The sequence below is a fragment of the Plecotus auritus genome, assembly GCF_963455305.1.
Source record: "Plecotus auritus genome assembly, chromosome: 4".
Taxonomy (NCBI): domain Eukaryota; kingdom Metazoa; phylum Chordata; class Mammalia; order Chiroptera; family Vespertilionidae; genus Plecotus; species Plecotus auritus.
In genome coordinates, this window is record NC_137775.1 from 87,256,272 (window position 1) to 87,387,552 (window position 131,281).

General features: G+C 43.0%; 1 protein-coding gene across 6 annotated transcripts; it reads left to right on the top strand.

Moving 5' to 3' along the window:
- Positions 1 to 14,530: 14,530 nt before the first annotated feature.
- Positions 14,531 to 119,012, top strand: ADGRF5 (adhesion G protein-coupled receptor F5). 6 transcript variants are annotated; one of them, XM_080663996.1, is made up of 23 exons: positions 43,312 to 43,649; positions 59,774 to 59,899; positions 66,913 to 66,967; positions 79,049 to 79,219; positions 85,151 to 85,327; positions 85,457 to 85,563; positions 87,389 to 87,447; positions 88,248 to 88,390; positions 91,307 to 91,528; positions 92,459 to 92,662; positions 101,476 to 101,646; positions 103,355 to 103,474; positions 103,624 to 103,833; positions 105,825 to 106,037; positions 107,729 to 107,887; positions 108,933 to 109,141; positions 111,114 to 111,293; positions 113,117 to 114,508; positions 115,795 to 115,836; positions 115,941 to 116,000; positions 116,618 to 116,702; positions 117,817 to 117,883; positions 118,508 to 119,012. In XM_080663996.1, the coding sequence occupies exons 2-22, from the start codon at positions 59,798 to 59,800 to the stop codon at positions 117,879 to 117,881; spliced, it is 4,146 nt and encodes a 1,381-aa protein (XP_080520122.1). In that variant the 5' UTR covers positions 43,312 to 43,649; positions 59,774 to 59,797; the 3' UTR covers positions 117,882 to 117,883; positions 118,508 to 119,012. The 6 variants fall into 6 exon arrangements, with proteins under 6 accessions (XP_080520124.1, XP_080520121.1, XP_080520123.1 ...); XM_080663995.1 differs by lacking the exons at positions 43,312 to 43,649; positions 117,817 to 117,883 and adding an exon at positions 14,556 to 14,761; XM_080663994.1 differs by lacking the exon at positions 117,817 to 117,883.
- Positions 119,013 to 131,281: the final 12,269 nt, after the last annotated feature.

Below are 131,281 nucleotides of genomic sequence, written 5' to 3' on the forward strand. Positions count from 1 at the left end.
GGTCTCATTTCTGGTTAACTTTGGCTTTTCTACATCAGTTGAGCTAGATCATCAGTAGCACCCAAACAACAGCTGAAATTTCTTCGAAAATAAAAGCATCTGAATGCATTCTTCCAAGAGAAAAGACAGTCCATATGTTTTCGATTGCATGTGACTAGTCTTAGAATGAAGACCTAGTTCTCTTTGAGTGTTTGCTGCCCTATTTTTCAATCTCCTCCAGAAAATCTCAATTACTGGCAGTGTCCTCATTCTTAAAGCAACTCCGCTTTTCCTAGTCCTTGAAAATTAGCTCTTGTAGATCCTGCAACACTATCTTCCTCCCTAAAAGTTAGGTGCCGGGATACTGGCTATGGAGCACCAGAATAATCCAGTTTCATTGGAAGTGGCATGGCTTCCTATTGAAGCTTTGATTCAGGGCGCAGCGGCTATATTGCTGGGATTGAGGCTGTGTATGAAGGTTCTTTTGTGACTTTTTAACCAAACAGCAGAGGACCCAGTTTTTATAATGGGATTTTAAGACTTGACTTTTTGTCATATTTTCTTCCCCTTCTCTATAAATATAATTATTTATCTTATGCTCAAAGCACTTGCTTGTCTGCTCTAATCAATCAATTTGAAATTAGGTAAATAAGAGAGTTGGTAATGGATGCCCTTGTCATTCTCAAATACCTGCAAAGAAATAAAATGTCTACTTTATCCCATGCCTCTGATTTTCCTTCCAATTGAGATCAGACCCAAATAATCTCACACTTTTCCCCTTCACAGTTCAATGACCCGCATAAGGGCTACAGTCACCAGAAGGCCTGGCAGTCTTTTTTTTTTTTTTTTTTCTATCAGCATGTGCATGTGAATAGAGTGAAAATAAATTATAGTCAAAATTAACCTTGAAAAAAATCCCTTCATAAGGTATAGATAGCTATGTAAATGCTCATACTGACAGGTCAGACTGGAGACAGACATGACATATGTCACTTAATAAGTCCAGTGTTTCTCAGGGTTGGAAGTGACCTATTTGGTATCAGATGACAAAGCTGACTTGCATTTAGGGACAATGTGATACGAGTAATGGGCATCCCAATCCTAAAAACATACCCAGTGTGGCAAGAGTCACTCTCAGTGTGAGTGCAGCATGGGCAGGAAGCCCACCTGAGGAAATAACTGATTCAAACCTCCCTTCTCCAGACTCTACCCTGAGTATTTGTGGAACTTGGAACAAAAACACAGATAAAGGCTCATAGAGTCTACATATTTTGAAGTTATAAACCAAGAAAACAAACTGTTAAATAAAATGAATTTCATCTTTTTCTCCTTGACCAATAGACATTCATAATGGCCTGGAAGGGCAGTTTCAAATTATGAATATTTCAGACTCCTGTAATTTTGTACCAGATTATGGCAGTGCTTAGAGAGTTCACCCTCCAGCTATACTTCTCCCAGGGCCAAAGGGACAAGCCCATTCAGAGCCCATGCTCCCTACCCTCTAGACCTGACCTAGCAACTAATGCCTTGCCGTAGATCCCAATCTAGTTTTCTGAAACTGTGTAGGCTTCTTCCTTGGAATGGACTGTACCACTAGTGTGCACACCTCTAACCCCAAAGAATGACCAAAGGGTAGTTGTTTATAAGCCTTATGGTTAGAGTTTAGATGTGCTGACCCTACCCAGAGGGATGTCCATACCCCTATGCATGAGACCCCTTGTGGTGCAGAAGGGGCCAGGAGTGGATACATTTCATGTGTGAGGTTGGGCAAGTCTCTTCCTGCTCATATCTAGATATGGTCATCTCAGACTTAGTAGGAGGCCTATTTTGATTGAGTAAGATGGCAGGCAGAATACACTCAACTGTTTAAATTATTTCTCCCTCTTTATTCTTCTAATGGATGGTGTATAGCTGAATCAGTTTAACTTCAGCAGTTAAATGACCCATCTGGCTAGGCTGAGGGCACAGGAAGTGATACAGGTGGAATATGAGGTATTGGGAGGGGTGGAGAGCTCACCTTATTTCCAGATTCTGTGCTAATGTCTTTCACCCTCACCCCCTATGGAGGAAGCCTTTGGTAGTGAGTGGAAGCATCTGTGATTCTTTTCTGATTTTAAACACCAAACAGGATCCTCCTTTTATTTTTCCTGTGTCAGGAAATGTCCCCATCATTGATCTTCTCAGCCCCTCTAAACAACTAAATCACGGTCTTTAACTCCTTCCTCTTCTACATTATACTTTCTCCCAACCAGTCTACCAGCAAATCCTCTTTACCTCCTAAATATTTCTCACATCTGTCCCCTCCTCCTTACCCCCATTTCAGAGAAGGACACTGGAGATTAGTGGTATAAAGCCTGACATAGTTTAAGCTCAAGGTTCTCAATCTGAGGGCTAGTGATTACTAAGGTGGTCAAGAATTGAACAACAGTTCAAGGTTATACTGTTCTTGCTTTGTTCCATTGCTTTTTACAGGTGTGTTATACTGTTGTTTCTGCAAATATTTTGTATTATGTCAGAACTGTGCATGATGGAGTCAAGTATAAATCATGCAAGATAATAAATGACCCTGGATATTTACATTTTTCATTTAAAATTTTATACCATGCTGTTTGAAAACCCCCTTCCTTCAAACTAAGAATGCTGTGTAAGAAAAAATATCTTTTCTTTCCAAATTTTTACAGAGTTCCCAACATACCCATGAATTTGCTCTTTTATAACTTTCCTTTCTAAGACTGATATGTATGTGAAAAATCAATTTTGTGTTGGTCACAATTGTATTTACTGATGGCTTGGGTAAATATTTGCCTTAATGTTTCAGAAGGATAGGAGCAAAATGTTGAAATAAATGTATCATTTACCTTCAGTGTGAATTGCCCTAGTAAATCTCAAAATGTTTGCTTTCTTGAGGCAGGGACTTCTGTTATGTCAGGTGATCCACACCTTATCAGGAGGTGTCCATACTTTTGGGGCAAATAAGAGGATTGGAGAAAATACCCACATTGGTGAAATAAGAATTGTATTATGAGGAATGAAGTAATTATCTTCCATTAACAACATGTCACATTTATGGCTTGACAAGAAGATTAGCTTTAGGGAAAAAGATACTTCCATTTTTCCCAGGCTCAAGCATTGTTCTTTCCTTTCTCCTTCCAGAGGACAGAATGTCCCTCAGCATGGAAACAAGCAGACCAGGTAGCCAAAATATCTTAGAACATTCTCATTTAAACAAACAGGAACAAACATGTTTAGAGAGAGTTTCTCCTGTTTGGTGCTGTGGTGCCTGTTAAAATTTTTCAAACAAAAGTTTTGAAAACAGATGTATTTCTCAATCTCCCACCCCTGAAAAGCAAGGCCATTCCTTTTCTACAGGTGTTTTTCACCCATGAAAACTGAAGGATCATTTCCTGAATCAGCAGATTGTTATCCCTGAGTGTGTGTTCTTTAGGAGTCATTGTCTCTCCAAACTGGACAGTCTAATTATCAGTGGTATCAGGTATGACTGTATATATCAATCCGAGCTCCCTGAAGACACTGAAGACATGGAACTTCTCTGTACATCCAAAATGCTGGATTATTGTTCAGTTTACATCCTCAGTGACCTATGTGTCTTAAAAACAGTCATTCCCATTTTCTGAGGTCCCCTGTCCTCATCTATGAGACAAGAAGGGTTGAGCTGGATTTAGTTCACCAAGTGTACTGTGTACATGCCTCTTCTCCTTCTCCTTCTCCTTCTCCTTCTCCTTCTCCTTCTCCTTCTCCTTCTCCTTCTCCTTCTCCTTCTCCTTCTCCTTCTCCTTCTCCTTCTCCTTCTCCTTCTCCTTCTCCTTCTCCTTCTCCTTCTCCTTCTCCTTCTCCTTCTCCTTCTCCTTCTCCTTCTCCTTCTCCTTCTCCTTCTCCTTCTCCTTCTCCTTCTCCTTCTCCTTCTCCTTCTCCTTCTCCTTCTCCTTCTCCTTCTCCTTCTCCTTCTCCTTCTCCTTCTTCTTCTTCTTCTTCTTCTTCTTCTTCTTCTTCTTCTTCTTTTTCTTCTTCTTCTTCTCATATGTCCTTGGCAGATATAGCTAATCCATTACTGATCTCACTCTCTCTTACCGTTGAATTTTTACCTCAATATTTCTCTATTAAATGGTTTAGGCAGCTTTTACCAACTGAGTAATTGAGTAGTCTTGGTATGCTTAAGATGTAACCCATTTATCACTTCAAGGCTAGATATTAATTATCAAAGGTACTTAACAGTCCGGGATTCTTTTTTTAAAAAATTATTATTGGTTTTTATATTTTATTGAAAGAAAGAGACATTTGTTGTTTTACTTATCTATGCATTCAGTGGTTGATTATTGTATGTACCCTGACTGGAGATTGAACCTACAGCCTTGGTGTATAGAGACAATACTTTAACCAACTGAACCCCTACCAGGGCCTCCAGTCCAGGATTCTTTTTTTCATCATTGTTGTTGTTAATAGGATAAATCTTTGGAAAAAGTTCAGTGTATTCTATGGAGTTTTTAGTGTATTCCTTAAATTTAAGGAATTGTACACAACCGGGAGGCAATCAAAACCCTTATAACTACTTTATTACATTAGACTAAAAAGAGTTTGTCAACAGATCTAGAATTTGAGTCATTACATACAATGGGGAGATGTAAAGAAAGATTGCCTTTAATTCCACAGAGGAAGTTCTATTAGAGTCATATATTTCTGGGTATTCAAGACAAAGAAATACTTTTAATGAAAAATTCAATCTGATTAGATATTAAAGTTAACTCATTTAGAGAGGAGGCGTCCATATATCCTTCTTTAATATAGTTCAGCAAATTTTGGTGATACTGTCTGTGTGTATGGTATCATGTTAGGGATACAGGGGAGATAAAGAATAGTGAGATCAAAACTACAAGAAGCACACCGTTTAGTAAGGAGAATAAGAGAAGTAATCCAACAACAACAAAGTAAGAAGAATATTCTTCCCAGAGAGGATTAGGAGATCCAAAGAGGAAGGTATTTTCTGATTGGGAGGGTTGGGTGAAGCACCATGGAAGAGAAAGCAACTGAGCTTGACTTTAAAGAATGTGTAGGATGCCCACAAATAAAAATCATACTGAGACTTTGGAGAATGAATGTGATACCAGTGGGTGGTTTGACTTGAGCAGGAAAGAGCTTAAGAAGATGGTGCTTACTTTGGAAGCCTATTTAAACGTCTAGGCATGACAGTGTTAATAGAGACTGAAAAGCAGAGAACAAACAAGAGAGACATTGATGAACTAAGACTACCAGGACTTGGAAGCTGACACCCATCTTGAAATGAAGGAGAATGAGTCAAAGAACTAAGTATGCAGCCCAAGAACTGGAGGAATGGCCCATGTTATTAGCAAAAGGGCTTCATGATCACATTTGAAATAGGCTGGAATTCCAGCATCGCAGGCAAAATCATTGCTAAAAGGAACTCTCATCTTTGTAAATAAACAGAACTAACACTGCAAAAACTTAACTTTTACCTTAGTCCTTGATAATTTGAATGGTATAATAAAATGGCTTTTGTCTTCCAAATATACTTATTTGCATATCCAAACCATGGGCTGGATTTTAATGCATCCAATTAGAAATGTCCTTTAAACTTTTATTTACAGCCAACTTCGCAGGACAGTTTCTGGGTATTTAAAAAACAAACAAAACCTTTGCCTTTTAACCAACCAATTGGTTTTTATATCATAAGTTAAAAGACCAAGTGTTTTGATACTATTGGTGCATGTTTTACAATCCATTTTCAAGATCAGCTTTAGTCAATGAAGATATTTGTGACTGGAAACACTTAGGCTTTCAATAAAAAGAGCATAAATGATGCACCAAAAAAAGTAAATCATAAAGAGCAGTTATTAGAACTGAAAAAAAAAAAGACAGAGTAAATGGAAAACAACTGATAGTATTTAATTACTGAAATAGAACACTAGGCATTGGGTGATATTATTAAAAGAACAATATTATGTCCAATAGTTATCTGAGCATAATGTTGTTGTTAGTGGCAATAACAGAACAATATTTACAGAAAACAATGGAAAATTTCTAGGTTAATAAGAAAGGATTTTAAAATTTGATGCTAAAATGGCCAAACACAGATTAAAAACACAGATAAAAAATAATGAAACAAATGATTGCTCAATATCTAGAATGGAAACATTTAAAGGGGATTTTTAATCATGAGTAACAAAATAAAAATATTTAATACATAAAAATTTTAAGTATGCATATCTCAGGTCAACTGGATTATACTAGTGACAACAGTCTTGTAAACCTGCATTTAGCATACAAATTATTGAAAACTAATAAATGAAGAAACAAGTCAAAATGTATAAATGTTTTCTTATTTTTAACATCTTTTGCAAAGAGTATGAGGTTTGACATTTATGAAAAGCTGAAGAACAACTTTCAGTTTTAGGCATGGATTTAAAATTTTGTTCATAACTGTGCTCAGGTAAAGGAAAAACAAGTAAACAAAAACAGTCAACATAGTTGAATTTGTTCCCAGGAGACAAGGTGTCAATTTGTGGATAACAATGGCATTCTCTGGAACAATTTAAAGATTATGTATGTTATTGTCTGTATCTATCAAAATATATAAAATTGAAGAAACCAATATAAAATTTGGCCATGTGACCATTCTGAGACATGTCATAGCAATGCTGACTGAATGTTGTTTAGAGCAATAATATTTAATTTAGGCAAGATATCAGCTGTATAGGAGAATTAAGTGAAATCCCAAAAGAGCTTCAAATAAACAGCAAACTATGATGTTCAGCAGAGAAATTAATTTTGAACATGAGCTGCCCACTTATTTTGTTACTTGAAATGCACATTGTTTATTTGGTATAAAAAGGCAAAATATAAAAAGAAAAGATCAGGGTTTGACCATTTCACTTATAAAGGAGTACAAATGTTTTTAAAAATTTTAAAGAAAAACTGTTTTTATAAATCAAAAGAAACTGCACGTACCTGTACAGCACAATTACATTCTAATAAAGTACAAATTAATTAGAACAAGGAAACAAAAATGTGTGCATGAATATAAAGAAGATTAATTCCAAAAGATATTTCTGTAAAGATGATTTTCTGGTCATTATGAGTCACTGTATGTTCTCTATTAAAGCGAGATTTGAATAAATACAGAAACACAGTGCTATCTTCAGTTTTTTTTTTAAATACTATCTTTAGTTTGGAAAATTTAAAATAACAGAAGATTTAAAAATATCATATGGCCTGACTGGAATGGTTCAGTGGCTGAGCGTCAGACCAAGCGGTCACAGTTGGGTTCCCGGTCAGGGCATATGTCCAGGTTGTGGGCTCAATCCCTAGTGTGGGGTGTGCAGGAGGCAACTGATCAATGATTCTCTCTCATTATTGATATTCCTATCTCTCTCTCCTTCTCACTTCCTCTCTGAAATCAATAAAAATATATTAAAAAAATACCATATGGACCTAAATTTGCTTTAAGTAATAGTTAAAATCATAATATAAGATAATTTATAGATAGGATTAAAATATCTTTTAGTATTTTCTATGATAAATCTAATTTATCAATTGTGATTGTATTATAATATTTGGACAAGATATGTAAATTCATGCTAATTTCTTATTTAAATTTTTCTTTAAGACACTTATTGATAAATCTAGTTGACACTTCCACTACAGAGCAAAATGTCTCCTAATTCAAATCACTTTATAAAACTACTTAGAAAATCTAATGACTCAAGAAAGGGTGTCTAAATTGACATTACATCAACAGAATAAATTTGGATTATAACAACATAATTAGTAAGTTTGTTGAAATTAAGGCAAGAAAAAGAAATTTTATAAAATAAACATAAAATTTATAAATTTCATATTTATTTATTTTATTAATCATCCCAACTTCACTGACTGGTCAAGAGAACACCCAGAAATGGGCAATAAAAATTACTTTAAGCCATTTTGTTTCATATGACAGATGAAATTTGTCATGATGGTAAAAGTAAATGAAGAGACATACTAGTATCAAGGAACAATAAAGCCAAAGTTTTTGAGTAAAATTTCGAAGTGATTAGAATTATCTCCCCAAAATGTTCATATTCTCCTTCTGTTTAAAACAGTTCCCCTCAAACCTCAGACTTCAAAGTAAAAAAATCTTTTTTATCCAAATTACTGATTTTCTGCATAATATTACCACTAAGGTAACTATTTTTGTGTGCTCATTTTTCTTTGCATATGGAGAATTACATTGTTCCCAGAAGCGACCGGTTCATATAGTTAATCACTGTTTCTCTCATTCATTTATTCAGTATTTACTATGAAAGCCAAAAAGTCACTTTATATTTTTATAGCCCAGCTAAGTGACCATGACAAAGGTACGTAACCACTCTGAACTTCCATTTCCTATGAAAAATGGAAGTCCTCATACCCACCTTTCAGAGTTGCTATCAGTATGATAGAAGGAGACTTGACTAGGGATGGTGAACACACAATGCAATATACAGATGATGTATTATAGAATTGTACATCTGAAACCTATACAACTTTATTAATCAATGTTGCCTCAATAAATTCAATAAAAACTGTAAGAAAATAATTGAATGAGATATCATTCAACCTATTGTATTGTATCTAGTACATAAGTACTCAATAAATGACAACCGTTGTTATTATTTTAGAAATTTTGTTTTTCTTAAAAATACTGCATTCCCAAATAAATGACTATGTTTTGGAACAGAGCCTTTCTATGGTTTCTAAATTACCGGATCCACATTTCTATCCTATTTCTATCAGATATGGGGTTATGGGGAGGACAGTAGAGATAATAGGTCAACATTCCGAGTGTTTCTAAATTTAAGTAGTTATGAAGCTCAACATTCTAAGTGTTTCTAAATTTAAATAGTTATGAAATTATGAAGTGCTTGAACTGTGAGCTGTTTGGGTCTCTAGTGCTGGGAACAAAGCCTGAGACACAGACTGGAACAGGACAGTCGATCCTTGGTGGTGTTGGCAGGTTTTCTCCCTAAAGTAGCTGGGGGAGATTGGGAACAAAGCATGTTAAATGAAGAGTCTTTGTGATTGTCAGAGAGGAATAAAAAACATGATTTTGTAAATTCCAGTTGACCTGAAGAATTAATAGCTGGGAAAATGACTATTTCTGTGAGAACAAATGACAGCTTATTGAGACCGAGAGAATGGTAGTCATCCCTTGGGAATGAGCAATGATAAACCAGAGGAAGTGGTTCAACTGAGCACTGCCCACGCCCTGGCCCAAAGGTTCAGTCCAGGGAGACCTCGTGGCAGCTTATTTTTCCTACATTTCTCATTGTAGAAAAAAAGGAGTTGGGGGAGCATGCTTCACGTCATTTCCTAAGATGTCAATATTTACAGAATACATTTTTTAATCTAGGTCCAAGTAAAGAGGCAGTGCACTCTGGAAAGACAAGTACAGAGCTTTCAAGACCTTGCTGAATTCCCCTTCTGTGCACTTTTCTATCTCCCAGCTTTGGGTCACCGGCAACTATGGAAACAAGGCCTTCTAAGTTTTCCCCATCATTGATAGAAATCAGTCTTCCCTTCTCTTTATCCATCCTAAAAGTCCTTGTCTTCATGCTTTCTATCATTTTGTTATTAATGTATTTATTCAACAAGTATGCAGCACAAAGAGAGATACAAAGCTGAAATATAAAAGGTACAGTCAAGATGCTTAGAATATAGTATGCAAATAAACATGGATATATCAGGAAGATAAGATATTCACAGATGAGGAAGAAAAATAAAATAGTGCTATTTAAACGGACAAAAGTACTATAGCCTTCGAAGGGGGTGGCATAAAGATGGATGCTTATTTCAAAGATACCTCACTTGGGTCATTTTGGAGGTGAAAGCTGAAACCTCCTGGCTATTTGGATGAGCAGGTGCAAAACCAGAAGACAGATGAATTTCTCTGCAGCATGCAGTGAGAATTAAGAATTTACACTGCAATGAGAAGGTGGGACCCAGGAGAGAGGGAGGAGGGAGACATCAGGCTCTGGGAAGGACGCAGAGCCCAAGTATCTGATGTAGGTGGAGGCTTCAAGAGAACACTGGCTGGAAAAATTCCCTGTGGGTGGTGGCAGAGGGATTTTAGGGCAATGATTTCAGTGATCAACATAAATTGTTTTTTTGAGCTTTGATGCATTACCCTCTCCCTTTTCTTGGATCTCATAAAAACAACTATTCCACCGAACAAAATGATGCTAATAGGGTTTGGGAAATTGAAGGATGTGGGGTTCAAAGGCAGAAACCAAGAGTAAGAACTTGGCAGAAGTCATTTGATGCTGGTTCAAGTGCAGCATCCAGTGGGGATGGCTCAGAAGATGACAACTCTTCCCCACCTCACCTTCTCTGAGATCCCAGAGTAATGAAGGGTGGGAGGGTTGGGGCTTTGAAGAATTTCTCATAATACATGGGGTGGAAACCCAAGCCATTCCTTTTGCTTGGCTCCACCACATTAGATGTAGACATATAGAAAAGGCTAAAATCATCCCATAGAATTGTTTGTTGGGAGAATGCAACAGGTTAATATGTCAAAGGCTTGGCATACAGTCAACACTCAATGAGTTTTTGGTATTATTTGTATTAGTGTCTGCTGAGCTATGAAATTCTAAAGATAGATAATACATAAGACATGAAAGAGCTGCTGAAGTGATACAGACAATATGTGTCCTAGGATTTTAGAACTCCAGAGAAATTCGTTCTGGCATCATTTACCAGAGAAAAGTTTGGGTGGAGATAGACTCCATGCTGGGCATGGGAACCCATTTGAGACTCTGGGTGACTCCAGCCCAAAGCCCAGCTCTTTGCAAAAAGGAAAAAGACAAGGCTTGTTGGAAGGAGAGAAGGAGACTCATTTGGATCTGGAGCCAGAGCTAAGTACAGAAGAGCAGAAGTTAAACTGGAAAGGTAGATGGAGTACAGACTGGGAGGGCTTTGAGCAACAATCTAAAGAGAGAGTAAGGACTCCTGATAGGCAGTGTGTGCCTACAGAGCAGGTGTCATGGAAGGATTTTTGAGAAGGGAGTATCACAATCATAGCAGCGCTTTAAGGACATTAACCTGACAGCGAATTAACCTGGGTGATGGACAAGTACGGGAGGAATGGAGGGGTAACAGGGACAGGGGTGAATTAAGAAATGTTCACATTAAGTAAGACCACTATCATGTGCTATCTTGGAAAATGAAGGTGTCAGAAAAATTTAAAAAGCAGGAGAGAGAGAGAGAGAGAGAGAGAGAGAGAGAGAGAGAGAGAGATAGAGAGAGAGAGAAGAAGAAGAAGAAGAAGAAGAAGAAGAAGAAGAAGGAGGAGGAGGAGGAGGAGGAGGAGGAGGAGGAGGAGGAGGAGGAGGAGGAGGAGGAGGAGGAGGAAAGGAGGGAGAGTGGGAGGGAGGGAGAGTGGGAGGGAGGGAGAGAGAGAGGCATAAGTCCACCTCTAATGTGGTGGAGCCAAGCTGGTATGACTGACTCTCCCCTCCTGAGGCACTGGGCTCCCTCAGAGGGACCCCATGTTTGTGGTAAGTACTGCATGTGTGTGAGAGGTGATCTCTGAGCATCTAACAGGTCATTGATCTGTCTCTTGTCACGATCCTTCATATGTCTCACAATTCCTTCAAAAGCAGAACTCGTTCTTCTCAGGAAAGCATCCAAATCCTACATTGAACTGTTAGGTGTGTTACTTTGCTGCCTCCAAATGGAATTCATTGCATATTTCATTTCAAAAGCAAAAACAACAACAACAAAAGACTTTTTGTTTCCCTGCTTGTCTGGTCCTAAGAGCTTTAGGGAACAGATTGGACTGTTGACCAGACCATTCATTAAAGATAAATCATTTTATGTACTTGATATTAAAAATATATGCTGCAAGCCATATCACGTAACAATAGAAAAATATTGACATTGAAGAGAAACCAAATCACCCAAGTATGTTGATATAATCTGGGTTCTTCCTGACAAAGTGCCACTGTCCCAGTTGTTGAAGCGTTTGCTATTGCTGGTTGATAGTAAGGTATTCCCAGTTGGCTGTCTATGCAGCTAGGATCCCTGAAAATGCTGTTTTAGAGAACTATTGAACACCTGAAATACCTGCCTTTTGCTTATCAAGCTCTTCTCCCTCCAAGGTACTAGTTTCAATGAGTTTGGGCCTCAGCACTTTTGCCCACCTGGTAACCCTGTGTTCAGTTACAGTTTTGCCCACTTTGGGCTTTGCCTGTATTTCTGCCTAATTGAAACCTGTACCCTACACAGCAGAGGCAGTTTTGTCATTTGCTTTGATCATCATCATGCTTCATTAATTTTCCGTTTTTATTTATGTACTCAGGGAATTTAGAAAACTAAGCAAAATAGTGAAGAAAACAGTCTGCTCCTACAAATTGCCACTACAATGTCCTATAGTCACCGTTTTCTCACCTGACTTCTGTTTAGAAATCATTTTCAAAAAGGTGAAGTCATCACTCTCATACAAATATCAATGAACAGGAGATGGAGATTTTATTTAACTCATTAATTAATGAAGGGATGGTAAGATGTTAAAAACAAGTTCAAAGGAAAATCTCAAGAGTAGACATTTATATAAGCAATCAGGAATTCTGAATTGAATTTGTTAAAATGCAAATACAGGTTGTCCCAAAAATGTATGCACACTTTGAATAGTTATTAATTCCAATGGTTTAAATCTGAAAAGAAAGAAACATCAATTGAGCTATGAGCTGTAAAGTGTATATTCATTTTTGGGGGGGGGTACACCCTATATAGAGAGCCTAATATCATGTGGGGCACTGAAATGTCATGTTTGAGATAATCATTTCTATAGGGTGGAAATCAATGATGTATCCCCACTGGGGGAAATTAATTTGTATTTCTATGGATAAGAATTGTTTGCAATATTGCCTGTGTAATTGTTTCACTCTGTCGGCCAGAGTTTAAACTGTGATAAAACCATAACAACAATCTTGTTTTCCTGAGTCATATGATTTCCCTTGATCAAAAAGGGGATAACTGTAATTAATGCTCCTGCTACTAACACTAACCTCACACGCATCGCACCCTCCTGGTCCTCGACCTAGGGACGTCCTGTTGAACCAGACACGGTCCTTGCTTTCTCAGAGTCTACAGCCCTGCAGGCGACAAGGGCAAGTGGACTGGTTTCCACTGCTTTGAGTTAATGAGTGTTGAGAGAGAGATAGCAGGGTTTGCTAAGGAGATACACCAAAGGGGCTCAGGAATCTGACAATTATATTCTGGAGGATGTGAGATTTGAAGGACAGGGGGTTGAGGGAGAGCATGGTTCACAGAGCGATCCCCTGGAGTGAGAAAGGTGGGGAAGGAGGGAAGGAGGGAAAGAGCAGGGGTTGAGGAGAGAGCAGGTGGAGGTGGGCTGTGAAGTAACGTGGGAGAGGCAAGCCAGTGCAGGTCCTGAGGGGCTGGAAGCCACGTTAAAGTGTTCAGCCTTTATGCTGATGTTACTGGAAGGTTTTAATCAGGCGAATCATGTCATGATGGTTGCAGTTGATAGCGATTGCTCTGACTGTGGAGAGGAGACTGAAATGGAGGTGAGTGGGAAATCAGCAAGGAGACCACTAATCCTTTAAGTCAGTGATACAGCTGTGGTCTTTGCCCACTCATACACCCAAGCCAGCATTCCTCCCTTGCCCCGGCTCCAGTGGCACTGCTTCTCAGGCCTGACTGTCACCCAGCAGAACATAATGCAACAGTCCAGGCCTCGTGATAACACAGCTGCTTAAAACCAACACACCCATAGTTCTACCTTTCTTCCCTAGCCAGGACTGGCTCCATGGATGCACAAACCAAACAGTTGCATACAGTCCATACTCAATGCAGAAGGGGCCCCACTATTGGTTTCATGATCTGCTGTCACCATCTTGAAATCCTTAATTTTTGAATGGCCTCGTATTTTTCATCTCACCCCGAGTCCCACTGATGACACAGGGAGTCCTGCTTCCAGCAATCGATAGATGGTAGCCTTGACAGTAATTCTTTAAACCCCAGGGTAAAATGGCCTGAGGACTTTAGGAGCTGTTCCAAGATAAGATCGAATGTCATCAGCAGTTCCAAAGACAGAAACCAGCAGGTCTTGCTCCATGCTGTGAATAGACTCTTCTCAGACCTGTGACTCGCTCTCACTAGCACCTCTGGGGCAGGACTTCTGTACAGCAGCCAGGCAATGTTTCGGTTCCAAGGAAGAAGATGAGGGTGTTCTTGACTTTTGCAGAGTTAAACACTTGGGGAAACTTCAGGAAGCAAGCACTTGGTGAAAGGTAAAGCTAGCTGGCCCATCAGCTCCCTGCCTGCTGCCCCGTTCATTCTCATTTTCATGGTTCTTAGCATGTTTATTCTCTTCTTTCCAGTGGCCAAAGGACAAGTTTGAATTTCTTATTTCCTCTAGGGAGCCTGGAGAGAGGCAACAGGCACCAAATACAGGAAGTCATGTGGAGAGGATCTCTTATTTATTACGGCTCCCATATTACTTCCCTTCCCCCAGCCTCCGCCCCCACCCCCAGCCACACTGAGTCTCCCAGCTCTTTCCTGCAGCAGAGAACAGAAGGCAGTCCACCTCTGCTCCCTCAGGTCTGTGGGCGCCCTGAGGATCTGGAGGCTGCCTCTGGGAATCCCACCCTGTGTGGCTGTGTGATTGAATGGGAGGCCCTTACATTTCATCTCACATAGGAGGGCCTTAGGAAGATCTCTGGGACAGGGATCAGTTTCAGGAGCCTGAACACCACAGAGGAGAAAGGTAGGTCCCTGTGTTACTGTGTTTTGTCTTGCTGCCTGTGATTTTAGCTGTTATGAAGTAGATGTGACTGTCCACCTGGCTTTTTGATTGGGCTACATGCCTTCCACCTGGGTCTTATTGACGTGGACTGATTTACAGGACTGTGAGCAAAAGAGTGAGAGGGGAGGTGGCATTTGAATTTGTACATCTTTGGATAAAGAATGCCAACCAGCATAGTACATAGAGCATGATGCTGATTATTATTCTTTTTGGAGAGCCAATCTCCTTAGAAGTTGCCTTTTTTTTGGCTTCTGGTGAAGGGAAAAAGGTTTACCACTTGCCTTTTTTCCCCCAACAATGTAGACACCTCCCTTTATTTATTTATTTATTTATTTATTTATTTATTTATTTAATTCTTTTCTGAGTTTTTCCTTTTGGTTAAAGGTATACTTGAGCTGACAGGATTTTCTACAGGGATAGAAACAGGTGTTTCTAATGTTGGGGACCTATGGGTTGTGAATAAATGAACAAGAACTTTTCTCAGGATCCGGTGGACTTCCATGTTACTTTCCAGAATTTTCTGTGAAACAATTGCTCTTCCTGAAGTTTCCTGAAATCGAATGCAAGTAGTGACCACATATATCAAAGGATATCTGTGAAGAATGGCTTATTTACTCTGCTGTGATCATTCGCTGCAGGGATGGTGCTCACCCCATAGCAGGCTGCTTTTTGGGGTCAGTGGGGTCACTCTTGGGGTTCAAGATAATGTGTCCAATGAGACCTGGAGTAGGGTCAAGACATTCAAATAATATTACCTGTTCTCTGAAATTCCTCCTCTGCCTCTTACGGTTTTTTGTTTGTTTATTTGTTTGTTTAATTTTTGTCCTCATAGTCTTGCTCTCAGAGAAATACTTTATAGCAACTTCATAGAATATCAGCCAATTTACACCTACTTATTGAACATAGACTATTCTTCCTTAGCTTATTTAGTTCAGGTCTTCAAAATTTCTTGCCACTCATGGTTTTAACCTCAACACAGTCTCCCTCCATTCTGTCCTCCATGTTCTACCACAGGGTTCTTGAGAAAATGCAGTTCTGACAATGTCACTCTCCACAGTGAACTAGTTCCATCGTGCGCCTGCTGCCTAAAGGGCCCTCTGGAGTCAGCGGCATCAGCATCACTTGGGCTGTCAGAGGGGCAGGCTCTCCACCCCCTCCTCAGACTTCCCGAATCTGCATTTTAACCAGGTCCCTGCACATTAAACTTTGAGAAACCCCAACTTAAAGAAGGTAAAGAAGACCTTCAAGGTCTGCTCCTTATCATCGTGCCCAGCCTCACATTTCCCCACCTGAGCTTCCAGCTGTACTAAATACCTTTCATCTCCTCAGGACATGAGAACTCTCTGCCCACCTATGTCTATGGGTGCTGTTCTCCCTGGCCAGGTCACTGCCAGTCATCTTCTCCACCCAACTATCCACTGCAGCCTGACTTTTTTCCCTCCTTCCCCCTCATCCAGTCCACCTCACGCTGAGTGTCCCTTGGGTCTGTGGTTTGATGGCACTTTGTGAAATGTGCTGCATAGCCCTTAGCACATTAAATGATGGTTGCTATGTTTATTTTCATCCTTGAGGAGTTACCAGTCTTTGATTTCTGAATCCATAGCACTTGGAACAATGCCAGGTACACAGCTTTTGCTTAATCAGTGTTTATTGAATTTGTGAGCACATGAATGAATTCGTTGTCTGAAGAACCCAAATTTATTACCAGATCAATAGTTTGAAGCTTTCTAAGGAGATTGCTGACCCTCTAATGTGTTCCCGCACTCTCCTTTATGAGACTTTGCTAGGTTCATTTTTTTCACCAATTATTTTGAGTACCTACCTTGTACCATACATTTTTAGAATTGATTTCTTTATGTCTCTGTGGATAGCCTCTCCCATTAGGTGTTTCTCTGTTAGTGCCCCTCACTCTCCACCTCTCCAAGTCAGAGACTTATGCATTTATTTTATTTTCAATTTTTATTTATTGATTGAGAGGGAGAGAAACACTGATTTGTTGTTTTTCCACTTATTTATGCATTCATCGGTCAATTTTTGTGTGTCCCCTGACTATGGACTTACACATTTTTATCAAATACATGTATACTGAGCACCTTTCATGGAAACACTAGGCTCTGTGCTAGGGATACAATGGCAAGTGACACAGATGTGAGTCCTGCCTCTATCCAAGTCTCCTTAGAGAGGATGCACATTTTTCTCATCCTCTGTCCTGCTTCTCCCTAAAAAGCATTAAAGAAAACTCAAAGTCTGATCTCTAATACATGTTGGCACATCCAAGTACATATATCAGGAGCTTGAAGTCTGATTTAGTAAAAAGCTTTGGGGCCCTGACTTAGTCTTGCACCTGTACTCCCTTGCCATGCGAACGTGGGTGAGTCCACATCCATTCTCTGAACCTTGATTTTTCTCAAGTGGTAAGCAAGACAGGAGCAACAAGGAAGAGGAGCCTCGGCCTTCATGTGTGCACATAGAAGACAATATCCCAGGAGCCTCTGCACTCACCTTCTCTCATTCAGCTTGATTATTTGAAGGGCGTTGTTCTGTAGTTTTCTGAGTCAAACTGGCAAAGAGATATTAAGGGAGTCATTTTACTACTATGCCCAGGTGCTCAGCCATAGACAATAACGTTGTCCATTGGTTCCTGCTATGGAGCACAATGTGGCAGTGGCTCGTAGGGAGCAGTGGCCTAGAGCTTACTTTAATCCACTGGGCGTTAATTGTTGGGTGTAGAACTACTTTGAAAAGGGGCAGCTGAGGGCAGAGGCAGTGTCATCCTCAGGCAATCTCTGCTTTTGGAAAGCAGCCAGGAGAAAGGAAGGAAGTAACCCTACCAAGTGGTGTGGGGAAAATGCAGAAGCCTATAGACATAGAGCCAGTCCCTGACCCTCATTGTGGCAGAGCTGCAGAGGACTCTCTTTCTGACTACTTGCAGGCTTTTTCTTTTTCCACCTAAAGGTGTGGCTTACTCAGATTTCACCTAGAATCAGATGTTGGACATAGTATCCTTTGTCCCCAAACTTTGCACTCCTGTGTAGTGCATGATCAGCTGGGGAAAAACAAATATTTTATATTTATTCTGTAGACACAACCACGGGGCTCGGGCTAAAGCAAACTGTTTAGGCACTACCATGCGACCACTTTCCCCCTCTTTGAACCCTGTTGTCTTGTTCTTCTACCACCTGAAGTTTCCATAACAAGGTGCCTCATGGGCCTCCTAAATTCCTTGCTTCCTGTTGCACATGCGTCTCTTGACCTCTATACCTCCTGAACACCCACCATGTCTATAGTTGCCCTTCAGCAGCCAAAGTGGGTTTTTTTCCTGGTCACTTCCTAACTATTCAAATTAACATTAATTTCTGCCTTTTATAAAAAAAGACGGGAACTAACAAGTGTTGGTGAGGATGTGGAGAAGAGGGAACCCTTGTGCACTGCTGGTGGAAATGTAAATTGCTGCAGCCACTTTGGAAAACAGTATGGAAGTTCCTCAAACAACTGAAAATAAAACTATCTTATGATCTTTCAATTCTACTGCTAGGTATTTACCCAAAGAAAAAGAAAACACTTCTTTGAAAAGATATATGCACCCCTGTGTTCATTGCAGCTTTATTTGTAATAGCCAAGGTATGGAAGCACCTTATGTGTCCATCAATAGATGAGTGGATAAAGAAAATGTGGTACATATATACAGTGGGATATACTCCGCCATAAAAAGGAATGAAATCTTGCCATTTGTGACAACATGAATGGACCTTGAGGGAATTATGCTAAGTGAAATAAATCAGAGATAGATAAATACCATGTGATTTCACTTATTTGTGGAATCTAAAACAAAAACAAAAAAACCCTCACAAAACTCATAGATACAGAGAAAAGACAAATGGTTGCTAGAAGGGAGGGAGTTAGAGTGCCAGGCAAAATGGGTGAAGGGGTCAAGAGGTAGAAGCTTCCAATTATAAAACAAAGAAATTATGGGGATGTAATGTACAGTATAGTGTCTGTAGTCAATAATATTGTAATGCATAGTTGAAAGTTGCCAATGGTAAGTCCTAAAAGTTCTCAACACAAGGAAAAAAAAAGAGTTTTGTAATTTTGTATTATAATGTATGGTAGCTAAGCTTTTGTGATGATCATGTCTTATACCAATATCGAATCATTACATTGTACCCTGGAACTAATATAATATTATATGTCATTTATACCTCAATAAAAATGAAAAAAAAAACACACCTATTAATCTCTATTAGTAAATACAACTTGTAGCAACAAGAGGGATGTTAATATGCATAGGAGTATTCTAGCAGCCACAGATCTCAGAATGTATCTGAGATTAACCTTGGCTATACCTGGTTCAACATTTCTTTTTTAATCAGAGACATGTGGTGGGCTAGAAAGAGGTAGATCTGGTTTTGAATTCCCCATCTGCAACTTCTTTGAATTTGTAATTGTATTTTGACAAGTTTTAGTTTTGTTTCTGAAAATGCAGATAATATTTAGTTCACAAGATTATAGAGAAGATTAATTAGCTAAAGTACTTAAAATGTTGCCTCAAGAAATACATCAGATCTTAAAAGAGGAGGCTGGCCAAGATCGTGAAAATGAGAAAATGGTCATTTGCAGAATAGTTGAAGGAACCAGGGGGCATTTGAAGTAAGAAGTCGGTCTTGTGGCACATGAAGGCTACCCTCAAATATTTAAAGATTGACCTGTGTGGAGAAAGAGGTCAACAGAGGATTGATGAGTGGAAATTATAGGGTAACAGGTTTTAGCTCAATGCGCGGAAGGATTTGCCCACCATCAGAATTGTCTAAAACTAGTGGTTTGGTGAACGTCCTGTTCTGGGCGGTGAGCCAGCACCCTGGAAGCTCATGGCCAGGGTGTTCCCAAAGGGATGCCGCACTGGGTGGGGTCCGGGTGATGACCCGAAGGTCCTTCCCGCTCAAAGCCACCAAGAGTCTTGTGATGTCAGGCCCCCAATCCAAAGCTACCAAATGAAGGTCTGAGAAAAAAAAATCATCAGGCTAGAGAGTGACTGTAACTGTCCTTTTGTTAACTAACTCTGCCTATCTGCTTGACCATTTAAAACTAAGGTCTTTGCAACAACAATAGAGTTAGGCTGGACTTCCAGGAAAAAGCAAAGAAGGAATGAAAACAATGAGGCAGCAAAAGTTCACTCAAAACCACTCTTCTTCGGTTACTCTTTAACTAGATTGTGGGTTACTTGTGCTGCAAACACATTCCGATTTGATGGAAAACTGACACAATTGGCCCATTTTCAGCCAAACCAGGGTCGGGCAAGTAACAGCAAGACTCTATACCCCTGTTATCTGTTCTACTTATAAAATGGAAACACCACTATATGGATATGTATTCTTAGCCATTCAAAAATCTAATTTTAAAGAATGCAACATAAATGGTTCTACCATCTTCTAAATTGTAGGGACTGTGAATAAGATATTTGCCTTTTGGGGAGAGAAGAGAGCTAGTTGGAGCTATCTGCCTGCTCTGAGTCAAGTTCATGGTCCACTGTTGACTTACCTTTCTTTTTCTCCTAAATGAGCCACGTTAATAACAGCCTCTCTGCCAGCTATTACCTGGAGACTTAGGGAAGGGAGAATTTTGTTACAGGGGGTCCCATACAGGTCACCCACTGCTCCGGGCTGGCCCAGGGTTCTTTGCTAAGACTTTATCCTTCCTGCACTGGGAAGAACTGGCTGGTCTTGTGGTTTTGGATGCTCCCATCTTTCTGCAGTTGCTTGGACAGCATCCCAGCATGCCTTTGCTTTCTTGAACCTTTTTTTGAAATCCTCAGGCAAAAAAGCAATCACCATTTCAAAGAAATGGGTATCAGCAAATGGTACATTTTGTCAAATCGAAAGGAAGCCATGATATATTTTGTTCTTCACCTGTACCTAGGCTTGTTTTCTTAAAAACATTTTTAAAACTCCCTTTGAAATGTAATCCAAAATCATAGAACCCCATGCAGGGCAAAATCATAGAACCCTAAGCAGACCAGCATGTTTATTTTTAGGCGCACATCAGCCTGCCCAGCATAGCAAAGCAACTGCCTCACGTCCAAACTCTGGCCCTGGGAATTTCCTCTAACAAGCCCGTGTTTCCGAGCATTGTTACAGTACAAAGGGCAGAGGGAGGACTGAGTGGAAGGCTCCTGGTAACCCCGCCCAGAGCGAAATCTGCAACCTGTCATTGCCTCAGTCTACAGGGTCCGAGTCCAGGGTCACGATGGAGGTCACCCACCAGCTCTGGGCAGATGCAAATGAGTAGACATGTATGATTATTTCATCTAAAAATATCCCGAGACCAGTGATGGCATTTCAGAAATAAAGGCTCAGCTTTCTATTGACAGTTGAGGATCTAACCCTCACCGTGCTGCAAAGTGGACTCTGGTCTGGCCCAGAAACAGGAATTTGAAGATCCTGGGTTAGACTGCAATTAGTAAAGGGTGGTTAAGCATTTTATAGTAACAAAAGCACACATGTACATGCACACAACCCTGACACGCACACCACATACCACACACATACCACACACACACTACACACCACACCACACACCATATACTACACACCACACAGTATACCACACACACCACACAATACAACACACACCACACACACACTGCACACATTCCACACACACACCACACCACACATGCACCCACATACACACATGAGCAACTACCAGAAACATGAATCACCCAGATCTTTGCTATTAATGTTTCTTAGGCCAGTTTCTGGTCCTTGATTTATTCATCTAGAGAATGGCTGCAATAATCCTCACATCCTAATAGTTTGGGCATAAATAAGGTACATTATTACCAATAAACTGACCCACACTAGATTTTTGCATTTTGGTTCTAAAATGCTTTGGATTCTTTATGAGAAATTACTGTATAAATATTTACCAAGACTTCAGAGATTTTTGTTGCTGTTGTTTGGGTTTGCTGTTTTTGTTCTTGTTCTGGTGAGTGGTGTGTGGTGTGTGTGTGTGTGTGTGTGTGTGTGTGTGTGTGTGTGTTGTTTCTTGCCATTACAGAAAATGAAGCCTAATCTGTTACGTAATCAACACACTTTATTAGCTGGGTTTTCACACCTTTGCCAAGCCTCCCACTCCTGGGGAAGGCCATTGCATTACTACTCAAGGTTGTAAAGTTCAAGGTTGTGTCTGGGAGTCATTCCAGAAGATGCTAAGGTGGGTCTCTGGTCTGCATGCAGCGTCCATATCCAACTTGGAAGGGATCTGCAGTCTACATTCCAGTGGCCCCATGTGAGCATGGGGCTCCCACACAATCACAGACCCAAGAGGCAAGGGAACCTGCACAGACAGACGCCATACAAAGGGCGGAGGGAGGGGCAGAAAGCCCTGAGCTGGGGCAGGATTGTTGGGCTCTGCCAGCAGGTGGATGTCCAGGCCCCCTCCAGGTCCGCAGAGGCAGGAAAATGTGCTCCAGCCCTTTGGTGAAAATGCGAGAACACTAGTAAAAATGCTTTTATGGATTGTTTTGTTCGCAAGTGTTTATCATCAGACACTCCTCCGGGGTTCACAGGGCAGGTTGCGAATGTCCGAAGTGGGGCCTGGGAATTTCCTTCCACAAAGGCTGTGCTTCCTCTCTTTGTTACTCCTTGGAGAGCAAGTGGAAGCATTGCTAGAGATCCTTAGTTAACCCTTTCTCCTGTCCAGTGCTCCTGTGTCCTCACATCACACAAAAATCATGTTTCTGGCCTTCTAAGAAGTAGAAAGATTTCGGACTTAGGTTGTGTGCGTGCACCAGCAGGTTTGTGTGCATGTGAGTGTGTGTATGAGTGTGTGTGTGCATGTGTGTGTGTGTATGTGTGAGTATGTGTGAGTGTGTGTGAGTGTAGAGGAAATAGGTAATAAAGTGTTAAGTTCAATATCATAACATACATTAAACTTCTGCATTATTTACTATAATATGCTTTCCTAGTAAAAATGCTGGTCAGTTTCAGTTCCCTGTCCCCAGGACAGGATACACCTAGAACAGTGGTCGGCAAACTGTGGCTCGCGAGCCGTGGTTTGCCGCTCTGTTGACTAATGAGTTTGCCGACCACTGACCTAGAATAATAGTTGCTTCTCCCCATTGGCATCTGCTTTTACTGGCTAAGCAGGGACATGACCAGTTGAAGATCTTTCAATCAGTGAAGTTATTTACTGAGCATATGCTGCATGTGGTCTACTAGACACTGAGAGAAAGCCTGAGAGAAACTTTAAGAACATGTGAAATATTTAAATGCATACACACTCATGCATTGTAAGTGAGAGTGCACAGAAGCTAGATAACTGTATGTTCTAATCCCAGGAAGATCAGAAGAGGCACATGAGCCCTCACCTAGCCGGAGACTAATTATATGCAGAGACAGTTCCATGGGGTCTCCACCGTCCTCACATGTCCAAGCACTAGTGTGGTCAAGTGCATGCACACACATGGACATACACATGCACACACATGTACACATGCCTCATCTCAGGAGGCAGCTTTGCCTTCTCAGAGGACAAAGCTCTCTTGGCCTCTCACCACCAACTCCATAAAAGTATCGCTTCAACACCCATCTCTCTCCTCCTTTCCAGTCTCCAAGGAAGAGACAGCCCTTTCCTGCATCCAGAGCTCAGCTCTCTCCTCCTCCCACCCTCCCAATGGCCTCACTCCACTCCTCTCTGATTGACTCTTTCCCATTATCATTTCATTCTACTTAGGTCCTTCTCATCTCAAACAATACTTTACCTTCACTCAAAATCAAAATCACAATTCTAACACTTCCGATTTGAGTTTTCAATTCCTGTTTAAAAGCAAAAAATAAAAATAAATGACAACATGGACTTCACGGTGAATTTAAATTTCCCTTCAGGGAGAATTTCTGAATGTATCACCAATGACACTGTGTTTTCATGCACTCCAGTGAGGTTGCCACGGTGGAGCAGAACTAATGTTTTGTCAAGGTCACCACCTCACAGTGGAGCTGGCGTTGCATAAACTACCCACGCCTGCACCTGCAGCTCTTCTGAAGTCACAGAGGTAGATTTGCTGAGTTGTTTGAAGGAGACGTGGGGGGACCACAGGAGGATGAGCCTGAACGTGGAGTCAGTACAAAATTCACAGCCTCCTGCCTCCCAGGAGTGTGCAGGGCAGGGCTGGGCCTTAGAGAGTAGGGCCAGAGGCTCACCCAACCCTGGGTGGTAACAGTGCACTGCATTCTCTCTTGGGTGAAGAGGAGAAAATACATGAGCTGTTATTTATTTTGAAACATCTCATCCCTCTACAATGTCTATTTTGGGGTTTTGTAATAATACATATAAAATATTAGTGCAAGAGAACAGTAAAATGACACTCAAAATACTGGCGATACAGAGCATGGTTCATCCACGTGTGGTCTAGAGATCACCAGTGGACAACCTGGCTGGAAAGCTGGTCAAATTCAGATTGTCAGGCCCTACCTGTCCTATAAAATCAGAATGCGCACGTGCGAAGGTGGGGATGGGGGCAGGGAAAGGAAGCCGTAAGTACACACTTTTCACCAGCACCTTAGATGTTTCTTCCAAAGTCTGATGCACATTTAATTATGCATAAGTAACAATAGTTAGAAAACGTCGGCTAGTTTGTGTTTAGAAAAGTGTTTACACTGGTGGCTTAAGGGGCTCCTCCCTGCATTCCTCTGGGTAGGTTAATGATTTTGCCAGCTGGCTCCTCTTTGCAGGGACATCCTTCCTGCTGAATTTGTAACCCTCTCTGGGCCACAAGTTTGGAAGAGAACCCTACCCTGCTTTGTACCATCAGGTGTTGACCTTTTTGTTCGCTTATGTCTCAGCAGCCTATCTTATCTAAGCCATACAGTATAGTGGTAAGAGCTGGGTTTGGAGTTCAGAATCTGACTTAAATCTTCAGTTTGTTTGACCTCCAATCTAGAGAGTTTTCAATCGAGGCTTGGCAGGTTGCTAAAGCTTTCTAAGCTTCCCTCTCTAAAATGGGAACAGCTAACTAGTTCATAGAAAACTGAAAATTTAGTGACATTGTACATAAGCAAGTTTTTTAAAAGCACTCGGCACAGACCCTGTGATAGATTTGTTTCTGGGCAAGAGGCAGCAATTAATAACAACAACAGGATTATCATCACCACCAACAATGGTGACAATAAACTTGGTGAGTTTGGGAAGCACATGGATGATTTGTTTTTATAGAACCTGAAACAATATTCTGTATAAAAGAGGCTCCAAAACATTCATCCAGTAAGTGAATATATTGTAATTTATTGGTAAAAATAGTATTTTAAAAAAGTAAATATGTAAGCAAACTGCTGATGTAGTTAGACATGTGACTGGAAATCAGACTTGGTCTGCTCTTGATACAATTCGAATAATTTTGCACAAAAATAATCTGCTTTCCCACATGTTGTCTGCAACTTCTCCTAACTTTATCAGGAAATTCTGTCTACTGCTGGTATATTTAAATTCCATATCTGCTATAAACTACTAAGTCTGTTTTCCCCTCTTTTTACTTGAGCCACACCTTATTTCAATAATTTTATAAATGATAACTTTCAAGAGCATGTAGGTTTTATTTAATGTTACAAATTATCATTCAAAAAATTCTGGAATTGGTTAATGCCTATTTCCTAATAGCTGATATACCTTAGTTCTGTTTCTAACTTCAGAAACTAAACCAACAAACCATGTCTACACACACACACACACACACACACACACACACACACACACTTCTAAATGTGGGATGTTGTTGTATTCTTAGAGAGCACTGTATCAAAGAAAGAAGAGAAAGGAGAAAGAAATATTGGCAGCCTAGAGAAGAAATATGGAAATTTGGAGAAAGAAGGGGGAGTGCCTTTCTAACTACCAAAGTATCTTAGGACCCTTGTTGATCCTTTTTGTTGCTAACATGAAGCATCCAGGCTTTAATATGCATCAGGTCCTACTCTAAGCATTTGAAACAACAATCCTGTGAGGTAATTGCACCACTATCTCAATTTTATACAGGAGAACACTGAGGAAAGAGAGGTTAAGTAACTTCCACAAACATACATAGCTAGAAAATGGTAGAACTAAGGCTTGAAACCATGCAATCTGGTGTCATAGCCCATGCCCTTCACCTCATAGTGCTCTAATAATGTGCCATCAGGAGAACTTATTCATAACAAACATTGATTGAGTACCTGTACCTGACTTGGGACTAGGGTACAGGGCACAGAAGAGTAGACAGATGAGGTCCTGCTTTCGGGGTGTGGGTGGAGAGTGGGGGGAATCATAGGATAGCAGAAGGACTCACAAATAGACCATTATAATGCATTTCAGTAAGTGCTTCGACTGAGGAAAGTGAGGGGTGGAAGTGTACACACAACTAGAGTGAGTCAAAAGCAGCTTCTTGAAGGAAGTGACCTTGACTTGGACCCTGAAGGACAATGGAGTTAGACACATGACAATAAAGGTAGGAGGCAGTTCCAGGCAGAGGCTGGAGAACACTGTGTTTGCAGGGCATGAGGGGTTCAGAGAGGGAGGGTAAAATGAGAAGAAAGTGGGAGAGAGAAGTGAAGTTGGATGTGTAGGCAGTTGCCATAATGATTTAAGGTTTTAGCTTGAAGATAGTTGTGCCATTTTGGAGACAGGACAGACTTCCCATGAAGGAACCCAGCAGCTCACCTATCTGCCAGTGTTTCTTTTAAATGTATGAGGAGCTTCTGATTCAACTGGTGGTTTTTCAATGTAAGAACGCTTTGTTAACATATAATCATACTATATAAATCCCAGTGGTTATTCAACTTTGCGCACATCATAATATGCTCTGAAGAGCTGTTTAAACTCTGATTACTGGGCCCAACCCCTCTAGTTCTAGATTTCAGAGGTCTGGGTGGGCTCAAGAATTTGAGTTTCTCTCAAGTTCCAAGTGGTGCTAGCACTGGCCCGCAGCCCTCTAGCAGGCGTCCTCAAACTATGGCCCGCAGGCCACATGCGGCCCGCCGAGGACATTTATCCGGCCCGCTGGGTGCCGCTGCCTGTCCTGCTTAGCAGCTGACTCGTCCCAGGCCCGCAGTGCGCATAGGAATTTGTTCATAGTTTGTTTTTTTTAAACTATAGTCCGGCCCTCCAACTGTCTGAGGGACAGTGAACTGGCCCCCTGTTTAAAATGTTTGAGGACCCCTGCGCAATAGAATCCCTGAGTGTGAAGCCAGGGACTTAGGCAAAATGATTTACATGATTCCTGGCGGTGGGGGGGGGGGGGGGGAGGGGGGGGAGATGATTGATTAAATCTCTTGCCTCCTTTGCAGTAATGCTCCTTTGATTTTTAAATATTTATGTAGTTTAAGAAAACCTAACCCAAATATTCCTGATAATCTTTTTCACTTTGGCCTGTAAGTTGTCAAAATGTGACTTGTAAGGTTCCTTGGAATTTTAAAAATCAGCCCTCCGACACTCTTGTTTGGGAAGCCGGAAGTCACTTGTTACCCAGAGCAAACACACTCAAGTCAAGGATTTGCCCTTCCGGAGGTCTTTCAAGCTGGGGCTTTTGAGCAGGTTTCTCTGCATTTTGGAGCAATTTGAATTCAAGCCTTTAGAAAATGGACTGTGAATGTGGAGATATGAGATTGGTGTCTCGGAGTGTGGCCAAGTAGAGAAGGCCAAACCATATTTTAGGTTGTTAATTCCTCTTGGATAGATGAAACAGGAAGAAGCTTGAAATCCAAGGGCACCTTGAACAAGGGCGGAGTCAAAGGATGGATAGAAAGAAAAGTTCCTAGGTTCTTTATGTTTCCCTTTGCTTAAAAAAAAATCTACCGTTTTTTATGTCATGGTCACAAACTAAATTTCTCACACCAAAGACTCAGAAGAAAAAGGTTCATGTGAAAAACAGCAAGCAGCCAAATCAACAACATTCTTTAACACGTGGCTGGTGAGCCAAAAGGAGGCTTCGGGGAGCAGAAATAATTACAAATCATAAAAAACCTAGTTCCTATGTGGGAAACTTACATTCCTGTGTCTATAGCATCGAAATGCAAGTGCCATTCTGAATATCTAGAAGCATCTGGAAATCCTTATTCATCCAAAGTAGATTCAGTCTCATTAACTGTCCGTTCCATATAGAAGAAATGGGTACATATATGCTTGAGGATTTTTCAATACCACACAATTGGTTGCCTTAGTTTACCAGTGAAATTAGTTAGTAGAGCCCCTCATTCAGTATGCTGGGGACAAAGTTCAACCTTTACTGAAAGTGACTTTTGAGTTTTGAAACAATGGGTTCAAAGGGAAGTTGCTAAAAATAATTGAAATTAACAGTGATTGTATCAAAGGGAAATAAGCAGAAAACTACTTTCATTGAACAATTGACTTTTATTAACTTGCTCTTTCCCCTCATTTGGTTAATTTTCTCATAGGGATTTTAGTTGAAGTCCTGCTTTGCACCAACTGGTTGTCTATTAATTTACTGTGTGCCTCCACCAGTCCATGGGGCAGCCAGTGCCCTCCCATTTCCTGATGTTTTCCCCACCCCCATCTTTGAGCCCACTAGATTCCAACCCCAGCTCAGCCCTGCCTGCACTCAAGTCAGATACTTTGAACTTGATCACTCAACTGACCATATTAAAGCAAGATTCCCACGCCTACAGATAGAAAAGAATCACGTAAAGGAAGGAGTGATGAGTCCCTAAGGCTTTTGCTTTGACAGAATCAGAAAAAGGGGAAACAAAATGAAAAAATGAGGAGAATTCTGGGGAGAGGAGAAGGCCCTGAGAAGCTCTTTGTAGCAGCACATGGGTGGTAGTCTCTAGAACAATAGACTTCAGAGTTCAGTTTGCACAAGAGTCACTTAGAGAGTTTATAAATAAATGAAGATTCTGGAGCCCACCCTGAGACTCTGGTGAGAAAGTCACAGGTAGGACCTGAAAGTCCTGGTCAATGGACACCCCTAGGGCTTATAAGCACCCTGCTCATGAGAATCACAGGTCTAGTCTCTCTTAGGGTGAGAAGAGCAGATGGGCTGCAAGGATTCATCCATGGCTTGGAGGGGAAGGGAAGGAAAAGTGTTCCTCTACCCTATTAGAGTCCCTGGCGGGATCTGAGAATTAGACTGATAAAATGAGGTTAACAGGAGAGAAGCATACACATTTGTTTAACATAAGCTTTACATGATAACAGTAGCCTTCATAAAGAAAGGAGGACCTGAAGAAAGTTAAACCTGACTGTTTTTATGCGAGGTTTGAAAAAGTGGACAGTTGAGAAAAGCTGTGATAGCACAAAGAGTATGTGGTGAATGCAGTAAACTGGGGGAAAATGCCAGCCGTTCAGATTCTTCTTGGCATCTCTCTGTCATGGCAATGAGGATTCTCCTCTCCTCCGGGTGTAGGAAGGGCACCTCTCATCTGCTTCCAGGGAGAAGGGGTGATGGGTAGAAACCAGAGACCCCTTCCTGTTTCTGTCATTTTCTCAAACTCCTTCAACCTAAATATCCAATATGCTAAGGTGCCATATTTTGGGGTATCATGTCCCAAACTCCCTCAGAGAACAACACACCTCCAGTGGCCTCATCTACCAGAACCTCACTTTCCTTCCTCACTTTCCTTATTGACAATAACCCCCAAAATTGCTCATTATCAATGGCCTCCTAGGTGCTTGACAGAACAACAACAAAAAACAGAAATCGACGAGCGTTACTTGCCAGTCAGCAGTGTTTGTCAAGGGTTAGAGGAACATGGGAGGGAAGCCATCATACTCAGCTCTGATTTTTTGCTTATGGGATGGGATAGCAGGTGGCAGAGTCCAAGGCTGGGAAAGAGAGGATGGTGCTTTAGAAGGCAGCCCAAGCATTGTCATTCTCCCGGCAAAGAATCTGCAGAGCAAGCATTGGACTTGTTCTGCAGGCTTTTGGTAGTTAAAGAGTACACATGCTTGCTAAACACACACAATTACACTGTAATTCATGTTTCTTCACCAACTACGTGTAATGGAAAATATTTCTGGTTGTCGATGACTGCTAATATCACCTTGCAGTTAAGATGAGTACAGAAAGCACTCTGCCTGGGAGAATGAGATACATATTCAACGCAGGAGCCATGATTGGCCTGCAAGGCTCTGTTTAATGCAGATAAGAAAAATTGAGAACCCAGTGGAACACCCCAGAACATGAGATCTGGGCTAGTGAGGCTGGGAGGGGCCAGATAAGGGTCAGAAAGGGGATTTTCAGTAACATGAAAGAAAGAGGGATGTGATGCCACCTCACTAACACGTGCACTCCTATAGCCCTGACTCTGCTTTATGTTGCTATATAGCATTTTTGCTCACCTGATATATAAGTTATTTGTTTATTGTCTATATTACTGTATCAGTTGAAGCCCTGGCAGAAAAGAAAAGACTCTCTCAAAGGTTAACCAAAATGGTGTAGGCAGCCAAGTCAACAGGAGATTGGCAGGACTGAGAAGCCCTTGATCGCCTTCCTTAGGGCAGAAAGAGACAAAAGGTTTGGGTGGGGTGTCAGAGGAGCCTGGCAAGATCTGTGGATGTAGGAGAGGGTGTTCCCCAGAATCTGTGGCTGAGGATGGAGGAACACAGCCACTGCCCAAACTGTAGCCCGGACCCCCTTCCCTCCAACCTTCAGTCTCCTGCTGGGCTTTCCCCCTGCCCTTTCTTCCTATTGCCCTCCCACATGGAAAGGATGTGGGTTTGGGTTGCCTCCCGGGGCACAGAACAAGGGCGGAGATGGATCTGGAGGCGAGCCAGCACTCTCCCCCAACTAGAATGTAAACTCTAGGGGACAGTGTTAGTTAGTGCTTATCTCCAGGGTCCAGATTAGTTCCTGGTGCATAGATTTTCAACAAATATTTGGTGAAAAAAAATGAATGATGCATGACTCAATGAAGAGACATATTATCGTATCATGTCTCCTAACTATAGGTAGGTGACATGATACAAACTCACACACTGACCCTATGATTGTATTTAGCTAAATTCACCTTTTCCTAAGGCTTTCCTGAGAAGGGCTTATTTTGAAAGGCAGGCACAACAGGCAGACCTGGATGAAAAGAATGAGGAGATACCTGGCATTTGATTACACATAGATTATACTAATAAGTTATCTAGACATTCACTCTACACATTTCTGATTCTTGCTCTGTGAGCAGCTGGACTGAATTAGCCATAGATGGACCCCAACATCCTCCATCCAGCAGCATGACCGCAATGGTGAAGGTTAAGCCTCTGGTATCTACAGGTGCTACAGTCACAGGAGGGCTCATCCCCAACCAGCCCATCCCAGGCGGGACAGAAGGCCCAGACACCAGGCAGTCCCAGGTTTCATCCTCCCAAGTCAGCTGCTCAGAGATGGAGTTTCCTGTCTGTGAAGTGGGGATGGCAGGGCTTCCTATCACACACAGTCGTGAGGCTCGGTTGGTCGGTGTGAACACTTAGCAGTAGCCATCAGGACTGTTTCTGGTACTGGATGAGGTCGCTAATCTTGAGAGAGGTGTGGTAAGTGCTGCGGGGCTCTGCCTTCTGCAATTCGCTCCGTGTTCTCGATTAGGGAGGGTCAGGAGGTAATAGCACAGCCAGTCCCCAAGCAGGGCTTCCTGCTTCCTTCCTTCAGGGTCAAGTGCAGGGGAGGCTGGTTTCCCTCTGACTCCCGCTCAGTACCACACACCACATAGTATTTTTCTTTCAGGTGGCCTGGTGGGCCTAGAACTACACACACACACACACAGAGCTATGCAGCTCTTCCTTCCTCCAGTCAAGGAGATGTTTCCAGAAGGAGCAGGAATGAGGGGCATGTGGGGGACCTGGGAAGGAGAGGGCAAGATCCAGCTTCCCTTGGTGAAGATGGGAAATGCATTAGAGAGTCTTGGTATTCACGTGGCCGCCCTTTCCGAAGAGCGCACCTCCACTCCAGCCTCCTAGTGGCAAGTCCTTTCCCCCACTTTAGGTCTATAGTCCTGAAGGATGGCTCTGAGTTAAAAAGGATGAGCTGATGTAAAGAGAAATGGTTGACCCTCGAACACAAAGGTCTCTGTGCCTGAGTGATAGCTTAGCAGACGCTGGAATCAGTGGCTCCGAGGGTGAAGTGTGGGGAGAGGCCCCCCTGCGTTGGGTGCAGGCAATAAGTGGTCCTTGTCTGTAGAGAACTTAAAATCAATAATAAAATTAATTAAAAGTTCTTTCTAAAAAATTATTATGCGTTAGCCATCCCAAACAATGTCAGTGATAATATACTCTTCCTAAAAATAGTTTTGTTGATCTAAGTGCTAAACAATTATTGCCCTCACTGGTGAATTTCAGTACTACAACATAAGCTCATACTTAATATTTTTATTACTTATATTTTAATGGATATTGAACTCTACATAGAAGTTAAGTCAGAAAAAAACTCAGTTGTATACTGGCTCCTGACACAGAGGGACTCGGCTATGCATGCTTGCTTCAGGATTAAGTTCCTAATGGCTTGCAAATATTTGGCCGTGCTTTATGTGTGTCCAGGCCCTCGGTATGATGGCATGTCCTTGGTCTTGAACAGTAGATTAGTAGATTAATAGTAAGCAATGTGGGCAGGTGGTTGTAAAGACAAAGAAACTGAACAGGAGTTGCTTCAATTCTGTCATTCTGTGGGAGCACGCAGAGTTTTTATTTGTGTTTAAAAGTTAAAACAGTGAAGGACAGTGCAACCTGCAAAGTGTAATCTTTTTCTTGACAAATACACATTTTGGTTTACAACAAAATGTTTTACTGCATTTTAGTAATATTTCAAAGTGAAATGTTTTATTTTTTTCATTGTTTTAAACATAAAGATTAATCAAGAAAATAAGGATTATTAATGAAAATAGTGTTTTCATCTAAAAGAGGGGGAAGTTAATAAAAGATGTGGTTCAGGTGTCAAAAACGCTAGATGCCTCCCTGGTCCAGAACTACATGTGCTGATTGCTGCTTTCTTTACCCCTCTGGTACTGCAATGCAGAGAAGTATAAGCGTGTGTGTGGTGTGTTGTTATAGGTATACACATGCATGTGTGTGTGTGTGTGTGTGTGTGTATTTGTAGGTTTAAGAGACTGGTTTTCTCTCTTTAAATCATTACACAATTCCTAGAAAATTCTATGATTTTAGACATAAAAGTATACTTAATATTGCTCTTGTTAGTTCATAGAAATAATCCCAGGGCATCTGATGTGTAAGGTGAACCTGGCACTTAGGAAGGGACCATTTCTAATTTAGACTAGTAAGTGATCCAAGGGTGAGAGGTCACTTACATGGGTGCCCATATTTAGATTCCAATAAAGGTTCCCAATCAGAGATTATATACTAAGAGTGTGTACATATTACCATGTAAAAAACACAGGCCAGATTTCAGTGGCCCTAAATAAAATAGAAAATGGAATGACATTTGAGGAATTCAGGAAGAGACTAAAAATATATGTGGTTTTCCTCTCAGTGTTTCAGATCAGATGAGGCAAACTGGAGGGGTGTGGTCCTGGAATAATCCTGTATTGTTGATATGTAGCTGTGTTTTGTGTATTATGTCTCAGCTCTAAAAATAGTTTTGAGGTCCTGAGAGGCAAACTTTGAATTATAGAAGGCAATGTTGTCTGGAGAGGTCTTGAATTTGAAAAACTGGACCCCTCATTGTCCTGGGATAGGCCATCAGAGGGAGCTATGGAGGGCTGGGCAATTCTATGCACCACAGCGAGAGTCTGCAGGATGCTGGGCCATATCCAAGGGCAGTAGCAGCCACTGTGAACATGTTTCCCTAATCTCTTACTCCATCTATTTCTATAAAACTCAAAAAGTACAGAACCCAGGTCAACCAGCCTTAGGGTTTATCAACTTGGTCACCAGGCTGACTAGATGCTCAGACAGACTCTTAGAGTTGGCCATTACCACATGAAACAACAAACCAGTGAATAAAGAGGGCGCCAAAGCAATGCCTTATCCAAGGCTCAGGTTTGGGGAGATGGGGAATTCAATACATCTACAGGTAAGCCATCCAAAGTGAACAACCAATAATAAAGCAGGCAAGTTGTTTTGAATAGGAGCCAGTTTACCAAGTAATATGTATGGTATTCAGAAATTTTGTGCGCTTCCATTTTCTTTAAAAGTAACTTACTACAGGTAAAATAAAAAGTGGTGTTTGTGGTCTAGCAAGATCTTGCTAACTATCAAATATTTAATTTCCCCCAAGCTGTCACAAGCTCTGTTGTTTTTCAGCATTCCATATCTCCATGCTTTTAAAAGGCACATTCTTCCTTCTCCCCAAGGAGCTGAACTTCAGGAATTTTGATTAATTTTCACTTGTGCTTCACTTTCCATTCTCACCACCACTGCCCCCAACTTTATTGTTTGATTCTCATAGACCCAGGCGTCAGCCAGTCTTTTTCTGATTTCATTCTCAAGCAAACATTGTCACTGTCCTTGACATATTATGTATTCTTGAAAGGGCATTTAAAAAAGAATACATCATTCCTCTGAAGAACTTGGAGAAGTGTTAGTCCAGGGAAATATCTATTAGACTTGTAGCAGAAACTAAAGAGCAAAGACTCTGTAGGGACATGGAATGCATACTGTGGGGGGTGACAATTTTTACCACAGGGGTGGCCTTCTCTGGCTGACCAGAAGGTAATATTGACTTATTAGTATTACCTTCACATTGTAGGTCTTGCAAAATTTATTGAGCATTTATTATGTCCTGGGAATAGCTAGCTGTACTTCAAAAATTACTTCCACTCTTTGGCTAAGATGGTGGAGTACCTCCCCATACATGTAGGGGACCTCCTGTAACTGTATTATTAATAAGAATGCAGGGAACATTAGTGTTCACAGTGTGTTAGCAATCAAAGCCATGCTGTGCTTTTGGAAGTACTGGGTTCCCTTGATGGTGTATATACCTTAGCCAGCTGAAAAAGAAATGAGAGGTAAAGCAAAATCTCCCCTTGATTAAGTTATTCATTGAAAAAGTATTCATTGAGCACCTGCTATGTTCCTTTTCACAGTTACTTAGTATTTTAGTTCATATTTTCTTTTATAATCCCACCTTCAAATTAGTCATTTTAACTAATAATTTAAAAAGTAATAGTTAAAGAATAGTTTTTAAACGATCGGTTCTCATGTTTAATTTTCTTCTTTCTGAAATATGTCTTTAACCTAAGTTAATGTGTACCATATGAATAAAATTCAGGAGGTCCATGAAATTTAGAATTTCCTTTCATTAGGAACACAGGTAATAAACCACAGCAGTATTAGCAGTACCTATGATTTGTTACCAATAGAAATCACAAATATTTTTCTATCACATTTACTATGTTGCAGATCCTAAAAAAAAATCTAATTTATTCCCATCATCACTTAAAACTTGTGATAGTTTTTAAACCTGTCTCATTAAATATTTTAATTGAATAGATGGTTAAAATAATAAATACTCAATCACATCATGTTTTAATATTTCAGTAAGTATATTTCAATAGAGTGTAATCCTATGTATTTTACATTATGCATTTAAAAACGCTATTCTGAGAAGGAGTCAATAGGATCTACCAGATGGCCAAAGGAATCCATGGCACAAAAACTTATTTTTAGTAGTCCTTTCAGCCAGGACCAGTGAAGTACAAACCTTCACAGTCTTCATATGCTAAAAATGTCTTTATTTTGCTCTCATCCATGAATGTTCTTTGAAGTATGGAACCAGATGAGTTCACCCTGGAATAAAGCAGGTCCAATGGACAGTGGGACCCTGGACCAAACCTGGGGCACACAAACGTTTAGGGATCAAGTAGAGGAAGAAAGGACACCAAGAGACTAAGAGGAGGGATGGGCGGGGAAGGAGGAACATCAGAAGAGTGGGTTCCACAGAAGCTAGAAGAATATGAGGTTTTAGGGAGGAGGAAGTGGCTAACTCTGTCCAATGGGGCTTCAGGGTGAAGGAAGATGAAAACAGAAAATGTACCATTGACTGTGGTGACATGGAAGCATGGTGACCAGCAAAAGAGCCGCTTTGTGCAATACTAGGGAAGGAACACTGATTTGATTGACTCTGGAGCCAGAGAAGAGGGCTCAGGAAGTGGAGACAAATGTATTCAGCTCTTTGTTCAAGACTTATGGGAGCAAAAAACTGTTGTAGACAATGGGGAGAGAGAAAGACATAAGTCCAAGAAAGGTATTTAAAGAGACATTCTAGAACATGTTTGTGTCCGGATGGGACTGATCCAGTGCTGAGGAAGTAAGAGGAAACAAGACCCAGAGACAAGTGGAGGAAGAGGCAAGCCATCAGGAGGAGCAGGGACATGTCATCCTCTCAAACCAGAGGGAAGGCAGAAAGGGCAGTGCAGGTGTAAGAGGGTTGGAAGTTCCTTCATAGGAGCAGGAAAATTACCATTTAATTTACTCTGCTTTCTCAATTCGTATGAGGCAAAGCTGCTGCTAAGACTGAGGAGAGGAGAAAGTATGAAATGGTCATTTTGAAGACTGAGAAAACTAAAATAATGGGGTTGTTAGCTATATGATTGTAGCAATTCCATCAACAATTAGTAGGATGGTTTTATTTTTTTATTTTCATTTTTTTAGTTCTTTTTTTGTTGTTGCTGTTAGCAGGATGATTTTAATGAATGAGCTGAATGCCCTCAAACAGAGTTAAGAAATGCTCTCTGCAATACCACCCCCTCTCTATTATTCTTCACCTTTCACTTTACTGCCCTCCTGTTGTCTCTACTCTTGCCTATATAAAAGCATCTCTTTGATGTCTTAAACTAATTCATGTTTATGTACAACTCATTGGAAATGGAAAATATGTCAACCTTCCAAACGTATTTGAGTCAGAGTAGAGTTTGTTCCTTAACTTACAGTAATTTGTTTCTAAAAGTGTAATTTTAGGAATTAGAGGTGGACATGCTTTTTTGTTGTTGCTGTTGCTTCTCAAATCTTGTCACAGCCAATATTACTGATGTCACCTGGTACCATATTTTTTAGACTACCATGGTGCCATTCACCACAATTTTAGTTCAACTGCATTCTAATATGTTAAAAAGAATTGTTTAACATTCTTCCATTTAGGTGCTGGAAAAAAATTGCGTATTATTTCCGGCACTAATTAAGTTTTGAACCAAGCATCATTAAAAATAAAGCACAAGTTTAACACAAGTTTAATATTGTCTCTTTCTCTACTGAGAAATCATTACTCCATCTTAGACATTAGGTGTAGAGATAAACTCCCTATCTGTACCTGTGGAATTACCCCATTTTAGAGGTGAGAGGAAAAGTATGTTACCAGTATCCTGGGAGCACAGAGTGGGCAGGGAGGCAGGCACCAGAGCATAATGTTAGGAGGACTTCCTGCCAGATTAGCCAGAAGGCTGCCTGGCAGCCCAAACAAAGACAGAAGATCTAAATTCTAATTCTAGCTCTGACACTAATGGTGTTGTGACCTTGGTTAAGCCTCTCAACTCCCCTCTAACACAAAGTAGCTGGAATGAATGAGTAGAGGCCTTCTTTAACTCTTTGATTCTGATATCTTCTGGCCTGGATGACACTTCAGATCATATTTGCCCAGTGGTTTTGGTATCATAGTTGCTCACTAATTGACTTGATACATTCTGATGAAATTACCTCTATAATAAGAAGCAGAAATGGCAGCAAGGAGGGCGGGGAGGCCTTTCTTTTGAAGTCAAAGGAAATGCTGGGGAGCTGAAAACAGTAGAGAACAATGGACTCTAACTGAGAGGTGGCTCTAAACTAGGGTCTGCCAGATGCCTGCAGATCACACTCACTGTCAGAGGTATACAACATCTGCCAGTGCAGAGCACCTGCACCAGGATGAACAATTAGGGAGAGAGGTTAGAATAGGAGTGACCATCCAGAGTTCATGGACAGAAGAACACCTGTCCTTTAGAGGAAATGCAGCTTCATTCTAAATAGATTCCTTCCCAGACCAAGACAAGAAGGAATGCCCATGTCTTCAAATATCTTGCTTTTCACCATAATACTGATGGAAGGGAGTGAGGAAGGAGAAATCATTGACACATTTTGTCAATTAATAACTCTGATATCAAGTGCATCCCAGCTGCAGCCTGAGGATGACATATATCATTCTGTGGGCATCAGTAGGCACATCTGCTGCATGGATGGCATGTCACCTGTAAGAACTAAAGGTGAAACCTGGAGGCTGGGAATGGCTCTGTGCTTCACTCTTCGGGCAAAGGCAGGGAAGGTAGTGCTGGGAGTGGCATCCAAACAAGCAAAATTCCACTTAGAAGGCGCTTTGGGTTTCCGCCAGAAGCTGGGACCATCACTGGAAGCATAGGAAGGTGAGTAGATTGGGGCTGTCAACTGTATCCAATGGGTTCAAAAGATGGAAGCTTTAGTATCTTTCATAGCAAAATAACCCCATTATCTTACGTACACAAAGAAGGTGTAATAGCTCTGTCTATGGGTGGAATGAGTCCAGTAACAGCAAGTACAAATAAAACTTGAGAGGCTGCAGCTGAGCACAAGTACAACCAACTCCAATTAACAGAGACTCTGCCAAGGTATACACACAAAAGATAAGAACAAGACCATTTGTATACTATAAAACTGCCCAATTATTTTTTGGTTCCTTCCTTGCATAAGAACAAGTCAGTGCCAGAGGGCAATTTTGCTGGCCGCGAAATAGAAATACCAAACAAGAGCTGACCCTGGGCCACACTGAGTCAAAAGGGCTACCAACATCTTATTGTGAATTAAAAAACAAACCAAGACTTAACCTGTCAATACATGGAGGTCAGGGTGCTTCGAAAGGTGAAGCGTTGTGTACTTTTGCATATACTTCTGCTGTGTATGTGCTAATGCTGTGGCATTAGTAACTGTGCTTGTGTGTTACACTTACAAATACCCTTCTTTAGTGAATGAAACAGTCATCTCTGCCCTCAGAGAGCTTACGTTCTAGTTGGGGATGGAAGGTGGAGACAGCCAATAAACAAAATAAATAAGTACATTATCATATATTAGAGGTGGTATATAATATGGAAAAAATAATCAGGGAAATAGGAGTAGGAGGGCTGAAATGTGAAATATGGCAGTCAGCTAAGTCTTTACTAAGAAAATAACGATTGGGCAAAGATGGGAAGGGAATAGGGAGAGAGACACGAGGGTATCTGGACAAAGATAATTCCAGAGAAAAGAGCAAAGTAGGAAGACTCTGAGCTGGAATTGTATCTGGCTCACAAGGAGGTTGGCATGCTGGAGCAATGTGAGTGAGGGGAAGAGAAGTAAAAGAGGAAATAAATGGTGGGAGGAGCAGGGATGCTAATGTGGTGGTGCAGGACTTACAGGCCATTGAAAGGACTTTCACCTTGATTGTGTGAGATGGGAGTGCCTGAGGGTTGGGCATAGGTGATGGACATTATATAGCTTATGTTTTATGAGGACCATCTAACTGCAGTCTTGCACTGAGACCAAGTAGAGCAATAATACCCAATCAAGAGACAGTGATGGCTTGAATGAGAATGATAGCAGTGGAAGAGGTAAGAGCTGCCTAAATATGCATATATTTGAAGGTAGAGTTGACAGGACTTGATGGCAAATTAACATAACGTGTGCAAGGGAAGACTCAAGGATGACTCTTAGGGTTTTGGTCTGAGTTAACTAGAAGGATGAAGATACCCTTTACTAAGATGGGAGAGACTATTGGGATAGTTAGTTTGGGAGGGAAAACTCAGAAGTTTAGTTTTGGACATGTTCACTGTGAGATCCTATCCAGCATCTAAGTGGGGATATAAAGTAGGCAGTTGGATATATGGGTCAGGAATTCAGGTGAAATGTCCCTGATAAAGATACACATTTGGAGGCCATCAGCCCAAGGATTTAAACCATCAATTTTCAACCGGTGTGCTGCAAGAACTTTTAAAACATGCAATACCTGACCTCTTTTCCCTTAGATTATCAAATAAGAAATAAGACAATAGCCAACACAACAATAGCCATCTGGTGTGAATGAATCAAAATTATACCTATATTTTTTATCAGATTGACAAAAAATGTAATATTTTTTGGTGTGTTGAAGAATTTCAATAATTAGTTTATGTGTGCCATGAGATGAAAAAGGTTGAAATTCGCTGATTTAAATCCTGAAACTGGTGGAGATCACCTGGGAATAAGCATCAACAGAGAAGAGTTCCAATGACTGAGCCACAGTGCATTGTAATGCTGAGAGGGAATCAGCAATGGAGTGAGACGGATCAGTTTTATGTTGTCTGCTTTTGTTGATGAGCTGAAATATGCCGGCACTATGCTAGGAGCTGGGCAAACAATAAAGGAGACTAGCCCCTGCCATCAAGGAGCTCACAGTCAATGCAGGAAAAGAGTCATCTGAATGCAGTGTGGTGACTGCAAAAGACGCACCTGGTAGTGTGGGACCAGAGAGATGGAACTCTTGGCCCAGGATGGGAGGGCTACGAGGGTCTTTGGAAGACATAACACCTGTAGCTTAAAGAGTCACCAAAAGCGAGCTGAGTGACGAAGGAGAAAGGGCAGAAGGGCAAAACAGCCTGGAACATGCTGAGAAATACACACTTACTTGGTGCCGACATCTCTACCTCTGAAAATAGCTCTGTCTCTAATGAGGTTAGGCCCTCAAGTGCTAAGAGACACTTCATACGAACACAAACATAGATAACACAGCCGGAAAGTTAGTTACTCTGGCTACACCGCTGCGTCAGATTGAAGTCTGGGGTCAACTTGCCACCAACTTCAATATCTTAAAACACAGGAGAAGGGCAGGGCTCCTGTCACGGACCACACACATCTGTAGCTGCAATGGGGCAAAGTCTCCCCATCAGCAGTTAATTCTGGGTTGCAGCTGAGACCATATGGTGGTTCCATTCTTTATTTGTCTTTGTTTTCATTGTAAAGTGAATGTGACAAGCACAGAGTGTTCCTAGCAACAAACGGACTGTGGGTGAGAGAGGAATTGCTCCTTGGGGAAGCGCCGGGACAGCCACTTGGACAACGCCCCTTTCCATGTCAGAGAGCCAACTGCCACTGACAACCCAAAGCAAGCCGGGGGGAGGGGTGCGGCGGGGGGGGAGGGGGGCGAGAAAGAGCAGTTGGAAAAGAAGCCCTTACCCGGAGCTCGCTCTGACAGCAGGTGTTTGCTAAGGCAATAAGTGTCCAAGTCAATTGCCCCCACATTGTGCACCTTTTTGTAAATATCAAGGACTGCAGCCTCCCTTTCTCCAGCTCTGGGCGAACTCTGCCCCCAGACATTTACTTCCCAAACCTGTCAGCCTGCTGAGTTCTCTTTGTGTCCTTTCCCATCGTGTTCATGCCCACTGTCCTCCTATGTTTTCTTCATTCTTCCCCAATACAGCTGCCATCAGATATCTGCATTTATACCAACCCACTCAGCTTACTCTCAAAGGAGCCAAATCTCACGACAGAGACAATAGGATATATTTCAGAAGCATCTGGAAGGGGCTGATCAATCCATGCTGCACCTGAGGCAAAGCTAGCATAAAGCAAAGGCAAAGACAATACCCAAACCATATGCTAGTATTATTACAACAGAAATTTCTTCTCTGAAAAAATAATAGTAGCTAACACACGTGCTCACTATGTGCCACGCACTGTTCTAAGCATTTTTATGTATATTTAATCTTGACAACAACCCTGAAGTAGGTAATATTATTTTACAGATAAGGAAACTGAGGCCCAGAAAGATTCAGTAATCTGAGTTTCTGCTGAGCTACTATTTGGCAGAGCTGGAGTTTTGGGCTACTCTTAAGCTCTGGCTATTCTGGGTTTTTAAGACCCAGATGCTTTTCCAGGACTTACATTTAATATTAAAGATTTTTAGGGTAAGAAAGAATCTGGAATATTTTAGTCCATTTCTATAGAACAAGTCAATGCCACACATATTTAGCGTAAGAAGTTGATTTGGAATATTTTAGAATATGATTTAAGTCATTTGGCTCTGTATACGTCTTGATTTTCCCCATTTTATTTAGGCCAAGGGTAGTATTTTATATGGAATCAAAAGATTTATTTGTTATAGTGATTCACCACTTTATTATAATGGCTTTTAGCTACAAATAACAGAAAACCCAATTGGAGCCGGAATAATAACAAGAACCTTTATTGTGCCACTAACAGTAAATGCAGAGGTGAATGTGATTCCACGATCAGCCACATATCCAGATTACCACAACGCCCCCAAGGAGAATGAAGTCACCTTGCTTAGACCAACCTCCGTTCACTCCCTGAGCTCACCTACTAGTTATGCGTGAGTTCCCCAGCTGTGGGTGGACAGCCACCATAGTCTCCTTCCCAGTGCTGCAGGGAGTAGGCTGGAGAATACAATTGAGAATCAGTGCCAAGAAATAAAGGAATGATATTTTGAAGGTTCATCCTCCTTTTCTCGAAATACTTAACTTTTGTCTCAAGCCTGAGTTCCTTTGGTGGTGGCTGACAGCCAGAAGGGAAGACAGGCAAGGTGAGGGGGTGACAGAAGGTGTACAGCAGGGAAGACGTATGAGCTTAGAGGACTGGATCCCAAGTCTCCAGATAGTAATGGACAGTTCTTGAGCTCCTCCTCTATCTCAGGCTCTCACTGGTGCTCAGCAGTATTATTACCCACTTGCGTACATAGTAAAACTGAGTCTCGGTGAGGAGAAGTTGGTGGGACTATGGCTTGACTCTCTACAGTCTGATTCCGGTGTCCTTGCTTTGACACTACACTGGTTTCTCTACCTACAGTCTGGGGATTACCTGCATCAGGCTCACCTGGAGCACTTCCTTGCAATGCAGATTCCCGGCTCCAGGCCAGGCCTCATTCAGCAAGCTATCTGTGCACAAGGCTCACCGGCAGGCTATTGAGCAGCATTCCCCATGCTAAAGTTGAAAATGGGTGGGTGGTAATCTATTACCATGATCGGACCTTGGACAAGTCCTTGTTTCCCCTTGGGCCTCATTTGCCTCACTTCTAAAATCAGGATGGGTAGGTCACTTCCAGCTCAAAAACTGATTAGAATTCATCTTTAAACCCAACAACCTGAATACACCAGTCAACTGGCCCTTTCCATGGATCTTCTTATCTTTCTATAGTAATGTTATCAAAATGATATTTGAAGTGTCACAGAGTTTAAAATTTGTGACACTTCAAAATGATATTTGAAGTGTCACAAATTTTCGTAGAGCTTCCCTGGAAATCTGGAAGAACTAGCTGTCCCTTCTTGCAGCATATTGGAAGTCCCTGACCCTGAAGCCCTGGGAGGGGACTGAACTCTGAACTTCTTTAGGTCTAACTTTTAGGCACTGCTGGGAAAGGAAATCATCGATAATTTTAATTTTCTTTCCCCTCTGAAATCACAGTGAACATCTTTCCAAGGTTTAAACCAGGGCATCCTACACCCGTCATTAGCTCCAACCCATTTGGGTTTGCTTTGGTTTCAGTTTTCTGATTTTTTTCTTTGGAGAAAGGAAAACAAGAGCTAGGGGCATTGGCCAAACAAGTCTGGCCACTCAGTGGTGAGGTTTCCAGATAAGAAGGATCTGAAGGACTTCCCATGGGCGTGAGGGAAATCGCGCACGCCATCCGGGGAAGGGGACCAGGAAATCACTTCTTGTTTTTGAAACAGCAGCAGGCTCTGTGGAATGGCTCTGTGAGGCTCGGAGCACAGGGCAGGGAGGCACCGGCAGGAGGGACGCCGAGCTTGGAAGCAGCTGCCTGAGCCTCGCAATGAGTCCTGTTCGGCTCTTTCTTCAGCCGTGAGGCCTTCGAGGAGGCCGAAGGGCAAATGGCCTCCTAGTGGAAACCGGGAAGCATTGAGGCATCTGGTGCTGCAGGAGCAGGTCTAGGGACTTCAGTGCTGGACAGGTAACAGGCATTTCTCCTCCTGTGGTCTGTCTCCCTTTGCAGCAAGACCTCAGCGACACTCCTCTTAAGGCATCTTCCAGTTATGAATCTCTTTGCCTGATTTTCTCTTTTGTAGGATATGTGCAGCTGTGGCATGTATGTTGGATATGTACAGCTGTGGCATGTATGTTGGATAATTTTAATTTTCATGCATAGCTGTAGCATGTATGTTGGGACGTAAAGCATGTGTGGTCAAGAGCATTGTGCAGCCTGTCGATTAAGTTGAGACTGTGCTTAGGGAGACTGAGTACCAGACAATTAGCTGGGATCTTTTTAGTATTTTCTCTATAATGGAATTCTCTTCCCTGTCACCTTTTTTTTGGTTAATCAATTTTCCTGTCTCTGCACCAGAAAATACCATAAAGACCAGGGCATTAATGAATCAGTACTGAGCGTTTCCATGGCCGGGCAGCCATGTTGTGGTTGTGCTGACCAAGGCGACAACTGCAGCCGTGTGTAGCCAGAGCACAGGACATTCTGTCAGCTCAGTTCGGACAAGGGTGATCTCTGAAATGTTAAGAGTAAGCGCTACCTCCCACTGACTGTGGGGACGGGAGTTTGCAGGCAGCCCTGGGAAGGAAGTCAGGCAGAGTGCTGGGATTAAGAGCTGGCAGACTTGCCTGGAGCATTCAAGAATGGAGGAAAAGTTCTCTGATGTGTGGTTGCTTGAATCTTGTTTTCTTATACACTATAGAAAGCCAGGCCACGCCACTACTGCAGCCCAGTTTTTCCTGACATGAAAGTTTTGGTCATTTGTTTTGAATTATACACCTAATACATAAATATTTGTACTGTAACAGAATGTCTCCAACCCCCCAATATGCATTGTTTCTTCCCTTCCCCCAAATTAGATCATCAATAGTTTGCTGTGTACCTTACTAGTTAAATGACTTGTTTTCTCCCTTCCTAACTCTTAGGACAAGCCAGGGCACACAGAAGTACAGTAAATTTTCATTGTCAAATTCATGTATTGATCCTTAAAAACATCTTCCCACTGGGAACATAAAATAATACATGGGGAGTGTGAACAACTCTTTTAACACCTTAAAAAGTTTGGAAGAGTTTTACTCATTTTTACCATTATTATTTTTGTGTTGGCTTTGGCTTTAGCAATTAATGATATTAAAAACAACTTCCCATGGATTAAACTCTAGATTTGCAAACTTGAGGTTTAGGTTTTTCTCTTGAAGACTCTCAAAGGTGGCCTTGTTCTGGCAATGAAAGGGGAAAAAGAAGAAAAGAAAGGAAAATTAACTGGAGAACAGATAGACCCCTAGATTACATGGGTGGCTCGGGGAATATAGGTGAGTGTGGGAGAGATCAATTTTTCATTTCATGGATAATACCTGTGTTTAACAGGGGTTTACATTTATCTCTTTCAGCCTTCCGTAAGAAAAAAAAAAAAAAGGTGGCCATTGATCCCTCTTTTGCCCCTTACATTGTTATGAGACAAGTGAATAAGGAAAACAGTCACTGTTAACAAGCCCATGTGACTCATGGAAAGAAAGTACAAATAAGCAATGTCAAATCCAAGGCTAATTGCAAAATACTTTCAGTTGCTATTTGGTATTTTCTTGTCCTTATCAATGTTTCTCCACTCCAAACTCGAGGGTCATTGGCCCTGCTGATTTTGGACAATTGGTGCTGCCTTCTTGACCATCCTGCCTTGGTGCTTCTCCCCATCCCTGGCTAATAGGATTAATCACTTCTCCTTACTGGATAGATCCAGCCCAGACTGAGACTTCCCCTTCCCTCACCACGTCACAGGTGAAGCAGGTATCTTGTTCCCATTTTATGGTATAAAAAAAGAGATGTTCAGAGGTTGTTTGCCCAGGAACATACAAGAAATCTTTCTGGGGCACTGAGATAAGAAGAAACCCAGCTGTCTGGCTTTGGTCAGTGATATGAGGATAAAAGTCAGGTGGGACAGAGAATTAAAGTGATAGAATTCTGGCAGCTTTGTAGCAACATGGACTCCAGTTTTGGTGGGAATCTGTAACTAGATCAAGTTATCGCCTAGTCCAGGTTTGGGCCAATTTTAACACCTGCTATGTAGTCGTATCTCTGCAGAAACCTAACCCCCACCCCACTCCACCCACCAAAAAGAACAATGCCCAGGCACCTCCCAGGAGCAACTGAATCAGAATCTCTGGGGAAAGGGCATGGGCATGGGAATGGAATTATTATGTACTAGTGGTCCGGTGCACGAAATTCGTGCACGGAGGGTTGGGGGTGTCCCTCAGCCCGGTCTGCACCCTCTCCAATCTGGGACCCTTTGAAGGATATCCTACTGCCAGTTTACAGGGATCGGGCCTAAACCAGCAGTTGGACATCCTTCTTGCAATCCGGGACTGCTGGCTCCTAACAGCTTACCTGCCTGCCTGCCTGCCTGCCTGCCTGATTGCCCCTAATTACTCTGCCTGCTGGCCTGCTCGCCCCCAACTGCCCCCCTGCTGGCCTGCTCACTCCAAACTGCCCCCCCCCCCGCTGTCCTGATCATCTCCAACTGACCCCCACTGATGGCCTGCTCGCCCCCAACTGGCCCCCCTGCTGGTCTGCTTACCCCCAACGGCCCCGACCCCCATCAGCCTGATCACCCATAACTGCCGTCCCATCCTGGCCTGATCACCCACAACTGCCCTCCTCTCTTGGTCTCTAACCGTCTCTACCTTGGCCCTGCCACCATGGTTTTGACCAGAAGAACGTCTGGAAGGTCTCCGGGAAGGTCTCCCAGTCTAATTAGCATATTACCCTTTTATTAGTATAGATTTTACTCTCTGAAGTGATTCATTTACGCAGCTAGGGTTGAGAACCCCTGAGTCCTAACTGTAGGAGAGAAAATGGCTAACCCGGGCAGCAAAAGCAATCCCTGTTCCTGTGCCTGAAAGTTGAGCCAGAAGTGCCCGCTGCTGTGAGCATCATGTAGAGGGTTCTGGCTGCTGCTGCTGCTTCTGAGAGGAGCAGGCACACCTCACAGCTGCCTGTGAGAGCGAGGAGTTCCCCAGCTCCCGGCCAGCGCCCCGCCTTTTGCGTTTAGATTGATACAGCCCCCTGACTTCACTGCAGATACTGTGGCTCCTGTAACTTGCAGATTTTACAAAATCAGATGAAATGTTCTAGGTAAACAGGATGTGCTCTTCCAGTGCCAAGTGACCATGGGAGTTTATAGATTTTACTCAGTGTCGCTTTACACGTTTTGTCCTGATTCCAAGAAAAAAGGGAAAAGAAATACTAATTATGCTTTGCTGATCTGCCACTTTCTCTGTTGACCTAAATATGGATAGACAATAAATCAGGGCTGCTTTTGAATCACAATATGTGCCCCTAGGACCTCTCCACCCCGACATTTCTTGATACAGTTCAAGTTCATTGGTGTAATTGTTGCCTCCTCTATAGAGGCACTGGGAAGCCCTTCTCAGCTTCTCTGAGTTCCCCCGTGCCTGTGAGTTTGGGCACAGAATAGGTGCTGCAAGAAAGGCTTGTTGGGTGAAAAGTATGTGTTGGCTGTGGGTACACTGTGAATTCACGAGTTAGTTACCAGCTCAGCATTTCAGCCCATATTGTATGACTCTGGTTGTGATGGTTAAAATAATTAGAATATTGCCTATTTCTTAAAGGTAATACAACAGTAAAATTTTTTAAATCACAGCATAGTGCAGGAATCTCCACAGGAGAGACTTGCTATAGAATTAAAAAGGCAAATGATCCTTTCCTTTAAGCTTATACTCTTAATGGGAGGCAAGGCTCAGGCATTGAATAATTTAATAACAGGCAATAATTACTGAGTGTGCTCAGTGCTCAGTACTCTATAAAGATGAACTCATTTAGTTATTCCAATCATCCTATACCTCAGCTGCTATTCTAATCCCTGTTATTTTTAGATGAGGGGACACAATTCTAAGTAAGGTGCCTGAGATACACACAGCTAGCAAGTAGAAGAGTCAGGGTTCCAGCTCAGACAGTCTGACTTGAGTCCATGCACTCATTACCATGCTGTGCTGGAAATCCACAACAGTTCTGTAGAAAGACCTGCATGGCAGGGGCAGAGGAGTATCTGAGGAGAGAATCGCAGTATATTCCGGAGAAAGATGTATCGCTGGGAAAGAAAAGAGGCAGCATGCTCTAAAGGTGAGGAGTTCAGACTTTGGCAGCAGACTCAGCTACTTACTGTGTGACCTGCGTATGTTCTTTCATTTACCCAAACCTCAGTTTCTTCACCTGTAAAGTGGGGATAATGTAGCTCTAACAATAAAGGGTTGGAAGAATTAAATGAGCTCAGTGCATGCACAGTGCTGAGCCTAATGCCTGACACAGAGCAAGGGCTTGATAAATGATAGTAATTATTGTTACTAAGTAAGGTAAGGCTCAAAAAGGAGGACTAGAGCAGTACAGTTGCCAAGAGTGGTATAGAAGAAGCTGAGAGACAGCAATCCATTCAACCAATAGTTATTATTAATACTTATGGCATATTTTGCAAAGGAAGGTACAATATAAGCTTGTGAGCAGGTCAGCCTGCTCTGTATCCAAGTGCTATGGAGGAAAATGTGGCACATCTGGGTTTACATGAGGTTGTGGTGATCATGCTTGCCAGGTGAATTGGCTCAAATATTCTCTGGGCATTTGAGATTTAATGTAGTATAGTAGCAATCTATGAAAAATAGTGCTGTACACAAATTAATCAGCCTGTGCTATGATCAGTTATAGGGCAGAGAAGAAAGGAGGGAGGGGCCCATTGAGGAGATTCCTGCAGTCATCCAGGTGTGAGATGACAATGTCCAAACCAGTGTTGTGGCCGAGGAAAAGCAAACATCAGCAGTGGAGTCATGAACAGGACTTAGTGACTGGTTGACTTAGTGCCCCCACTCATGTCCTCGATTCTTGTATCTAAGGATACCTTTGGGGGTTGTGAGCCAGGAAACTAGGAAGGAAGTCAGCCGTTGGTAAATCTGACCAGGGGTGGGTTAGCAGACAGCACTGGGAGAGAAGGAGGCGTGGTCAGTGTTAGATGAGTTGAATTTAGATTTAGTTGGAAATAGCACAGTTGGAGAGAAGTTCCTACTACTTAGCAAAGAGATCAGGGTGGAAATACAGTTTTGGGAATTGTCACATAAATTGTTAATTAAAACAGTGGTAGTGGACAAGGTTCCTAAGAGAAAGGGTGTTAGGAGACATAAGCCACGGATCCAGGAGAGGTTTTGGCAGGTTCACAGTGAAGCACTGGTAGAATGAGGAGGATAGAATCACAGAAGGAGGAGGGAAAGGAGCAAAAAGTGGAGCTATGAGACTCAGGAGAGGAAAAGGGGTCACCGGGAAGGAGGAGGCGCTACATGGTGTCAGAAACCAATAAGTAACCAAGGAGTAGGAGGACTAGTGAAGAATGCTATTGGGTTTGTCTTTATAAAATACTCTCATAATGAAGTGAAAATTAAAGTGAGAATGTCCAGATGAAGGGAATCATGGAATGGCCATGACTTCTCAGGGTACTTCTTTCATTTTGAGTAGTGCACACACATCATTCTTAAAGTCAAACAAAATCCCTAAGAGCGAAATGAAAATTTCAGAGACCTGAAGTCAGTGGTCAAGGATACCAACTCCTGGTCTTGGGGCATGGAGCGGACGAGGGCTGTGAAAGGAAGAAACAGAGAGCTAAGATGGCCCTACTAATTATTAAACAGTTGGGATATTTTAAACCATGCAGTAACTCCTGCCCTGAGCCTGGAGGATTGCCCTCCACACTTCCGTCTCAGCCACCTTGGACCCTCCCACAGACCTCTCCACTATCTAGCCATGAGGGCCCCAGGCCTCTGCTCCTGCACAGAGACAGCTCTGATTGGTCCATTATGATTATTGTGAAAATACTCCAGTGTTATTTTGAATCTCATCTAACAAAGAACCACTGAACTGTAAGGCTTAGCCTCACACCCAAGCCCTCTGATGCTCTCTGCAGCACTGCAGCCAGCCACAGGCTCCCCACCGCGGCAACTGGAACGCACCCCAGCATTGTTTGACCAGGGCTGAGGGAGACCCCTCTGTGGTAAATGAAAGTAGCAAGACACATGAGATAAGATCAGAGTAAGGAACTCAGTGTTTTCATAAAGATGGCAATCTATGCTTAAAGGTTAAAATCTTCCAGAGATTTACAACAAGGACAGAAGGATAAAAGGTTATCAAGGCTGCACACATGTGTGGTGTGTTTTGGAAAACTTGACCCCATTGTGTACAAACAAATGTCCCTCTGTAATCTGATAGCACTGAGCCACCCAACACAATGCTGCTGCAGGATCTTATTTCAAGGCAAAGGAAAATGAAATAGAAAAAACATTTCAAGGCAGGTCTTTAATTGGTATTGTGTTTCGGGTTTGTGTTAAAAAAATGTTTAGCTTATAGTTCTGCATGTGTGAGGGATGAATCATCTAATTAGATAAGGTCAGCAAAGATAAGTCTATTACCTCTGGTTGAAAATACAGAGCTATGAAGGCAGGCTCTTAAAGTTATACTTGAGGATTTTTCATCAGTATGTCTACAATTCAGAAGGGTGGCTATTGATGACACTCTGTCCTTATTGCAACCCTATGCCTCATGGATATGAGCAAATAATAATAACCCTAAAATTTGCAATGAAAATCCTCTTGAAATTTGGTATTACCATCCATCATTAATAGAAACTCTGCTTTAAATTATCCTCTAGTAGTAGGATGGTATAGGTGCATATCTATTTGCAATCTCTCCACTAACCTTTATTTTGATTCAGAAATACCTGTTTAAAACATAGCCACTCTAGTATACAGTCTATACCCTTGAACATAGGGAAATATGTCCTTGGCTTGTTTCAAAGAATATAATAACTTGTCTAGTTAGCCAGCCACAGGCCAAGGTTTAGTAAGAGGCATGGCTTCTTTTGATATTGTCCTAGTATGCAAGGCAGTTAGTTCTTCTCTAAAAGGAAAGCCATGCGTATAGCTGTGTGGCATCAAGGTTAAGCAGTTTATACCTGGGATGAAGCTCACTCTTTCTCTCTTCCACCTTGCAACCAGATTTCTTGAGTTTTATGTGCTCATCACCTTCAAATTCTCACCTCCTATACTTTGCAACTTTTCCCAATATAATGTCCTCCTCCATCACCCTAATGAGATCCCTCTTACTAAGAACATAGTATCTCTCCAAATCCAATGGGCAGTCTCAGTCCTCCCCTTAGCAGACCTCTCAGCACTGTCGGACATAGTTGACCACACTCCGCTCCTTGAACACTTGACCTTGCCTGGTTCCAGCCTTTCTTCTAGCCTTGTTTCCCTCCTGCCTCTCCGGTCTCTCATTCCCAAACATCCTGACTCAATCATCTTCCTTGAACAGACCTTTGATGGTTGAAATTCTGTGGGCCTTGGTTGTAGGTCTTCTTCTCTGCTCTCTCTACTGTCTTCCTAATCAATCTTAACCCACTCCTGTGATTACAATTACAAGGCTTGTCTGCCTAGCTTCTGCTCACCTCACTAGTCCCATCTCATGCCATGCTCTGCTTCCTTTTGGAGTCCCAGCCACTCTGACATGCTTACAGCAACTTGATTGTGCCATGTGTTTTCCCATGCAGGGCCTTTGCACATGATCTTCTTTCTGCCTGGAATCTTCTCCCTCCAACCGCCCCTTTGGTTTTTAGCTCACTCCAACTCATGTTTCAGATTTCAGCTCAATTAAATACTTCCTCTGGGATACCTTCCACAAATTTCCAAGGCTAGGTCATATTCTTCTCTTAATAGGATTGTTAGACAGTTCAGCACAGTGGTTAAAATGATGGCCTCTGGAGTTAAACTTCCAAGGTTCAAATTCTGGCTTTGCCCCTTACCAGCTCTGCAATTTAGGGCAAGTTAACCACTCTGTGGCTCAGTTAATTTGACATCATACTATAAATTAGATATTATCCTAGAATCACTTCTAGGAATTGTTGTGAGGATTAAAAATTTTGCCCTAGCTAGTTTGGCTCAGTGGATAGAGCATCAGCCTGTGGACTAAAGGTTCCCACATTCAATTCAGGTCAAGGGCACATGCCTGGATTGTGGGCTCAGTCCCCAGTGGGGGTGTGTAGGAGGCAGCCGATCAATGATTCTCATCATTGATGTTTCTATCTCTCTCTCCCTCTCCCTTCCTCTCTGAAATCAATAAAAGATATATATATATATATATATATATATATATATATATATATATATATAAAATTTCAGACAGTCAGTGCTCAGATCAGTGTCTGGTACATAGTGAATGTTAAGCAAATATTAGTATTATGATTATCTTTCTTGGTAGCACTTTCACAGTCATAATTAAACAATAAACTGAGTAATCTGTAGTGTGGCTCTCTGGTCTTTAATAAAGCTCATCTACTTCATTAGACTCTTAAGTTTCATGGGGACAGGGACCATTCTCTTGTTTTCTGCTGTTCCCCATGCACCTAGCAAAACACCTTGGCACTTAGTAGGATTTTATAAATGTTTGTCCAGTGAATACTTGGGTGAGCGGATAAATAGACTTGCTTCATCTAATACTTTACAACAATAGATATAATGTGAGGAGGAAGGGTGAGAGCCTAGATAAAGTGGGTGCTTAGAGAAAATGGGTACTGTTTATAGCTGAGCAGATCATGGGATCTATTGCCTGGACATTGAAGAGTGGATAGAATTTGAGTATGCAGTGATTATACTGGGGCTATGGAGCAGGGAAAAGTGAAGATTAACAAATCATGTAAATGGCAGAATTATTTTGTTTTTGCCAAACACTGAGAAATACTTTGACAATAATAATTACTACCCCCCCAACTGTGACCCAAATTAATTCTCAAGTATTAGTTTTTGTAATTTTACTTTGCATGAACACTTGAACATCTCTTGCACTATTTTAAATTATGGAAAAGCAACCAGCTTCAGTAATGAAAATATAATAGATGCTTTTTAAACATACCAGCTCTGAAAAATAAAATTCATGCCATGGTATGAGTGAAAGTGATTGTCTTTATTCTGAAGGCAATGGGGAGCTAAATAGAAGGTAAAACGAGATCTGGAAAATCAGCCTTGTGCTCATGTAGACAATGGGGAAGAGAAGAAAGGAATGGAAGCCATTGCAATGCTGTGCATCACAGACAGTGAAGGCCTGGACCGTGTAGTCAGAGGGAGGTTGTCAAAGGTGGTTGGATAAATATAACAGATAGTTATGATTAGGTTTAGAAGCTTAAGTGAGGTTACACTGGATTTGAAAAATTATAAGAAATTTTAGACTCTTTGAACAGTAATAGGACCTTTAGATGCCAATTCTTACATCCCAATTTTGAAATCACTGAGTGCAGTCAACTCCCTGGATTTGCAGGTAACAAAACAGAGAGGTAAAGTGACTTGCCCTAAGTCACACCATTAATTAGTGGCAAAGTGGGGCTAGAACTCATGTTTCCAGTTGCCTGGTCTAGTGTCCATATAGAGAAAGTTTTCCACTTATTCTTATTGCTATCCCACCAGGAAGATCTCATAGCCCAAATGGTACCTATCCCCAGTAGCATTGCTGATTGCTTTTTAATTTTGCCACTACCATATGTCAGCTATGTGGCCTTGTAGAGTTATTCTTCCTTCTAACCTTCCATTTCCATATCTGAAAAGTAGTGATAATTTAGTGGTAGCATAGGATCACTGAGAGGGTTAAATGACATAAGCCTTGGAGAGAACTGAACACCATGCCTAGAATATAGTGAGCTCCCAGTAAATGATAGGGATCATCTTCATCATCATCATCATCACTAACAATTACTATCCACAATCCTATTATAAATAGCTCTCCTGACTCCAGAATAATAGTATTGTCTAGAATTTTAAGAATCCTTGGTTGATCTCTTGAGTCCTGACTGATTCAACCCCCAGTTGCATTTGAGACACAAAGATCTTGCTAGGCCTTAATTTTCTCATCTGAAAAACTAAAGTGTGTGTGTCGGGGGTTGGGAAGCTTGAACTAGAGATGAATTCTAACTTGTCTTCCAATTCTGATGGTATGTGTTGTTTTTTAATATATTTTATTGATTTTTTACAGAGAGGAAGGGAGAGGGATAGAGAGTTAGAAACATCAATGAGAAAGAAACATCAATCAGCTGCCTCCTGCACACCCCCTACTGGGGATGTGCCCACAACCAAGGTACATGCCCTTGCCTGGAATTGAACCTGGGACCCTTCAGTCCGCAGGCTGACGCTCTATCCACTGAGCCAAACCAGTTAGGGCTGATGATATGTTTTTATGCTCTGACCAGACATACCAAGAATGCATTTTTCAATTTTCATTTTCAATTTTCATATCCAGAATAAACAATAAATGTTTAGCAACATACCAGAGTAAGTGACCGTGGTCACTCCAAAGCTCACCAAATATCCCCCCAGCCCCCATATTTAGCATTTTTAAAAGATAAAAAATTAAAAGAGGTAATTTAAAAAAATTCTATATGAGTTTGCTAGACTGTGTGGCTAAAATAGCAGAAATTAATTTTCACACCGTTCTGGAGCTTAGAATTCTAAAATCAAGGTGTTGGCAGGGTTGATTTCTTCAGAAGCCTCCCTCCTTGGCTCATAGATGGCCATCTTCCTCTGATGTGTTCACATGGTCCTTCCTCTGTGTTTATCTGTGTCTTAATCTCCTGTTATAAGGTCACTAGTTATATTGGATTAGGGTCCACCCTAATGACCTCATTTTAGTTAATTACCCTTTTAAAGACGCTGTCTCTGAAGAAGGTCACATTCTGAAGTATTGGGATTTAGGATTTCAACACATCAATTTTGGAGGGACACAACTCAGCCCATATCAAATTCCAACTATGACTAAGCCCTTTTGTGCTTCCTGGGCATGATCTCTAATCTTTATGACAATTATGCAAAATGGGTACTGTGACCCTCGTCATTCACATCAGGAAACTCTCATCATTCACGCCAGGAAACTGAGGCTCAGTGGGGTTAAATGTCTGGACCCTAATTATTAAGTGGCGGAGCTGAAATCAGAACACAAGCCTGTTTGGTATCAAAGCTGCTGTTCTTTCCACTACAGGAAGGAGGGAATCACCTGAGCCCAAAGCCATTAAATTCATTCTCTTTCCAAGTAGAGCTGCAATTGCTCTGCCCAGGAGAACAATGTCCTTCTGAGGACCATGCTGAGCCCATGTCACAAGCTGCTCAAAGGAACTTGCACAAGTGGCTCACGAGACTGCTAAACACCATCCTTTGGGCTGTTTTGTTCCCTTTGAAAGAGAGCTGCTTCTGCTTACACTGCTCCTTTTCTGCCTGAAATTCTTTCTCCATTAGACATTGAAGTATTGCCCATCCTTCAGGGTCTGGCTAGTGACCCTGGTCACTCCAAAGCTCATCCAAGGTCCCCCTGTCCTCAACTCCTGTCATGCTTATCACGTGCACATTACAAGTCACTTTGGCCAAAGGCCAACTTAGAGGCACATCTGACTCTGCTACCTCCTAGCTGTGTGGCCCAGGTAGGTTCTGTAACCTGTCTGGGTCTTTAATATTTTCTCATCTCTGGATTAGGATTAAAATGCCTACCTCACAGAGTTATTGGGAGAGATAAATAAATGAGTTGACATATTTATTGTACTTAGCACTGTGCCTGATATACAGTAGGCATTTAGTAAAAGTGTATCTTTCAAGCTTGCTTCCTTTTAGTTTATATTTCTTTAACTGTATGTTTCATGTCTTCCCAACAAGATTGAGAGCTTCTTGGGGGCAAGGACCAGGAGTCATTTCAATTTGTGAATGCATAGCACAATTTTGGACCAATAAAAAGTAGCCTGTATTCGTTGGTCCAGAAGTGCCCAACACATTTGACACTATTTGAGATATAGAGCACAAGCTCACAAAAGAGGATTTCAGGCAGAGAGCAGCATAAGCAGAGGCAGCTGTCTCCATTTCAAAAGGAACAAAGCAGCCCAAAGAGTGCTGGTTATCAGTCTCATGAGCCACTGGTGGCTTCTGTTATATATTTCATATAGGCTATTGGATTGCATCAAAACTGTTAGGTGGATCACCTCTGAGTCCATACTCCCATTCATCCATTCATTCATCCACTGCTGATTGACTGCCTCTTAAATGCATCCCCCCTGAAGATTCTGTTTCTACATAGTTTCTTTAGTAGAGGGAGAGCTATAGGTTGGTGATGGGAAGGACCAGGGGTGTGCAGAGAAACGTGGAATGGAATGTTGAAGATGTGGATCTGGAGACCTCATGTATCAGAAGCAGGTGGGGTAGACACCAACTCTCAGCTCCCATCCCCCATAAATTCTGATTTAATTGCTCTGGGATGATATTGAAACAACAAACAAACAAAAGAAACTCCCTAAGTGTTGGTTCTGATGCACAGCCAAGGATAAAAACCACTGAAGCAAATGCTAAGCAAATGCTCCAGGAAACTTCCTTCCAGGGTGATGGTACCTGGTAAGGCTCAAGGAGGGTCCGTGTGCTGGGCTGGAGCTAGGAGCAGAGCCCTGGGCTGGAGGAAGGGGGAGGCACCAGGTAGAGGCTGATCAAACATGGGCTCTCTTTCCTCTCTTACCTTCCTAGTTCCCAAGAGGAGAGTAACTAGACTGGACTCCCGAGGGAGAGGGGCCAAGGATTGCAGGAGAGCCTGGAAGGCAGAGCTGTGTAGAGCTTAGGAAGTAAATCATTACCAGGAAGAATCCCACTATTGCCCTATTTAGAAATAGTTTGGAGTCACAACTTGATGATGACCTCACAGATGTGATCATTTTGTGAACAGGCTTTGAACTTAAAAAGTACACAAACCACCAAAACCGGTTTGCTCAGTGGATAGAGCGTCAGCCTGCGGACTGAAAGGTCGCAGGTTCGATTCCGGTCAAGGGCATGTACCTTGGTTGCGGGCACATCCCCAGTAGGGGGTGTGCAAGAGGCAGCTGATCGATGTTTCTAACTCTCTATTCCTCTCCCTTCCTCTCTGTAAAAAAATCAATAAAATATTTAAAAAAAAAAAAAAAGTACACAAACCCATTTACTCCTCTTCCTACTCCAAGTCTGGGTAGGTCAAGGCTGATGAAGCGTTTCCAAAAGAGCAGTTGATCTTAAGCACTGGCCGTTTCAAAGATTTGGGAGAACTGTTTCCTGGCGTGTTTCAGGCCCATTTTACAATGACAGCTCCTGCAGGAGAATGTCCTTAGAGACTGCTCCAAGGAACCCAGACCCTCATCCTCCCAATGCCGACTGGCTGCCAAGAATCCCGACGACCTATTCCTGGCATTTGATGTCAGGGTGTTTGACTCCCCTCTCCCTAACTCCAGCGACAGGAAAATAGAGTCAGAGGAGGCCAGGAAGTTGGTCATCACCATAGGGTTAGATCATATTTCCCAGTTTTTTCTAAGACACAGCCGGCTCACATAGGTTGGTGAATTTTAGTACAGAATGTTCAGGACTTATCATTTTAAAAGAGAAAGAAATAGGGAGTGATATCAGATCATTTTCTCTCTCTTGCTGTTTGTATCTCTTAGTGGTCATCTGTCCTTAACTCCAGGAATTTGGAGTAAACAAGAACATCTAGGGGATTTATGACGAAGGGAGCGCTACTGAAGACACATTGCCATGAATGTGAGATAATGCTCTTCACTTTTCACTGGATAAATTTGGATTTTTGCCTCCATTAGCCAAGTGAAAGATCTTCTACTGCCTTTCTCACAGACAAGAATAGCTTTGAGCTGGAGGGCTAGGTAAGACAAGTGCGTCTTCAGATTTCCCCCCACATGTAGTAGCAACCTCAAAAGCTGAACTGATCTTCAGCCAGTATCACTGTTCTGATTGGTCAGGCCCATGACGTACTGGTTGTCATATATTTTGAAATTACCTCTCTCTCAAAGGGGTGGCATTCTCCTTGCAGGTGGCGAACCCCTCACCTGTGCTGTGTGACTGATGACTGCACACAGCGGTCATCACTCTTCTGCATCCAGAGAACCCCCTCCTCACAGTGGGGGTCTCCTTACTTCTCTATTTCTATTGACCTGTGATTTTGTTGTCACCAAATACTTCCTTTAAGTAAAGAATGTTGATTTAGTCAAGAGCTGTCCTGGGGAAGGCTGGGGAAGATGGGGACAGTGGACAGTAGTGGATGGTGGCCTATACAGAAAGACAAGATGTAGCCACTTAGGGACATTATAATTCTTGCTAATGCAACAAAAGGCCAACATTGGAGAATGGTGGAAAGATATGGAGTCAGCTTGGGTCCTTCTAATACCTGAGTCCCTCCATGGGTGTTGCAAATTAAGGGAGGTTCATTAACCATTCATTTACTAAGTCTCATCCCCTGATTAACTGCCTCAGTATGGAACCAGCCAACACTAAGTTGGGGCCTGAAAAAATTAAGTTGCCTCCTACATACTCCATTCATCCTGGGAACAGTTGCTATCACCACACTGAACCAGCCTGCCCAATATCTACAAAAGCCCACATTCTTTCAACGAAGGAGAAAAAACCTCAGGTAGAGAACTGAGCAATGAGTTGCTATGATTTCCCATCAGCAGACACAGCTGATCTCGAATATCTGTTCCTGTAACCCAAATTGCAAAGCATTTTCCAAAAACCATCGAGTTGCAGAATTTTAAAAATGTATTTGATTGCCAGGTTTGCCAATTGGTTTAGTAACCAAGGCCTTATACTTCCCTCTTTTCGACTGGGAAAAGGAAAAGGAGGCAGCTGGCAGCTGGTGATTGAAACACAATTCTCTCCGGCATGTAAGTCTTGGCAGTCATTTCTGTGTTATCTTGGCCATGGCCGACTGGCACTCTCTGCAGCGCCTGGGCCAAGGACTGCCCTTCCTGATGGCTGCCCTCTGGATTCCACCAGCAGTCAGGATGAAAACCACAGCAGACTGCGGCCTTGGAGCTCTTCATGGCTTTTAGTTGCATTTGAGTCTCAGGAAAGTCTGTGAGAGAATTAGAGGAGGTGTAATTATCCCCCTATCGCAGATGGGGGAACTGAGACTCAGAAAACCGACTTATTCAAGGAAACACAGCTAGTTTATAGTAATCCTGGATCCTAATCCCTACCCATTTCTTAGTCCTGTGCTCTTTTCAGAACACATGGACATAGGAAAGTCAGGAAGGAAAAGAGTTTCCACAAGGCAGTTTCTCCTGGTCCCCAGACCCATGAGATTTGGAATTCTTCCATCTGATAGTCTACTTTTTAATTGCCATAGTAAGTAATCTGATCACCTAAAAACTTTGTTTTCATCACCATCATTATAAAAAGAGAGCTATCAAAAATCAATACACAGGCATAGCCCATGACAATAGTTTGGGGAAGGCCTGGGGAAGGGGCAGGAGAGAGGTGGAGGGGGGGGGGGGGGGTCAGTACTTTTAACAATAAAGATAAATTTAAAAATGATAATAAAATAAAATTATAAGGAAGAGAACAAATAATAAAATAAAAGCAATAGAAAATTTGCAAGGGGCAACAAAAATCAATACATAGGATGGGGCATATTATAATGTTAATATTCTACACTACATACTATGAGACTATAAAATACAACTTACAATTTTATGGTTTAAGTCTAGGATTTTCCATACCATGGGTCATGAAGTCAATTTAATAAAAAATTAAATTAAAAGAAAAAATAAGGATAGACTAGAATTGAAAAATATCAGTGTTGCATGTAGCAAAGGTTAAGTATTAATCTCTAATCCTTTTGTTCATATATTATGTGTACTGGATCCCAAGGTTAAAATTATTTCCTACTAAATAGTCTTTCTCTTTTTCTTATTTTTCCTCTTTCTCTTTTCTTGTTCCTTATCTCTCTCCTTCACCATGTATAAAGAAAACTTACCCCAAAGTCTGCCACCTTTGTCCTATTTACAGGTACCATCGCCTGTCCTCCCCAACCCTCATCCTGCCTCACATTTCCTCACCCAGGGGTCTGAAGCAGAGGCTGTTCTCAAGAGTAGATACCTTAACGCACCTCCTTTCTCTGCTGAAAAGGTCCTTTTGTTGTGTGACCTTTGAGATAGGGTTTGCAAGTTCTCTCCATGTTTTATAAATAACTTGCTCTATCTCTAAACCACCACATTTCCATTTCAGGCAAAGCAACTCAAACTTGAAGAAATGAAACATCCAGGTAGAACCACATTGTGCTTCGTGATCCTTGTGGTTTATTCTTCCCAAGTCACAGCGACCTGGAATATAGAGTCTACTGTTCATCCTTTGGTGAGTAAATCCATGTCTGCTGTATTTTTCTTTGTCACATTTTTCTGATATCCTGGGAATATCACAGATGGGAATGGCTTAAAAAAATTTTAGGGTCTGTGAGAAAATGGGGGTAGGAGAGGTAAGCCTAAATGGACTGTAGTGTATCTACTCATGGCTGACAACTTGTCTTGCTCTGAAATCCCCCAGTCTTGACTTTTTAACTAAACTGCCACCTCTAGGCCTGAAGCTGTACTCTGTGAAACTGACAACAGTGACTGAAAGGCAGATTTTGAGGATTGAAAAGAATGGGTGTTCTCAAAGGATTCATTTTAACTTGAGCATCAGACTATAGCACATTTCAAAAGGTGTTCACTGTGTGTGAGCATCACAGATTGAGATAGCTGAAGGGGCAGAGATATCATCAAGCTTTTTGTTGACAAATTATCCAGGTAGTTTTGTCTTTGGGAAGTTAATGGGAGTTTTTCTTAACTAAAGGGGTGATAAGTGCTGTCTTATTATTATTTTTTTCTTTTGGACATTATTGGGTTATTCCTTCCTTAGCCTACTCCATGTACCAGAGATAGAGTATGTTAGGGGTTATGAATCTTGGGAGATTAATGTAATTCTCTCTGTGTTTCAGCTTTTTCCTCTATAAAGTAATGATAATAGTGGCACTGATTTCCTGTGACTGCTGGGAGAATTAAATTAGTTAATATTTATAAGCTGCCTTAGAACAGTGCCTGGCACATATTAAATACTGTAGCACTGTTTGCTATTATTATTTCTTCTACTATAATGTGTTTTTTTCTGCTGATTTTTTAAGAAGACATTTTAGTGCTACTTTGTTTAGTCTGTCACCATTGTTATGGCTTCATTGGTTGATTTTAGCATTGGAGATGTCTCTTTTTGCCATGCTTTTAATTCGTTGTCTATCCTCTCTTTGTATTGTGTTCGCCTGATCTTTGTCCTTTATTTTTTGTTTAGCTTTTAATATATCACTTTGCTTTAGTTACCCCAGGCACGTGGGGAGAAAGCCAAAGCATGAGGGGATCACAGCAATGGGGTTAGCTTTACCTCTGCTCCAGGCTCCTAGTGCCCTCCCATTGTGCCAGGTTGTCCCTCATTGCAGAGGCCCTAACAAAGGCTCTCCATCTGCCTGGTGGCACAGGCTGTTAGGGGATAAGCCCCTGACCTCCAAGAGTTGCTAGTAGAATTTGAACTTGATCTTCCTGGAAGGTCTCCTCCCTTTAAAAGCCCCCCCCCCTTTTTCTCCCTAGATCTGCATTCAAGATATAATATCTTCATACTGCCAAAAGGCCAAAGACCCCCATAGGAGAGGTACACTTGAGCCCTTCTTATCAGCTTACACTGCTCTAAGCTGCCACCCAGCTTCCATGGCTGGCCTTCTATCATGTTAAATGCATAGTGATGAGCTTTAAGAAAAACAATTATAGCTTTTGAAATAAAATTCACCATTTTGACAATTTTTAAGTGTATAGTTCAGTACTGTTAAATATACTCACATAGTCATGCAACCAATCGGCAGAACTTTTTCATTTTGCAAAATTGAAAATCTATACCTTATAAATGGCAGCTCCCCATTGTCCCCTTCCCTCAGCACCTAGCAACCGCTGTTCTACTTCCTGTCTCTATAATTTTGACTAGTCTAAGCACTTCCTATAAGTGGAATTGCACAGTATTTGTCTTTTGGTGACTGGCTTATTTCACCTAGAATAATGTCCTAAAAATGTATCTATCCTAGCTAATAAAAGGGTAATATGCAAATTGACAGTCACTTCAATACACAAAGATGGCCGCCCCCATGTAGTCAAAGATGGCCGCCCTCATGTGGACACAAGATGGCCATCACAAGATGGCCAGCAGGGGAGGGCAGTTGTGGGCAATCAGGCCAGCAAGGGAGGGCAGTTGGGAGGGACCAGGCCTGCAGGGGAGGACAGTTGGGGGGGGGACCAGGCCAGCAGAGGAGGGCAGTTGGGGGTACCCAGGCCAGCAGGGGAGGGCAGTTGGGGGTCAAGGCCTGCAGGAGAGGGCAGTTGGGGGGGACCAGGGCAGCAGGGGAGGGCAGTTTGGGTGATCAGGCCAGCAGGGGAGGGCAGTTAGAGGCTATTGGGCCAGCAGGGGAGCAGTTAGGCATCAATCAGTCTGGAAGGGGTGTAGTTAGGGGGTTATCAGGCTGGCAGGCAGAAGCAGTTAGGGGCAATCAGGCAGGCAGGCAGGCGAGCAGTTGGGAGACAACAGTCCTGGATTGTGAGAGGGATGTCCGACTGCCCAGTCAGGCATTCCTCGAGGGGTCCCAGATTGGAGACGGTACAGACTGGGCTGAGGGACACCCCACCCCGTGCACGAATTTCATGCACCGGGCCTCTAGTGTGATAATATGCATCAGAATTTCTTTCCATTCTTAAGACCGAATAATGATCCACTGATGTATATCTACCTTTTTTTTTTTATTCCTGTATCCGTCAGTGGACACTTGGGTTGCTTTCACCTCTTGGTCATTGTGAATAAAGCTGCTACCAGTATAAATATGGGTGTGCAAATAGGGGTGGTGGGCTTTTGAGGTGGATGATGTACTTTCTCAAACTTCAATGTGCACATGAATCCACCTGGGGGCCTTCTTAAAATGCAGATTTCAACTCTGGAAGGCTGGGGTGGGGCCTGGATGTTGCATTTCTGACAAGTTGAACTTACTCCTGTCCCAGGGAGCACACTTTCAGCAGTAAGGCTGTCCACTCTCAACTGTGGCCTTAGCCCTGAGTCTGAAGCCCAGCTCTGACCCTCGCTAGCTTTGGAAAGAGTCACTTTTCTTTATCTCCCTTAACCTGTTTCCCCTACATGATATGAGAATAAATAGTATCTCCTCATCAGTTGGTTGGGAGGATTAAATGTCACACACATGTATGCCTTAGCACAATGACAAACACAGAGCAAGTACTTAAGATTTAGTAGTTATTTTTACTATTCTAGTACAAATAAACCTGTGTTAATTAATATGCTTGTGTGAGGAGACATTCCAACAGGATCCTTGTTGAGATAATTATTTAATACTAGTGCCTGGGTGCACAGATTCATGCACATTGAAAGGAAATTAATTAGGAGGTGGCCAGCAGGGTGGGACAGGACAACAGGGGCCAGACACACACTGGAGCCAACCTCCCATAGTCCCTCCCTGGCCAGCCGCATCTGGGGTGAGCCGCGGCTCAGCTCGAAGGTCGTCTGCGGAGTGAGTGGGGTCCCTCAGGCAGGTGGGGTCCCTCAGCTTGGCCTGGGGAGATAAGGCCAAAATCGGCTCTCTGAAATACCCCAAGGGGTCCCAGATTGTGAGAGGGCGGTTCTCGGGGGACGCACTCCGGAATAGGGTTCATTCCTCTCTGGTTCTGGGTGTGTCACCAGAGAACTGCAACTGCCAAGTCACTGCACTCAGCAGCTCTTGCGTTGAGTGTCTGCCCCCTGGTGGCCAGTGCACGTCATAGCTGGTCAGACGGTCACTTAGCCTTTTATATATATAGATTGAGGCAAAGATCTTAAATCTGGGATTCCAGGTCAAGTCAAAGAGGAGTGAAGGACAGGGCCTTGATGAGGAGGATCGAGATCTGGCGACAGCGGTGACCTTTGAGGACCCCTTATCATCAGGTTCCATGGGAATTTTCTTTCTACACATAAAATTCACCTCTTATTCCTGACTGACTATCTACACCCTCTTCAGGCCACTGCCCCACCTCCGTGGTTGGTTGTAAAGTCATGTGGAACAGGTGGGGCGTTTCCTGGAATCGCTGACCTCGTGTCCGCTGGCTGAAGCTTGGCCGTCAGGAGATCCCCTCTGGAGGAGCTGGCCAGTGTCGCTCAGACACTTGTCTGGGTACTTCTAGGTGGGCAAGCCGAGGGAGGCCCAGCTGGAGGCTCTGTTATCTCGTCCAAAGTAAACATTCATCTTAGCAGTGGGAGCCCCTGGCAGGATCTATGTTCCCTCATGAGTCGTTGGCACCCAAAGTTTAAGAAAAATGGCAAGTTCTGGAGTCTCAGAGGTCCTAGAACTGGGGTGACATGAGCACTCACAGGAGGACAAAGCTGCCCCCACCCGCCATGAGCCCCAGGCCAGCTGGACACACAGACACACACCACAGCTAGAGACTTCACACACGTCTGGTGTGCCCCAGCCCAATATCTTCCACAGCGTAAGAAGCCGAGGCTTAGAGTGAGCACGGCTTTTCCCACCAGGAAGAGCAGTGGTGGTGGGATTCAGTTCCTGGTGAGACTCCAGCATCTGCCTCATTGAAGCCCAAGCCCCCAGACCTGGCAGCCAGTCCTCTGCTCCTTCTCAAACCTGGGAGAGCAACCACTACCACGGGGGGAGCTCCTGGGAGGTTTCATTGCTTTCAGTATATTTTCCCAATTCCTCCCAATGATTGCAGGGCTCACAATAAAATGTAGGTTATTCTCACAAAAAGTTGTGAATCTTCATTGGATGGTAGAGAGGCAGGAAGTGACAGAGCTGTGGGAACAGCACTTTGAAAACATGTTCCCTGAAAGTTCCCGATCATCACCACAGATTCAGGAACTAGTTCAGAAGCAGCGTTTCTCAAAGGGTGGCCTCACATGAGGGGATATGAGGTGAAAAAGGCAGGTTTCTTCACACAGACACACACACACACACACACACACACACACACACACACCTGCTAAATCAGATTGCAGAGAGGAGAGGCAAGTTACCCTTATGCTCACAAAGGTTTCAAATACTTTGCATGAGAGCATTGAAATGTATCTTCATTTTAGCAGACAACTGCCAGCACCAATCTTTAGCCCCACTGGGCAATGAGAAAATAACATCTCCACCTGGATCAGCTGACCAAAGGTCACCGCCAGTGGCCACCTTCTCCCAGGCTGAGTCTCCCAACCGCAGCCCATGAAGTGTGGACCAAGAAAGCTTCTGATGGCCACGGCCAGGCCCCAGGGAGGAGGGAGGCAGAAATGCAGTGGAAGACCCTTCCCCTCTTCCTGGGCACAGGGCCAACGCAGGCTCCAGGAGAAGCCGGCAGGAACCAGCCCTAGGTGTGGACGCTCCTCCTTCTTGGGTTGGTTCCTCATATTCAGTGCAGCTGAAATAACCTTATGGGGAGCGAAGGAGCATCTGGGCTTCTAAAATTCCAGTCGTCACCCATCACTGCTCTAGTCACTCTTAAAGAACATTTATGAACTGTCAGGTACAGGTTGTCCTCAGTTCCATGGATGTTAACACTCGTCATCAGAAAGAAAGGGGATGGAAAGAGGCAGTAGAGAAAAAATGCAAGGAAAAGACAGAGTGGGTCCCTGAGACAAACCCACAGTTTTCTGGAGAATCTCCTGATTAAATGATGCTTGTGTGGACAACTGCAGACTTGGAGCCAGGCTAGCTGGGTTCAAATCCTGACTCTGCTATTTAAGGGCTGTGTGACCTTTGCCAAGTTATTGACCTCTCTATGCCTGTGTTTTCTCATCAGTGAAATGTGGGACATGGCAGTACCATAGGCTGTCATGAGAATTAAATAAGTCAGCATACATCGAGTGCTTAATAGTGTCTGGCACGGGGTGTTGAACACATCTTAGGAATCATTATTTTCGTTACCGTTCTGATGTGAGATAACTAGAAAATAACAGTAGACAGCACAGTTAGCAGAATGAGCTCTGCCTTGGGTGAGGTTCTTAGGTGTGTAGCGTTCATGGGAAAGAACACACCTCTGTGGGCAGGAGTTGTCTGGGGAGACCTCATAAAGGCAGGGCTCTTCTATTGGACCTTAACGGGAGTTTGGATTGGGAAGAACGTCCACAGGGAAATCCACCTGGAGGCAGGTGTGAGCTAAGAGACCTGTTTCAGATCAAGGTGTGATTACCAGCTGTGGAGCTGGCATTGAACCAACAGGAAAGCCAATCAATGTCAGTTCTTAAACCAGAAGCCACATGATGACAGGAGATGAGCTTTACAGAGATGCAGCAAGAGGCAGTGTGCAGAAAGAGAGGTCCGTGGTCCATGGGAATGGTGCCCCCAGAGCAATGTGAAGCCTTGTCTCAGAATAGCATTTACTATGTCACCATAACTCATTTCAGTGCTGTCGGTTTATTAAGCATTGACAATCTCCTGACGCAAGCTATTTTTATCCCTATATTATGGGTGAGTACTGAGGCACAGAGAAGTTAAGTAACTTGCACAAGGTCACACAGCCATTTTATGGCAAGGCTCAGATTTGAAGTCAATGTCTGCAGAGTCCTTGTTTTTAACTATTGTGCTTTGTGATGTAATTAACATTTATTAAGCTCTTACTATGTGCCACATTAATTCTCATAACAATTCTATAAGGTCAATACCATTATTATTCTGTTTTATAGAAAAGAAAACTGAGGATCAGGGAGGACAAATAAGTTCCTCAAAGTCACAAATAAATTCCTTAAAGTCACATAGCTAGTCAGTGGCACGGCTTTGTACCAGGCAGTCTGACCCTGAAGCTGGCTCTCAGGCCCCTGTCACAGAAAGCGACCATTGGGGAAAAAAGGAGCAGGGAGGGAGAGAATAACTCCTAAGCATGGACGACCTAAGTGGCCCTAAGGCTGCAGGAATACTCCCGTGGGGACAGGCAGAGTGCCGAGAAGAGGTAGTGAGACTTGTCGAAAAGGCCAAAGGAATGAGTCAGGCATGGGCAAGTAGCACAAGTTGAGAACACCACGATTTATACTTCTTGACAGGACTCAAACTGCAGGAACCCTGAGAAACTCAGACACGGTGATGTCTTCCACTCCTGGAGCTAGAGACTGGTCTATAGAAAGTGAATTCCCAGGTCAGAATACAGAGTCGAGTCCATGGCATTTTCCCCACCCCTGAGTTGCTGTTCGCCCCGCACTCACTCACTGGGCACAAGGTGCTAACTCCGAATCTGCAGCCCTAAACTCAGCTCTAACACGTGGGGCATGGGAGCAGAATGCCGTAGTGGAAAGATGTCTCTACCACTAATTGACAATTTTCTAAAATGTTCTTTCAGGATCTTCAGGAGCATGAACTAGCAGAGGAGGAGCCACTGAGGCAGAAACGAGCGGGTATGTGAACTCTTTCTTGTCAATCACTTCTAGTGAGTCGATTAAATAATATTGGCTCTAACTTTTCCAAACAGTGTGATCTACAATTCAGTCTCAATATCTAGAAGTAATTACAAAAAAACTCCATTCTCTACCAAATGACATTAAAGGAATCTTAGCAACATTCTGATGCCCCTTTCCCCTCCCACCACCTGTGCCCGTCTCCTCGGCTGCCCTCCACCTCCAAAAGCCTACTTCTCCACCCTCAACCCTGCAGCCTTTCCTTTTGCCTTTTAATTTTTAAACCTCTTTGATTCTCACTTATCACTTTATTTTCTGGATCACTTAACCACTAGACTCAAGTCCTTCTCCTCTGTCTCCCACTCTAATTTCCCCACTAAATTTCAAAAGCTGGTCTGGAAAATAGAGGGCTCTGCCCCTTGCAGGTTTGAGGGCAGTGAGAGCTATAAACACCTATGTATACAATGATCCTTGGGGCCCTGTCCCACGTGCAGGACCTGGGTGGGTGTCAGCGTACATCTACAGGCTGGTTTTTCCTCGAACCAGATTCTCCTACTTTTCTCATAGGAACCTTTCAAAAGCATCATCCTGATGCTTTTCTTTCCCTGCATAAAATTCTTCATGGGCTCCCAATTGCCTTGAAGATAAAACCCAATTACCTGCTTGAGTCCTACTAGAGGGACCCTGCCTGCCTTTCCCACATGTTTTATTCCTGTTCCCTTTCACATAGCCAGTGCCCTGCCTGCCACCCCCCTTTGCTTGTCCAGGGGACTCTGACTTAAGTCTCAATTCACATGGGGTTCCTGCCATTTAAGGTCTTCCATCGAATCCCAGACAGGGTGGGGCTGCTTTCTGGGTTCCCACTGCCCTTGATACATTCCCATAGCACAAGAGTGTCCCAATGCTTTGTCATTCTGCTTCCTGTTTGTCATCCCTAGTAGACATGAGCGCCCTGAACTCTGAGAAACTCAAACACGGTGATGTCTTCCGCTCCGTCTCTGTATAGCTGCCCCTGTGTGAGTTCAGAGGATCCGTTCCTATTGTTGAGTCTGCTGGCCTGTGGCTACAGCAACTGTGTAGAAGGTGGAACTTCTTAACTATAGCATTGTGAGGGGATAATTCTCCAGACGTATTGTGACTTGCTTTGCTCAGTCTCGTGGTCTGAAAGACTGGCTGGGCTGCCAAAGGGAGTAGGCTTGTCAGAGGTCAGGGTGGAGGTGTCTGTTAGAGCCCTCACAGCGCAGCAACCAGACCCCACTGCTGTGAAACTAGAACTTGACCACATTTTATCAAGCTCTCAAAACCCTCATTGGAAGGTCATACCACTGATAATTTTCTTTTCCTTCCCTTGTTTTTATTTTCTTTTTTATTTTCTTTTCTCTTCTCTTTCTGCTTCTGGTTTAGCCTTGTTTCCTATCCCTATGGGATCCCCACTCCCCCTTTCTGCACTCTTTGCTTGAAGTGGTCTGCAGCGCAGACGGCACTTTCTGTGCTTTAAAAAGAGTATCATTATTGCTCTAGCCCAGTGGTCGGCAAACTCATTAGTCAACAGAGCCCAACATCAACAGTACAACGATTGAAATTTCTTTTGAGAGCCAAAAACCGACTTCTGCGCATGGGCCACAAAGTTTCAATTGCACTGTACGTGCGCACCCGCACGTGGTATTTTGTGGAAGAGCAACACTCAAGGGGCCAAAGAGCCACATGTGGCTCGCGAGCCGCAGTTTGCCGACCACTGCTCTAGCCCATTAGGCTCAGTGGATAGAGCATGGGGTCCCAGGTTTTATTCTGGTCAAAGGCACGTACCTTGGTTGCAGGCTTGATCCCTAACCCTGGTTCAGGCATGTGCAGGAGGCAACCAATCGATGTCTCTCTCTCATCAATGTTTCTCTCTCTGTCTCTCCCCCTCCCTTCCACTCTCTCTACAAGTCAATGGAAAAATATCCTCAGGTGAGGATTAACGAAAAAAATTAAAATAATAAAATAAAAAGAGCATCATTATGTCTACCCCCGCTTCCTGCCCCCTGTGACAGACTCTTCTTTTTAAAATCAAACTATTGGAGGGTGAGTTCTAGCTCCAGGTTCCTGCCAGCTTCTTCTAGGTCTTGGCTACCCGCTTCCCCAGGGGCAGTGGGGGACCCACAGCTGTAAAAGTAACATCTTCCTGCACTTCCTGTGGCTGTTTGTGACCCATGGCAACAGCACGAGCGGTTAGCCCTTGGGGAGGAAACCACTTCCACATCTAAGGGTTTGACATTCCACAATTTTTCCAGACGTGCTTTTATTAAAAACTCTCATGATGATGATAAATCACCATGAAAACCTCTTTTCCTTTATTACATGTGGTTCTCTGTGCTCTCACGCCTCCAGAGTCCTTTGGGATTTGTTAATCACTCAACTAGCCATTTGCAGGAGATGGATTGGCCTCAGTACTTTTACTAAATTACTGAAATAAGAAATGGTCATGGAGCCCTGGCCGGTTTGACTCAGTGGATAGAGGGTCAGCCGGTGGACTGAAGGGTTTCGGGTTCCATTCCTGGCCAAGGGCATGTCTCTCGGTTGCAGGCTCCCATGGCTGTTTCTCTCTGTCTCTCCCCCTCCTGCCACTCTCTCTAAAAATCAATGGGAAAAATATCCTAGGGTGAGGATTAACAGGAAGCAAGGAAGGAAAGAAGGAAGGAAGGAAGGAAGGAAGGAAGGAAGGAAGGAAGGAAGGAAGGAAGGAAGGAAGGAAGGAAGGAAGGAAGGGCCATGGAGAGGCCCAGGCACAATGCAACAGATACTTGAAACGTGAGTTGCAATTAAGAGTGTGACTATGAGAGGAAGCAATAGGAGGGTTACATGCGGCACATGCCACATGGAGGTGTCGCTTCTGCTTGGTGTGTGAAGTTAGCAGGCTGAAAGCACTGTGCTGATTGTCAGAGTGGTATTCTCCTTCATGTATATTCTCAGCACCCTTTCTGGAGCCTTAATGCCAGAAAGACTGAAACAATGGTTCTGAGAGAAAGAAAATTCTCAAAAGGAATTTTCTTTTGAGACACTGGACCAAGTTTTTAGAGCTTGGGATAGAATTGTCTTTAAAGATTGGATCAATACTCATATTTATTCTGAGAACACTGTGGACTTTTTCCTAAGTCATTTTGTGCAGTTATATAACTTCTTGAGCCCTTGATATATATTTATATCACACACACACACACACACACACACACACACATATCGCGACCCACAGGTTGAGAACCGCTGGCAGGGTCACCTAAGACCATTGAAAAACACAGATATTTACATTACGATTCATAACAGGAGCAAAATTACAGTTATGCAATAGCAACGAAAATAATTTTATGGTTGAGGGCCACCACAACATGAGGAACTGTATTAAAGGGCCGTGGCATTAGAAAGGTTGAGAACCACTGTATTATAGAGTTGTGGAGGGGAATAAATAATATTGTGTACATATTACTTTAAAAATGTTAATGGAGTTATCTAGGGGGTTATTTGTTTTTGTTTGTTTTAATACTTTTTTTGCTAAAAACAAAGTCAACTAATTTACTTATAAAAACAATACTGTATTAGAAAGAGCCTGAAATAGCACTAGTTCAGAGAACTTCCCATGTAACCACTAGAGTCAGGATGGATGCCATCACACAGGAGTCAGCATTTTAGGAAAACTGTTTCAAGACTCTGCTGGGAAGAGAACCCTGCACAGAAGAAGCCCCAGAGGCCGGAGCAGGAATGAATGCACATCTGCCTATAAACCAGAGAGAAATAAGAAGGGGAGGAAGCATCAGAATTATGTCCTGATGACACCAAGAAGTAGATTCTAGACTGAGAGGCTGGCAGAGAGGAGGGACTGATGGAAGCATCTGAAGGAAAAGCCAGCCAGATGGTTTGGCTGCGTGAACTGGATGAGGAGATGAGTGCCTGCCCGGGAGACCAGCGAGGAGGCTCAGCAGTGTGGACTGCCATTGGCTCCGGCCCCTGCGGTGAGACAGGAAGGAGCAAAGGGAGCCCTTGTGAATGGCATTTTGAGAAGTGGACAAAAGGACCTGGAGACAGATCTGATGTGGGTGAAGGGGAGGGATGGTCCAGGTGACCTTCCAGGAGCACAAACCTGGGTGCCTAGGGGATGTGGAGGCCACACGTAGAAATGGGAGTGGGAATGAAAATCTTATTTTGGAGGTTTGTCAACAAACTTGAAATTTAGTCTTAAGGGTAATCTTCATAGGGGACTGAAAGTCAAAGCTACTGGTGAGAAGTCACACAAATATGTCCCCTATGTCCATTTAGAAAATTGTCCACACCAGCTTTCGTTCCAAGTTTGACTGGGAATGTATCTTCAGCCCTGGGCTGAGGAGTCCTCATTGCTTTTAATTCAGCTTCGAAAGGAAAGATCAGTTGGAGACATTTCAAAAAAAGAGATCCAGGATGTCCTAACCCTGTGTGGGAGGTGCTTACCTTTACACCTAGTCAGTGGGAGCGAGGCTCCTACCTCGCTGGGTTGCTGGCCACCTGTGCCTTTCTGCAGCCCTGGCAGCCCGGGTGTGTGGACCGTTTTGATCTGGGTCCAAAAAAGGCTATACATTTTCCAGGTTGAGAAACAGATTTGAGGGTTTTCATGGCTTTAATCCTTCCTGTGATAAGAGGTGGCATGCAGTGTTTGGAGCAGGCCCTGGTGGTCACGGAGCAAGATGAGAAGGCCAGATGTTCTCAGCCTGGTGTTTGAGTTTGGTTTCAGAGTTGACCTTTAATACCTGGAGTGCTTTTTCTTTCATTCTCTGATTCATGTTGTTTGTTTGTTTGTTTGTTTGTTTAGCACTCTCCAAGGTGAGACCTAATTGAAATAGCAAGTTTTGCTTGAACTACCAGCAGACATTGGCAAAGAATGGAATCATTACTTTTTTTTTTTTTTTTTAATTCTCACCCAAGGATGTTTTACTGATTTTAGAGAGAGGGAAAAGGAGAGAGACAGAGAGAGGTGAGAGAGGAGGGGGGGGGGAACATCGTTGTGAAAGAGAAACATTGGTCAGTTGCCTCCCGTATGCACCCCCACTGGGTATTAAACCCCAAACCCAGGTATGTGCCCTGACTGGGAATTGAACCAGCAAACTTTTGGTACATGGGATGACACTCCAACCAACTGAGCCACACAACCAGGGCTCATTACATTTTTTATAATCAGTATTATTGTTTCTATCTGCTGTTTCAGAATGGTTATGATATGCCAGACAGTTTGCTAGGGGTCTGCACTCAGTATTCAACTCCTTAACAACACCTCTGCAGAGAAAATATTACTCCTTCTTTGCAGATGAGCAAAGTGTGGCTCACATAGGTTAATGCCTGCCCAGGTAAGAAGGCATTCCACCCAGCTCTCTCTGGCTCAAAGTCCATGCTCACAGTTAAGAGTCGTAGTTCTCAACCTATGTTTTTGGCCTGTACGATTCCATCCCATGATTTTTGGAGCCACTGTCTTCCCTGTACTCAGGAAAGAACTTTATATGGGGCTGACTTTTTTTTTTTTACCCATGCCAGCCGTACACATGAAGGTCGGGAGACTTACAAGGCCCATTATTATCAGTATAGCCATACATATGAAATATCACTTAGTGACATGGAGTGAAAACAACAGCTTTATATGTATTTAAAAATACAGACACATACACACATTCTCTTTAAAGTGTTTACCATACACTGCTACACAAGCAGGAGACATGGAGCTGCAGGAGTTACAATATAATGACATGTGGAAATATCTCAAGCATAAAAACCACACTTAAGTTGCAAAAATAAAGTTTCTTTCTTCAAACATTTTGATCTGGGCTCAAGCAAAGCAAATGATGAACACCAATGACTTTATAGCATTTAACACTTTAAAACAGAAAAGGGTCAACAGTTGCAATAGTCCTGAAAATGTAGTTAGAGGTTTAGAGGAATAAACAATGCATTTCATCCCCACCCCCTCAAAAAAAAAAAAAAAAGTCTACAGCAGATCTGTTTCATCCTTTGGAGATATGATGAGTCAGTTGAATGGATTCTTTTCCCCAGAATGCACAGCCCAGTGTTTTACGACACAGTGCTTCCCCCTCTCCTCCATCCGCACCTGCCAGGTAAGCCAGAGCCAGGGGTTCTGGTGGTTGACCCCTATGAGACCAAACCTTCCTAAAATCTAAAGGGAGAACTTTGACTATGATGCTGCCAAATTCCTACCTAATAGAATATGCCAAGAAAACAGAAAAAGCAGCAGAAAAACAGCCATCGCTTAATATTTACCTGCTACAGAACTATGGGGAGAAACAAGAGAGCCAAACCCAGTGATAAAGATGCACTGTCCTCTTTGGTCAAGAGAAAGCCACACCCAACCCCTGTCTCCTGGGTGAAGTTAGCAGCCTTCATTCTTTTGCAGGTGGGAGATTAATTTATAGATCTATTTTGGCTCTGACTTTTGAGAAGCCATAATTCCTCTTAGAGTTGCCAGGCAAAAGTAGTCTTGTTTGCTTTAACAACTGTGATTAAGACAGAACTGCTTGTCTCAGTTTGTGGCCAACTTTCCAGAAAGGTCTCTTTAAGATAAGTGCAGTGTGGTGGGCAGTGATTTATGGGAAAGGAGAGGGGAAATCCTGGCTGGTTTGTGCCTCCTGGGCCTGCAGATATTTGTGACACGGGTGACACCTGGAATGTGCTACCTTCCACTGGGGCATTGGTGAGTCAGAAAAATTCAGACAAACAACACCAGGGCATACGAGCAGAGAAAAAGAAAACACATTAAACTGTCTGGAATCAGATGGCCCAGGGGCAGCAGACGAGCCTGGAAGCCTCTTAACACACCCACAGAGAGGTGGGGGAACAGCCCTGTGTTTCCCCTGGTTCCTTGTAGCTGAGGCAAGACAGAAGAATCACTTTCCTGGAAGTCCTTGGGTTTGGGACAGGGAAGGAGGCAGAAATTGTCATTTCTACTCAAAGTGTAGGCCTGTCTGAGGCTGTGAGCAGAATATGCCCTGTGTCCCCAGCACCAAGCACAGTGCCTGGGAGGTAGCCACTCAATATATAGTCAAGTTACTTATAAATCAACTAGAGACTGGGTGCACAGATGCGTGCACATTGAAAGGAAATTAATTAGAAGAAATATTTTAGAGGCTGGGGAGGGACCACAGGAGGTTGCTTCAGGGCATGTCTGGCCCATCTCACCCAGTCCCTATGGGCCAGACCCCAGCAGCAAGCTAACCTACCAGTTGGAGCCTCTGTCCCCTGGTGGTCAGTGTGCATCATAGCAACTGAATGGTCAAATGGTCAGACACTTAGCATATTAGGCCTTTATGTATAGAGCTAAACTAAGGAACAAACCAACTGAGCAAGGGTCAGTGTCAAGATCCACGAATGTTGATGGCTGTGGGCCATTGTGTTTTTCCTCACTGTGGATTTCTAAAACATTTATTACGCTGACTCAAATGGAGCAAAGTTTTAGCTAATTCTTCCATTTATCATTAATAATTTTGCCTGTGAGTTTAATTTTATTTCAAAACGTACTTTGGGAATTGTACACCATGTTCCAAAGACACATTTAACAATAATACCTCATATTTTTATGGTCTTTTAGGATTTACAAAGTGGTCCCTTTCATTATCTTCTCCTGTTTGAGTCATGGCAAGGTATAGTTAAAATAAAATGGACTTTGGAGTCAGAAAAATGTAGCTTCAAATCCCATTTCTAAGATTTGCTGTCCATATGGCTTCAGTTTTGCCATCTGCAAAATGGGGGGTTGCATACTGTTCTCATGGCCCTCGAACCTAGCAGGTAATGAATAAATGGCAGCTGCTGTTATTATTGTTACTTTCATGATGATCACCTGGGAATCTACTCAGTATCCCTGAAGAAAGAGGTGAGCAAGTATCAGTTCTCTCAAAGCAAAAGAGGAAAAATAAGAGTAAGCAGATATGCTTGGAGACTGCACGATTGTTCCCCAATAGGAGCACCAGCAGACAGTGTTGAAAACAAAAATCCACGCTAAAGCCAAGAACAAACTTATGTGCTCATATTGGTTCTCCAAGATCACCTACTCAGTTTCCTCATTTGGATTCGAATGTTAGATCCCAAACCTGCTGATCAACCAGAAGCACCTGTGGGAATTGGGAAAAAAATACACATTTCTGGGCCTCCCCCATCAAGATTCTACCTTGGCTCACAGCTAAAGCTCCAAAATATCTGTGTGTGTAGAATTCCCTAGGTGGGTGTAATCATCAGTCAAGTGTTGGGGACACTGGAATAAGGTATTTTTTTTTTTTAGCCTATTTGGAAGAACTGACCTTTTTTAAAAATATATATATATTATTGATTTTTTACAGAGAGGAAGCGAGAGGGATAGAGAGTTAGAAACATCGATGAGAGAGAAACATCGATCAGCTGCCTCCAGCACATCTCCTACTGGGGATATGCCCACAACCAAGGTACATGCCCTTGACCGGAATCGAACCTGGGACCCTTCAGTCTGCAGGCTGACATTCTATCCACTGAGCCAAACCAGTTAGGGCAGAACTGACCATTTTTAAGGAGAATATATTTCCTTCTCTATTAGAGATCCCCATACTTACCAGTCTTTGATCAGGGAGAAGTGATGCGCAGGCCAAGGGTTACTCTGAAACTCCTTTAGAAGTTACAGAACATAAAAGGTGGATAAGGAACAGAGGGCCTTAGAGGCTGGTGCTCTTATTAGTAGTTGCACAGATCCCATAGACTTGGACTCACTAGAGGCACAGGAACTTTCCTCTTATTATTTTAAGTTTTTGGCTCAGCTCCCTGGAAGATCTCAGCGGAAGAACTCACTGCCTTGGTTTCAGTGGAGAGTGATGACATCCATGAATCACCACTTGCTTTCCAGGTCCACGCTTGTTCTGCAATTAAGTCTGCAAAGAGTACAGAGTGGTGGGCTCGTGGGTGGGAGGAAGACAGGGCCCTCAGACAGACATTAATATTATGCTGCGATCAGACCCTGGGATGCAACACTGCAGATGATGAAGTGGGAGATATGGATTGTTATAAACCTCATTCATCTCAAAAGCAGCTCCCGTCCAGGAAATCCTGTTTACATTCATGGGAGGAGAGTCGACTGACCACAGCAAAGAGGATCCTGGAGCTAGAAATCCTCTGGAGGGTATAAATAGTGCTGCATTACTTTACAGGAAAAAGAATGTGCTCTAAGGCAGACCTGTCCTCCTTGCAAATGTTCCCAGGGGCAACATTCTGTGTCTAGAGTTCAGAGCACATAAATTAGGATAAGCAGTCCCCCAGACCACCACCCCGGAGCTTGTTTTCATCGCAAAACCATTTGAGAATCAGAAAAAAAGAAAACCAGGAAATTTGAGGCAACAGCGTAGTATCATGACAGACTGAGATTGGGTTTTAAAAGTCACCTGTTGTGCAGGAAATATATCTTTATAAGGAGAAAATGCACCTAAAGTGCATTCTTTTTCTGTTGTTGTTTTAATCCTCACCCAAGGATATTTATTCCATTGCTTTTCTGAGAGAGTGAGTGGAAGTGAAGGAGGGAGGAGGAGAGAGAGAAACATCAATGTGAGAGAGACACATTGACTGGTTGCCTCTGGTACACACCCCAACTTGGGAACGTTGAGGAGTGAACCCACAATCCAGGTATGTGCCCTTGACTGGGAATCCAACCCAAGACCCTTTGTTATGTGTGCCAATGCTCTAACCACTGACCAAGGACAAAATGCATTCTTAATTCTAAGAAAATCTGTATTTTTACAGTTTGTATTAATTATATTAAATTGAATGATGCCAAAAATGAAATAATTCTCAACAAGTTTGGTGAGTTAAACCAACATGCTAAGACAAACATAGTTTGCAACTATAAGTGAACAAACATTTTTCTACCATAAACATTTATCAACTGGAATTTCCCATCATAAACTTAACTCTACTTTAGTGTTTCACATAAATAATCCTTGGAACATTAAGAGCAAATCTTGCAATTTTATGGGAGACATTATATATTTCAGCCAAGAATGAGCCAAGGATTCTGGCAATGACAGAGAGGTGGATCTGTGACAACTCAGAGTCACAGGTTAAACTTACTATGCGGTGACTCCAGGCTAGATGGAATGAGTAAGGCTATGAGAAATGAAATAGTTCCTGCTCTTGAGGAGCTTACAGCTAATGGGCCAGACATGATGTCATAGAGGAAACTATATGACATCTATATATATACTAGAGGCCCGATGCACGAAAATTTGTGCAAGAGTAGGCCTTCCTTCCCCGGCTGCCGGCACCGGTTTCCCTCTGGCACCTGGGACCCAGGTGGCTTTGCTCCGGCCCCACCAGCAGGCACCTGGGACCCGGGCGGCTTCCCTCCGGCCCCAGCTATGTCTGGAAGGACATTTGGTCTAATTAGCATATTACCCTTTTAGTATTATAGATATACTAGAGGCCCAATGCACGGAATTTGTGCACGGGGAGGGGGTGTCCCTCAGCCTGGCCTGCACCCTCTCCAATCTGGGACTCGTTGGGGGATGTCCATCTGCTGGTTTAGGCTTGATCCTAAACCAGCAGTCGGACATCCCTCTCACAATCCAGGACTGCTGGCTCCTATCTGCTCGCCTGCCTGCCTGCCTGATTGCCCCTAACCACTTCTGCCTGCCAGCCTGATTGCCCCCTAACCTCTCCTCTGCTGGCCTGGTTGATGCCTAACAGCTCCCCTGCCAGCCTGATCACCCCCAACTGTCCTCCCCTGCTGGCCTGATCACCCAAACTGCCCTCCCCTGCCAGCCTGATCACCCCAAATTGCCCTCCTCTGCAAGCCTGGTCCCCCTGAAACTGCACTCCCCTGCAGGCCTGGTCACCACCAACTGCCTTCCCCTGCTGGCCTGATCTCGCCCCCAACTGCCCTCCCCTGCAGGCCTGGTTGCACCCAGCTGCCCTCCCCTGCCAACCTGGTCGCACCCAACTGCCCTCCCCTGCTGGCCTGATTGCCCACAACTGCCCTCCTCTGCCAGCCATTTTGTGGTGGCCATCTTGTGGTGGCCATCTTGTGATGATGCCATGCATGACGCCACCTAGGCTTTTATTATATAGGATATACATATACTGTCTGCTCTGCCTGTTGTGGGCATGTATGTGTCGGGGGCCAGATGCATCTAGAATGATAGCCAGTCAGCCAGCCTGAAGACAATTTGGAAAAACAATGAAGAGCTGAAGATCGCTTTCATTTTACTTTCCAACTTGCCAACTTTGCTTTTGTGGAACACCTATCATATTCTGAAATACAGAGTAAAAACTGAGAGCCACGGCAGGCTAGGAGCAAAGGGAATTAACTAGATGACTTTCCCCAGAGGTCTCAAGTTTGCATAGTCCAGCTCTCAAAATACATGCATGTCAATTGAATGGTGTTTGAAACATATTGAGTCATCCTGGTGAGTCAGGACATGTATTGGCATACTGTTGCCAAAGCTTGCATGCTAGGTCTCTCTGCTTCTATTCTTGTCCTATTACAGTCTATTCTCCTTGGCCTTGGACATGAAGAAAGGTGTGGGAATGGAGAGGAAGGACAAGTCCTGAGCTTAGCCTGTGAATCTCTTACACTGCTCTGAGACCAGACAGATCAGTTGCCGTCTTGGTTTAAATAGTAAATTTGTAGAGAGGATGCACCATGAAGGGGGCTTGGTGGTGGTCAGTATACAAATTCTTCTTTTCCTCTAAAAAGTTTATTAGAAATTCTTTTGTTGTTGTTGTTAATCTTTACCTAATATAATTTCCATTGATTTTTTTAGAGAGAGTGGAAGGGAGAGGGAGAGGGAGATACAGAGAAAGAGAAAGAGAAAGAGAAAGAGAAACAATTGGCCACCTCCTGCATCCTGTGCCCTTGACAGGAATTGAACCCAGGACCCTTCAGTCCATGGGCCGACATTCTATCCACTGAGCCAAACAGGCCAGGGCTTCGCTAGAAATTCTTAAAGGCTAATGTGTCCAGCATCCACATGTTCCTGTCATCACCTTTAAGTGCTAAAATGTCTATGGTGTTCTCCTTCCACCACCCACAGTAAGTTCTCACAGCCTTCTTATGTTTCATTTCAGTTGCCACGAGTCATCCTACAGCTAAAGAGTACACTGTTGATATTGAGATCAGTTTTGAAAATGCCTCCTTCCTGGAACCTGTCAAAGCTTACCTGAACAGCCTCAGTTTCCCAATTCAAGGCAATGACACTGACCCCACTGCCAACATTTTGAGCATAGAGGTGACAACAGGTAAGTAAAAGACCCATTGCTTCAGAAGGAAGGATTGGGCATATCAACAGAAAGGCTCTCTCAGCTCCTTCTGATTAGAGCAAATTTTACTGAGTAGGCAAGTGCAATGATCCAACAGGCTTGACTTGTGATTTTATTACTTCATTGCTTTCCAGATGAAATCTCTGTTGGTAAACTCTGCAGCCAGTTTGCTTATTTTAAATGGTGACCGCATGTTTACTTAGTGGTTTGTTTGTTGGTTGTCACAAAGTGGTCCCAAGATATGGCCATGAAAACTACAGGATCCTTTTACCCTGGGCAATCAGTGGATATGGCAAGTATGGGTTCAGAAGACTGATAAATAGAAGTTCCCTTCTTTTTGGCATTATAGGTCAGGAAATAGGAACCAGGTGCATGCCCAGGTCAGAACTAAGGCATTAAGCAGGACCTCCCAGACTATGGGATTGGACTTTCTGGTCATTGACTCTCTTCCAAGGTCATGATAGCTCTCCTATGTCTCAGGGGACCATCACCTCTATGCCATAGCAGCTGTGAGATGTGATTGCCCTTTATGTTATACAAGGTTACTGCTTTGTAAATTGCAAAGCACTAAGATGTGGACTTTATTATTCTAAAATAGCAACAAGAACAAAATTCTTATTTTTCAAAATCTTTTTGAATTCTAATATTTTAAATAGTCTATCACAGAGTCAGTATGCATATTAATTTTTAGCTCTTAATATATGCTGCTTGAACCTGAAAGAGCTGCCTTAAAGCTCCCTTTGGATTCCATTCCCCACCAAATTCTGCATTAGCGTTAATTTCCTTGAGTTACCATGAGGTTCTCTGATCCAATGCATTGTGAGTCATCCACAATGTTTCTCAAATGTATTTGTGAAAAGGAATCTTCCGTAGAACATTTCAGAACAAGGTAGGAAACACATTTCTATGTCTCCACTCAGCACATATCTGCATCTAAAATTGTTTCCCCTACTTATGGGAAAAATTAATAATTTTTTTAAAATAAATCTTTATTCAGATTATTACAATTATTTCTCCTTTTTCCCCCCATAGCTCCCCTCCACCCAGTTCCCACCCCACCTTCTGCCCTTACCTCCCCCCTACTGTCCTCATCCATAGGTGTATGATTTTTGTCCAGTCACTTCATGAACCCCCCCATACCCCTTTCCCCCTGAGAATTATCAGTCCACTCCCTTTCTATGCCCCTGATTCTATTATATTCACCAGATTATTCTGTTCCTCAGGTTTTTAATTCACTTGATTTTTAGGTTCACTTGTTGATAGATATGTATTTGTTGTTCATAATTTTTCTCTTTACTTTTTTCTTCTTCCTCTTCTTTAAGAATACCTTTCAGCATTTCATATAATACTGGTTTGGTGGTGATGAACTCCTTTAGCTTTTTCTTATCTGTGAAGCTCTTTATCTGCCCTTCAATTCTGAATGAAAGCTTTGCTGGGTAGAGTAATCTTGGTTGTAGGTTCTTGCTATTCATCACATTGAAAATTTCTTGCCACTCCCGTCTGGCCTGCATAGTTTCTGTTGAGAAATCAGCTGACAGTCGTATGGGTGCTCCCTTGTAGGTAATTAATTGTTTTTCTCTTGCTGCTTTTAATATTCTCTCTTTGTCTTTTGCTCTTGGCATTTTAATTATGATGTGTCTTGGTGTGGTCCTCTTTGGATTCCTTTTGTTTGGGGTTCTGTGCGCTTCCTGGACTTGTAAGTCTATTTCTTTCACCAGGTGTGGGAAGTTTTCTGTCATTATTTCTTCAAATAGGTTTTCAGTGTCTTGCTCTCTCTCTTCTTCTGGCATCCCCATAATTCTGATGTTGGTACGCTTGAAGTTGTCCCAGAGTCTTCTTACACTATCTTCAACTTTTTGGATTTTTTTTTTTGCTTTTTGCTTTTTCGGTTGAGTGTTTTTTGCTTCTTTGTATTTCAATTCTTTGACTTGATTTTTGTGTTCCTCTTGTCTGTTTTTGGGTCTCTGTATAATATTTTTTATTTCAGTCAGTGTATGTTTAATTTCTAGTTGGTCCTTTTTCATATCTTCGAGGGAATCGTTATATTTATCGGCCTTTTCTAGGATATTCTTAAAAAGCCTTATAACCGTGGTTTTGAATTCTATATCCAGTCGTTTGTTTTCCTCCATTTCTTTCGTTTGTGATCTGATTCTTTAATGCCACATTTTCACTGCTTCCCTGAGTTGGTAAGGTAGATTTGTGTGCTAGGTTTCCAATATGGCCCAGTGGGTCTGCCTCCCCAGTTAACCTGAGGTGGACACTCTTGGTGCACCCCTTTGTGGACTGTGTGTACAGCCTTGTTGTAATTAAGTCTTGATTGTTGTTGGTATCACTGGGAAGAATTGACCTCCAGGCCAGTTGGCTGTAAGGATCAGCTGTGTCTATGCTGGGAGAAGTTCGGTGCTGGAGACAGCCTTATAGGATTAGACTTGCCAAATTGCAATAGCCTCTGTGCTCAGCTTGGATGGGGTGGAGTCTCAGTCTTGGCTTCCTGTCAGCCTTACCCTTGCGCACACATGCGCGCCTTCAGACCTCCACCTTCCCTGGCTCCTGAGTCTCTGCCCGAGAGTCCAGACTCCCCCCACAGGAGCGTGGGTCCCCAGGGGCTCGCCTGGAACCAGGGTTCAGTACAGTCAGGAACCTCCGACTCCCTTCCACTAGGGAAAGCCTGTGGCAACCTCCGCAGCCTTTGTGCGCACTGGCACGCGCACGCACGCTTTCAGTCCTCCGCCTTCCCCGGCTCCCGAGTCTCCGCCTGAGAGTCCAGACTCCCCCCACAAGAGCGTGGGTCCCCAGGGGCTTGCCTGGAACCGGGGTTCAGTGCAGTCAGAACTGGGGCCCAGTGGAGTCAGGAACCTCCGACTCCCTTCCACTAGGGAAAGCCTGTGGCAACCTCCGCAGCCTTTGTGCACACTGGCGCGCGCGCGCGCGCTTTCAGTCCTCCGCCTTCCCAGGCTCCCGAGTCTCCGCCCGAGAGTCCAGACTGCCCCCGTAAGAGCGTGGGTCCCCAGGGGCTCGCCCGGAATTGGGGTTCAGTGCAGTCAGAACTGGGGTTTAGTGCGGTCGGGGGCTTCCTTCCCCCTTCCGCCAGAGAAAGTCAGCCAGGCTCTCAGCCGCCCTTCTTCTCTGCGCGCATAAAGACCCTTTGCCGTACCTCCAATTCTCTGTGAGCTTTTCTCTTTCCTTCTAGTTGTAGAATTTCCACTCAGCCAGCTTTCCTGTGGTTCTGGATGGTGTCCGTTCTGTCTTTTAGTTGTAGTTTTGAAATTGTTGTGCGAGGCAGCAGTTTAGGTGCTTACCTATGCCGCCATCTTGGTTTCTCCAAAATTAATAATTTGATATATTTTTGGTCAGTTTTGTTTTGCTTCTTAATATTTTTTTATGGAAACCTTTGGTATCTATTTGGGTACTAGAAAGCTAATCTAGTAAACAAATGTACCAATAAGTATCAAATATAAGTCGTTCATTTTTGTTGAACAGGTTGTGATTGTTCACACTTGAGCTTTCATGGTGAGCTAATGTTATGTACACTCAATATAGACATATTAACACAGTCTCCTTGGTTTGTCTCACTCTGTTGGAGGAGGTGTGATTTCAGGGGCTCCACTGTTTATGCCATTTTAGAAACTTGTTAACCCAAGTTTACAAATTGGGTTAACAAATTTACAATTTGGATTAGCAAGTTTCTCTTTTAAGATGCAAATGCCCTGGTGCTGGGGTTCTTGTCCCAGCATTACGAAGGGGTGCAGCAATCTGGAGAAAGGAGCTGATGCGTAGATGATTAAAGAGTCCAGAGACGAAAGATAACTTTAAAAGGTGTTGGGGGTCAGAGGAGCTTCAGCTAAAGGAACTAAAGACTTTCCCTTGTCTAAGGGCCCCTTGCTATTTATTAACACAATTTGTCCTAAGGCAAGGTGGAGACATACACTTCAAAGGGTAAGGTTTCAAAGGGTAGGGTACAGAAGCATTGTCAGTTTTAGGAATAGCTTACAGCTGTTCAGGTGTTTGGCCAACAGGAGGCAATAACATGCAGATTTAAGATGCCCTGAGCTGTCTGGCAGCAGACAATCCTATTCAGGTTTGGGGGAAGTGCCATTTAGCCATTCCAACAGGTAAACTACATATGTGGCTCAGCCCTTGTTGAGTCGCCCAAGCTTCACCAACCTTTTGATGAAACTCTTGTAATTATGACATCTTGAAATTGATTTCTGGCACCCTGGGAAAGACTGGTTATCCACTCCTTGAATGGGTGAAAACTTCCTGATAGTTAACTGAGAGAGCCTGTGGCTCAAGGACCTCAGAAGGGGAAAGCTGAGGAGAGTTGACCTCAGAAAGGAGTGCATGGGATGGGTAAGCAATGAAGATTAGACTTACTGACCATGATACTAATATCTAAGCACCCTCAAATTTTCTCCATTCCCCTCTTCCCATGCTGCTCCCTGCCCATTCTTCCAACAGCTTACTTTATGATCCTTTCAAGGAAGACATTTTTAATAATAGCAAACAAAACTAAGGGCCAGACAGTGTATGTAAAGCATTAAATAATACCTGGAATGTGGTAGGTGGTGATGATAGCTTTTGTCATCCTCTTAAAGCAAGTTTGTATTTTACATAGGAGTCAAAAGTTCTTCAAATACTACCCCACATCCCTCTCAAAAGAAACAAAAACAAAAGCAAAAAAACAAAAACAAAAATTGCTTTAGCAGTGGGATTTCAGGTCAGTAAAAGAGAGATTTTGACAAAGGGGGTCTTTTTGGCTCCCTTCAAATTCCCCCACCAATGATCCCCACCCTCACCAGCAGCCTGGACACCCTCTGATCCCTAAACTTCTGCCCAGCTCCCACCGACTTCCAGAGCACGGGGCTGCATCAGCATCCAAGGACTCACTGGGACTCAGTTGTTCCTCCTACTTCAGGAACAATTATTTCATGGCTTTCTTTTGGAGAGTCACTCTGTTGAGCCTTTGCCCAGGTGCCCATCTGCAGAAAAAAAAACAGCTCCTGGTGATTTGACTTTGGTCCAGTTTTAGAAATAAATTCAGCACTCTGTTTTCAGAGCATGTTCAGTGTCTCCTTAGTATCAGACTCTGGGCTGCTCACATTTGACATGAAATGTAAAAGGCACAATTTTGCTTGTACTCTTCATTTGTTATCTATTGCTGTGCAACAAATTACCCCAAAACTTAACATTCAAACAACAAACATGTCACAGTTTCTGAAGGCCAGAAATTTGGGAAAAGCTTAGCAGGCTCTGGCTCAGGGTCTCTCATGAGGTTGTCAAGCTGTCCGCCAGAGGAGCAGTCATCTGAAGGCTCAACTAGGGGTGGAAAATTCGCTTCCAAGCTCATTCATGTGATTCCCAGCAGGCCTCAGTTCCTCACTAGCTATTGGCTGGAGACCTCGGTTCCTCACTCTGTGGTTTTGTGAAATGTCATGACATGTTCTCATGTGATGACAGCTGACTTCCCCCAGAGCAAGTGATGCAAGAGAGAATGAGAGAGAGCCACCAAAGTGAAAGCCGGAGTGTCTTTATAACCTAATCTCAGAAGTAATACTTCTGTTATAATCTATTGGTCACACAGACCAACCCCAGTACAATATGAGAGGGAACTGCATAAGAGTGTGAATACCCAGAGGCAGGGATAGTCAGGGCCCATCTTGGAGGATGGTTACTGTATGTCAGAAATCTCTCATATTATCATTGTAGGCATGCCCTGGGCTAGTTGGAGTAGTCATCTTTTAGATGCCCATGCCTAATAGCATGGTGATACATACAAGAGCCATGGGAATCTCATGCACTTCTTGAACTTCTCAGAAGGCCAATATGGAGTGGAGTTGGTCTATACTTGCAGTGTATAAATGCAAAAGTGGTGACCACCTTCTCTCTCCTCACTGTTTTGGTTGACGATAGTCTGCAGACCTACTGGAAATGAAATCTGGTGCTCCTGCGAGACAGGCTACAGGTGGCCTCAGGAACAGTGCCTTCACAATCTCACTTGTCAAGAGCATGACAATGCCCCTGCAGGGCATCGATGCAATTGCCTTAAAGGACTGCCTCCCAATGGACCTTTTTGTCAGCTCCAGAGAGGTAGGTAACTGCTCATTAAATGTTCATTTGCTGAGTGGCTATTTGGTATCAGATCAAGCAAATGTTTCTGTGTCCTGTGTGTTCTTAAAGGCTAACATGAGATTTTTAAATATTGCCCCCTTTTTTCAGACATAACCCTGAGAATGTCAGTCAGACTCAATGTGGGATTTCAAGAAGACCTCAGGAACACTTCCTCTGCCCTCTATAGGTCCTACAAGACTGACTTGGAAACAGCGGTAGGTTTTGGCCTCATGGGCTTCTGAACCAAACAAACTTTGGGCTGCACTAAATCTATCGCATTGACTGTGGATAGTTTGCTTGGATCTGTCAGAATTTATGAATGTGGATGTTAAAATTACTCCTGTACTTCTGGGATGATGAATTCAGAAGAGCTCAAATCAGTGTTCAGGGGATGATTGGACATCATCTTGACCTTTAGATGGGACTTCTTTCCAGGATAGAGTTGATTCAGATATGATTTGGTGACATAAACTCACTGAAACCTATTCAGAGACCCAAGAGCTTGATCTAGAAGCACTGGATGGTACATATCTATTAATCTTTACACAGCACATGGGTGAAACTACTAACATCTTTTGGGCAGATCAGCCCAAGACTGGCAGAGAGGGTTCCAAATCACTCTATGCTAACAGTTCATAGGCATTCACACTTAAGCCAGATTTAAATTTACTCCCATGAAAATAGAGACTATTCCCTGAGTGTGAACTGTGTGCCAGACACTATTGTCAGTGCATTACACTGGATGACTTCATCTAAACCTAAATGCTTTACTTGAATTAAATTATTTGGAATAAAGCATCCCAACTGGTGTGGCACAAATTATTACAGGTAGCCTGAGATAATGACTTCCCTAGCTCTCTGGGCAGCTGAGCTCCTGCCTCAGGCCAGGAGCAGGCAAGGAGCACACTTGAGTGTGCCACACAAATATTATAATTTTCCATGGGTGCCATATTAGAGTGCTGATGCCATAGAGCTCTTGGACATCTGATTTACATATCTGGCATGTAATAGTTCTACACAGCATGAGAGTCCTTCTCATACACGCAACCACATGCAAAATCACATATGTTTGAGGAAAGAGAGTCACATACTAAACTCTGGATCCCACCCATGCAGGTACCTGGTACAGAGTGCTTTGCACATTGCATCTGTCCTGTACATGTGACTTGAATCAAATTGAATTTCCTATAGGGTTGGTATTCAGAGGAAGGAACTGGAGTAAAAACATCATCATAAACCACATTGGCTCAACCAGCGCTGCAATATGTTAAGTGAGGCATGAGGCAGTGTGGTGGCCTTATCTCCAACTGCAGGGAATGTAATTGACCATGGCCCTCAGCTGCTGCCTCTGACGGTTATGACAGTGCTTGTTGCTCACTGCTAATGAATGAGCTCCGCAGGTCTGCAACTTCTAGATACAGACACATTTGAAGGCCTTCCTGAACCTTCCCAGGCTCAGTCTAGGATGGTTTCATCCAACCTTCATTCCCACTCTTTTCCACTTGGGGTCAAATGTCTCTCTCTGCCTTCCTGCTGCCTCTCCCATATTCTTTTTTCTTGAATACATACATTTTTTATTGATTTTAGAGAGAAGAAGGGAGAGGGAAAGAGATAGAAACATCAATGGTGAGAGAGAATAATTGATCAGCTGCCTCCTGCATACCCACTACTAGGGATTGAGCTCACAATCCGGGCATGAGCCCTGACCAGGAATCCAACCATGACCTCCTGGTTCGTGAGCCAACGCTCAACCAATGAGCCACACCAGCAAGGCTCCCCCATATTCTTTCCTAGTTGTTTTCCTGAGTACTAGTAAATGTTTCTACATTTAACCTGGTGTTTGCTTTTTAGAGAAGATAGACTTTCAGAGGTAGATAATGAAAATGACTTCTTCAGAGATCAGCTGATGCCAGAGCTAACATACACAGGAGGAGATTTCACTCAGGGTGAAAAGGAATATGTGCTTTTTACCCTGTTTCTAATCTTTGACATCTCTCTCATTGGGCCTTGCTACATGACACTGTCTGCTTTATTTTTCAGTTCTGGAAAGGTTACAGTATTTTACCTGGCTTCAAATTGGTGACTGTGACAGGGTTCAGGTAAGAATGCTGTAATTGGGTCGTTTCTATCTAATGGCACAGACCAACACACCAGTGAAGGAGGAAAAGCCCGTTAGAGGGGCGTCATCTGGGACACTCAACAGGGGTAGAATGCTGGGGCTGAAAGTGGTCGAAATACTGAGAATCGTAGCTCACTCCTTACAAAGGCACCTACTTAGAAGGAAGGTGAAAAAAGACTCGTGTTCATTCTATGCACACAAGAATTTTACAAAGATATGGGGTAAGTTTGTAGTTTAGGGAGTTCAGAAATATAAAAGTGAAATAATGTCACACAATGATGCATTTATTCAAGAAAAGTTGTCCAGCCAGGACCACAGGTGCAGGTGCAGGCTTCTGCAATGTGGGTGGTACCCCCTAGAGTTGGGCACCCTGGCTGACGTGAGAGGGTTTGCACAGTTTTTCGAACAGTTGGTTGCCAATGTTAAGTTAAGAATGTGTACAGAGACAGTGAGGATTTTGGCTTCACTTGACATTAAGCTTCTCTTGTAACCCTGGGCCAGCATGGCTGTAGAACAACTCTCTGCATTGTGGCTACCATGCTATGGCCAGCTTATGTGATTCATTCACTCACCCCTGCCTGGCTATTTTGTTATTTATGTTACCTGTCTGTATACAGTGGAGTGTCCACGCCCCACCTCAGGCTTTCAACTAGAGCTTGAAAACACATTGAGTTCAGTGAACCCTTCCTGCTGTTTTGTTTTCTCATACAAATAAACCATAAGGATCTAGACTCTTCCAGGTCAGTTACTGCTTTACTAAACTGCGTGGTCTCCGTCCAGGCCCGGAAGTGTGGTTGTGGCATATGAAATCAGAACTACAACACCATCCCCTGGATTAATGCACAGAGCAAATGAGCTGGTCACACAGAACCTCAATCAGACCTACAAAATGGACTACACTTCTTTCCAAGCAGTGACTAGTAGTAAGTAGACGTTGCTACATTTTTTTTTCCCTGTGCAATGATTCCATTTAGATATGACAAGGGTGTTTATTGTTATGCTGAAATCTACGAAATTACATTGCGATGTCCCTGTAGAGAGAGTCTCCGGTCCCCTGCATAGAGGTCTATGTGCCATCTCCCTGCCTTAGGCTGGTGCAGAGCCTCTCAACAAGGCTAATTCACTGTAGTTGGGGAAGAGGTTGCCAGGGGAGGGATTTTGCAAGGGGGCCACAGAGCCATCTGGGTTTATGGATTTTAAAAATTACTGTAACAGGTCCAAGATATCAAAAAAAAAAAAAATACAACCAACATTGTGGTGCAGGTTGGGATATTCATGAAGTGCCCTGGTATTAAATAGGGGGCCACTGTTATTTTAGAGCAGTAGTTCTCAAAGTGTGGCCCCAGACCGGCAGCATCCGCACTGCAGGGGAACTTGTTAGAAATGCAAATTCTTGGGGCCACCCCAGACCAAGCAGGGCCAATCTGTTTCAATAAGCCCTCCAGGCGATTTGATGCCCAGGAAAGTTTGAGAACCCCTGCTTTGGATCACATCTAACTGGTGAGAGTCCTGGGATTTTAGATGTTCTCCTACATTTTACAAATGGGTTACAGTGCTGGGCTCTGTTGTGTTAGGAGGTGGGTGGACCTATATTTTTGTCCAAGGGATAGCAAGGGGAGCTGGCTGGGCAAAGCTTTGGTGTGCTAGAGTTTGGCTGGTAGACATCCTGGATAACACAGGCCCAAGGTTCCCAAGTAAAGGTAGCTCTTCTTTGGTGCAGTGTGGTCCACCATGGGGGAGGACAGTGCAGAGAGGGCCAAGGGCACAATTGGGAGGAAGGGCGACCTTCTCAGCGGCTAGGCTGTCCTCACAGCAGTTTTGTGCTCTTTCTCTTTACATTCTCTGCTGGTATTTTTAACAGCAGATCTTTTTAAAAAATAAAATATTGAAAGAGAGATACACAATGATAAGAAAGTGCTGCAACATAAGCAAGATAAAATAGCAAAATAAAAATTCAGGACAAATAAGGGAAAATTTCAGAACAAACTGATAAAACCTGGAAAGCTAAAAGAAAGGGGGAATAAGTGGCCTAAAAATGTGGACTCACACAGAAACAATTTTAGCAATGCCACATCTTCACCCCTAATATCATCCCTGAAATTTTATTTTTATTGATTGTTCTGAGGGCATAGGAGAGGAGTAGTTTCTTGCATAGGTGTTCTTCAATTATTATTATTTTTTCCCCAAAATTTCAGTTGCACTGAGAATAATCAGACATTTAAATGAATAAGATGCAGCAGCCTTACTGATCAGTGGCTGTCAGTCCAGAAATAATGGTGCTTTAGTACCCATGGCTTATTCTTCCAAAGAGCAATGAGGGAATGGTACTTGACTCCCCTTTCTGCAGAGGATCTACATCCATCCCTGTCCTCCTTCAAAGACCAGAATGTGAGTCTGTGATGTACTCAGCCTTAGACAACGAAACATGAACTTACGTTTTGTGCCATTCCATGGGGCGCGCAGACACCGCCCTGCTCTCCATAGTATTGGCGGTGTCTACCCAGAATACAAATATCAAAAAATTCAAGTGACTGTGTGCTTTTAAAAAATTGTATTTGAGGGACAGGGGAGAGGAAAAGAACAGGAAAGAAAAATGCTGAGTGAATGAGTTGGTATCAGGAACCTATTTTTAAATCTGTCTTTATGAAACACAAAAAGTTCCTGGCAATCTTTAGAACAGTGCCATCGGTTTTGTCACATATAAACCCTCTGGTGATCCTCAATTAATCAGCAGGGTCCCTTAACTAGATATCCCTTTCTTTAATCACTGCCAATAAATTTATGATCAGTTCTATACAACCATATGATCCTGGCGGTTTTACTAGCCATAGTTATTAGCAACAATAGTAATGAAAAGAGGGCGCTATTATTGTATCTTTTCTATGGAAAGCCCGGTGTGTATATTTCATCTTCACATATTCCCTGAGGCAAATACTACTATCTTCATTTTACAGGTGAGGAAATGGAGGCTTAGAGAGGGCAAATAATTTGCTCCAGGACATATAGTAAGTAACACAAGAGTGGGTGACTTCAAAGCCAGTCCACTGTGTTAACTATTCATAGGTAGCCTTGATTCCTAATGGTTGAATGTACTTTTTAAAAATCTTAAACTTAAATAGGAACCTAAAAAAAAGGTAAGAAATATTTAGATACCTTGACATTTTGATCAGAACATCAGACCACCCGAAATGAATTCTATGGTGTTTCAGTTCCATGTTTACACTGTGGAGAAGTCTGGTCTGAGCAGGAAGCCCGTACACAAGAGGCTCAGAGAGCCTCCTTACCCAGCTCCTCCCATCCCTCCCACATGGACCGCAGGAAGGACATGCACATGACACAGCTTAGAGGGAGAACTGCCTGTTGTGTAAAAGCAGGACCACCTTAGAAGGACACACAAAAATGACAAATTGTGTGTTTCTATCTGGGGGATTACTTCATGCAATGGTTCTCCAGAGTTTTACTGTGAAAACAACAACAATAGCTACTGTTCCCCTAAGTTACCTCCCAAGGTAGCTTGTAATTTTCTGCTAGACTATTTGAAATAATAAAAATATACTTGGGATCCCCATTACTGCCACTGGGGACTCTTAAGTGTGCAAAGATCCCACATTGGAAGTCGTGTCCCTAGTATACAAAACTGGCGGGCTCTCACTCTTTGGGCCTCAGGTAACAGCCGCCCAGGGATGGAGGGAGGAGGACGTGTTGCCTCAGTCTAGAGAGCACCACAGATGAGATGCTGTGGTGACCTCCTGAGACCCTGTGGAGTGGCGTCTGATGAGTAGTAGTAGTTGCCTTTATTTGCTTTGGAACCCTACTAATTCTTTTCTTTGGGTTTCCAGATGAAACCAGGTTCTCTGTCACACCAGAAATCATCTTTGAAGGGGATACGGTAACTCTGGTGTGCGAAAATGACGTTCTGTCCTCCAACGTGTCCTGGCACCACGTGGGGAAGCACTCCGACATCCAGAACGGCAGCCGCTTCTGGGTGTACACCACCGTGCTCAACAACCTGACCTCGGTGTCGCGCCTCACCGTGTTCAACATCACTCTGGGGGACGCGGGTGGGTGTCTGCCCAGTAACTCACTGGTGGGAGGGAAGGGATGAAGGGCTCAGAGACAACAGACCTTAGAATGTGTAGAGAGCATTTCATCTTCAAAAAGGAGTCACCAGGCTCGACTTTTCCAAATTGAAAATCAATCCCATGGCATTTCAAGCCAAGCAAATTAGTCTTGGGAGACAAATATAGTTTTCCACATTTACTGAAGCTTAGGAGTTTGGAACCTGACACAAAAAACAGACTTATGCTCTTAATTTTTTAAATTTTAAAACAGCTCTGTTGAGGTAGAATGGACATGTAATAACTATGCATATTTAAAATGAACAATTTAATAAGTATTGATTTATGTGTACCTCTGAAACTATCATCCTAATCGGGAGAGTACGCATTTCCATCACCTCCCCTCAATATTTCCTTGTCCTCCATTGCAATCCTTTCTACCTGCCCCTCCTTGCCCTTCTCCCCAGCAACCTCGGAGCACAAGTCTTAAACCTGACATTCTAGAATTGAATAAGCCCACGAGAGTCCAGAGGCTAACAGGGGATCTTTTTCTGTGAATAAAGTTGGGTTGCAGACACCTGGGTCCTATCACATCTTCGTGGATTCTGATTTTGCCAGAGTTCAGTAGAATGCCAGAATTATCCAGTCTTCTAGTTCTCCAAGGCTTTCCAGTTTTTCCTTCCCACCTCTGTCACCCCACACATTTTACTTACCAGTAAGTAACAAGTGTGAGATTGCCTTGTGGCATCAGAAGTACCTTCATTGGCCTTCGCACTTCCTGAACGTTTCTTCAGGGATGTTAGACCAAGTCTCAGATGCATTTGAAAATGATGTTTCTCAAAGCACTGTCATGACACATGCCATGAGGCTGTCATTCTAAGTATCAATAGTGATCAACTCATAGTAATGAATGCTTCCGTGTATTCCATGCAGGTGAATATATTTGCAAACTGACCATAGATATTTTTGAATATGAGTCCAGAAAAAAGATTAATGTGACCCCCATCCGAATTTTGGCAAATGAAGACATGAAGGTGACGTGTGACAACAGTCCCGTTTCTCTGAACTGCTGCAGTGAGATCAATGTGAACTGGAGTAAAGTGGAATGGAAGCAGGAGGGGGAGATAACCATCCCAGGTAAGAATGTCCGATGCCCTTTCGTGGCCAAGGAAATATGGGGGATGCCGTGGGTGGAAGAGGAAATGTCTGATGGCTGTTTCTTTCTAGACTTCAGACTGTGAAAAAGTACTAGGTTTGATGCCAGCTCCCGCTTAGCCATTCTAGAACAAAATTCCAAAAATATATGCATATATATGTCATGCTTGGATCGTCAAGGCCCTGGCAGAGAAGATCCAAGAGGGAGTGACATGATGACTTAGGTCCATGGAGTCTGCTGCCTACGGAAAAGCTTGTCCCCACCTTCCTAGCCTTTCCATCTTCAGCAAAGAGCGAAGGGTTAGGTCAGCACCTTTGCTTTGGAGTCTGACTTGGAACTTCTCATTTCCATGTCTCTTCTCACTTCTCTGCCTTTGTATCCGCAGTTTCTCCCATGTTATCTAATTCTGCGTCTCTGGTTTGTTTGTTTGCTTGTTTGTTATCTCCCTGTGTAGACCTATTTACCGCTCAATTGTCTCATGTCCTTTTCTGATCCGTTTGCTTTCATTTTAGATCTGAGATCTGACTGAAGTTCCCCACCCCCCAGTTTACACTGGTGAATGACAATGCTACTACTAATAAATTAAAATAGCAATACTAACTCTGTTTGCCATAACAGTTTGTGATAAACCAATTTTAAAAAACAACAACAAACATGTTATTACTTCTAAACACATTTTAAACTTGACCACAAGTTGGAAGCTGGAAGTTTTTTTCCATCCAGTTTTCAAAAAGAAATTGGGGTCCAAGTTAAATGACTTAGTCACAGTTGGCACAATAGGAAAAGGCAAAGGATTGGGACTCACTTCTAGCCTGGTGTCATAGGACCGGTGTTTATCTGGGCCAAACTCTCTCCCCATGCCTGGTGGCCAGCGCTGGGGCTCGCTGACCCGGCAGTTTGCACAGAGGCAGAGACTGCCTTCTGCCTAAAGCCCTCATATAATAATACCCAACCCACCCCTTTAGAAATGACAGTATTAAGAGTCAATACTTACCCTAAAAAATCATTCCAGTAAAGTGTGGCTTCACCCGTGAAATGCATTTGTGATGGTGGAGACTTTATTTTACAAAGCCTTTGCTATCCGACTATATTAGATTATGAGATATAAAATAATGATCAATTGGCATGCACCTCTTCCTGAGCACACCTCTTTTGTAAAGCCCATCTCAGCTGGTATTTGTATTTGACTTTAAAGCCCCCAGAAGAATGGGAAAGGCATCTGGTAAGTGCTGAAATGTTGACACTGGTACATGTAGTCACTTCCTTGATTGTTAAGGAAGAGGAGGTGTGGGCATCCTGAAGGAACTGCCAGCTGGGAGAAAGACCTTGCATAGTTCTTGGGAAAGCGCATAAGCTTTCCAGGGTGAGAGGTGAAAAGTGTCGCCCTCTGGCAGACAAGCCAGGAAGTCTGCGGTGCAGATGCTCAGAGACCTCTCTGTGGCCACCACTTCTTCAAACAGTCCCCATGCCCAGTGCGGGCTCAGCCAGCCTCAGAACAATGGGTTTCCTGTCACAAGGCTGGCCGCCTGGGGAGCTGCAGAAATCAGTTCTCTGATGAGTTTAGCCTCTGTTCTGGGTACCCTGCCCTTCCTCCCCCACCCCTCTCTGCAGCAATTTTGCTCCAAGTTCTACAGGTGATTTCAGAAGCCATATTTCCAGGCCAGTAAGAAACAATCTAGCTAATTCACTCCGAACATTTGGAACAGAATGTGTTACCTCATCTCAGAAACACAGTGTTATTTTCAAAACACTCTGGCAAGGGATAAGACAGAAAGAAGTAATCAGCAAAGGTAGGATTTCTAGCTTTAAGGGGAGAGGGTCTGTTGAATAGGGAGGGATTTCTGCAGTTTTTCAAATCAACAGACACCAACTATGATATTAATAATAATGGTAGCAGAAGTAATACAGTTGCTCCCCTTATCCATGAGTATACGTTCTAAGACCACCCCCACATGGATGCCTGAAACTATGGATAGTACCAAACCCTAGATGTACTGTTTTTTCCTAGACATACATATTTACAATAAAATTTGCTTTATAAATTAGGCACAGTAAGAGATTAGCAATAATAACTAATGATAGAACAATTATAATATATGGTAATAAAAATTATATAAATATGGTCTCTCTCTAAATATCTAATTGTACTGTTATATACAGCGTGCATAAGATTTCATCGTGCTACTGAGAATGACGTGCAATAAAAATTTATGAATTGTTTATTTCTGGAATTTCCCAAAATATTTCTTAATATTTTCAGGCCATGGTTGACTGTGGGTAACTGAAATAGCAGAAAGCAAACTGCAGATAAAGAGGGACTACTGTAGTATTAATGCTGCTACTAGTAGTAGTAATAGCAGAGATAAAAATAGTTATTATTATTAGCGCAGCTTCTCATTTTTCTATATCCAACACTAGCTTTGACTGTGTAGGAATGTATTGACAAGTTGGGGGAATTGAAGGGCAACAGAGTTGATAGTGTTACCATAGCTCTTCTTAGGTGGCATGATGGTAAAAAAAATAATGAAATCTAATTCCCTTTTGCCCACAAGCTAGAATGGTTCCCAAATGAGTTCATAAACTTCTTCTTGGTCCTGCCTACCCTATTTCCTGGCTGGTCTCATGCAGATTACTCATAAAGCAATTGAATCTTTACTAGAGGGTGTCAGCTCCTTCTTGGCAGGCTGGCAGACATGTGACAGCAGGGAGCACCAAGTGACTGGTGAGGGAGGGACAGCCTCAGATTCCACCGTTCCCTTCTTTGTCTCCTCTTCCCAATTGCCCCACTTACGTTTTTAAGCTTATGTTATTGTGGCTGCTTGTGCGCCGTCTGAAATGTTATTTTTGCAGCCAAATAGCATGAGGAAGAGATAAAGAAGTGAGACCACCCTTTTCCCTTGTTGACTAGAAATCAGTCTTGTGGTGTTCATGTCACTTTATGTAGCCTCCATGTTTGTGTGTATTTTTCAATTTTTTTTTCTTATGATTTATTTCTAGTTTCATACCATTATGGTCAGAGAAGATGCTTGATATGATTTCAATTTCTTTTTTTTTAATATATTTTATTGATTTTTCACAGAGAGGAAGGGAGAGGGATAGAGAGTTAGAAACATCGATGAGAGAGAAACATCGATCAGCTGCCTCCTGCACACTTCCCACTGGGGATGTGCCCACAACCAAGGTACATGCCCTTGACCGGAATCGAACCCGGGACTCCCCAGTCCGCAGGCTGACGCTCTATCCACTGAGCCAAACCGGTTTTGGCTCAATTTCTTATATTTATTGAGACTTGTTTTGTGTCCTAACATGTGGTCTATCCTAGAAAATGTTCCATGTGCACTTGAAAAGAATGTATATTCTGCTGCTTTGGGATAGAATCTCTGCAGATATCAATTAAATTCATCTGATCTAGTGAGTCATTTAAGGCCACCATTTTCTGGTTGGTCTTCTGTCTGGAAGATCTATCCACCGATGTCACTGGAGTGTTAAAATCCCCTACTATGACTATATTACTATCAATCTCTTCCTTTGTGTCCATCAACATTTGCTTTACATATTTAGGTGCTCTATGTTGGGTACATAAATGTTTACAAGGGTCATATCCTCTTGTTGGATTGCCCCCTTTGTCATTTTGTAGTGTCCTTCATTGCCTCTTACTATAGCATTTGTTTTAAAGTATATTTTGTGAGATGTAAGTATTACTATTATAGCTTTTATTTCCTTTCCATTAGCATGAAATATCTTTTTCCATCCCTTTATTTTTAGTTTGTGTGTATCTTTTGTCCTGAAGTTGGTCTCTCTGGACAGAATATACATGGGTCTTGTTTTCTTATCCATTCAGCTACAGTTTATAAAGTGCCACTAGGAGTCCGCCTGCCTCAGGGACTGAGGCGAGACCAAAGTAGAGAAGCAACTGGAAGTACTGAAGCATTCTCCATGCTGGCTGCAAGAAAGGGTCACCCTTTTTGTTTTGCTTTTTAAACACCAGGTGTCAGGGTTTCACTCTAGAGCAACTAAATTGGAATTGGGTTTGGGCTCCAGGCTGTGGCATAAATTCTTAAATGTCACTGGAGATTTTATTGGGCGAAGGGGAGCAAGAGCCATGGATTTGGTCTAATCCCTCATTTACACAGGAGGACAAGTCTCCATGGCAGTGGCAAAAGTCTCCCTCCTCACCCACAGCTCTTTCTCTTTCTCCTTCGTGTCATTCTCTGTTGCTAGCGATGCCACAAACGCGATTTTAAATAATGATTCCTCTACTTGAAGGAATGTCCACCAAATTGAATTTTAAAAAAAGAAAAATAAATTGTGCCAAGTCTTAAGTCCTGGAATAATTATCCTACACCCTGTGCTTTTCAGTAGGACAGTGTCTAGTCTCGGGAAGCTGTGATCCCAGCTCAGCCACGTGTCCTTTGTCCTGATGCAGGACAAGTTGGGGCACCTTGTAGACTCCCAGGCTTGGTCCATTACATAGTGATAATGGTACCTACTTTACAAGAGAGGAGAAACACTGAGATGATCAATGTAAAATATTTAAAATATACCTGAATGCATTGCGTCTGCCACAATAACTATTTTCTGATCATGACGATAGCTTTCAAAGCCAGCCCCTCACTTTTCCTCAGTGTGGCTGGTGGGAAATTTTCATCGGATATGATCTAATCTTGAGCAGCGAATTTGTAATTGCATACCATCTCTTCTCCAGAAAGCACAGTACCAGCTCATCAGCTGCACTCAGTACCCTCTAGGCAGGACCCTGAGGTGCACAGCCCCAGGGTGTTGTATGAAATACAATGGGAATGCTGCCAGTTCCAAGTTCCCACCTTTGTTTTCTGAGTTTGCCATCTCTCTCTCTCTGGAGCCTTATCTCCACTCTTTCCCTACAGGGTTCAGCCTCACAGAACTACTGGTTTTTCCTGAGCAAGACCAGCACACTGCTGCTTCTGTACTTTGGCTTCCACCTGTAATGTCTGATTTAACTGTAGAATTTTTTCTTGAAGCAAAATCTGTGTGTTTGTCTAACTTGAGGCCTGCCCACCTCAGCACTAGTGAAATTTTGGGCCAAATCATTCTCAGCTGAGAGTATCTGTCCTGTACATTGCAGGGTGTTTATCAGAATACTCACTAGATGCCAGGAGCACCCCCCAGTTGTGACAGCCAAAAATGTCCCCTAATATTGTCAAGTGTCCCCCCAAAAGGCAAAATCACCCCTGGTTGAGACCAAATGTCTAATGCATAAAGCAGACCTGAATGGAGCTGCTTGAGTTAGAGAAAGGGTTGGCAGGGGAGGGTGCTAGAGCCCAAATGGCTTATTACCCCCAACCCAGCCCCAACTCCTAAAGCAGGTTCACAGAACACCATGTTCTCCAAAGAGTACCGACTCATACACACCCCCAACACACCCTCACTGCACACACCAGAACACCACAGCCACCATTTCCATCTATGTCTTTCAAGCCTAGAGCAAATCTTCCCGCTCCTCTGAAATCTTCCAAATAAAACTTCCTTCCTTTAATCTTCATACTGTAATTACTTCTCTCTTATGAAACCTATCTACTGGATATTATAATTATTTCTGTACATATCTTTATATGCCCCATTGTTCATAGCTCATTTTCTTGCACATTAGTTTGGTGAGAACGCTGGACTTGAAGGATGAGTAAAAGTCAACAGGAGGAGGGAAGGATAATATTACAGGTGTGAACACGTAGGGTATGAAGCTACAGGCATGTTGAAGGACTTGACCTAGTTTTTAAGAAAGTGATGTAGAATCAGATAAAGAGTGCAGAGGCAGATTGAAAGCATATGTGAATAAATACATATACCACACTAAGGAGATTTTAGTTTGTTTTGAAAGCAATGGTAAGATTTAAAGGTAAAAGGAGAGAAGTTGGATGATAGGGGCTGAACTTTAGAAAAATAAAATTTAAAAACTAAAAATAAATTTTGAGGTAGTGTAGCCAATAGATTGAAGGACCATATAACCAAAAATAGAGACCCACTTACAACAGCATGCAATTGGCAGATAACTGATAATAGGGCCCAGGTTAGTGACCATGAGTTGGAGTGGATAAGACAGTTATGAGATGATTTAGAAGTACAACCTAAAAATTTTTACAACTGGTTGGAAGTAGAATGTGAGGAAATGCAAGTAATTAAAAATAACCTTAAGATTTTTAATTTTGTGGACTGCCATTGGCAAAGAAAAGACACATGAGTAGATATACAGGCTTTGTCTGGGGAGGAGAAAGATGAGTTCCAGTTGGACATGTTGAATTGGAGATACCTCAAATATCAAATTGACACTTGGGAATTCGCTTCTAGAGTTTCCAACAAGAGTGTTTCTCTCTCTTTTAAAATATTTTTAAATTGATTTTGTAGAGAGAAAGGTAGGGAGAGGGCGAGAAAAACATCAATGTGAGAGCAGAACACCAATTGGCTGCCTCCTGCACACCCCCTACTGGGGATCAGGCCGACAATCCGGATATGTACCCTGACTTGGAATCAGACTAGCAACTCTTCAGTGCACAGGAAGACACCCAACCAACTGAGCCACACCGGCCAGGGCAAGAGTGTTTCTCTTAGAGCTAGAGTGGAGAGTCATCCAAATACAGGATATAATAGGAGCCAAGGTGTGGATGACATTCCCCGGTGAAACAGTAGAGATAAAGATAAGGGTCAATATCAGAGTGCTTGGGCAAAGCCAATATCCTTGTAAACACCAAGATTTACAAAAGGAACAAAGGCAAAGAGCCTGGGAAGGAAACCCAGAAGGAGGGATGAAGAGAGAAGAGAAGCAGGAGAGACTGTGGAATTGAGTAGCCACGTCACAGAGAAGGTGGTCAGCAGAATGGGTAGCATGAGAAGAAGCCAATGAGTCTGGGAAAGAGGAGATCACAGGGGGCCTTAAAGGAGCACTTTAAGTGGAGAATAAGGGAAAGAAGGTAAATCACAGTGGTTTGATAAAAAGTAGGAGTTGAATGCTAAAAGTGGCAAATGCAGAAGCCTTGTGGGTATGAAGAGAGGATGAAAATGCAGTGATGGCTAGAGAAGCTTCCAGATTAGGAAAGTTATTTTAGAAAGGGAAGACAAGAGCTGGTGCTTAGCATGAAAGAGCCCAAGGAAAGATTAAAGACATAAGGGAGAGGAGAGTTAAAGGATGGCATAGGGCCTGGGGAAATTGGAAGACATTGATTTGCAAAAAAGAAGTGGAGGGGTGAGCCATAGAGATAAGTAGGGACACTTATGCCTATGAGCTAGGAGGTAATTTAGTCAAGTGGGTGAAGATGGAGATCAATTTCATGTTTTGAACAACCATTTGGGAGACAGGGGAGAAAAGCTGGTTACATATCAATCAAAGTATTTCAAATACCGCTGATTATCCAGCCAGGGCTGAACAAGATGCATTTATGCTGGAGCTAATCAGAAGGTTTATTCTTTTTCTTTAATTTTTGGAAGGTTGACAGTGTTTGAAGGATGCTACAGGGGTCCTCAAACTTTTTAAACAAGGGGCCAGTTCACTGTCCCTCAGACCATTGGAAGGCCGGACTATAGTTTAAAAAAAAAACTATGAACAAATTCCTATGCGCACTGAGGGCCTGGGACGAGTTGGCTGCTAAGCAGGACAGGCAGCGGCACCCGGTGGGCCGGATAAATGTCCTCGGTGGGCCGCATGTGGCCTGCGGGCCGTAGTTTGAGGACGCCTGCTTAGGAGTTCATGACAGTAGGCGATGTTAGAAGAGGGAGAGGGTGGAGTAGAAAACATTCACCAGGAGGGTTATAAAGCCATAGGCAAGAAGTAAAGAGGGCTTGGAGGGCATGGCATCTGGGAATGAAAATCAAGGTATTGAAGAGGATCTATTTTGAAGGTGAAACAGCTGCTAAGCTGAGAAAGCATGAAGTTAAAGCTTCCAATAAAGCATATAGACTAATAAGATGGAAAAAACTATGAAAACATTTCTCAAATAAGATGAATATCAACTGTTCCAGTCTTGTTTCTTTCTCCTTTCAATAATAATAATAACAGTCTAAGTAACCTGATTTTTTCTTTCCAGTGGAAATCATGTCCAAAGACCTTGCTTCTCTTTCTTTATTTTTCACATTCTAACGACCATCACTAATGGGGTAGGCCCCAGCCAGGCACCAGTCTAAGTGTTTGTTTTTGTTTTTGTTTTTTAAATACTTAGTGTTTAAAGTATTAATGAGTCTCCTTCTTCCCCCATTGACCTCTCCTTGGCCGCTCCCACCCCCCAGTACATGCCCTCACTCCCCCTACTGTCTGTGTCCATTGGTTATGCTCATATGCATGCATACAAGTCCTTTGGTTGATTTCTTACCCCCTCATCCCCCAGTCTTCCCTCATAGGTTGGACAGTCTGTTTGATGCTTCTATGTCTCTAGTTCTATTTTTGTTCATCAGTTTATGTTGTTCATTATATTCCACAAATGAGTGAGATCAAGTGTTTTTTATATTAACTCATTGTACCTAACTACAATCCTGGTCTGTGGTTATTATTATTTCTCCTTATTTTACATTTGGAGAACCTGAGGCACAGAGCAGTGTAGTGACTTTCTCAACAATGCCCTGCCAGTAATTGCTTGAGGTTGGGATCTGTAGCCAGACAACCTGGTTCCCAAGTCTGCAGGCCTAACCACTACACATTCCTGTCACCTCTCCCTCAAAGAGAAAACACCTAACTTAATTAATAACTCTTTTTCACTGACTCGGCCTCTCTGCTACTGACTCAGAAAGTCAGCCAACTGTGACAACAAAAGAACTGTTTGTGTCATTGCAGGGAACTCTGAAGCAGACTCAGGTTCCAGCTGCAGCAGGTACACCCTCAAGGCCGATGGGAGTCAGTGTCCCAGTGGGTCTGCTGGAAGGACAGTCATCTACACGTGTGAGTTCATCAGCTTCCACGGAGCCCGAGGCAGTAAGAGCATAGAAGTGACATTCACGTCTGTGGGTAAGGACTCTTACTAGCATTTTCACCTCAAACCCAGGGCTGCCAATCAACTGGGAATATCCATGAGCCATAAAGCAGGGCCTTCCCTGGTGGTGGGAGTGTGGTTGGGGTGAGTCACAGAATGGGGAACAGGAGAGGATTTCCCTCTGTGTCATTTCAATTCACACGAAATCTTTAGCATAGGGAAGGGTAGGGTGGGCAGCTGGCTGCAGAGAGGGAATAGCATGCCTTGTGCCAGTGCAGAAAGTGGACCAGGAACTAGTTTCACACTTAGTCCTATTGAATCTTGAGTTGACAATGAGTCTAATGCCTCTAGTTACCCCCTTTCCCTTCCATAGTTTCATTCTCCCTTTCTTGAATTCTCCCTCCCTTAGCCTGGCTCATTCCCCACCGCCCTTCCCTCCCCTGTCACCTAATCTAGGACGCATGCTTCAGAAAGCTTAACAACCTGGTACTTTGAGGTTATTTTCCAGTTGTAACAAGTACTTTTTAATATTTCAATTAATTCAGCTTATTTAGGCTGCTTCAAAATAGAATTTCTTCTCCTCATATCATAACTTCAGCCCTATCTGCACAAAGAGGGCAGTCAAACTTGTTTTTCCACCCATCTTAGAAAAACGAACTATGTAGCTAAGTGATGAACAAGTTGGAGAAAGGACTTAATATATAAATGGACTTGTTACTCTTGTTCACATTTCCTATCATTGTGACCTGGCATTTTTACAAAGAGCAAGGTTAGGTTTATCTGAAAACATTATTGTCATAGGTCCGTGGGTTTTTTGAGCAAAGTGCAGTTGTCTATAGTGAGTGCAGTTGTACATGGCACGTTTTCACGCTGGAACCTGTGTCCTTAGGTGAGCTTTGGTTGTCTTAGGGGCATGTTTAGCCTCCGCTGAAAACCACTGGTCTGGTATTTGGACCTCATCTGAGAATCAAGAGGATGGGATTCACAGGTCCAGGGGCCTTTGCCTTTTCTCTCTCACAGAAGCCACTCCACCTCAGAAAGCTATCCCGAGGTCACTGCCGCCAGTGAGGCACCGCCAGGGACACTTGAACCCCAGCTTCTAAAGGGGACTATAGAGACCCCTGATCTTCATGATGGTGACTGAGGATAAGCTTATACACTGATTGGAAGAGCAGGCAGCTTCAGTGAGCTCCAGGCACAAATTGTTCACCTAAAAAAGACAGAAATGAATGGCATTTTGAAATGTCAACTGTGTAAACGATATGCTCCAAGAGCCAGAGGCAAAACTAGTGAGACATTCATAGAAGTTTTTATATTTGTAAAGGTCTTGTTAACGTTCTCGGTGAATAACTCCTCATGAACCTATGAGGACATTCTCAGAAAGAGGAGTAAATGTAGAGACTTATGGTTAGGGTGCCTATATGGCCCCGTTCGCCTGAGACAGTCCAGTGATCCCTTAAGCTACTTAAAATGTAGCTTCAGAAATCACTCTTGCTTAGTATGTAGACTCGGTGCTAGATCTAGAGGTTGAAGTGCTGGGGATGCAAAGACACAGAAGAGAGTCCTGTTCTTGCGGGGCTCGCATTTTTATGGAGGAGAAATATAGAAAGAAAGAAATTAAAATACAGTGTGTTGTAACTGAGACCCTTGGTGTCCCCTGAGGTGTCGTGGAAGAGGTTGGAGGGGAGCTTGGGTTAAGTCAACATCCCTAAGTTTGCAACCTTTTGCCCTGCTGATCATCAGGAGATAAATCCAGCCACAAAGGGGAAGTGCACGAGCTCCTAAGGCATGTGATGGAAATGAGTACAGTTCAGAGCACCACCGGGATCAGCCTAGAAACAAATAAAGCCCAGGAGCAGCAAGGTACCAATCCCGCGTTGACACAGTAGTCAGGACGGTCCACGCTTCCTGTCTCTATCTTAAATTTCACTCATGTGTTGATGGCACCAGAAAGACTAAACATTGTGCTTGTTGTCGGTTTTCTTTTGTCTGTTTTGTTTGCATTCTTTCAGCCAACTTAACAATAACCCCGGACCCAATTTCTGTTTCTGAGGGACAAAACTTTTCTATAAAGTGCATCAGTGATGTGAGTAACTATGATGAGGTGTATTGGAAAACTTCTGCTGGAATTAAAATATACCAAAGGTTTTACACCACAAGGAGGTATCCTGATAGAGCGGAGTCAGTGCTGACTGTGAGGAGCTCGACAAGGGAGTGGAACGGTGAGTGAAAAGCCAGTACTACTCTGCTGCCCGGAGCCCTGGAAAACATGCTACAGTAGTTCCTATCCACGTTTATACCCATTTTACAGATGTAGAAACTGAGGCTCAGAAAGGATAATAAATACACCTAAGCCCCTATACCTTAAGTTGTCAAGCTAGGACTGGAACTTGTCTTTCTCATTCTAGAGCCTGTGCTTTTGCCATGAAGTTAAGAGGATTTTTATTAAAAGTACTTTTATCAAACTCTTGGTAGTGTTTCACCCAATTTCGGCATCAAAAATCTAGGTAAAGGATTTATAGGCCTGGATCCAAAGGAAGAAACATTTTTATTTCCTCTATTTCTCTGTATATTATTCATGTTGGGAAGATATGCAAATCTTTGGGGGAAAAAGATAATTTGATTGAACTACTATAATAAAAGCTGACATTTATTGAGCCCTTACTATGTGATAGACACTGTTCTAAGTGTTAAAGTGTGTTAATTCATTTAAAACAATAAACTGAGAGGATAATGCTATTATTATCCCCATTTTGCAGATGGAAAAGCTGAGGCTCAGTGAGGTTAACTAAGTTGTCTAAGATTATGCATCTCATAAATGGCAGTGCCAGAGTGAAACTCTGGCTAGTGGCTAATTCTGAACCACTTCACTCTGACGTCTTTCACTAATTGTAAGGTTAATCAGCCTGGATTCTGTGAGTCCCCAGTCTTCTTCATTTTTTCCTGTGAAGACCAGGAAACATTGTAGAAATAATCAGTTATTGTTTGGCTGTAGTAAAACATCAGGAAATGCGAGTATTTCTCTCCTATGGTGAACTCACACCTAGTTCTGCCCAAATTGTTCTTTCCTTCTATAGGGCAATAGCTTGGGAGGAGCCATAGCTTTCCCAGTTACAGTCGTTTATTAAACATTCTCATATTCAAGTGCTAAAAAAACCTAGTCTCACCTAACTCAACTACACTTTCATTTTAATGGAATTTAAATTTCCCTTCCCTCCCAACAGAACTGAAAGGAGTTTCTTCTTGGTTTTGTTCTGCCTGATTTCCCTCCAGTTAGTTGCTTTTCTGGCTTCTCTAAAGATGGGTAAAAGAGAAGAAATGTAAAATAAAAACTAAAGTAAAATAAAATAAAGGGTCTTACTAAATTGTAGGTACTCTTTTTATCTTCCTGTACCGTCCCCATGATAGGTGCTCAAATGGTGGCTCATCCTCTGATGAGCCCTAATACTCAGTGGGAAAAGGTCCTTTCCAGAAACTCAACCCAAGTACTGTCACAGTCCACTCTGCCACACCAAAAACTGGGCATGCAGGCTGCTCCTGCTGCAGCCTCCCCTTTTACTCCAGCAAGGTCAGCCAGCATCTCAGCATCTTACTTTTAGACTTTTCTAGGTAAGAGTGAGACATCAGACATTTAATTCCAGAGTACAGAGGCTGAGCTCTCCCAAGAAATCTCTCTCTCTCTCTCTCTCTCTCTCTCTCTCTCTCTCTCCCTCTCTCCCTCTCTCTTTCTCTCTGCTCCCCTCCTTCTCTTTCTCTTTCCCTCCGTGGTGTCATGGGGTCCTGGAAATTGAAGAGCCTACTCAGAGATGGAAAGAGGTGGCATCACAATATCACAGTGTTCCACCTGGATGACAACTCTCTTCAAAGAACTTGCCACCCCAGCACACACCAAATTTCCCATTCATTCTCTGGTTAATGAAAGAGCCTTGGAGTAGGTATTGGGAACCTGTTTTGAAACCCAATTCCCCCTAACAGAGTGTATGACTTTGGATAAGCCACTTAATTATATTTGAAAGTAAGTGAATATTTACGTGGCCCTCGGTTAGTCCTTCAAATACATAGAGCACTCAGGAGGGGGAGTCTATCAAGCATTTTCTTACTCACTGTCCAGGAAGGCTTGACAGGACAACTAAGCCTCTTCTTAATCTTCTCAGCGAACATCTCTTGGGAGTGATGACTTAATTCCATCTCATTCTTGCTTCCTTCCATCCAGGAACCTATCACTGCATATTTAGATATAGGAATTCATACAGTTTCGCCACCAAAGATGTCACTGTTCACCCGCTGCCTCAAGAGCCGAACATCATGGTTGATCCTTTGGAAGCTTCAATCCCATGCACAGGTTCCCATCCCTTCATGTGCTGCGTGGAGGAGGATGAAGACTACAAAGTCACTTTCCAAGTGGACGCCCTGTCCTTTCCTGCTGGTAAGATGCCAACTGCTGAGTTGTTAGGACATAGTATTTCCTACATGGGGAGTCCAATAGTTTACTCTTAAAGTAGACATGGGGATTGCTTCAGAGACAGAATATAACAGAGTGAATTCCAAAAGCCATTATTACCTTCTATTTTGCTTTATTATTCTTGGCTTGTGGCAAAATCTCGAGAGTTTGTGAGGGTGGAGAGTCTGTTTTTGGAGGGAGCCATTGAAGACAGTATTAAGGTACCTTCACAGGTCTTCCACTTCCTCAACATAGCTGACCAGACATTCTGATAGGCCCTCCCTCCAAGCTATGAATCAACATACCATAAAAGTACCACAAATCCCCTTAAATGCACAGCTGAGCAAACAAGAAAGGAAGAGATAACCAAGCGCCAAACATAGAGAAAAACTAAAGATAATGTTTTAGCTAAAATTGGGCTTCCTTGAGAGCATCTGACAATATAAGAAACCCAGAAACTTGGCTTTTAAGTCTCTGAAGGCCATGGAAGGAAAGGTCTTCCTCCCTATGCAGTAGCTAAGGCACCCCTAGCCCACCAGCACAATGCCAGGACCCTCAAAAGGTGACATGCACATTTTAAAAAATAGACTAGAAAAGCAAAATTCACCTGCCAGAGTTAGGAACTTAGCCTCATCTCCAGGTGAGCAAAAACTTTCCCTGAGAATTATAACTGCCTTGCCCTCATTCAGGTTTGGGGTTTGAATTTATACTACCTATGTGGTACAGAACTCCAAACTAAAGAGATGAAATGGTCCATTGGTAGCACCCTATGGCACTTGGTAAAAAAAAAAAAAAAATTCAAATCCTCTCTGACAGAATGTACCATCACTCAAGATCCCTCAGGATTCCTACAAATGAAGGTCAACCAAATATGAACTCACACCCCCAAATGTCAAAACACAGACACCATCATGAGCAATTTACATTTATTCTTTCAAGAATTATTCTTGAAGACCTGCTCAATGCAAAACATTCAAGTAGGCCATGAAAAGGAGAAAAAGCAGTTAGGGCACATATACTAATATGTAGACGAGCTCATGTCATAAAAGATAAATGCATATAACATTAAATATCCAAATGAACAATATAGATCAAAAGAACACTGGAAGTTCATAAAAGTAGGGACCAAGAGAGTCTGGAAAGTTTAGAGAAGGTTGCATGGTATCCATCTGGAATCAATCTGGACATTGAAACATTCAGATATTTCAACATTCTGTGTTTCACATGCATACATCCAGTGCTCTCTCAATGTGCCAAACACTGCGCTAGATCCTGGGAGGGATGTGGAAAGAAAAATAAGACCAGGTACCTTCTCTTCAAGACCTCATGGTCTAATGGAGGAGGCAGATCCATAAAAAGGCAACTCTCAACAACATGGTGAAGGCAAGACAGGATAAAGGCTCAGGACCTGATGGGATTTACATAGAGCATTCTGAAAGGCATTCTGCTTGTCCCAAACTGTACGGGCACAGAATGGTGAGGTTTTGCTAGCATGCATACAAATGTGGGCTTGCTTACTTGTAGGCTGGAGGCATTTAAAAAAAACCCCTTAAAAATCAATATGCCACATTCCTGGGGAAATGTTGCACAAGTGTATCCAGAGAGGGTCATTTTAACAAAATGTGTGCTTTGGAGACTCATGTTGTGACTTAATTCTTTCCATCATTCTGCCTTAGCAAAAGAAGTTCATGGAAAGCAAGTGTGCTACAAATTCAATTTCATGGCAAAATCAATAGTTTCCTGGTGTCCAAAACATGTCGACCTGTTCTGTCACTTCACCAATGCTGCTAATAATTCAGTCCGGAGTCGGTCTATGAAGCTGAATCTGGTGCCTGGTGAGAGCATTTTCAAAAGTGTTGTACTCATGGGCAGGAATTTACCTATTTGTTCATGCCCTCATTCATCCATTCAATAATATATGTTGAGCACCTTCCTATGGCATGCCTTAGGCCAGTGGTAGGCAAACTCATTAGTCAACAGAGCCAAATATCAACAGTACAACGATTGAAATTTCTTTTGAGAGCCAAATTTTCTAAACTTAAACTTCTTCTAACGCCACTTCTTCAAAATAGACTCGCCCAGGCCGTGGTATTTTGTGGAAGAGCCACACTCAAGGGGCCAAAGAGCTGCATGTGGCTCACAAGCCGCAATTTGCCGACCACGGCCTTAGGCTAAGCATGGGGGATTTGAAAAGAAATAAGCCAGGTTTCCTAGTTCCATGCTTGGGGAGAGATAGATGTGGTCAAGAATGTAAGTGCTAAACTAGACTTTGTGGGTGGCCAGAAGAGGCTGCCTGGTGATAGGTGGGAAGGAAGTGATCAAGAAAGTCTTGCAGATGAAGTCATATTTCAGCTGAGTCTGGGAGGCTACACACTGCACAGGGCAGATACGTGCCTGAATTCCAGACGGAGAGGTTCTCATTTACTTGGGCTGTAGTGAGCCTGGACGCTGGTATTTTCTGAGCTCTCCAGGTGATTCTAAGATGCCAGAGTTGAGAATCCCTTAGGTGAAGGCATTATATCCCTAAGGCGCCTAGAAACCTGAATATCTCTTATTAGGATGAGCCCCTATTAAGCTCTCATTATTTTCCATGGCTTAGATAGTCCAGGCAGCAGAGAGAAGTTTCCCGGGGACTGGAGTTGGGAAATAAATTCTGTTAGGAAAAGCAAGGGCAGATTAAAGTCAGATGTGTATGGAAAGCACTAAGAGGCTTTGGAAAGCCAGGGACAAAATAAAGACATGGGCTACCTCCAAAAAAGTCACTGAAAGTAAAGGGAAAAATGAATTCAAACATCAAAATTCTACCTGGGCCAGACCCCATTTCCACTTTCTTTTCTCCTCCTTTCAGTTGTCCGTTTTGTCTCCACGTTTCCAATGCAGGAGAGAACATCACATGTCGAGATCCCATAATAGGTGTGGGGGAGCCTGGGAAAGTGATCCCGAAACTCTGCCGGTTCTTGAACCTGTCCAGTAGCCCTACGAGTCCTGTTGGTGGCATCACGACCTACAAATGTGTGGGCTCCCAATGGGAGTTGAAGAAAAGCGACTGCATTTCTGCCCCAATAAACAGTCTGCTCCAGTTGGCCAAGGTGATCCTCAAACCTTTGACTCTGAGCTCTTAGTGGGGTCATCTGTCTAGCTTATCATGTCTCAGCACTAAGGAAAATGGGCTTTGGGCTGGTTTGTGTTGCTCTCAAAACTACTTGTATTTGTTTCTTCCCCCCCCCCCCAAAAAAAAAGGACAAACCAAGAAATGCTTAAAAATTGTTTTAAATACATATATCAAGGTAACAAAATATGTGTTTTGCCTTAAAATCAGCCATATACCTTTACCTTATCTTCTCGGTATCTTCTATTCATTGCCTGCAAGGCGTAGGTAGTATTATCCTCACTACTTGCTTTCCTTTGAATAATTTTTGTATTAAGCAAATAGCCCTGATATTTTAAGAAAGAGGAGCAACATAAACAAGATTGACCATTGCAAAAAAAAAAAAAAAAAAAAAAAGTTGGGCTTTATGCTTTTACAGGTCTGAGATTTCCTCAATCCTTAGAGGTAACCAGTAGTTACAGAAGAAGGGACTAGCTTGCCTCTCTTACCTAGAATAGAGGTTACTGTCACATGGTAAGGGAAAATTCCTTTCTTTCCATCAAAATAGATAAATTCCACCTTATACTTAAGTCATTGAAAGTTAGAGACTCCCAAAATTCCATGAGTTACAATAAATAAATACTGATGAGGCAACTAATGGGGTTATAGCAGATGGTGACATCTTCGGACAACTGGTTCCAAATCTTCTCACCCTTGGAGGGAGAATTGAGGAAAAGAGGTGATATTGACTTATGTTTTATCTAATTTTATCTGTTTCTCCTCTTGTCTTATACCAAATTCATTAAAAATACCTACTATGTATAAAACATTCTTATAGATGCTATCAGGGTGAAGAGGCCAAATCTGAGTTGATAGATAATATGACGTTAAATATATATTAATTTTGGTTAGGAGAATCAGGAAGTGCTGCTTGAAAAACTTGGCATCTGAGTTGGACCATGATGGACAAAGCATTGGAGATATAAATTATCCTAATTGAGAAAGATAGAAAGTATAATTTGAACTCAACATTGGGCCATAGTACCAATTCTAGATACCTAGATACATTGTCAATGGAAAAGAGGCATGCTGGCCTATCCTGTTCCATTGATTTATCCATTCCACGTATACTGTTGAAAACCTACTGTGTGCCAAGTTAGATGTCTATTCTATGTTAGATATTATGGGATATGAGAAGAACAAAAAGAAACATAACATATTTTTCACATTGTTAAGGAGCTTATAATTTAATTGGAGACATTGAAATTAGAATACAAGATGACTTTCATAGAGATATCACAAATGTGAAGTATACTAACTAAGTAAGATGAATATTTATGCATTCAAAGGAATAAATTTCCATGTTGGAACACTCATCAAGGTTCTTCATAGAGAAGATCTAACCTGAGTTAATTCTTTAATTTTAAATATGAGTTATATAGAAAACACAAGTGTGATGATTACAGATAGGGTGATGATATCATTTATCATAGAGATCAGGACATTTTTAAAAAATAAAAGAGTGTCTGTTAATAATTACATGATGACAGAAGATATATGCCAGAACTGTTGCAGGAAAATTGGGACAGTCACCCACAGAGGAAATGATTATCAAAAGGAAAGAGTAGCCAATGTGCTTCCATACGGACCATCTAAGTATCCGTTTTATTCAACTTTAATCTAGTTCTCTAACAATCACACCTGCTTTTCCTTTTTTTTTTTTTTCAATCAGTCATCAGGTTGACATATGTTTTTCTGTTCTCCTATGTGTGAGGTCTTATGTAATATTCTATTTTGAAGGGCACACACAGTTTAAGAGAAAAGTAGGTTATTTTATGAGATATACTCATGGGAATGGATAAAAAAGGAAATTATGGATAGGAGAGATTTTGTCATGGACAGATCAGTACGATTTGATGACCAAACTGATTGACAAGTGTTTTGTTGGTTTGTGTTGGCTTTTGTGTTGCTAGGCTTTGAGCAAGAGCCCCTCTCAGGACAAGAAGCTGCCTACATACCTGAAGGACCTTTCTGTCAGCACAGACAAGGTGGCACATGAAGTCAGTTCATCTCCGGGGAACCTGGGAGCCATTGTTAACATCCTTGATTTGCTCTCAACAGTTCCAATCCAAGTGAATTCAGAAATGATGATGGTGAGTTTGTTTAAGCCTTTCAGCAGTTTGGGGTCTTGTCTTTTCACCCCTCAGGACTTGTGGTCAAGAAAGATAACACCTCCCCATTATAGCTTCTTCTCTGTCATTTCCAGAGCAGTGTCCTAGTTATGAGAGTCACATAACATGCTCTGCTACCTATGGCTTTTAGGATATCAGGGGGGTGTTTCCTATATTCATTTTGGGACCTTAAGAAGATTTCTTTAGTGAATCTCTGCTTTAATATCTTCATTAAAATAGAATGAATTGTTATCTTCTTTCTAGGAAAAGTAGGAATTAAAGGTTTTCAGAATAGGATGCTCAAAGGTCTAGCACTAAACATGAACTTTGAAGCAGTCAGGGTTCTGGGAGGAAAGAGAATTCACCCGCAAGAATGCTGATGATGCTGATGAAGAGACTTGAATGAAAGGTTGTTTCAAGACATAAGGCCAGGATTTTAAAAAAAAAGGGGGGTAGTTTTGAGGTATTCAGGGACCAGCAACATTTAGGAGCCTTTACTGCCCCTGGGACTAAAGGAGAAAGAGGAAACAGTGTACCCACAGCTGAATGAGAGCTGAATCCCTGGAGAAGGGCTCACTCAGCAAGAGCTATAGTCTCAGAGGGACATAGCTATTGCCAAAGATGTGCTTAGATGGTGTGGATGGGGGAGTGGGGTACAGTGGGTAGTAGAAAAATCTATTTCAACTTTTTTCTTCTCCCACCATCTCATCCCCTGCTAGTGCTTCCCACTGGCCAAACCCAACCAGGGACTAACTGGCAAGCAGTTTGGTAATAAAAGTCTAAGGGGATTATATAGATTTCCTAGGGCTGCTATTCCAAATTGCCACAAACTGGGTGGCTTACAATGACAGAAATTTTTTCTTCCAGGGTTTTTAAGGATAGAAGTCTAGACTCAAGGTGTCTGCAGGGCCATGTTCCCTCTGAAGGCTCTAGGGGAGGAGAGTCTTTCCTTGCCTCTTCCAGATTTAGTAGCACTAGGCTATCTTTGGCTTGTGGCTGCCTCCTTCTAATCTCTGACTTGCTCTTCACAAGACTGTCCCTGCTCCATTTATCTTCTCCTTTTCTGTCTCTTATATGGATAATTGTCATTGGATTTAGGGCTCACCTAAGTAATCCAGGATGATTTCCTATCAAGATCCTTATCTGAATTACATCTTGGAGACCTTTTCTCCAAATAAGGTCACATTCTATACACAGGGTCTGTGTATAGAACATATCATTTTGGGGGCCACTAGTCGACTTAACTATAGGCCTCATAGTTTCAGAGAACAAAAGGCAAAAAAGCATAGAGAAACTATATTGAGAGAAGGCACGCATGGAAAATGACAAGCCCAAATTTATGAGAGAATCAAAATGTTTAGCAAAAACAGAAAGATGCTTTTGACAATAACAGCATTGCTCATTTGATGCTCAGCATTTAAGAGGGTCTTCTGTGACTACCTTGTGGGTGAAATACCAGCCCACCAAAAAGCCTTTACAAGCTTGAGGTTAAAGATAAAATAAAATAATTAATGAAGAGCTCTGCTAGCCTACTGAATTGGCCTTAGTGGGTGGTTGAGGGTGGTGCTCACTCTCACTATTGCTGAATGTTTAAGTCTCACTGTCTTGGAGACCAACCCATCCTCTGCTAACTACCTGCCATAAGAAGGTGGGTCCCAGGTCCCCACAGCCTGTGATGCCTCCTTTTCCTCTTCTCGTTTCCTCTTACCTGTACCCACTCCATCAGTTTCCAAAGAGATGTTATTTTTTCTCTTGTATAATTGAAATAATTTGTTTGATTTGATCCCATGCCATGTCAATTACAGAACGTTCTCTCTACGGTCAATGTCATCCTTGACAAACCCATTCTGGGTACGTGGAAGGTGTTACAACAGCAACAGACCAATCACAGCTCACAGCTACTAGATTCTGTGGAAAGATTTTCCCGAGCATTACGGTCAAAAGATAGCACCGTTTTGTCCATCTCCCACACTAACGTGCAGATGAGGGGCATGGTAATCAAATCTGGCTCTCCAAAACCCTACAAACAGAGGTTTGTTTTCTCAGACTCCGACCTCTGGGGCAATGTGGCTATTGACGAGTGCCACGTGGAGAACTTGCAGCCAGACACATCTATTGTCACCGTGGCTTTCCCAACTCTCAAAACCATCCTTGCCCAGGATACTCAGGGCAAGAATTTTGCAAACAGCTTAGTGATGACAACCACTGTCAGCCACAAAATAACTGCTCCATTCAGGATTTCAATGACTTTTAAGAACAACAACTCCTTAGGTGGGAAACCACAATGTGTCTTCTGGAACTTCAGCCTTGCCAACTATACAGGAGGGTGGGATAGCAGTGGGTGCTATATGAAAGTCAATGGGGACAGTGTCTTCTGCAGCTGTGACCACCTAACATCATTCTCCATCCTCATGTCCCCTGACTCCCCAGACCCTGATTCTCTCCTGAAAATACTGCTAGATATCATTTCCTACATTGGGTTGTGCTTTTCCATCCTGAGCTTAGCAGCCTGTCTAGTTGTGGAAGCTGTGGTATGGAAGTCTGTGACCAAGAATCGGACTTCCTATATGCGTCACATCTGCATAGTGAACATTGCAGCCTCCCTTCTGGTTGCTGACATCTGGTTCATTGTGGCCTCCACCATCCGGGACCATCACTACGTACTCAATGAAACAGCCTGTGTGGCTGCCACCTTCTTCATCCACTTCTTCTACCTCAGCGTCTTTTTCTGGATGCTGACTCTGGGCCTCATGCTCTTCTACCGCCTGGTTTTCATCCTGCATGATTCAAGCAAATCCATTCAGAAAGCTATTGCATTTTCTCTCGGCTATGGATGCCCTCTTATCATCTCAGTCATCACAGTGGGTGCCACTCAGCCTAGGGAAGTCTACACGAGGAAGAATGCCTGTTGGCTCAACTGGGAGGACACCAAAGCTCTGCTGGCCTTCGTCATCCCAGCACTGATCATCGTGGTGGTGAACATGACCATCACTGTTGTGGTCATCACCAAAATCCTGAGACCTTCCATTGGAGACAAGCCCAACAAGCAGGAGAAGAACAGCCTGTTTCAGATCACCAAGAGCATTGGGGTCCTCACGCCACTCTTGGGGCTCACCTGGGGTTTTGGCCTCGCCACTGTGTTCCAGGGAAGCAATGCTGTGTTCCATATTGTGTTTACCCTCCTCAATGCCTTCCAGGTAAGTTCTGAAGTGCCAGTCTCGCAGGAAGTATCTAGGCAGGTGGGACAAGTTAATGACAGAAACACAAACAGGAGTGGGAATGGGGAAGGATTTTAGTTCAGGGGAAGACCTAGCCCTAAAGAGCAGTAATCACAAGAACTCAATGAGATAGAAAGGACACGTTCCTCTGTTCCCATGGAACTTCATACCTCTTATCACCTGCATCATAATTGAGTTGCACATGTGACTCTCTTCTAAATGCCCTGGTAGTACAAGTAGGAGGAGAGTCCCTTCCCTACACTGGATTTTGCTATTTACCCAACATTATCTTGATGCCATCTATTATCTCCTAAAAGAAAAAAATCTTCTATTAAACCAAGTAATTGCTGCAGTTAATTGTCACAAGCATTAAATGAGATCGCTCTTTGAGAGGTCATGGACAGCATCTGTCTTATCTATCATTATATCTCTAGTGCCTAAAAATGACCTTGGCCCAAAGTATGTGCTCAAAATAACCATTTGACAAATTAAATGAATGCTATGCACCACATAGAATGTTCTCTGGAAGCACTTGCTGAGGAATGACAGAATGAATGTCTTATGTAAGGTGGGCATTCCATTCTATTATACTAAAATGCAAAAAGACGCCCTCTTTGTTCTCCTGCAGTGCATAACTGGTGGTGGTGAACATGACCATCACGATGGGTTAGAAAAGCTTCAGCCTAGGTATATAGATAACAAGCTTTTAGAGCACAAGGAAGGGAATGCTTAATTCTGATCTCACAAGTGGGTGGGTAGGAAATACAGGCCCCCATGAGCTGGTGAGGAGGTAGGAGGTCTGGAGGGGAAGTTGAGACAACACCCCCGGGTGCTTATACCGAGACTATGCAAATTCTAATTTCTGCTACTGGGCCCAAGGCTCCAAATTATAGAGCTCATGTCTGATGACATTTATAATATGCCTTGACTAGAAGGAACTGATTATTCCACCCCATGGCCCAGGCCCTCATCATAACTATGTGAGGGCTACTGTAGGCATAAGAGGTATGTCTAATAGCATAACCAGCAGGACCTCCACTTCACAATTGAGGGGAAGTAAGGAAATAGAAAATACCCTGATAAAAGCATTTAAAGTCGCTGGTGTGGACCTACTGCATCTCTTTTAACATCATCTACTGGGCTCGCTCCATAAACACAGGTGTGGGAAGAGGTAGTACAAATTCAATGCCAGGTTAGCAATACTTTCTATTTTGCGGAACAATAGAATATAATTGAAATGTACTTCTTCCCAATTTTTTTTTCAGGGATTATTCATTCTGCTCTTTGGGTGCCTCTGGGACCAGAAGGTAAGAACATGACAATTTAATGCTCCTGGAAAAGTCCGAAGTGCTCGTGGCAAGTAGAATTTATGATGGCTTTTTGTTGTTGTTGTTGTTGTGAAACAATGCAGGTACAGGAAGCTTTGCTGAAAAAGTTTTCTCTGTCAAGATGGTCTTCACAGCACTCAAAGGTAACTCTTTCCTTTGTAGAGACTTTTGAAAAACCCTCTCCACAACTAGTTTTAGCATAGATGATTCCAATGTTTTGGCTTCTCTCCTGATTCAACCTATTACACACACTATGGAACTATCATTAAGATGCTGTCCTCATATATTTAAACAGCGGAAAATAGCACAGATAATGTCAACTGGAGGTTAAAATCAAATTTTGATTTTCAATGAGAAATAAGCAAGGAGTGTCTGATGAGACTCAGGGCAGTAGAAAACACAATTTGAGAAATAACAATAAATAGAATTTTCTGTAATTTGTTTTGGAAAATAACAATTGCACTCAAATATGTTTCCCTGTTTACACATGTCAGAAGATACTAACTCTATAACAATAAAAAAATTTGAAAGTTATTTTCCTAATACCGGTGATGATATTCCAGTGTCTCATGGTGCTGCTCCTGCTTGACTGGTTTTAAGGAGAAATGCAGGCTTATCCCTGCTCTCACCTTGAAGTGGGATGAGAGATATTCAGACAGTGACCACTAGAGGGCAGCAAGTGAATCCTACTAGAGATAAAGGAGGGCCTTGGTCTAATTTGCACGTAATTGTCTTTTCTTTTTTTTTTCTCGTTTTCTAGTCAACATCCCTAGGTTCGTCAACACCTGTATTTTCTATGAGTTCTCCAATATCAAGAAGATTTAACAATTTGTTTGGTAAAACAGGTATGTAGTGACCCCTAGATGCTCCATGGGTTGATCCAAACAAATTGCCCTGATGGGGAGACTCAAACCCCTGCTTTCCCAGTCCCCATTTCATGACATTTACTATACAATGGTCTCATTGTGGGCAGAGGAACTTGCTTAGATTTTCCCAAACCACCAGGAGGCTGGTACAGAGGTTAACTTCCTTCAGTGGAACAACTAATAACTTATGAGGAATAAGATTTGGAGAATCTAGAAAAGTCTGCAGACAGCTGTCTGTCAAAAGGGTATCAACCCTAATAATGGAGACTGTAAACTGCCCGCCTTGTCAAACACAGACCACTCTTCTATTCCTGTGAAATGCGACTAGGTAGGTCATATTTCTAGGCTGTGGTGCAGCAGAGAATATGTTCAGAAAAGCATATTATAGAAGCCCATGCCCTTTTCCCTTTTCCTTTTTTTTTTTTTTTTGGAAAGTGCATGTTTCACACATTGACATTTATGAAATTACGCATACATGTAAGAGGGATCCCCAAGTCAGCTATGCTATCAGAAACATGCACAGGTAAGCGTCCACCTTGGAGGCACACAATAAATAATATTAACGGCTTTGGGCAATGAGTCTCAGCTGTTTGGCAAGTTGAAACTCTGTGCCATGCCACTGTGGTCTCCATGAAAATAAGCAGCACAATTCCTTCCAGCTTCTTGAAACCAACCAGGTCTCACAAATGTGGTGTTTCGGGTTTCAGTTTGAGGCGTTACATGAAACTGGAGGGCATTCGCTTTTGATTTTGAAGGTCACGAATTGGACCTGCTGAGAAGGGACGAGATCCTCAGGGTGTGTTAGTACTGTTGCACTTGACCATCACTGTCGCTGGAATGTGTTTGCCCTTTGCATTAAAGTGAAACTAGTGAAAAGTCTATGAAATGATTCCACGTAACATGGAAGGCCAAGAAAAGCTGTCCGTTGTTTCTGAATCACACAGACAAAAGTTGGAGTTGGAGCTGTTTCTGAGGTCCCAGGGCCTGGGATTCCCCGTCATTGCCACTTGGTAGCCTCTCGGGACAGAAATGCAGCTCCCGATGACCTCGTTGAGGGGTCCATAATCACTGTGACTTTGGTTTATGTTGCCAGCAGCCCCACAGGGGCCCCCAAGCAGTGATGGAAACCTTGTTAGCAGTGGCAGCTCACCAATCTGATGGTAGGGTGGCCACTGTGTCCCTTCCCTTGCTCGACACATGTCCCCTACTCTCCCTGTGCTTAGTCCCGGCTTCCTGCTGACACAGCCTGTGTGGTGGCTCCAGGTGCCCTCCCGGCTGCACTTGCTCTCAGCACTTCTGGTAGCATCCCCTGATTTCTCCTCTTTCCTGGTCTTGCTTTTTCTTCCCCTGCAGTTTTCTCTTTTCTTTCCATCTCTCCCTTTCCCCCATCACCTTCAACTCAGCTTCCAGACCCTTCCCAAGAGCTTCCCCAAGTCACCCCAATCCAAGGGGACCAGGTTCCCTCCTATGGATGTCCCATGCATGTGGTGGCATGTGGAGGGCTGCCCATGTGGAGACGGCTCTGTCCTTTGTAGAAATCTGGCTGCTGGTGTGATGGGAAGTAGTTAGTGCTTGTCTTGTCGGCTGCCACGCACGCTTGAGAATGACAGTTTTGTCTGTTCTCGGGCACTTGAGGAGGGCAGCATGGGTTTGATTCTGGCACGGCGAGCTTACCTGGCTCTTGGACTAGAGCTCCCCCTCGGGCCTTTAGAAGAGGTCCCCCTCTCCCACCACGTGATCACCCAGGCTGGTCTTTTGGGCTAAGCTGCTGTTCTGTGTTTTAGGAACCTACAATGTTTCCACCCCGGAAACAACCAGCTCATCCTTGGAAAACACATCCAGTGCTTATTCATTGCTCAACTAAGAACAGGAGAATCCAACCCATGTGACTCTCGGGGAACAGTGGCTGTGCTCTGAAAAAGAGATCCTTTCAAAGCCCTGGGTAACACATCCCTCCACAGGCTTCTGGGAGCTGATGCCGAAGAGACTTTTTCAGTAGGGAAGAGCCTTTCTGTGTAAAGACGGACGAAAAGTAATAGTTCCATTTATTTTGCTGCCCCACCCCCACCCTTTGTGTGATACCAAATGTGTATAGTATTTAAGTGAAATTCAACTTTCCCAAAGCCCAACTATCTGTCTATATTGTAAAATAGAATTTCAAAGAAACATTCTCACTTTTCACATGTTGGCCACAAAGATAAGCTTTCATTAAAATAATAAGTAAAAATGCTAGTACCTAGGAAATACTTCAGTGAATTCAAGAAAGGAAGGAAGGAAGGGAGGGAGGGAGGGAAGGAGGGAGGAAGGGAGGAAAGGAAAATAAAAACAACATTAAGAACCACATTTTAAGATTTCCATGTTCATGATCTACCTAACACAATTACTAGACAATACAACATTGAGAATTAAAAAGTGGCTCAAAAATGCAAACTGAAAGAAAGCCATGAGAAAAGTTTAATACCTTCCTGGTATTTTCTTACCAAAGAGGGGGGTGGAAAAGAAGTGGGAGCAAAAAATAGAGAGAAAATTACATCATCAGGATGCTTTTAAGTGGATAATAATATTGGCCAGAAATTGTATGGAAGGAGACATGCAATTTTTTTTTTTTGCATTTAAGTTTTGAGCTAAGTGGGATGAATATCCAAAGTGTAATAACCATCCTTTATCTGATCCAAGCAAGTCCAACTGCTGATTACATTTTTATACTTTATAGTTTTTTAATAGCTTATCAGAAAAGCCTTATGTTTTGGTTTGTTCCACATTTTGAAAGCAAAAATAAAAAAGTGTATTTTTTATCCATTAATTACCAAATGTGATATATTGCACTGAAAAGAGATCCTAACTGTCATATATTATATGTAACAGCTTCCAGGTACTTCTCTGTGCATTATAGACTAGATTTTAATAATCTACAGCACTGTATATTACTGTTATTGTTACTGTGGATCTAGTGGGCTTTGGTGTATTGTGTAGCTCTCTGTGTATTAACGCTCTCAGTCTTTAAGTCTCCAGACCAATATACGTGTAGAGTTTTGTACAGTGTAACTTGTGTTCATTCCAACCACTTGGATATCTTCTGGAAAGTTCTAGAGATGGCTAGTCCAACCTCTCACTGACACTTCCTCTTCATGAACAGATGGTGGAGGTTTTCCTAAGAATTTGATTATTTGTGATTTGTGTGTGTGCATGCCTTTCATACAAATACAAATATTTATTAAATTTGCATCCATATTAAAGTCAACCATGTGCTGTAGCTACAGCAACCATATATTCCAACCAAAGTCATAATGAGTCAATAAAATGTGGGACTCCCTGGGAAATGGGGCCCAGGTGCTCCTCATTTGGACCAAGGACCTGCCCACCAGGAAGGTAGGACAAAAGGGGCTGAGATGCAACAACCATTAGTTTATCAAGGTTCGAAAGTTTTCTTTTAATATTTTAACTCATTAAAAATCTCTTCCTTTTAATTCTAAAGTTTACCTTGGCTTTCTTTTCTTCATGGGGAGTGGGGGGCAGGTGGAGCAGATAGAAATATTAACAATGTTTAAAATAAATGAACTCTTTATTTCTACATATTCTATGGAGTCCCACGTTTGCTAAATGTTGCCACTTCATTTTCCAATGGAACAGTTCATTATTTAAAGCCCCTAAGGGAAACGACCATCAGGCTACACCATTCTCCAGGGCACAATCAACTGTGGGCAGAGCTCAGCACTGACAAGTTGGAGGACCTGCTGAGGTAGAATTAGACATTAGGGAAAGATTGGCTTTGGCTGATCGGGTCCTGGGGTTTTATCAGGGAGAACAGAGGCAGGGGTACACACAGTGTTAGCAAGGCCATCTTGACACGACCAGCCAAGGAAAGCAGAGAGCTGGGGAGGAGGCTGTGGTTCTCATGTTCAAAAACACAATGGGACCAGAAACACTGAGTTCCAGCCACTTCTGCAGGGCTCCTTTGGGAAACATTGAGTTCAATGTTGTGAAAGGAACCTCTGTAATGGCACGAACCTTTGGCAGCGTTCCATAGAATGTGCATCTGGCCATCTGCCCACATTCGTTAACTGAGGCACGTTCCCTTACTACATGCGCGCGCGCACGCACACCCACACACACACACACACACACACACACACACACACACACACTCCCGAGGCGTGCATGTGCCTCCCACCTCATGAGCCACAGCACTGGGTGCAAATTCCAGAAAAGCTATGTAAACAAAAAGTTGGAGAAATAATTTTTGGTTTTCTCTTCCACCTGCAAGATACATAGTTCAAGCCCTGCTCTTGGCTAAGAGTATCCTAAACTGAGCAGTAGAATTCAAAGCTATAAAGGAGCGCACCCATGAATCTATAACTGTATGAAAGTGAGCAATTAATATAAACTACAGAAATATTCTCTGGGAAGATTGTAAGTCCAGTGCGACACATCATATCTCTTTTTATCTTTTCTATGAAATGTATTGGGGTGACATTGGTTAACAAAATTATGCAGGTTTCAGGTGCACAATTGACAACACATCATCTGTACACTGTATTTATTGTGTGTTCAAAGTCAAGTCTCCGTCCATCACCATGTATCTTCCCATACCCTCCTTCATCTCCCCCCATCCCTATCATGTCACCTCTTGAATGAGTCACATGTTCACCTTCCTTTTCTCTGTTTCTTATTGTTTATGTGGACAAAGAAGGGAATAAAGCATTCATGGATTGTTCAGGAGTAGGTTGCTCGGTCCAGAAATGAAGTAACACAGTGGGAAATCACAACCTTTTGTGGTTTGTGTAAAGAACTTTGGAGGGGCTTGTGTTGGAAGGTTAAAGAAAAAGCTATAGAGAGAAGAGAAAGATTATAGCAACCAGAACGTGCAGATGCAGGGGCGGAGGTATTCTGAGGGGAGTAGAACAGGAAGTCACAACCATTTGAGAAGAGGAAATTGGGGTAGTCATGGAAATGCCATGTGGGTGGAATGCGTTTCATTTGTGGCATGTGATGGTAATGTCCCACGACTTCTGCATCCTGAAGGGATAGTCAATGACTCAGGCCAACAGGAACCGGATTCCCCGAGAATGCAAAATAGAGGAGGGGCTTACGGTAGTTCTCGCTTATGTATTTTCTTTTAAGTCAATGAAAATATTGTCTCATCATTTCAAAGATGTTAGCTTTGAAATGAGGTGCTATAGGTTTCTAAAATTAGAATTTAGGATTTAAAATCCTGTCTTAGGATGCCAGCACACAGTTATGTTTTCCTTTCATGCTTAAAACAATAAAATATTTTACAAGAGCTGGTAAAATATCTAAGTTGTCTGCTCTTTTGCAATCTGTTACTGTTGCTGTTGCTGTTTCAGGCGTCGTCCCCCATGTCAACCACAACTTAACTCCATTATCCGAACAGTGAATGATCCCTTCCATTTCCCAGGCACCTGAGGGAGAGGAGGGGGCGGTGCCTGAAGCTCCACCACTGAGCTCAGTTGACAGACAGCTAATGCCTTTCCTTGCACCATCCACACCCCGACTCAGCATGTGGAGCCCAGAAGCTTACAGAGGGTTTAAACAGGGGTCCTTGAAGTAAAGCTTTTTAGGACCTAACTTTGTGGGGAAAAAAGTTTGTTGTAACTTTTGTGTGTGGTCTGGCTGGAACCCTCATGGACAGCTGAAACAGAACCCTGGGAGTTGTTGGCCATAGATATTTCCCCATATCTCCCATATTCGTTTTCTATTGTTGTGTAGCATATTACCACAAACTTACAGGCTTACAACAACACTCATTTGTCATTGCGACAGTGTCTGTGGGTCAGAAGCCTGGCCATGGCTTAACTGGGTCTTCTGCTCAGGATCTTACCTGGGGGTCCTCCTCCAAGCTCACTGCTTTTGGGCAGAATTCCATTCCTTGTGATTGTAGGACTGAGGCCCTCAGCTTGCCCTCAGCACGCCCTCAGCTCCTACAGGTGTCCTGCTGTCTGCTGCCAGGGGCCCCTCTCCAGAGTAAGACAGTTTGCTTCTTTAAAGCCAGTAGGAGAGTTTCTGATTTAACTCTCTCTGATCTCTAGATTCTTCTTTAAAGGGCTCACCTGATTAAGTCAGGATCATCCAGGATAATCTCCCTTGTGATTAATTCTAGTCAGGTGATTAGGGACCTTAATTACCATCTGCAAAATCCCTTCATCTTTGCCATGTAATATAATTTACCCCGGAGAGTGATATCATATACACAGGTCCTGCCCACAGTCAAGAGGAGAAAGTTATGCAGAATATTTCATCAGACTGTTTAAACAAACCAACAAAGTGAAGGACCCACGCTGCTCTGCAGAATCTGTGAGAGGCATTGGCTGTGACCTGTAAACATTTATTTATCCATGAAGGTCATCACACCCAGAAGGGTCTCTCTTGCAGCATCAGTAAGGAAGCTCTCATGCTGCAAATATTCTGTCTGCTGAATATGCAAATGTGAAGGATGTCACCTTTCCCAAAGAGGTGGCTTGGAAAAGCTCGATTTAACCAGATGAGAAGAGGCACACCCACTCAGGAGCTGACAGCCTTCCTCAGCAGGCTGTGTGTCTGGTGGGCCAGGTAGAGCAAGCCCAGGAGCTTATGTGTCCTTGACAGTTAGGCCAGCAGATCAGAGACCGACCCACACAGGTGCCAGCCAGGCTCTGAGCTTTTATACACCTGACCTCCCAGTCCTTAGAAGTAAAGTCAAAATGCCTCTCTCCCACTGGGCACTTCTCACCCTTCAGACCTCCCCAGGAAATGCTGCCACCTGCAGCCTGCATTGCATGCCCACACTGGCCATGGATTTCTCATGGGGTTAAACCTTGGCCATCATATATTTGCATGGGTCAGGGCACCTTGTCTGGAGTTCCCTGCTCATTTGAACAGATTTTTTTCTTTGTAAGATGATGTTACATCATTTACAAGGAAGATGTGCATTTTTGTATTTGGAAGACTTCCCCCCACCAGCTTTGTGACATTTATACTTTACTAATATAGACAGGGAGAGAAGCATGCTTCCTATAAACACTTTATAGGAGAGTGAATGCAGCTTGCTTTGAACTACTCAGGAAGGCCTTGAGAGCTGCACTGTCTAATGGAACTAGAATGTGAGTCACATGCATTTTAATTTTCAGTAGCCACATTTTTAAAAGTAGGTAAAATTAATTTCAATAATGCATTTTATTTAACCCAATATATCTAAATCATTATTCCAAGATGCAATTAATACACTGATTCATGAGAGAATTTACTTTTTTTTTTTTTTTTTTTTTTTTTGGTACTAAATCCAGAGTGTGCTTTACACTTACGACACACCTCAGCTGTCACAGTCTTGTTTCCATCGCTTAATAGCCACACGATCCAGAAGCTACTGCACTGGACAACCAGCTTTAGAGTACAAACCAGGAACAAAGGCTTTCTGCTGCTCACAACCGCAGCCTTCCGCACACTGCCAGCAGGGTGGGAAAATACAGTGAGAACAAGGCCTGCACCACATCACCCAGGCTGGGCTATGTGCAGGCTCTGGTGCATAGAACCCCGGCCCCTTCGAGCCCACCTGAGAGCCACACTGACAGAAATGCCCCTCGGGGATTGCTGACAAGCAAAGGGCCTTGGCCCCAGAAAATCACAGTTTCACATCTTCCCCAAGAAGCAGGAACTGCCTGGGGATCCCCACAGGCCTTCTGTCCTGGAGGATGAGCTGGCCGTGTCATTCTTGTGGCGAGGCACAAAGAGTAGGGCTCCTGCACCAGGCGGGTGCCTTTACTTGCTCCTGGGACCCTTCCCTAAACTCCTGTGGCCCTTGGTTTGCTCATCGGAAAAATAAGGAACATTCTCATCACCCCTCAAGGCTGTTGTCAGGCTCAAAAAGCAGAGTTTGTACAAAGATGTTTTGTAAACTATCAAGTGTTGTGCAAATAACAGATTATTTCCACATCTCTGTGAAAGCAGACAGAGGCTGACCCCAGGGGAGCCATGGGGCAGGGACATTAAGCCCCCTTGTCTGTAATGAGATTCCAGGGCAGTTTAAGGCCAGTGCCTCAGGGTCTTCAGAAGGGCACTGGATCCAAAGGGCACTGGATCAGGCACTCAGGAGGGAGTGAGGGAGTGCTGGAGACTTTGAAGATTTCCTTCAAGCTAATTCTGTATGTGCTGAGCTGACTTTTCTTACAAGGCCCCAAAGCACAATATGTAAATAGGCAGAGTTTTAATAATGTTCCCCAAAGACTTGCCTTCACACTGACCTTTTATGCTTCCCTCTTCCTTGCCTCAGAATGCTGAGTCACCGGTCATGACTCAGCTTCTAGCTACCCCACCCACAGGGCACATATCAGATCCTTGTTGCCCAACAGTATAGTCTGAGGCCCAGGCCTGTCCCCACCCCAGGTGCCTTCAGCACCCCTCTGATGGGTGGGGCGGGGGGGCCTGTAACTACATCAGTGCCCTTCAAGCTCAGGCCTGGAGACCAGATGGCCCCAGAGGATGAAAGCGTGGGGAAGCAGGAAAGCCTCACAATTGTGATTAGTGAGTTCCCAGGGGATGTCTGCTCTGAGTAATGCCTCTCAAGCACCAAATGGGTCCACATGCAGACTTCCAGGTGCCCCTTTCTTCCAGTGGTACCAGCAGCAGCGTCATTCAAATCCCACTCTGCCCTCAGAGACTCTGATCAAATTATCCCTCATCCCTGCAGATGGCAGGAGACTGGAATTGGCCCCCTGGACTGGGCTAGTGATCTTGTCACCCTCTCTCTGCTCCCATTGGTGGTACTGAAGGCGTGGTGCAGCCTGAAGCACCCAAGACTTCCTATTCCCCAATCTCAGAGGTTTGGGTCCCCCCTACCCCAATATTTCCTCTTCCATGCATGGACAGCTATTCAAGTTTATCCTCAAGCACATTCTAGAGAGGAAACAATTCCCATAAGCCTTCTACTCTTAGTGAATATGGTGCAGACAGAGAAAGAAGGAAAGATGGGCTCCATGCCGGAGCCCACCCTATGCCAGAGCCCTGGTATTTATCTCCAAATACCCCTTTCCTGTGTGGGCTAGACATGGCTTCCTAGAATAGAGATACAGTCCTCATGGGTACTTTAAAACTGATTTTCTGGACTCTTTCATGTCCCTTTTTGAGATGAAGAGTTCAAAGGTCACGATATTCCCACTGCACAAATGGCCGTGGGTAGGGGATACGTGAGCCCTTTCCCACCCCAGGGTTCTTATTCTTTTATACAGAGCCAAGTCCCAAACGAAGTATGCTGGTGACTATTCAAATCTAAACAGACAAAACCAGGAGCCCAGAAAAAAAGGCTTTTTCTCAGCATGAAAAGCAACAGGAACTGATTGGGGAGGTCATGGGAAGACTACAACTGCAGCCCATGTCCTACAGTCAACAACACAATCCCAGAATGACTTGGGGCCTTTTTTGTAACCAGTTTTGATTGGTACCATCCTCTGTCCTCCACCCTGCCAAACAGTCCCCACTCCCGGTAGTGGTGGAAAGATGTGTTTGGTTTTGATTAACCGAGGAAAATTGTACATTCAATTACTGCTCTTCTAGAACTGGGAGCGTTTCCCACGCCCAGAGGCGCTCTCTCACAGCTGTCCTAGTCAGAGCGGCCCTAACCAGCTGGGCTAATGAGTGACAGCTGGCCTCCAGCCCTGATTCGCAACATCCACAGGCTTTTCCTGAGGCTTGATCGCCACCTGGTGGTCATTAAGAGAGGCATCTCCTCTGGGTCCTCCTGGGTAGAACCTCAAAGGCATACAACTTTAGGCCTGTGGGCAACATGCCCAATGGGAAACGTGCAGAGAAATAATTTTGGGCCTGTGAACAGAGTGAAGGTGGAATCAAGGCCTGTGAGATGACGGAAACAAGGAGAATCTCTTTTGCTCCTGACCTCTTGTCCCTTTTACATTATGGTCCTTGCAGGAGAAAAGGAAGTGAGAAAGGGAGGCTAGAGGTATGGGGTGGGCAAGCATGACAGTCACACAGTTTTGGTGAACAAGATGGCTCTCCAGCCACATGTTCATTTCTGAAATATACCAGCCAGGATACCTCCCTCCTTCTGTCTCTTTCCTCCCTCCCTGACTGAGTCTTTTTTATGGAACCAAAGGCACAGCTTAAAACAGCTGCAGAAATCACCTGATCCCCTTTCCAGGTAGTTTGAGGGAGCAAAATGGGTGCCTTCCATGTTTCATGGGACTTCTACACTTTTTCTATCAGTGCAACTTCAAAAAGCAGAAGTAGGAGGGTCTGATTCCTTTTCTAATTCACCCATAGAAAACTACGGCTGGGCTGGGTTTTCTTTTGCAATCTGTGTTGAATCCGCAGCTGTCCCAGGGCTATCTGACACACCAGCCCCCAGCTGAGGCCAGCTGGTAAGTCTGGCCTTGGGACATGCATGCCTGCCAAAGTGTGATCCAAGAAGCCCAGGAGAAGCAAACAGTACCAACTGCTGAGAAGGCCACCTTTGGGGCAGAGGGACAAGCTGACCTGATCTTGGGTAATGAGACAGGCAACTTCTGACTGGGAGAATATCATGTGCCTCTGGGTATTTGCTCATAACCTCTCAAAATCTCTCTCACACCTTGTCCCTTATGTTGGACATTCCTCTATCAGAGGACAAAATCTCAAGTTGAAATGGGGCTAAACGTACAGAAACTTCTGAGATAGGTACATGTCAAATGAAATGCAATTTATCCACCGATGATAATTATTTAACTATGTTCACTACCATTTATAGTGTTCTTACTATGTGTTTGATGCTGTCCTCAGCTCTTCATGCATATAATCTCATTTAAGCCTTGCAGCAACCCTGGGTTGAGTAAATTTGCTTTTTCTCTTTATTTAAAGGTGAATAAATTAAGCACAGAGAGATGAATAACTTGCCAAGGTCACACAGCTTAAGAGTGTTAGAGCCACATGTTGAATGCAGAGTGTCTGACCTAGAATGTGCATGTCACCACCACACTCTACTGCTTCTCCATGCAACCTGATGCGCGTAGAGCCCAGAGTGGGAAGGGTTCCGAGGACACAAAATCACAGAGGGAGAACAATGGTGATGGGAAGGGTGGAGAAATTAAGGCATCTCCAACATTCATTTCACATTATAATTTCTCCTAGGGGGCAGCCCCGAGCATGATGACCAGTGTTCTGGGTAAACTGTGGGGTCAACTCACTTCCTCTTGTCATCACTGATGGAGCATGAAAGGACTCCTGCTGTGTTGCCTTATTAAAAGCAGATCTCACATCAGCCACCTAGTTCAGTCCCCAAATGGAGCAGCTTGAAGTCCATGCCGTTTTCATCTTTAGTCTTCATCCAAATGAGCCTCCATGAGGCCCCAGTCGCTGGTGGTGTTATGTTTGTTCTTGCCAGAGATCTACTGAGCATTCTCAGACTGTTGGATGTCATTTAGCCACAAAGGAGGAAAATATGATTTCCCAGAAAGGCAGTGTTTCAAAGGCTTTGTTTATACACAATTGGAGAATTGAGACATTTGTCCTAATAAACTTGGCTGCATTGTGATTTTCCTTGTAATGCAGATGAAGCAATAGCTGATTGGCTACTTGAATTGTCTGGAGTTTCTGCTTCACCTTGTGGGTACATGGGCCTGTCTTTAGTACTGAATGACAGCCAGTTAGTGAGTATACTGTACAGAGCATGGGATCTGGAGCCAACACCTGTGCTTTCCAATTGTCACTCACCACTTCTTGTTTTGTGACCTTGGATGAAGTAACTCTCTTGTGACTCAATTTCCATAATGTAAAAGGGGATGAAAATGATGCAGGTTGCTGTGAAGAGTTGTCCTTATAAAAGGCCCCAGTAATTATTGAATGAAGTTATCCGTTCTTATGTTCTATCCCAGATCCCAGGTTTAAACACAGTCACTACTCAGAATCACAATACATATACCCTCCACATTCTTGTATTTAATTCATGGTTAGGTGTCTTTGAAAGGAACCCTGAAGATACATGACATCCTAAAACATAATTTTACCAAGGTTTGAGTTTAACTCATGCCCATTATGAAGCCAGAAGTCATTTAACAAATGAGTGAGCCTGGGTAACTTCCCGGTGTCTGTATCTCAATTCAGCTTTGGTAATCTTATGGAACACAAATTTTTCTTAAAGGAATTTCATTATTTCCCCTGCCAATGAGCCAACTAGGTGCTACAGCAGTAGAATCGGCTGTTATGGGAAACAGAACCACAGCTCAAACTAGTTTAAGCAAGGATGGACATTATTAGCTCATGTACCTAGAAAAGATACTAGATTGGCACACCTTTGGGTAGAGCTGGATGCAGGAGTTCGTTGTTCTCCAGTTATCCCTCTCCCTTTTGAGGCTCTGCCTCCCTCTCTGAGTTTATTTCATTCCATGACAGATCTTTGAGGGAAGAAATCTATGAGGCCTTTTAGATTAAGATCTAAAAGGAAGAACAGCTGTTTTCTTCCCCATCTGCCCGTCTATCATGGCAGTGCAAGGCATCATGACTGATTGAGTCTGAGTTGCGTGCTGACCCTGCAGAAACCATCATATCAGTGAGGAGTATGTTTTCTGTGAGCTACAAAGATGCAAAATAACAGAGGCTTAAACTGCAAGTTCATTACTTTAGCACATAAGTGTATGGATAAGTAGTCCAAGACTGGTATGGTAGACTTGGCTCCACAGAGTTCTCAGGGACCCAGTCATTTATTTTTGTTCTGCTTTTCCCAGGGTCACCTCTCAGCCTCACAAGGCAGTTCCCACTCTGACCATCATGTCCCCTTATCAGCCATTAGAACAGAAGAAGGAACTAAAGGTGTATGCACCAAGGCTTCTTAAAGAAAGCTTTCAGAAGCTGTCATTCAACATTTCTGCTCCCATTCTATTGGCCAGAACTTGGTCACACAGCCCCACCTACCTGCCAGGGAAGGGGAGAGTGTAAACCATATTCTGGGTAACCATTTGACCTGCTGGGATTTGGAGATTCTATTGTGAAGAGTAGATAGAGAGAGAATGGATATTGGTGACCATTTTTGCCTGGGGCTGATAATTTGAATGTCTTACCTGCCTCTCACTCTCTCCTATCTTCCTCATAATCCCACTTTCCCACTCTCTTTTATTCTATTGACCAGATAGAAATCTTTAAATGTTACTAATGATTTCCACTAAGCTGTTGAGTCACACATGAGTCAAAGTCTAGGCCCTGAGGGAAGCTGAAACCCAGATGAGGCCATGTCCAATCTATTACTAGATTCCAGGACCCAAGTTTGGCAAATGTGAAAGATGAAAGATGAGTCTTGTCTTCACTATCTTGACCCATCTCACTTTTAATCTCATCTCTTACATATTCACTTGTACACACACACACACACACACACACACACACACACACACACACATTGGGCTCCCCAACCCATGTCAGTACTCATTAGAGGGGACCACCATTCCACTCTACTATTTCCTATCCCCCATTTACTAGGGTTTGAGATACTTTGCTAAACAGTACTCATAACTATCTATATATATAAAGAGCCAGGGTCCCTAACGACTGAAGGCTCTCGACCTAACACCAGAAGTCAGTGCTGGGTTGCCGGTGCAGGGGCAGCAACCCAGCACTAACTGCTGAGGGGGCTGTGGATTAGGCCCGGAGAGAGGCCTGTAGAGAGAGAGGCAGGGTCTGATTTGCAGCCTCAGTGGCAGCTGTTAATCAGCCATTGCCTCTCTCTTTCTCTCCTGGTTTCACTAGCAGCCACCTCTGTTTCTCTCCAGGCCTCCTAGGGGATGCTGATTAGGCCAGCCTCTTTGATCAGGCCCAGAGATAGGCCCAGAGATGCTGACTGGCATAGAAACCGACCAATCAGAACCAAATCTGGGTGAAGTGCCAGGAGCCAATGGCTGCCTAGGAGGTGGAGCTTTATTTATTTATTTATTTATTATTGATTCCAGAGAGGAAGGGAGAGGGAGAGAGAGATAGAAACATCAATGATGAGAGAGAAGCATTGATCGGCTGCCTCCTGCATAACTCCCACTGGGCCACTGGGGATCAAGCCTGCAACCCAGGCATGTGCCCTTGACCGGATCAAACCCGGGACCCTTCAGTCCGCAGGCTGATGCTCTATCCACTGAGCCAAATCAGCCAGGGCGAGGCGGAGCTTTTGATGCTGACTGACATAAAAACCGACCAATCAGAATGTAATCTGGGTAAACTACGAAGGGAGAACCTAAGGTGGGGGCTGAGGAGGGTTTTAAGGGCAACAGCTGTTTGGTGTAAGGTGTAAGAAAGCAGTTCTATTTTTTCATGACCGGTTTGGCAGTATAGTACATATGGCTGGCTATCAGTCCAGCTATAGGGATTATGTGTTTTTGTCTGCCAAAAGCATCTCCTCCTGCTGAAAAAGGCTCCCCCCCCCCCCATTTAAGCAATCCGATCCTATATAATCTATCTATACAAATAAAAGGGTAATATGCTAATTAGACTGGGTCAACCAGCCATCTTCTGGACATCTGACTTCCTTCTGGACAAAGCCATGGTGGGGGGGGGGTGGGCTGAGGCAGAGGCAGTTAGGGGCAATCAGGCTGGGAGGGGAG

Excerpts from the sequence above, each read along its gene's own strand:
- ADGRF5 (XM_080663995.1), top strand. The coding sequence starts at position 59,798 with ATGAAACATCCAGGTAGAACCACATTGTGCTTCGTGATCCTTGTGGTT. Across the intron at positions 59,900-66,912 it reads AGTCTACTGTTCATCCTTTG|GATCTTCAGGAGCATGAACT; the intron begins GTGAGTAAATCC and ends ATGTTCTTTCAG. Across the intron at positions 106,038-107,728 it reads CGCCCTGTCCTTTCCTGCTG|CAAAAGAAGTTCATGGAAAG; the intron begins GTAAGATGCCAA and ends ATTCTGCCTTAG.